General features: G+C 50.2%; 5 protein-coding genes and 2 long non-coding RNA genes across 11 annotated transcripts; 3 read left to right on the top strand and 4 right to left on the bottom strand.

Moving 5' to 3' along the window:
* Positions 1–6,846: 6,846 nt before the first annotated feature.
* On the bottom strand, positions 6,847–25,091 carry LOC122372903. Of its 2 annotated transcripts, XM_043350579.1 has the most exons (9): positions 24,421–25,090; positions 15,235–15,491; positions 14,942–15,056; positions 13,686–13,815; positions 10,358–10,530; positions 8,475–8,525; positions 8,032–8,055; positions 7,635–7,744; positions 6,847–7,218 (listed from the first exon to the last, which is right to left on the bottom strand). In XM_043350579.1, exons 1-8 carry the CDS (start codon positions 24,485–24,487, stop codon positions 7,656–7,658), a joined length of 906 nt encoding a protein of 301 aa, XP_043206514.1. In that variant the 5' UTR covers positions 24,488–25,090; the 3' UTR covers positions 6,847–7,218; positions 7,635–7,655. The 2 variants fall into 2 exon arrangements, with proteins under 2 accessions (XP_043206514.1, XP_043206515.1); XM_043350580.1 differs by lacking the exon at positions 8,475–8,525 and having other exon boundaries at positions 24,421–25,091.
* Positions 25,092–36,310: 11,219 nt separating this feature from the next.
* Positions 36,311–43,592, top strand: LOC122372905. Its single transcript, XM_043350582.1, has 4 exons — positions 36,311–36,842; positions 37,397–38,937; positions 39,767–39,925; positions 43,497–43,592. Exons 1-4 carry the CDS (start codon positions 36,311–36,313, stop codon positions 43,590–43,592), a joined length of 2,328 nt encoding a protein of 775 aa, XP_043206517.1.
* Positions 43,593–53,895: 10,303 nt separating this feature from the next.
* Positions 53,896–54,932, top strand: LOC122372906. 2 transcript variants are annotated; one of them, XR_006254946.1, is made up of 3 exons: positions 53,908–54,345; positions 54,534–54,633; positions 54,883–54,932. It is a non-coding gene; the product is annotated as an uncharacterized LOC122372906 (long non-coding RNA). The 2 variants fall into 2 exon arrangements; XR_006254947.1 differs by having other exon boundaries at positions 53,896–54,633.
* Positions 54,933–55,642: 710 nt separating this feature from the next.
* On the top strand, positions 55,643–62,632 carry LOC122372907. 3 transcript variants are annotated; one of them, XM_043350583.1, is made up of 3 exons: positions 58,520–62,045; positions 62,234–62,333; positions 62,583–62,632. In XM_043350583.1, exon 1 carries the CDS (start codon positions 58,537–58,539, stop codon positions 61,387–61,389), a length of 2,853 nt encoding a protein of 950 aa, XP_043206518.1. In that variant the 5' UTR covers positions 58,520–58,536; the 3' UTR covers positions 61,390–62,045; positions 62,234–62,333; positions 62,583–62,632. The 3 variants fall into 3 exon arrangements, with proteins under 3 accessions (XP_043206520.1, XP_043206518.1, XP_043206519.1); XM_043350585.1 differs by having other exon boundaries at positions 55,643–60,094; positions 61,441–62,632; XM_043350584.1 differs by having other exon boundaries at positions 58,520–62,333.
* An 84-nt stretch (positions 62,633–62,716) lies between these two features.
* Positions 62,717–73,662, bottom strand: LOC122372909. Its single transcript, XM_043350587.1, has 8 exons — positions 73,415–73,662; positions 69,174–69,545; positions 68,707–68,836; positions 67,555–67,727; positions 66,503–66,556; positions 63,567–63,590; positions 63,256–63,338; positions 62,717–63,035 (listed from the first exon to the last, which is right to left on the bottom strand). Exons 1-8 carry the CDS (start codon positions 73,458–73,460, stop codon positions 63,024–63,026), a joined length of 894 nt encoding a protein of 297 aa, XP_043206522.1. The 5' UTR covers positions 73,461–73,662; the 3' UTR covers positions 62,717–63,023.
* A 29,759-nt stretch (positions 73,663–103,421) lies between these two features.
* On the bottom strand, positions 103,422–109,731 carry LOC122372908. The gene is made up of 8 exons (XM_043350586.1): positions 109,052–109,731; positions 106,476–106,841; positions 105,874–106,003; positions 105,118–105,290; positions 104,817–104,870; positions 104,356–104,391; positions 103,976–104,060; positions 103,422–103,781 (listed from the first exon to the last, which is right to left on the bottom strand). Exons 1-8 carry the CDS (start codon positions 109,113–109,115, stop codon positions 103,778–103,780), a joined length of 912 nt encoding a protein of 303 aa, XP_043206521.1. The 5' UTR covers positions 109,116–109,731; the 3' UTR covers positions 103,422–103,777.
* An 18,841-nt stretch (positions 109,732–128,572) lies between these two features.
* On the bottom strand, positions 128,573–134,614 carry LOC122372904. Its single transcript, XR_006254945.1, has 2 exons — positions 134,486–134,614; positions 128,573–129,381 (listed from the first exon to the last, which is right to left on the bottom strand). It is a non-coding gene; the product is annotated as an uncharacterized LOC122372904 (long non-coding RNA).
* Between the last annotated feature and the right edge of the window lie 5,322 nt (positions 134,615–139,936).

A 139,936-nucleotide genomic window follows, 5' to 3' on the forward strand; every position in this document is an offset into this window, starting at 1 on the left:
TCATACACAGTAATCACTTGTCTGATTGCTTGGCTTCTATCTCCGCTGCGAAATAAGTATCCTCGTGCTCAGTTTTGCCTGAAAATCGTCCTTGCAAATCTAAGTCGTAGCTTAGTAATCCCCAAACATTCATCATGCCAGCTCTATGTGTTCCACGGAAATGTTATCATTTCCTGCCACCGTCCCGTTTCTCCTCAAGGACGGCCAAGTTCACGGACACCAAGAGCCATTGAGAGATTTAGTAATGCCTAGTTCATTTTAAATGGATTACCAACACCGTCTTAGGCCTGAACTGGTGAGATTTTATCTGCATGACAGCGTTGCATAATGCTGTTGACACTTGGACGTGTCTTCCGTCTTCCACTCATGGTTTTAGTAACTTTGCGGTGCTAAAGCTGCATCTGCAAGTCATAATCCTATCCCAGATTCTGAATGATGAAGTGTTGCTTATTTGGCTCCGCAGCCTCGCTTGTCACCAGCATGTCATGTGATATTTGTTCAGAAACAGACCACTGTAATGTTTACTGGGACGGGTGCATTGATAACGAATCTGTAGATGAATTGACTGATTTCATTTAAAAAACTATGGTTAATTAATTGGCAAACTGATTTATCTACTCCTAATTGTTAATTGTAGTTGATTTCATCTGGGTTATGGGTGTACCTTGCAGAAAACAGGTTTATGTCTTGATTGTTTTTCGCACGCCATTCTTCTCACCTTTCAGCTACGATCCATTTCCTTTTCCTTTCCATTCGTTTTGAGTCAATCACCGGACATTGCCCTGTTGCCACAGCTGGAGCTGGTAGGAAACGCCCAGTTCTCTGGCGACGTCACGGCTCGAACATCCGTGACGCTGATGAAGCGTTCAGTCGATGGGCCGTGACATGGTCCGTGTGTTCAGTCTCCGCAGATTTGGCAGAGGTTTGGAGACGGAAACACGAGTCTGACCATCTGGCTTGGGAAAGGAAGTGATACGTGCGATTTATAGTGAGGAAACAGATGTGTTCGGATACGTAATCGCCGTTTCAGAAATCGCAGAGTTTGCAGCTGTTAACCGACGGTTTCGTCGAAGCGATTGCCGATCAAGACGTAGTGAATTCATTTGCCCTATAGATATCCAATATGCTTTTGTGGAACGATTTCATTACTATTTTATGACCAACTAAACGAATCTAGGAACAGTGGTAGCAGTGGGAGTAAAACGTTCTCACGCATGTTTGGCAGCGTGAATGACCAAACCGATCGGTTCCCGTCAGCGCGAACAACAGCTCATGCAAACAGGTTCCGCATACCAGCACAGACTGCAAAATCGCCGTCCTGGGAACCGAATTAATTCCGTCACCGCCCGTCCACTGTCTGATCACATCCGCGGCGCGGTGCGCCTAAAGCTCACTGCACGGAGTTCGCACGGGGCTGGCGAGATACTGCACGTGCACAGGCGGCGGCACGCCTTTCACATTGGCTGCGGTTGGGTTCGCCCACGCCCCGCGCGATGACGTGTTTGGGCTGCTGTACAGGGTGTTTCTGAAAATGGTGACACATTTCTTTTGATATTTGGAGGTACTCGCTGCATTTAAATACACGTGTTCGATACACGAGACGAAAGAATAATTTCTGGAAATTTGATTGACAGCATCCACAGCATCAGTCGTATCATTCATCATGTCGTATTACAGTACGAATGAAAAAGCTAAGATAGTGCAATTCTACTTCGAAACCAAATCAGTTGTTTTGACACAAAGGCGCTTTAGGGCCCATTTTAAAGTTAAAACTGCGCCTTCCAGGAACACTATCCTTTCTCTTACTGAAAAATATATCCGAGTCGGAAGTGTAGGCAACCTCCAGAAGTCGTTTTCGGGAAGAAAAAAGTGGGTCAGAACGGCAGAAAAGATCAAAACAATCTGCACGCTCGTTAAGAATGACCCAAAAAAGTCCCATCGACGCCTCGCGCAAGAAGCAGGGTGCAGCAGCTCCACAGCGCAAAGGATCCTCAGAAAGGACCTTCAGCTGTACCCATACAGGCTTGCTGTGACAAACAAGCTGACAGAAGCCGACAAGATCGCCCGTTCTGCATTCTGTGAATGGTTTTTACAGAAGTGCAGAGAAACAGTGGGATTTCTGGAGAGCGGTTTACCGACGAGGCCCATTTTTACCTTGACGGCAGAGTCAACTCACAGAACAACAGGATCTGGAGCGAGAAGGCCCCAGACGAGGTCGCAGAACGTCAGCTGCACCCGCCACGATGCACTGCGTGGTGCGCTGTGAGCAACACGGGCATTATCGGCCCAATCTGGATCGAAGATGACGCGGGCGAGGTCCTCACAGTGACGGCGGAGCGCTATCTGCAGGTGCTCAAGAAGTTCTGGACTGCGCTTTAGCGGAAGTGTGTGGACACCATCAACGAGCAGTGGCTGCAGCAGGATGGTGCCCCCGCTCATGCAGCCAATGTGACCCTCAAGTGGCTGCAGGAACGCTTCGGAGGGCGGCTCATCTCCCGAGGCACCCCCACCAGATGGCCACCGAGGTCTCCGGACCTCACGCCGGCGGACTTCTACCTCTGGGGCCATGTCAAGGAAAGAGCCTACAAGAGTGAACCCCGAGACATCCCCGAGCTGAAGGCTGCGGTCCGCGTGTGCGTGAGGGCGGTGACGCCCCAGGAGTGCCGCCGAGTTCTGGAAGCAGTGCGCCGTCGGGCCGAACTCTGTTTGGCCAGAAGTGGTGGTCACTTCGAGCACCTGCTCTAGGTTCCGGGAAGGGGGTCAGATAGTGATTATTGGCGATGGATGTGAATTTCCGATGATGACTGATCAGTTGTGGCCTATGACGATGTCTGTACGTCAATAAACATGAGAGCTATAGGGGAAATAAATGTGTCAGCATTTTCAGAAACACCCTGTATACGGCGAACTAAAGCTCGAGAGAGATTTACGTAGAACTCGACACGCACCCCCAATGGCTACCTAATGCCAATGGTAGGCTGATTTTTATGGCCAAGACAGTTCCCAAAATCACACCTGAAGATCTTCTTGTGATTTGCGGCGGCAGCCGTCTGTCATTCCCATTTCAGCATCGTGAGATTTGTTCCTGGGTGTCGGAATGAAACAGAGCTGGAACATACCACTGCTGGACCGCCCGCTGCCGTTGCGTGGTCGTGGAGTTTGTCCAATGTCCGAGAGCTCTCCCCGATCCACCGACGGCCGGTACTATCTGTCTCGTGGCCGCGGTGGACGCTCTCTCCCTGCCAACTGTTCTGACCGTGTGTCACTGTGCTGCCGACCCAGAATGGATCGCCGCAGGCCACGAGAGAGCTACCGTCGCCCCGACCGTTTCACGGCCCCGGGATGGAGGCGGCGATTACGAGTTTTACCGAGATGATCAGATGGTGCTGATGTGATGATTTCACTCTTCTTGGTGTACTTTCTGGCGTGATCCATTTCTGCAGTAGATTGAGCCTTTGTCCACCCTTTGGTGTTGTTTAGCACAATTTTACCCTTATCATTTGTTTCGAGAAGGCGTTAGGCTCATAATTTTGTTGATGCTTACACTTATGCTGAGCATGTAGCAGTAGCGGCGGAGCACCTTCAGTTAAGGGGGGGGGGGGCACTGCCGACTTTTGCTCCCATTCTTTCTATGCAACGCCCATAGGGCTAATGTTAAAATGCCAAAATCAAAGGGGGGCACGGTGCCCCGGTGCCCTCCCCGTTCCGCCGCCTATGGCATGTCGGATTTTGATAAGTTTTCTTATTGTTCTGCCAAACATATTGTTCCGCCATGTCAATTTGTAAAGGTGAATTATAAATTAACTAAATATCTTTTTTAAAGGGACCCTCCCACCTTAACATTAGTTTTGAGTTGAGATAGCCAAATTGGTGGCCATGGCCTGAAAATACCGGTTTGGGCATTCACAACATCGAAAAATGCTTTAATTCGGAGATATGAAATTTCAAACTTGCAGTTTTCGGATTCTAAGGGGCTAATGCATTGGTATGCCCCCTTAGAATTTGTGACGTCAGCGGAGATCTAACGATTTTTAAATCTTTTACTAAAACGTTTGGCAGCACGCGGTGGTATATGCTGCTTTGCGCGCAACAAATGCCGCACTTTCAAATAAAGTCGCTAGGAACAGCGGAGATCCCAAAAAGTAAACAAAAGTAAAAGTCTAATATCTTGAAAACCGGTGAATATTTTTCGATGAAATTTGGTAGATATTCATTTTTGCTCTTTCTGAACCGAGCGACATCACTTTCATGCCAATTCATTAACTTTTTTGAAGGTGGGAGGGTCCCTTTAAGGAAGTCTCCTGAAAAAAAAAACTATTTGTTTCCTTAGCACATTTGAGATTTGCAAGGTCGAAGCCCATTGTCGGTAGCCGTGAGCACTGACGTGCTTTTTCATAAAGAACGGGATAATCAGTCTTGTTAAAAATTTTACTTAGATAATTATTTTCGACAACGCCATCAGACATTTACAGAGAAAGAATCAACGAACTGAAACTGAGAAGCCCAAAAGTTTTTGAAACTTTACTGGTGTCTGCTGAAGGAATTTGTGGATCTTGTGAAGTTTTCTCATTTGATCATCACGGTCACTTCACAAAGAGAGGATGTGGCGCATTGTGAAGCTCTTTTAGCCTAGAGTTCCCCGTGGTTCTGAAACTTGTTAGCTCTGTGAAAAAGGACTGCCTCATCTCATGAGCCCCCAGTCTCTACGTGACCCTGGAGACGACCTGCGCCATTTGTGTCACCAAGTTTTCGAAATATTAGTGCCGAACTCGGCGAGATAATCATCAACTGACCTTGTCCTGGCCGGTCGGCGTGGTCCACCTATGTATTCCTCTGCCGCAAAACTCAGCTCTGGGGCCACCCATGGTATCTCCCAGATCACTCGGATCGGTAGGTCGCCGCCAATCGCCAAGACGTGCCCATTGTAGGCGACAAACGGCGCATAATGCGGCAAATGCGCCGATCGACGGTCCGCGGCGCGCGTGGCACGCGGCGCTCGCAGCCGGGCGACCGTGAATGGTGGGCCGATCATGTCAGAGGACGCCTGTCCTCCAAGTTATCTTTTGGTAGGCGGCACACACCGGCCAGCGGCACGTGGGCCGAACGCAGAATATAAAGATTGTGGAAAATGCCGAGAATTTTACACATTTTACGGCCTTGCATTTTACCAAGGCGCATTTTACATATTTTGGGAATTGTGAGAGGTTTGATCGCAGGTAGGTAGGTATGTGAAAGGTGAGGCGTTTCTGGTTTCGGTTCACCAGCTGCAAATGCTTGAAATGATTTTCGTGTTTGAATTGTGAGTGTGCACGTGATGTGCATTGTGCATAGTTTTTGTCAGCTGTTTGGTTTGGGCGTAGTAATATCGATGTTTGCTTTGTCGGTAGGTAAGTGCCTACCTAAGCGACTTAGCAGACAATAACCGATACTGCAGTGTAAAAACAATAGTCGGAATGCATGCTTAAAAAAAGTTACATGTGTTTGGATGCATCCAACGACAACCGCATTTTCTGGGCATTGTTAGTCCATGCACCTATGCCTATAGGTACACCAGGATTAAAGGAAGGGTGCCACCTTCCGAAATTTTTGTTCTATGAATCTATTTTACTTATTTGAATTTTTAGACGTGGTTAGCGCGTCCACAATATACAAAAAACCGAAACATTGCATTTAATACATTGGCCAAAAAAAAAAGATCGTTGTTTTTATCACCACTACAACTCAAGGTCGTTTGATGTGGCAGCTAGGACGGCTGGCATATCCTGTTGTCATGGCAACATATCATTCTGCCATTTGCATTGATGGCGCAACTGAGACAAAAAGATGAACAAATAAAAAGGAAGAAGATAACATGATTTGAACTATGTAAGTTGTAGGTAACCAAGTAGGTAACTGTTGGCCATATTTCATCATCAAATAAGAACATCAAATAAGTCGAGTAAAGGTTTTTCCTTTACAATGCTTAAGAGATCTATGGAACCCTTCACCCTTCATGCAACTGACTAGAAAAACTTCCCAATTGAAATTTTAAAACTTAAGTGTACACCATAAAGAAAAAATATACCCTTTCAAAATGATAAAACATGCTTCAAAAGTATAACTTTTATACATACCTTTGCTGATTTCATGTTTTATAAAATACCCTTAACACGACGAGGAAATAGTGCTGAAGATTTTTGCCTGCCCGAATGCTGGCAGCAAAACTCGCAAATGATAACTTCACGTGCGGATTCAATGCTGACCGTCTCGAGCATAGGTAAGTGAAGCCGGTTTTTAGGTTCATGTGAGGCTAATCTTGTAAAAACTGCGTTGTGTCCAAAAGGTGGCACCCTTCCTTTAAGGGGTGAATATTTATACTACGCAGCCAGTGGTGCCAAGATTGTTCTATTCTAGGAATAAGGGAACCTGGCTGACTACGATTTGATGCTCCACTTGGTAACTACACCATTGCACTGTATCGCATAAATATACGTCGTTACATGATGAATCAAGATTCAGCATGCATTGTTTTCGACCATTTTTGTTCAGAATACGTCCCTATCGGACATATCACTAACACCTGAGCAAACACGTTCAAATGTACACATGTGCTTTGTGCAGACATACCAGGTAAGTACTTAGCTCTTGTAATTACATCGTCTCTGATGCACATTTGCACTTCCCTATTTCCTTATCACATTAGCCCATCGCCTGATATTCCACCGTCTTGGTCGACTACCTAAAGGGTAGTCGCTTTAGGGTAGTCGCGAGTATTAGATGTGCGCGTTCGGTGGCTTCACTTAGACGATGCAGGTGGTTATTCAGGTGTTTCCCAGAATAAGTAAGCTAGATAACTTTATATACAAATGTTCCTATATAATGCATGTATTACTATCATTAAATATTTTCACATTAGCATAAGAACGGTTGACAAAATACATATTTCGTTCCTTGTATAGAGCTAGCTAAATGATTGTTTAACTTAGCCATAGAGTAGCAGAATCAATGGTGCAAATGTCAATACAAAATGCTATATTGAACAAATCTAATTAACATTGTGCTTGACGTTCAGGTGAAGACGAAAATGAATTATATCTTTCAATACACGATAACACACATGTCCTGGAAGACCACCGTTTCCTGTAACTACCCTCTTGTTCTAACGACAGTCACATTCAGCGTTGACTAGAGCCGCGGTGGCCTCTTCACAAACTTCCCGTATGACACGTGACCCACGCCCTGGAACAGACCGAAGTTGTCAGTTTTAGCGCCAGCTGGTAAATGCGGGTAAACATCTTCATCGTGACAATGAATCCAGTGCTTTGGCGTGTTTTTTCACTCTTTGAAGGCTTACTATGGCATTGGTTTGGGAAAAAATCAACAAATTCATTTAAGGAAAGTACTATAAAGCGCTTTTATTGAAGCTAGGCTTATTGAAGGCTGGTTGTTATTGCGCATAAAAGACGTTCGGAACCACTAATTTCTAAAAATGTATATATGATTTGGCACACACTACATATGCACATAACTTCATAGTTTTTGAAAATAGGGATATTTTTGCTTGCCATTGAAACGACTAAAGTAAGGTGACAGCTAAGAAACCATTCTGTTCTGGCAAACATCAAAGCTTTTCAGTGTCCAGGCACAAAACTAACCTTAAAGGCTGGTGGGTGCGTCTAGGTGGGAAGTCGTAGACTGATTCCGAGACTCCAGAGCAAACAGAGGCCCGTCAGGAACCCGAGGGGAGATACTGCACTGGATGAACCTGCAGGGTGCGCAGCAAGCCGTCAACATGGGAGAGATGCAATGCAACTATGGCTTTGCTTGCGTGAATGAACCAACAAGTAAATCATTTCTGAATTTTAGAATTGTGGATTCAGTGGCATCAGTGGATCAGGACTCAGTGGTTGATGCACTTTAGCAAATGGTTCTTAAGAAAATCATGTTTTTATTAAAAAATATATGCGATGTATAAATCAAAGTAACAAAGGCCATATCTATGACAATCAGTAAGTACTTGACTATCCTGTGTCTCAAGCACATACAACTTACCACTTAGACTGTATCTGCCTGGTTCTGAAAAGAAAGAAAAAATGATTAAATATTGCCCGTCATTTATAATTGTCATCATTTGTTTCCGTCTTTGGGGAATCAAACCTCGTAAGATGATCTGGAGGAAACGTTTTTGAACATTACTGAGGTGGTTTTTAACGTACCTAAGCAGCGCCCTTCAACAATTGACACATTAAGAATGATAAAATGCATCGTGGCAGCGGCGAGGCTCTCTGCACGTGCACAACCAGTCCGTATCTTTTAAACAGGACCGAAATTAATTGGTCCTGTCCTATCATAGCTTATCTACCCATCAACACTGAAGGTCGAGGTTCCGCGCCACTGATGCACGTGCACGCGTCGAGAAACAGACATGCACGTGCAGAGTGTGCGCACGTGCGGAGAGGTGCGTCTTTGCGCGACGCTGACCACGCCCCACTTGCCTGGTGCCGATGGTGCTCCGCGAACTGAGGCCAGCGACTGTGGTGCAGTGCCTGTGTGCACAGAGAAACAACACCAACGCGACCGGTGAGCTTTTTGTGCACGTGCCAGGCTGTGATGGTGCGGCCGCCGGCGCGCGCGGCTAGCCGCGACCGCTCCAGTTCATTAGACCGGTGCACAAGAAAGCCTGTCGCGGTGGCTAAGAGCATTCCGCTGTGATTGGTGCAGAGTAATTAAGATGGGTGATGAGACACTCAGTGTGAGATGCAGTGATGAGACACTGGGAGAGGGGTATTGGACTGGAATGACCGTGACATGAAGTGCTAGCAAAAAGTGATCGATCTCATGCAAGTGTGCGTGCTTTCTCTGCGTTTTCTCGCCAGTGAATGGTGATGTTATATTCTTGTTGAAACAGGTCATACTCAAAGAAATTCTCCTACGAATATTAGGCTAATAAAAAGATAACCTAAGTATCTGGCAACAAGACCCAGAAACGGCAGCTGAAAACTAAGATTCCAGCTAATTTTACTAATGTTAAGGCCACTATGAACACGGCGCCACGGTGCCCTTCTGTTGTGGGCCCCGGTGCTCATATTCTGAGGCTAGCGAAATTGCAATGCCCTCTCCCCTGAGGTCAGTACCCGGTGCACCTGTCTCTACATTCCATCGTGTTGGTTAGTGACCGCAATTGGGACCACCAGCGCCCCTCGGAACCCGCTGCACCGGTGTGGGAACCCCGGTCAGTGCCCGAAATCGTGGCTCCCTGGGACAGGGAGAGTGCTGCAGCGGACTGACATGACTGCCGCCCGTCACCCGGCGAGGGGACCCGGAGCTCGGACTGGGAGGGGAGGGGAGGGGGCTACGGCTGGGAAAGGAGCTGTACCCGGAGCTGGGAGAGGAAAGGTGGCAGTCACCGTCGAATCTTATAGCTCGGGTTTGGGAGGTGGAAGCCGTGTTGAAGGTGAAGGATTGCGAGCAACCCTGATATCGGCCAACCGCCTCGGAAAAAAGGAACGAAATAATGCGCGAATACGTGATTGAATGTCCCTTACACCATACTGTCCTGTGATTTGATCTATTTCATCAGCTGATAAACAAATTCAGAATATCCCTCGTCACCTCTCTTCCCGAACCACGCACATCTCTGCGCTGACGGTCTCTCGTGACCCGTCTCGTTGTCCCCGCATTGATGGCGTTGATCTGTCCCGTATCTCGTGACGATCAGCGCGCCCCGCCCTCAGAGCGCACATCGGACGTGCGACAGGACATTTGACCTCAGTGGTCCGCGTGCGGCCGAGCCAGTGACCTTGGTCGGCGTGATTCAGGGCGGATCGCGGACTCTGCCCTCTCACAGCGGGATTTAATTGTGCACGTCAGCCGAACGGTGTAGCGGTGTCACTACGTTGCCCGGTGTGGGTTTGTGGTGCTATGCGCATTGCGCATCGCCTTTTGCGGTGGTATTCAGGCTCTGTAGGCAATTAGTCGAATGGGCGCAAACTTTTGTGATAATCGTGGTGTGGCGTGATGTTGTAATTGGCATCGCAGTGCTAGTTACACGTAGCGTTCTTATGCACGTGTAAATAAGTAATAACTACTTGATAATGTGCATATTGCTGTTTATTAGATAAGGGTCACATGTCAAACCTTTGTTTAGTGTAAAACAGCAAATTTATCAAAGGAAACCCATGCTTGCAATAATAGGAAGTGATAAACACAGTCTGTTTAGGCTTGTTTACACAACCTAATATTTGTCGCAGCCGACCATGACTAATCGGACACTTCCTTAAGCTTATGTGATTTCCCTTAATCTTTCCTTCTAAGCTCAGGTAAATGACGGCCCGCATCGTCTATACCGTCAACCGTGCTCTGTGTTGTGTCCACCCACCGTGGAAGTACATGATCCTCCTGCTGCGCCGGTAGTCTGTGTCGGGCAGCGTGAGCACGCACTCGATGACCGCCTCCGGGGGCAGGTGCCGGTCCTCCTCGAGTTTCTGCACGCGCACCGTGTACGCGCCGTCCTTCCACGACTTCTCCACGCGCAGACCGCGCATCCGCCGCCTGAGTAATGAATGGGGAGAGGTCAAACAGTGGGGCGTGTGGGAAGAGGTGTGAACGTCTTTTGTGGTTGAACCAGTGAATTGGCCTACACGAATCTCGACGTGACAAACTGTGAAGTAACCGAGGAAGAACATATTGATATTGACATCGTTTGTGGCTGGAGATAAAGTCTGTTTGTAGACAAGATAGAGACTTAAAGTGAAGCCGGTATGACCTGATGCTTCTGTGATGCAAAACGTCTGTTTTATTTTCACTCTTTTTTTGTTCCTTAAAGGAAGACTGCCACCTTCAAAAAGTTTTCTCAGATCGGCCTATGATTTATTCCCTGGACAAAACAAAATTTTAGAATTCACCTGACAAAGTATCATCACGTGAATCGCGAAAAAAATTGTCGATTATCATACAATTATCAATCGGTTAATGTCTAGCGACAATGTTTACACATCACTAGACTTCAAGGTCATAAGATTATTACATTTTATTTGGAAAAGTAAGGTATTTTATGATTTACTAATATATGATTTCATAAGAAATTGGCCATGTTTAATTTATTTTGCATTTAAGTTCGTAAAACATTTAAAAATCATGGCTCATTTGGAATGGGTCTGGCCCATGTTAAACCCCATTTCCCACACTTTTTTGGAAAAAATGAACTACTGAATATATTTTATTTTGACACTCCAAAATTCTTCTCTGATCTCGAAACAATCAAAGTTTTGACATATATTTACCAAAAGATAAGAAAATTCATGTTTCAAAGTTATCGATAAACAGTAGAGATGTCGGTTTTCTTGGACTAAAAAAATGGCATCAAACTGAACTTTGGTCTCCGATTTCTCGCAAACGGGTTCGAATTTCGGAAAACCGACTTCAGTCTGGGACATAGGTGGCTCAGCTCTAGTGAAAACCGTTTTGTGGAAAAAAGGTGGCAGTCTACCTTTCATTTTTTCCTGCGGCTATGCTTTCTCTCGCACCACTATCCTTCCTCTGCCTATCGTCGCCCACCTGTTTCTCCGTTTGCCATTCCGTGATAAATCTGGAGAAATGGGCGGCTTGTGCCAGCGCGTTCCACAAAACACAGCAATCATCTCGATAAGGCCGCCGTCGGCCAGCGGCTCATCACCGTGGTCACGCAGTGATATTAACGACTGATGCTCTAGCTTCTTCCACTTTCTCTGCGTGTTTCCTCGGGACATGACTAAGCGTCTCTGTAGATCGCGCCCTCATGATGAAAGTGTTTCAATTAACCTAACGCATTTCCGGAATGCGCACATCAATTCAAACAGCCAAAGGAGCATAACCACTCAAATCTAGACGACGAGCATTGCTCAATTTGTCCATGTCACAGCATTGGCGTAAAATTCTCAAGCTGTGCCCCAACCATGAGCGTTTCTCGTTGCGTCAGCAGCCCACGCGTCAAACGACGTTCAAAGCCGAGTGGACGCCCTGTCACATCTCTGACCTTACCAAGACCGCATAGGTCACCACACGGCCAAACACGGCGGCTTCGTCCTTGCGTCAGGAGCAGGTCACTGGCGTTACTCCACAGTAAGTGGGAGGCACGAGCTGCGGCGCTTTCGTGCGGCGTGAAATTATTCGGAATCGGCCACCCGAAGCCTCAAATCACCTGGCCAGCGATCAGACGGGTCATTAAAAAGCGCTGATGTCCCATCCTGAAGAGCTGCTTCCAGAGGCGTCCCGGTTTGCCCAAGGGTGTGTGACACCACCTGTCTTATTTGGCACACACAGGCGTCAAAGAGCTTAGGGCTTCTGTGCTGACGCTAATCCCCAGCGCTATACTGCTTTGCATGTTACAAGAGAGCGATTTTGTATTTGGACAATGTTGGATTGCTTTGGCGCGTTGTGATCTCAGCGGCTCGGCTCAGTTTCCGTCGCTCCCGGACCTCGCGGGGGATTACGGCGATGGCCGGGCATTACCAACTTGTAATTGTCTTATATTGCTCTAGCATCCGCTTACAGTTGAGTTCCATTGCATTCGCGTTTAATGTAATCAGCGTCGGCGGTGTGAAGCGCAAGCTGACACTGATTTGGATAAACATGCATTATTCAAGTTTCCTGCAGGATCTAAAACATCACTTACGCGATCATAAACCGGCACTTGACCCTCAAGGACGCCTTTGAATTCTTAAAACTTGTCCGGAGTAATATCTTCTCCGCGGAAAAACGGTTCCTAAGCTGTCAGAAGCCTTCCGCTCCGCCTGCGACCGGCCCCCGCTAATATTAGATCTCTGTCGCCTTCGGACACATCCCATCTCCGGAGAGGCGAAATTAATCCCATCGCCGACCTCTTCACCGAGACTCCCGCTGCCCGGAGATTCGTGAGCTTCCTCACCACCGCACGTGCGCCCGAGGACGTGTCAGACGGGCCGATCGGTATCAAATCGAGGCGACAAGCGCGGCCGGAGAGCTGACACGGCTCCCCTTTTTCGGCGCCTAGTATCAAGGCGAACATCGGGTAATTACGCGAGCGGCACCCTGGGCTGCCGGACCCCCGCCGGAGAGCGCCCGATGAAAGGCCGAGTGGCGCTGATGAACGCTGATGAGGCGCGCGCTGAATGCTCGAGGTGCTGACGGCGAGCTGACGAGACAGGCTCAACCGCGAACTGAGCACTCTTGTGGTTCTTGTCGGTGACACCGATATATAAAGGAGAGCCTGAATTTGCCAAGTGTCAGAACTGGCTGGGCTGACATTGACGCCCGATATTATCCAATGCAGCTAGCAACAAGAAGACCAAAGCAGCTCTGATTAGCTAGGTAGCTACGCACATCTTGGAGAACCTTTTTTCGAACAAGATGAAACGACCGATCAATTTGAAGCTTCCTTGTCCTAAGAAGGAGGCACGATAAAATCGTAACTCTTCGTCATTCGGTATGCTTCACAGCCTTGCTATCAGCAAAACGTGCCAGTGATTAGTCTCTGACCGATTTCACAAGTCTTATCATCAATATACACTCAGCGAATAAGGTCATACAACGTCATCGCCGCTGTTAGACATAGCTCCACACGCGCCGAGGGGTGTAAGCCTTTTTTAACCTCTCAGCAGGGCTTGCAATAAGCCGTTCACCACGCACGCCCGTTTTCTAATTACCAACCATTAATTGGCTCGCAGGGGCGGCGCTTAAGCCGGGCTTACCTGTTGCTTTGTGAGCTTCCTACGAAGATGTCGACCACGGGTTCGGGGTAGACTCCGTTCACCAGGCACGTGATGTTCACCTGGTGTCGCGCCGGCTTGGTGCTGGTGAGGTTCATCCACTGGGCCGGCGCTGGTGGGTGAGGGGCGAGAGGTCATGTGAGGTCACACGGGTCACCGGGTTAGGTACGCTGGGTCGTCATTTCGCGCGAAAGTTGCCGAGGTGTTTGTTGATTGGCGAGTATTTTGTAAGTTGTCTGCCTAGTTAACATATGTTGTATGCTGATGAGCTAAGGTGCAGACAAGGTGTGCGATGCGTGATGATTGGCATGATTCCCATGGCTTGGATGCAACAAAAAGGAAGACGTTGATTGGAGGTGGTCATGGTTAAATAGCTAGGCATAAAACATTCATGTTTGTGGCATTCGATTTCACACTCAGCTTTTTTTAAATCTTACGGGAAGTTTGAAACTTCTCAAAGTGAAGCTCAGCGTAAGGTATATCACAGCGTCCCATACATTTGAAAAGTTAGATACCCGGTCCCCGGAATTTCTCGCCTTCCCGTCGAGATTTTGTGTGATATTTCACAGACTTCAACATCAAAGCATGAGCGTGCTTATATCCATTTGTCATATCGCTGCGTAAAATGGATGAGAAACAAATATCATGATTTGATGTGAAATTGGTTTATATGTTATACGTGCTTGGACTTGCTATCCCAAGTCGGTAAGTTCAAGAGGAAAAATGTTCCGAGTTTATGTTCATTTTATGACTAATCAAACGGTGGAAGTATCATGTGAATATTCGGACATAAATCTCATTTTGATATCTTGAGTTACCTAATGATGAAAAATGTTTCATGAAGTTTCATTTTTACATTTACTACAGCCTTGTACATCAAAGGCTGACGACATAAAATATGCATGGTGGAGATGCGATAGTAGATGACTGAAAATTAAAGCACGTTTGTGTTACCCGTGACTAGCTCACGACAATATGCACACCATTCTCTCAAGGATCGATACTGGCCACTCACGCTGCTTTATCGTCAACCGTGTAGAATATTTACTAATTAATACTTAGCTGCAGGCTGCAAAGGACTCCGACAATTTATTTGCGGCATCTAAGTCACCTGTGAGAAACAATGCTGTAACTATTCAGCCCCAGTCTCTCTCGCTCGTCCCGTCTCCATGCACAATGCCAATCACACCACACAGTTCTCTGCTCGAACGGGGGTAGCCCTGCAGGTATATACTGACCGTAGATGACCATTTTCTTGGTGGCCGAGTCGACCCCCCTCCAGGTGGTGACCCGACAGGTGTAGTCACCGGACATTTGGGTCGTCGGACGCACTATCTGCACGGCGCGATGCACCTGGTGGCACACATAAAAAATGGGAAAATGTGGTTGGACAGCTCGCACCTTCTGTTCAGTGATACTGTCATTACATTTGAGGTTTTCAACTTCCGCTCGATGCTGATACTTACCACACAAGCATGGTAGGTAAGTAATTTTCGTACCCATTTCGTACCTTATGCCCCATTCCTCTCACCTTGAGCGGGTCGTCGCTAACGACATGGCCCAGGTTGACGTGCCCTCTGAGCGCGCCGAACGCCTGCGGCCGGTGACCGGGGATCCACTGGTAGACGGGCGCCGGGCTGCGGTCACGGTACCACTTGACCACCAGGCCGGCGGCGGTCCGGTCGGCCGTCTCCAGCTCGTAGTCACAGTCCAGTACCACGCTGGGCAGGGAGCCGTTCAACACCACGGCCGGCATCCGCACCCGCGAGATGTGCACGTCCGAGTAGCCTGCCGGCGGATGAAATTCGTTTAGGTTAAAATAATGCAGGTGATACTGTGATAGACTTTCTCAAAATAAAGCTCGTCGATAAAATTGAATGGATGCCATTTCCTTATAAGATAGGAATATCTCTGTTCATAAATATTTGCTGACTACCTTATACTAGCTTTTTATTTACATCAATCAAATATAAGAAAAGACGCATTGTTTACTGTGTAAGAAGCGTGACATAAATTTCGTATGCGTTTCAACTACCTGAGGGACCGGACAGTTCATATGCCTTTCGACTGCCCGGTGTAGCTTTGGGGAGGGTTGTGGTGACAGGTAGGTGGTGTCTGATGACTTTGTTTACCGCACGGTTTGACGACTGAAATCATTATCCCCATCACACTCGCGGAGAGGGGAAATGAAGGCCTTTGTTTTTGGCCAACACCACCGGTAATGGCTTCATGGTTGAAATTACATAATCGTCTTTGTCTGTCACACCATTCCCTGTGATAACGTTCCAAAGCCAATAAGAATAACAACAAGGAACATTGGAAAAATAATGCCACTGTCCCTTTGTGTGTCCCAACTTCCAATTTAACTATGCTCGTATTTGACCGGCATCGTAAGTGTTTTAGTACTTGAAAGGTCACGCATTCTAAATCCTTCGTAAAGAAGGCCCCTTTGCTCTCCAGTTGATCATGATTTAGACTTACTCCTTACTTAAGACTTAAAATGCAAAAGTTGCTCGGGCCTCTTTTATCGTTATCGCCGCGGAGCTTCTGCACCGACTGAACCCTATCTGCTCAGTGCTGACAGCTCGCGTCAAATATATCGGCACACTGTGTGTTATCTCGAAGTATATGGTCCGAAACGACCTCGTTAGCGGATGGTTACTGGAAATTCGGCTTGCTGATATCCCATTCAGCCATCGAGTTTTCTATTTAAGTCAATCTCTGCGCGATCGAGGAAGGTAGTTTTATTATCCAGATTGCTTTCGGGAAATCACTGTGCCATTCCCGAAGAGCAATGCGGCTGTTAATTAGCCTCAGTTTGAGGGCATGTTGTCAGTTTTCAGCAGATATTGGAACGATTTAGGGGTGATTTCAGGGCTGATGACCTGGACGGCGCATGTATCAAGTATGCTGAAAATCATTGCGAAGTCATTGCGAAGAAAATCATTGCGAAGAATGAGAGCATAATTCACCGCCTCATAGATAATCAGTTAAAACCTCGCTCGTTTGCCACTGGCTTATCTCGTATCTTATTCAATGAGTCTCATCAATTGAAGTTACCACTTTTTGCTCATTCATCTCCCTTGTTATTTATTTTATAGCTGACCATGCCTTGAGACTGTCTTAGACCCTGGACTCGATACCAACTATGTAGATAGCCCCGGGGCTGGCCACGGGTACAGACCCCCATTTAACTATTTTATGTCAATCCCTACCAAAGCTAACCCTGCGATCAGCTCTGGTCAGTGGGCTACTTCTATTACCGATACCAGCAGGGGCGGTCACAATGACTCACCAAGTCCACCGCCCACCCTCAGCCGGCGCGGCGGTCGGCACTTTGGCTAAACACTCCACGCGGCGCTGTTTCAGATCTACCCCTCCCCGTGTACCCCACTGCTCGCCGGGGCCATGCATCCTCCACCTAATCTGGCTAATTAGACACTCCAGAGCGATGGCCGCCGTCTGCGGTGACGACAATGGCGCTCGGCGCCGTTTGTGGCGCGTCTGCGGCAATTGTGGCACATGCGGCGCGGCCGGCGCGCCACCCTCAGCCCTCAGCTCGGCGCCCTGCGCGCGGTGTGCGGAGGATAATCAGAGGGTGGAATTATGCAGAGGAGACGCACCCCTAGGGGACGTTCAGAGGCGATTATCTCATAACTCGGAAGGCGGTATGGTACGCGCTGCTCCGCGGCGGTAGCTGTGATGAGGACTGAGGGGGCGGCGGGGTCGGAGGCCCGGGTCGCCAGTAGGGACGGGCTGGGGTCGCCAGCGGAGAGGGCAGGGGTCGCCGGCAAAGAGAGCTGGGGTCGTCAAAGGAGACGGGCTGGAAGGAGTAGAGGTGACAGATGAACATCAAATGTGGCATTGCGGGCGTCTAAGCTCCCGTCACTCCTGACAAAATATAAACACTGGTCTTTTCTCCCGAAGAGATCAGCCCACATCGTGACGTATTGTTGTTGATTTCGGTCGACAGATGATTATCCGGTCCACCGGTTTTTATTAGTGTGACTTTCCTCACGCCCCAGCTTACGCCCAGATTTTCTGCTTGGTCGCGTGACAAAACGCTAACGGCGTAATCTTTGCGACAGCAAGAGAGACATGTCTGAATGGCACAAACAGCGGGCTCCATTTGCCTTAAATGTAAACACTAAACACCCTTAACATAGAACATCGTGTAGCCTACTTACGATGCCATCGTTCCTAACTAATGCGAAATGCCGCTGGGTATGATATGTAGATAGAAGCAGTTGGTAAACGTGCAGTGCTGTAGCGCAGAAGAAGCATCGAGTTTGGCCGGCCCGGATGAAAGAAGCCGCCCACTTGGGCGGAGTCGACTGAATGCCAAATGATAAAAACTTGACTCTTAAAAAATGCTAGAGCTAGTTAATGCAAAAACAGTCACGCTATAATGCTAATGATGGTTATTATCTAACGTAATGATGATTCGTGGTGTTACACATTATGGTGTATGCGGGATTCTTGGGCGAAGTTATGTAAACGAAAATTGCACCCTTCGCAGTATCATGAAATATTTTTGATAGAAGTACATCGTCAACTTCACTCATGACCTGTGTCTTAAGACCGCCCCACACTGGACCTCGCATGCGGGTTGCGGGTTTTTGGGTTTTCGGGTTTCTTCAAAGTCAAATAATACAATCTAAGCTGAGCGACCCACACTATCATCTAACAAGCGAGTCTGCATGTTTTTAGCTTGCGAGCGACCTTCCATCGCATTCCAAAAGCTGATTTTGAGTCAACTTTTGATTTTCCTCGCTGCGAGGTCTGCGAGTTCTGCGAGGTTTGCGGGTTTTTCGTTGCAGTCGAATTTTGGTTCGTTGCGCTGGTATTGCGACTATATGTAAGTTTCTGAAGGTGTACCGGCTTCACTGCATTCATGAAGTTACCATAAGGAAACGGTCTAATCACTCTATCAATTAGTATTATGCCCGCAAACTCAAAACCCGCAAACTCGCAACCCGCATGCGAGTTCCAGTGTGGGGCGGCCTTTAGCTGCTATAGTCTCTTACACAAGGTGGATGATGTGGTGACATTGCTATCCAGCCAGTATAACAGTTGCATGGACAACTCAACTAATGCTAATGCAAAGGATGTATCGTACCGTATGATTGATGGCTTGATTTATCAAATGGCACACAAAGCGTGTCCCGATGTCATACTGTGTTGAAGCCACTTTGCGTGCCGTAACCCCAACTCTACGAAAACCTGCCCCTCCGAGTCTGCCGGAACCAGACCTGGCGTCGGCTCCCGTTACAGTATCTACGGAGGCGTCACATGGGAGGGGTAAAAACCGCCCGTCACGGGGTGTGCACTCCCGGGTAGCGGGTGCTAAATGTCGTGAGGGGGTAGGGGCTGGGTTTGTTTGCTGGTTTGGGGACACTGAATTCTTGGGTATACGGTTACCGCTTAGTTAGATAGAAAGCTGTGTGCTTGTTCTTGGTGTCAGATTCATAGCGTTATTGGATATTGCATGCAAGGGAAATTAGAAGAACTCTTGACAAAAATAGTGGGTAACAAAGCGATCGTTAAAGCAATGTTGTTTCGTAAGTTCAATTTGGTTCTTCTAAATCAAGTTCTTATCATAATTATACCTGCCTTTTAATCTGAGAGTATGGGGCTGTTACGAGATTCAGCTAATCGTCTCATAGTTCGCAGTTCGCACCTTCCCATGGCGAAACCTGTCGATTAGGAGCTCTGAAGAGGGTGATGTAAGCAAATTGACCTAATGACAGGCATTTCGTTGTTGGTTAGATTTTATCTCGCTACTTTTACGTGGATCTAAACGCTCTCCATCTCTTCATACAGCAGGTCCGCTCTTTCAACATCGGTCTTTGGCTGCTAATCTTGCATTTATAGACGGCGAAAAAATAGTGTTCACATTTGCATTGATTCCATTTTATCCTAATTTGTCTCTTCTCCACATTCTGTCAACGATGTAAAAGTTCGGTATACACGACGTATTGCACCATTAACTATATCGGCGCTGTCTACATATTTTTTACTGTGTGCAATTATCACTATCGCCAAGGAAAATAAACGACATCTGAAAGTTACAACCACATCGCTTTCATTCACAACAGAGTCAAATTCAGCCATCAACCATTGAACCCTCGCGTGCGTCCTTCCGGCCATTACGCTGCCGCTTCCCTCATTCGCCACCGTTCCTCCGCCACCGCCCACTGCCCACCACGCTCCTCCACGAGCAATAACTCATATCGGGGCCCGCGCGGACGGCCGGCGGCCGGCGGATGGGCGCTCGGACGCACCTGGATGGGCCGGGCGGCGGGCGGCGGGCAGTGCCAGCCAGCTGCGCCCCGGGGCGTGTCCCGCGTGCCGCCGGCGCCCCACCCCGCCAGCGCAGATCACAGAGGAAGGGCGGACGTCCGGCCCCACCCCGCTTCCGCTCGGCCGCGCGCGCCGCCACGGCACATCGGCGGCCGACTCAAAAGGACGCCACGCGAGCGAGACGCGATCGAATGCGAGGCTTTCTGCATGGGTGAAATCGAACGGGAGTAGAAAGCTGACATGGTTTGTGTGAAAGGATAAATGGGGTGCCAAACTAACTGTCAATCATTCGTCATAGATTGTCTAATGTCTGGTGAAACATTTAAAACCGACGCTGCTCCTACGGTATAATAATTTTTTTTTTTTTAAATTAATGTGTTCAGTAGGGTGTGTCGATAGTCGCAGATTCGCGTTAGACAAAGATATGAATTGGCGCGAGCATGCCAAAACACTAGCCCTGCAGTTGGTTTTGCGTAAAAATGCGATTTGACGGGGCTCGGGCAGGTCAAAGTTACAGCGAAAAAGTCGCAGTCGACGGTGCTGCCACCTACATTGCCAATAATGGGAACTATCATATCGTGATAATTGGGGTAGTTTCAAATGAGAAATGACTTCTATTTTTGTTCATACTGCTTAAGAAGAAATAAAACAATTCGGAAACATACATTTTTCCCAAATATCGCGTTCCATTTTTCCTGTTGAGTTGTTAGGAAAGTGGTAAATTTCAAGGTTGACGGCTAAAAAACGAAACAGGAGGAACAGAGCAGGAATCACCAAGACGTGTGCCGCGCCGATGCTGTAGATAAGGGGTGAGCAACAGAACCAGCATACCTAACGATTTTGATTAGTGATAGATATTTTTCTCTAAATGTAAGACTATTAGTAACTCAGGCAAGCCTTCTAATACCTATAGGTATCGACAGGGTTGCGGTAAAAGGTACAATCGATGGCACATTACAATTATTCTGAGTTGGGTAACAACATTCTTCAGATGCCTACCATCAACAACCTCACTGTCTCCTATATGGGAGCTATATCATCTGATTCCAGAGCCCTGAAAACAAACAGGTTATCACCAAAAATCTCTGTATTAGCGCCTACCGACATATGCTGAATGACGCTATCAATACCCCACATTTGTAAAAGGTGATTCGCCACACAGCCCGCCGGTGTCTGAGGCCGCATAGACCCGGGAACAGGGGGGGGGGGGCAGCGGGGGCGCTTGTCCCCCCCCCCCAACTTGGGAGCCGAGGGGGCGGCGCCCCCTCAACATTGAGGCAGCGAGAAAAGGTCTTTCCTCCCTTTTCCGGACTTCTTTCCTTCTTGTTTCCTTTATACATACATCTAAACATCAACACGCGGCATTTTCCTTGCCATCTGAATGGTTTCTGCTGATAAAGTATCGATTTGACAACATCTGCTATTGTCATCCCGCTTTGATTTGGGCCTGACCTTGGCCATAAGCTTGGCAGGCCAGTTTTATACTGGACCATTTTCAGTCAACTTTGAGAAATGCATAACGTACAACGGTGGTAAAATAGTTGCTATAGGTATAACACAGTTTACCCGCTCCGGGTGTGAGGGAGGGGTGTGGGGCAATGAGTGCACTGACGTGGCGCCCTCGGTATGGGATGGGATGCATGGGATACATTAGAGGGCCGGTATGGGATTAAAGCTCAGCGACACTAAGGGCTTATGTGGTGCCTTCGGTTATCGGCAGCACCCTCAGAATCACCGGCATAGGGCGCTCAGAGCCGCCGGTAAGGGGCCTTTAGAGGCACCGGTGTGGGGCCGTTATGCAGGTGCCGGTGTGGGCGCTCAGAGGTGCTAGTGTGATTCTCTCAGAGGCGCCGATGAGGGTCCTTACAGGCGTTGCTGTGGGCCCTCATAGACGCTGGTGTGGAGCCGTTACAGACGGGTGTGGGGGCTTTAGAGCTGCTGACGCGAACTCTCTACAAGCCGGCAAGCGGTCTCAGTGACCGGCAAGGGGTCCTTAGGCCGCCAGAAGAAGTTCTGTGGGGTCCTTAGAGACCGGCATGGTACTGTCAGACGCCGGTGGGGCCCTCAGACTCACCGATGTGGGACCCTCAAAAGTCACCAGTGGGTGGCCTTCAGATGCACAGGTGTTGGTTGGGTCCTCAACGCCGATACAGGGCTTAATTTTAATAGGCACTGGTGTACGCACTCAGAGTTGGGGGTGTGAAACCCTCAGACACCGGTGTGGGCCCTCATAGGCGCCAATGAGGGCCCCATAGTTGCCGTTATGGGGCCCTCAGAAAAATAAGTGTGGGACCATCACACCTGCGGGAAATGCCCCTAGAACTGGCCCCTCATAGGCCGGTAAGGACTCTCAGAGGCCAGTAACGGGCCTTTGGAGACCACCGAGGTGCCCTGAAAAGGCGCAAGAGGCGCTCAGAAGCCGGCGTGGGCCCTTATGGAGATCTTAGTGTGGCTATTTAGGGCCCATGAGGTGCTCTAACGAGCCCCATGGGGCGTCAGCGGTTTGACCTTCAGCGGTCAAATGGCGCCGCAGGGCCCCTCGAACCCGAAGGTCCCTTTGAACCCGATGGGGGGGGGGGGTACGTGTCCCCTTAGACCCCTAGCTACGCCACTGTTTCATATGCATCATGTCAGGTATTTTAGGCTTGCCCCCCAACTTGAAAATCGTTCCCGGGCCCCTGTCTGAGGGGTTGAATCAGTGAGCCAGATTGCCAGCGACTAACCGCTGAACTACCGGGCATAACAAAACGGACGATGCGACATGACTCAGAGATCATCACAGACGCAACGACAAATGTAACCGAAGGCCATCTGAGCTCGTGCGGAACCCTCGTTCAGATACGTGATATCGCTATCTGCCACCTCGCAGTTCCCTTGTCAAGCCGAACTCATAGGCGGCGGAACGGGGAGGGCACCGCGGCACCGTTCCCCCTTTGATTTTGGCATTTTAACATTAGCCCTATGGGCGTTGCATGGAAAGAATGGGACCAAAAGTCGGCAGTGCCCCCCTTAATTGAAGGTATTCCGCCGCTACTGGCCGAAATGATGACACGCAATGGCCAGTCAGTCACAGCTCAGCTTCGGAACAGGAAAACACATTCAGTGAGAGTCGGTGGTCATTGACTGTGTCAATATTATTGACACGGTGACTAAAGAGCGGTTATATTGCGCCAATAATGTTGCCAGTAGCAGCACCACCAATCTTTTGAACTAAAATCACTTGACATCGGTGAAAAGAAACCCTCTAGCTTTTTCTTCAAGCAATACGCGAAATAGAGGGGATTAGAAAAACCAAAAACCCAAATATTAGCACTAGATAACATCGATCTTAAATTTTGGCCAACATTCTTAAAGCATACATCAGAGGAGCTGTTGGCGGCTTACCGTCGCGTCTGTGATGATCTCTGAGTCATGTCGCATCGTCCGTTTTGTTACGCCCGGTAGTTCAGTGATGAGTCGCTGGCAATCTGGCTCACTGATTCAACCCCTCAGACGCCGGCGGGCTGTGTGGCGAATCACCTTTTACAAATGTGGGGTATTGATAGCGTCATTCAGCATATGTCGGTAGGCGCTAATACAGAGATTTTTGGTGATAACCTGTTTGTTTTCAGGGCGCTGGAATCAGATGATATAGCTCCCATATAGGAGATAGTGAGGTTGTTGATGGTAGGTATCTGAAGAGTGTTGTTTCCCAACTCAGAATAATTGTAATGTGCCATCGATTGTACCTTTTACCGCAACCCTGTCGATACCTATAGGTATTAGAAGGCTTGCCTGAGCTAATGGTCTTTCAAATAGAGAAAAAAAGTCCTTCACTTATTAAAATCGTTAGGCATGCTGGTTCTGTTGCTCACCCCTTATCTACAGGCTACAGCATCGACGCGGCACACGTCTTGGTGATTCCTGCTCTGTTCCTCCTGTTTCGTTTTTAGCCGTCAACCTTGAAATTTACCACTTTCCTAACAACTCAACAGGAAAAATGGAACGCGATATTTGGGAAAAATGTATGTTTCCGAATTGTTTTATTTCTTCTTAAGCAGTATGAACAAAAATAGAAGTAATTTCTCATTTGAAACTACCCCAATTATCACGATATGATAGTGCCCGTTATTGGCAATGTAGGTGGCAGCACCGTCGACTGCGACTTTTTCGCTGTAACTTTGACCTGCCCGAGCCCCGTCAAATCGCACTTTTACGCAAAACCAACTGCAGGGCTAGTGTTTTGGCATGCTCGCGCCAATTTATATCTTTGTCTAACGCAAATCTGTGAGAAAAACCCCTCTGTCGACACACCCTAGTTCAGTGATCTGTGTACTTATTCTAGGGATAATACTCCTGAACAATAATTTAAATTAATTCATCTTTTTTATGATATCATCATTATCGGACTATAAATCCTCCAATATTTACTCACCTGTTACCGCTCCGATCACCGTGCCAAATATCGCGATCAAGATGCACGATCTCACGACGACCTCCATGTCTCTCCACACACCGATCACCGCATCACATTCCTAGCCGCGTCACTACTTCCGGCCTCGTGACGTCACTGAACACCAGGACGGTCCTGTCACGACAATGTCACGCACTCGTCACGGACTCGTCACGAAAGCGACATGGATCCCTCACGACACCTTCACGGTCACCGTCACGAACGACGAAACAGTAATGCGTTCACGGCTGAGGTCGTGGTGAGATGTTCGTGATGGCACGTTACGATTGTATCAGGGTCGCATCTGCACTGAAGGCTGACTCACAGTCTTCTGCCGTTGCTCCTGTTGGTACTGTTACACCGGGAGATATATTGCCTCTGCCAGAAGTCGAGCTGGTTTTGTTCGTTGTTATTCTTCTGCCGTCCTGCGCCGTCAGAAAAACCGCCTCTGCCGTTTCCGTTTCTGCCTTGGTGATCACTGGCTGTGGTACAGCTGCTGATGTGTTTGCAGCGCTGTTTTCTGGGCACGTGCCGATGTGTTTCAGGTCCAGCGCGCCACTGCCCTGTCAGCACACCTCTCTCGACTGTCGACGGTGAACGGTCGACGGCGGTTGGTCGGTGGGCCCGTCGGCCGGCACGTTCCCGTGGTACTGGTCGGTAGCTCGTGCCGGCCGCCCCCGGCTGGGCTGCCCGGCCGCGCCGCTAGCGCCGACCGCGGCCGGCCAATGAAACTGGCCACAGCTCGACAATTTGGGGTGAATGTGGGGCCAGGGAAAGGGTACAGTTTACTATGGGGCGTCCGTAGGCTAAGAAGGCTGCCGTATTTTATTGTATCTCAAAACTCGGGCGAATATTATGAGTGACAAACGCTGTTTACCGGCTTTATGTTGTGCATTTAGCGGTTGTGATTTTTTTTCTGCTAGACATCCATCTGGGGCCAAGGCTTGTAGCTTCCCGATTGCGAACTCGCAGCCACCGTTTTACAAGACACACGCCGTCCACTAGGCGACCAGCTGAGGTATAATTAGACTTCCTTGGTTTTTCATGTGCTCTGATGCGACACAGATAGGTGGTCATCTTTTAAGAGAAGCCTTGAATGTGATGAACGCTCCAGTTTCAAGCAAGGTAACTGAAAAAACGAGCGTATTTTCAAGTTATCCAGCGACGCAATGCAACTTTAAGCATTGCTATTCTGCACCGACTAAATTCTATCGCCTCTGCGCTATTTGGCTCAATAGCTTTCAATATTTTTTTTGTGTTTGTTTAAACATGTTTTTTTTAACATGTTTTTTCAATGTTTTTGAACATAAATCCGCGTGCGATATATATTCTTCTGTGGTGAATATCGGATAGTGAGACTGACCGATCAGTACGTTTTTCTTCAACGTCCCATGTCCATGCCATTTTTGCTGCGGCGGGCTCAAAGCGAAAACGTAAGCATTTGCAGTGCAGTAAACGATTGCAACAGCCGAAAATAGTGATATTTCCTCCTGGAAAGTGATTATACCCACTATTTTCAATCTAAATTCACCTTGCCCTCCTTAGGTACTGCCGAGTGCCGACAGCATTTGCTGAGCTTATCTGCGCTGGCCTGAGAATGCGGTATCCAAACCGCTAACTGTCCGCTCTAAAAACACCACCGAGGCGGGCCGAACCCGATCTCGGCCCGGGCAAGGCCGGTCCGAAGACAAAAACGGCGCAGACCACCAGCGGCGCGGCGCTTAAAGCGACGCACCGCGGCGCGTGACCGCCTCTTTTGTCACGCGCTGGGGCTCGTCACGACACGGCTGTCCTCTAAGGTGTCCACAAGCACCTCGCAGGTCAACACACAGGTGTCGCCACCCGTAATAATTTCTTTTGGGGGTGCAAAGTGTCATGCAAGGGGCGGGATGTATTGTGAAGCTTTGGTCCAAGAAGCGTGACTGCGATGCATTATGTTTAATTCGTTTGTTTCTATAATTCGCTTGCATGCCTCATTTTTTATTTGCATGTGCATGTTATGCTTTTTTTGGCGTGCCATTCCTGCTGCCCCTTTCATTTCACAAAGTTTTTGTTTGTCTAAGTGGGATGGTGTTTAATCATGGTAATTACCACCTTGGTGATTGCTCACAGTGGTAATTATAGGGTGAATGCTTATCTATAGCGCTAATATACTTCACTAATAAGGTATTGCTTATGGTTGTTGGCATTTTTTAGAGACAACAAAATATGTGAAATTCGTGCTTAAAAAAATCCTTACTGATATGTCGCGCTTCGAGAAGTTTATCAAACATCTTTTACCTTCAACCAACTGCTGTTACACATCGATATACGTAATGGTAATTCGTATTTATTCACCCTAATCGTCATCTATTTAACAGTGCTTATACATATTCAAGGCACGTTTGCAGTAAGCTGTCCCCGCCCCTCCATCTGTATAGCTCCCAGCACTTCAACTGGCGCCTGATTGGCGCCTGATGCCACTCACCAACAGTGAAATGCCATCCATCCCATGGGACAGGTGGCCCATTCCGGCAGAGCATTCCACTCTGAACGTCCGATCCTACATACGAGTACTATCGGCTCTGCAGAGCGTCAATCTCGGCGCCCATCGTTCCATTCAGCACGTCATTGTCCCCCGCTCTGCACTGTGCTGTGCAGTGCACACAGACACACAGACAGACAGACAGACAAGGGGCGGTACCCAGCCTGGATTTGGGCCCTGACCGTAATGGGAGGAGGGATCGACTGACGGGAGGAGGGGCGCACTGGTTCAGCCGGAGGGGTGGGTGGGGAAAGGGTTTGACACGGGATAATATTGGGGAGGGGGTGCCGCTGCAAGCCTTTCGTCCTCGCTCTGGTCGTGAACATGAGTTCTTATGCATTTTGTTCTCATGTTGTTACGTTGTTTCGTGATTTTACTGTTTCAATGCGGCGTATTGCAGTGGATTCGCACACTCTTGGCATTGCAAATATAATCAACCCTTCTCACGGTTGTAAACTAGAGAGCTCGCGCGTCCAATGCCATGAGAAACAATGTCCGACTTGACCTAGGAACTTACCTGAGATTTTTCACTCATGAATCTACTTAAGATAAGCAAACTGAATACGAGGCACATTTGGGTCTGTGATATGAAAGCGTTTCGTCTCTCAATAAGCGACAGGTCGCCATTTATCTATCATGCTAAAAAACCATCACGGGCCGTTCGTTTAGCCGTTATGCCGGTCCTTGCCGTTCGGTTCCTCTTCCTGACACGGGTGGAGAATGTTTGAAAAAGTTACCCCGGCCGGCGACCGAAAGTCAGAAAGACGATGATGCTCAAATATTTGTCAACGGTTATCAAAAAAACCCTATTCTGTGGCATAGAATAATGGATGTCTGTCTGCCGTTTGTACCTACGTTTTTAGGGAAAATTGCTGCACGCAGGTGCGGAAGATTTCGTAATTGTAACAACAATTTTGCAACACGCCTTAAAATTTCGGACGCATGTCACCCAGTGCTAGGTCAGGTCATCAGGTCAAATTTGATGGATGATCGTGCTAAAAATGCCATCATGCCCTTTGCAAAGCTTATTCCGTGGAAGTTGCAACCTTCCCACACAAAACAAAATGTCAAATTTGACCGTTTTGACCCTCTTATTGATTTGAGCTCGCACCTGAAATATTATTCGCGACCGAGCCTTAAACGAGTAATCGAATGTTTTGTTTGCAGTGTTTAAGCTCCGTTATGCTCATGAACTGTGAGAAAAGTTGTCGGAGAACGCTAAAATCAGAGAAATTTGGCTTTTGATGATCTATGGTGATTTTATTATTGAGCTTGCCTAAAACATGACCAGGGCCTCGTTTCATAAAGCGAGTCCGTAACTTACGCCGGTTTTTGGGCTTGTATTGCAAGCGCACGTGAAGCGATAAATTTATTTTCCCTTCTCTCTTCTGTTCTTGCTTGCAAGATAAATAAATTCATCGATTCAAACTATCGTCATCGCTTCACATGCACTTGCAATACAAGACCAAAAACCCGCGTAAGTTACGGACTCGCTTTATGAAACGAGGCCCAGATTTCTCTGATCACGTTTGTCGCTCTTTCAAACGTCGTTCCGCTTCTCGCCTCGTAGCCCAGGAGCCGAGTTAGAAGGAGCGTGAAAAGACCACCTCTCGACTCAACGTGTTACGATAAGGCCACCACCCTGGCGCGGGTTAAGTTGGGGGAGCCTTGAGCCCCAGCAGCTCATCCTTCTATCTCACTGATATTAGGTACCCTCGTCCTGTCTTGTGATGTTATTACAGTGCCATCTTACGACAACGGCCCTTAAAAATGATTTACTTCTGTTTGATGAAACATGTCGGGCTCCGCGATGAAAAGACTTAAAAACATAGAAGCTCCAAAATGAAAATAAAGTAAATTTTCAAGAACTTTTCAAGGTAGATAACAATAATGAGAGACGCTTTTATAGATGGCATTTTTTCGTATGGAGACATTTTTAGGATTTACAGAAGTGGAAAAAGTTACCCCGGCCACGCCGGGGTCGGCTGAAAGTTACCCCGGCCACGGCCGGGGTGGCCGGGGCAGGTTCTCCACCCATGCTTCCTGAACCCTCAGTCGCGGCCGGCCGTGTCTCTCCGTCCGCCGGCCGTACCGGTTCGATCCATCTTGTGCAGTGAGGCATTCACTGCGGCGGCCGCCGACGCCCTTCCGCGACCAGTCATGCCATTAGTGGAGGTCGCGATGGCACGATACTGACGCGACGCAGCACCTCCGCTGGACGAACGCCCGTGATCCGCCACCGGCCGAAGAAAAATGAACTCGTCCGGAAAGAACATGGGAATATCGCTACCGAATATGTACATGAGCTGATTGGGCCTCGGAGGCTATCGAAAAGTGTCAGCTCGACGCCGATAACGCGTTTGTCTTTCGCTGGGCGGGAGGGCTCCGGCCCGGCGGCAGTTTGGGGCGCACTTTGCTCGTCATGGAGGGCGGGGTTGACCGTGACCAAGGCAGCGGAGAAGAAATGTGCAGTCGGACTGCCGGGGCAGATTCAGTAATGCGCCGGTATCCAATTAGTGGTTGACTGCAGGGCGGCCGTCAATGCATTCATAGCTAACAGCAGTGGCACTGATGCTTTGATGAGGCCACAGTCGCTGATGTGGGCCCTAAGGGGCACTATTCAGTGGAGATGGATAGGCATGTTATCACGAACCAAACCGCCCTGCGTAATGATACAAATTTTAAGTCATGAAGGCCAGGGATTAGTAGGTGCCCTCGCTGGAAAGCATGTGCTCATGGCGTTGCGGAAATGCAATTAGAGTTCACAGTTCCTCTGACCGATATAAAATACACGTGAATATAAGTTACTGGGTTTCCCCTTTTATCTTGGCGTGCTGCTGTAACCCATTTGACTGATTTGATCATCTCAGTCTTTCGATTAAAGGGACCCTCCCACCTTAACATTAGATTTGAGTTGAGATAGCCAAAATGGGGTCCCTGGCTCACAATTACCGGTTTCGGCACTCACAACATCGAGAAATGCCTTAAATCGGAAATATTGAATTTCAAAATTGCAGCATTTTGATTCAGAGGGGCTAATGCTTAGGAATACCCCTCTGAATGTGTGACGTCAGCGCAAATATCTAACGATTTCTAAATGTTTGACTAAAACGTTTTGTAGCACGCGGTGGTATATGCTATTTGCGCGCAACATCTGCCGCAAACGCCGCTTTTCTAAAATAAAGTCGCTAGAAACAACGGAGATCCCAAAAAAGTAAACAAAAGTAAAAGTCTAATATCTTGAAAACCGGTGAATATTTTTCGGTGAAATTTGGTAGATATTCGTTTTCGCTCTTTCTGAACCGAGCGACATCACTTTCATGCCAATTCATAAACTTTTTTGAAGGTGGGAGGGTCCCTTTAAAAGCGTTGATCTGAGACTGGCTGTGGTAACATTGAACGGCAAAGACCTAATGCATCAACTCAGATGGACCATTGGACCATTCCAAAACACTAGCATGGCCCATGATCATACTGCTAGCGATTCAGTTGAAACAGTTCACTTTTCATTTGGCTGTTTAGTGTTCATAGTCTGTCGCGATGCCTGCTGCATCTAACACGCACAATTCAACACACGAAAATCCAAACCACCGTACGGTAAATTTATTAAACCATGCCCCATCGCACTGGCATGTGCTGTCGCCAAACGGTAATCAAGACGAATCACCACAACATTTGAGAGCTTAGAGCCGCGGGCCTCATGCCGGGTGTTCGCCGATTTCCCGTCATCCGCGTTTGTCATCTCTTGCGGAACTGCGCACCAGATGGTCGGCGATAAAACGACACGGGGAGTCTCCTTTTCACGGAAATTCGCGACGATTTTTCCTGGCTGCTTCCCCGATGGGTGACCGGTCGCTTTGGGAAGAGCGCCGCTTACCGGTCGATATGTTGTGCGGAATACGGAGTAGCCACCAAAGACTCAACACGAGATTCCAATTACCTTTATGGTCGCTAAAATGCGTTTCACTAGGATGCCTTTGTCAATTGGACAAGAGAATTTCCGCTGGAACATCAAAGAGGATTGCTCGGTAGCGAATGGCATGCATGACAAACGTGAAAATAATATTAGGACAGATACACCGTGATCGATTCGCGTGAGGATGCCTTTGCGTTCAGATTAAAATAGTTCGATGACGTTGATATGGTCCTGGCTCGTGCTGCGCTTTGCTGCCCTGCACGTGCCGGCGCGTTCCTCAGTTTTTATCCGTGCTCCTTTGAATAGTGTCGGGTAGCCCGGAGAGTAGCGGAGCGGAGGAACCTCCGGGGTGCCCATCCGGGCGTGACCTGGCTGCTCCTGCGAGGCGTAATTACAATCGAGTTCGGACCAAGGCGTCCAACACCGTCCATAAATCAATTATAATTGGTAATGAGGGAGGAAGAACTTCTGCTTCTGACAACAGGGGGCGCCACTGTGGACGAAAAATGGAGCCGCCGGCCCGAGGGGACGCCCGCGAGCGGCGGTGTTTGGCTGATGAGTGGTCACTGGTCATTGTGTGTTTGGTGCGGAGATCAAGGTCGGTCCTCCCCCACTGTGCTGGCGAGGTCACGGTGCGGGGTTTGGCGACGGTAAAGAACTCTGTCGCTCACACTTGGAGACATGGCGGTCGGAACCCGGCGGCATTCGCTAATGTCACGTTATCGAACGGAGTGATCAATTGATCATACATGATCACTCCGTAGAGTGTAGAGATCACTCACGTAGAGATCAACATAAGATCGCTACAGGTGCGATAGGGAATATACGGGCCTTGCAGCTATCTATGCGCTGTACCGGTGCGTGCGCGTCGTGACGCGTCAAGAATCGAGACACGAAGAACGGCGATTTAAGCTGGCCTAATCCTGAGTGATGAGCAAAGTTAGAGAGACGCCCGGTCTCGACAATGACCTGCAGCCTGCGCTAGACATAAAGAGGTTTGCCTGTGTTGATCGAACCCGTCTTCCCGGCTCCGGACATGCCGTCTGACCCAGAGATCAGGGACAAAGCTCGGCCAGATCAGAGTCTTTTGTTGGCGATTTCCTTTCTGTTTCAGATTAGGCATGCTCCAGTAAGACCACTGAAGGGCATGGTGAATGGTATTGTTAGGCGGCTCTCCCGGATGTGCCAGCTGCAATGTCAAGGCTGCTTTCACTGAGCTGACACTGATAAATTACCCTTGATGCCTTAGCACAATGTTTGGGGCCACTGGGTTCAGTCATTGATTAAGCGCATCTCAAGGAGAAAATGGACACTCTGAAATCTTGTAATTCTGCTTTCTGAGAACAGCAGTATATGTGTGGTTGTTTCCTTCGAATACACCTAAATTCAGCGACGGAATGAAAGCAGGATGGAAACCGGAACCACCGAAAGACAGTAATGAGTCACAAATGTATGCGGCAACTGAACAAGTTATAAACAATTTATTGGCAGCCGTCATTTCCGTGGTCACTCTTTTATGTAGGAAATAGCTCTGCTGCCGTCTGAAAACCAATATGTCTCTAGCAACCAGAACTCATATTTGCTACATCTGATAACCTACATTTTATCCGCAAGCGATCTTTCATTAGCAAAAATGTTTGTTATGATCGGCGGATCGCCACAGGTTCCGTCGTCTGTGCCCATCACAACCAATCTACCGGGCACACCTATATCCGAGAGGACGCTGGTATCCCAAGGTCACGCAACAGAGGAGATATATCAGACCGCAAATCACCAGCCATTACTCGAACCTGAACCGTTACAGTACCACCGCAGGATGATCAAAGGACTGAAACAGGATTATCGAAGGGTACTTAAGACGATTTCGGGATTGTCGTTTGACTTTTCCAGGTAATTGTAGTATAGGACCACCCCAATTCAAGACTTCAGTGGGATTGCCCTGATATAACCGTCTGTATGACGACCGAAATAACGTCTCAAGACCATTTTAGGCCCACTTGGTCACCAGACCATCATCCAAAGATCTGACCATCATTTGCAGTTCCGTCTGAGTCAGACACCTACCGGGGCGCATCGCACCTCCCCTCGCGCCACCCATCCGCCGGCCCTGCTATGGTGATCAGATTGGCTATTGTTTCACTTTTTACCTATCGATCGACGCGCAACAATGGCCGTGGTGTGGCGCCTCGGCTCGTCTCAGTTCGTCTGCAGATTAAAAGCGGACTGATGTCTGCCAGCGGGAGGGCTTGTGCAACGAGAATCCCAGCGCGGGGGGTGGTGGCCGCGGAAATATAGCCATTGTCGGGAGAGATTCACGGGGAAAGTGCACGGAGAGGCGCGCTGGCAAGCGGAGGTCGGCGCAGAGCAAATACTCGTGAGTGAATTGTGGGTCGAAACTGCGGAGATGGCGTGTCGGTCGATAGGGTCGCACGTGAGGTGGCGGGTAAACTGCGCTGTTTTGAGGGCACAGTGTCCGGGTGGGTCTAAGATGTGCAATGCGAGTGTGGATTGTTCTGGGCTGTACTCAGTGGAACGTTTGCCAAAGATAAGAGAACTTCGAATACACGAACAGGTAAATGGCGTTAAACACACCTCTCTTGAAGCAGGTGGGCGTAAATTTTGCTTATGTTATTGTCTATTGATTGTTATCGAATCAAGTGCGAAACAAATGCAGATCCTTATCATGCGTTTTACCAGTGTGCAAATCGCACAGCGGCTTTATACCAATCAAATCCAACGTTCACGCCTATACCGCGCCCACTTTCACCGATCGCCCTCCCGCATTCCAACATGTTGCTATTGAAATACCCAGGTGCCGCACGTTCCATCACCTAAATCACCCGTCAATCCCCAATTTGAAATAATAAATAGGGGCATAATTTAATTGAACAATTTGTTTCAAAGTCGGCCTATGGAGGCGCTGACAATGTGGCAATGTACTGCGATGCTTAATCTCACCTCCATGATTTTATTCCGGTGTAACTTAGGTGTGAGATGGCCGCAAATAGTCCATCTGTAACTGTTTCCTTCATTGACAGCTGGTCGTTAGCATTGAACACGCCACCAGGCTGTGAACAATATGCCTACAGAGCTCATTAGCATAGCTGGAGGGTATTCGATGTGGAGAACAATCTTTTGCACGGCGCCATATGTAATGTTTCCAGCAGGGTGAGCCGAGCAATGCAATGCAAGATAGAGATCAGATATGTGATCAATTGATTTCAAAATGACATGACGTTCATAGATCCGCGCGAAAAACGAGTCTTGTAATGGATGCAGATCAAGTTAAATGCGATTCTATGACATATTCAATAAGACCAGAGCGGTAGATGATATAGCCGGTTCGAGTCGTTGGAAAAGACCCGTCTAGCGTAGTGCTGCAGTATGAATGTATGTACTGCTATGACATATTCAATAAGACCAGAGCGGTAGATGATATAGCCGGTTCGAGTCGTTGGAAAAGACCCGTCTAGCGTAGTGCTGCAGTATGAATGTAAGTACATACATACATACATAGATTTCTCAATGATCCTCCCGAAAATGCATCACACAAATTCAAGAGCTGATTCAATGCGGCAGGATTTAGTTCGACGATTCAACACTTTTGCATTTGTCGTTATTTTCCTTGAGATGATTGCTGTGATCTTTAAACGAAACGGATGCTAATTTATAGGGGCTAGGGGCTATCCGAGGTCATGTGTGTTGATATCTACGAGTATTGCCTACCAGGATCCTCATCCCAATCGAGGTTCCGGAAGTAATAGCATCTCTCCTAAACGCTGCCCCCCGGGAGATAATATATTTTCACAGGTCATCTCTAAATTGTGGTTCCTGAATCCTGGAAGCACCCTATTACATTAACCAGCAGCCATAATGTACGCCAACTGCCCCTCGCCGTTTTTACATGGCTCGTGCCCCTGGATGCGTGTAATGAATGTAAAAAGCCGAGATCAAGGACAGATGCAGATGGGATTTGACTCAACGCCCCATGAATATCATGCGTGAATTATGGCGAATAAAGCAGAAACAAGGACGATACGAAGTGTTTTCCTCTAAGCGGGCCTATCGCCCCATTAGCTATATGGCAAGGAGAGTAAACAAACTAGTTTATGTTTCACATAAATATTTATCTTTTAGATTCTATTGGTGATTTTATTAATGGATGTGTAAACCGTATTTTATCCTAGTCAAATAATAAACTCATTCAGGCCATTCCATTAAACGCTCCAATTATTTAGTACCATGTTTAAACTATCTGCTCCCTATCCTAATGTGCGGCCGGCGCCTGAGGCAGCCTGACGAGAATTCAGCCCGGTTTTAATGAGCAGTTTATGCAGCGAGGTCATTGCATCAGACATATGGATCAGATCGCATGCAAACTGATCGCCGGACGCCGATAAATAGGGGATCGATGTCCGTGGTGTCAATATTGCTCAGCTTCGGGCGGCGTCTCTGTCGCGTCTGGCCTTTACTGTTCACCGCATTCTGAGCTGGTCTCCATCGTGCCTCAGCCCGGAGGTCAAGTCGGAAATCTGACGGTTCGTCAGCTACCAGATTGAAAATCGTGTCCTCCTGTGACCCAAGTGGCCCCATTCACGCTGGGATATGCGCGGTGAGGTAACGTGAAATCATGCCGGGCAGCGGTTAGGAAACGCACGCTCCGGCACTCTAGCCTTCCCGTGAGCTCCGAGTGCAGGAGCCCTCCACACGCGGTCAAAAAGTGATCTATTGAAACAGCCTCAACTTTCACCAGGTGCCCCTCACGGGGAGATAACCTGATTATCTTGAGATGATCTATGTCCAGCCACAAAACGGTGGCTGGTAGTCGGCGCACGCGAGAAGACCCTAAAAATGAAAGGTGCCCCCTGTTGGTATACGCACACGCGCTGGGCCGGCCTCGTGGTTGCTTGTCACGACAGCACTGCTTACGTGATCCAGGGCAGCTATCCGGCGCAGGGAGGAGAGGAGCGTTGACCATTGACTAGTGGTGTCTAGTCAAGATAGAGCTGAAAGTTTGAAGTTGAATGGGTTCTTGTAGTGAAATGTAGTGGCGCAGCGGAGCGGGCGCTGGCTGGCCGGACCTGGCCGCTGGCCGCTGCCCTGGGTACGGGCGGCCGTCACGCGCCCGCCGACGGTGAACCTGACACCGCAGGGGAATGGGGTCGGTGAACTGACGCCGCAGGGGAGGGGGCGGAGGGCACGCCCGGCCATTGTTCGGGATTAAGAGGCTGGGTCAGTCGGGAGTCAGGGCTGAGACTGGAAGGTGTTGTTGAGCGTGCTGTGGTGTGGCCGAGATGGTGCAGAAGACCGTGCTTTGTCTGACTTTGTAAGCTTGGAATACTCACTTTTTTCTTGAGACCTTTGAATTTGCCGTGTGGACGAACTGTGGTGATCAGAGACAACTCTTACAAGCTATTTCGGCACCTAATATCATGGCCAGTTTTGATGTCAAATTAATTCCGGAATTCGACGGCTCCGGTGACGTGCTCGACTGGCTGGAGAAGGTCGAGCTAGTGTGCGGGCTGCAGGAGCCGCCAGTGAGGCAGACACTGGTGATACCGCTGCGGCTGACAGGAGGAGCATCTGCTGTGTATCGGCAGCTGGTGGAGGCTGACAGGAAGGACGTGGTGAAGCTCAAGGATGCGCTGAAGCGTGCGTTTGCGGTGGATAAATATGCTGCGTATGAGCAGTTCAGCACCCGCCGTCTCCGCCCCGGGGAAACAGTTGATGTTTTCTTGGCGGAGCTGCAGCAGCTTGCGACGCTGTTCGGAGGAATGTCGGACGAGGGCCTGGGGTGTGCCTTTGTGGCAGGTCTGCCGGACTCTACCAGGCAGATACTGCGAGCCGGAGCGCGCATGGAGTCGTTAAAGCTCTCGGAGGTGGTGGACAGGGCCCGCGCCATCTTGCGAGAGGAGAACGGCGCATCGGAGGTGGCAGCCGCGCTGGTCAAAGAGTCACCAGGCGGTCGGGATCGCGGCCGAACCGTTAGTAGCGGCAGGAGAGAGCGCGGACCTTGCTTTACGTGCGGCCGCCTGGGGCATCTCGCCCGTGAATGTTCGGCCCGCACTGGCCCCCGCGAAATCCGGTGTTTCCGGTGCGACAAGATTGGTCACATCGCAGCTCGGTGTCCGGAAAACGCAGAGAGAGAGGAGGATCGTGTGCCGGCCTCCTCTCGGGATTAAGATGGAGCGGCGCACTACCAACGAGACACCTGAATGTGAACGGGGTGTTGTGTGAGGTGTTGATCGACACGGGATGTACCAGAACGGTGGTTCATTCATCGCTCTGCGCCGAGTGGAAGAGGCGTTCTGTGTCCATGGTGACAGTTAGTGGTCAGAGACTAGACTGTGCGGGCACGGCTGAAACCGATGTTGGGGTACCTGGGGGTGATGCTGTGGTGCTTGATGCGTTGGTTGTAGCGGTGAAGCCGCTGGGTTTCGGTGCAATTTTAGGAATGGATGGTGTGAAAGCTCTTGGGGGTGTGACCGTGCGTTCTTCTACTGATGTGCGATTTGCAGGCGAGGGAGACGTGTGCGCCGGAGCAGGAGGCTCCGTGGATCTAGCGGTGGAAAAGGAGGACTTTCGAGTCGTGTTCGATGCGAGGGAAAGGCGCTGGACTGTCGAGTGGAAGTGGTCGGGAAAGAAACCGCCAGATCAACTGAAAAACGGAGTGAGCGAGTACCATGTGACGGATGAAGCGAGAGAGGACTATGAGAGAGAGCTGGAGACGTGGATCGAGAACGGGTGGCTGCTGGAGTACGACGAAGAAAAGCACGGCTCTCCCAAAGGGTTGATACCGTTAATGGCGGTGGTTCAAGAGAACAAGGCGAAAGTGCGGCCGGTCCTTGACTTCCGGGAAATGAACACTCACCTCGACACGTTCACGGCGGACGTTGACGTGTGCAGTGAAAAACTTCGTGAATGGCGCCGGACGGGTGAGAAAGTGGCACTCCTGGATCTGAAGAAGGCGTACCTTCAGATACATGTGGAGGAGTCACTGTGGCCCTATCAGACAATCGAGTTCAAAAACAAAAGGTACTGTCTGACGAGACTTGGGTATGGTCTTAATGTGGCACCCCGAGTCATGAAGACAGTTCTGGAGACAGTGGCGAAGCAGGACAAGAATGTGGAGAAGGCAGTATCGTCGTATGTCGATGACGTTCTGGTCAACGAGGAGGTAATGTCGGCCGAGAAGGTGGCCGAGCACCTTCAAGCCTTCGGTCTCGAGTGTAAGGACCCCGCTCGCGCACAGGAAGGCGCTCGGATTCTCGGCCTCCGAGTCTGGGGGGAGCAAGGCGCACTCATGTGGAAGAGAGACAACGATGTCCGAGAAGCTGCCGGACCGGTGACAAAGCGGAAAGTGTTCTCCCTCTGCGGGCAGCTGACGGGACACCTTCCAGTGTGCGGCTGGCTACGGCCGGCGACCTCGCTCCTCAAACGACGTGCGAACAGAGCAGCAAGTGGCTGGGACGACGAGATTGACGACCCGGACGTGGAGCGTCTAATGGACGAAATTGTGAAGCGGGTCAGAGCAGAGGATCCTGCCAGGGGACGGTGGGATGTGAAGGGCGACAGAATCACAGTGTGGACGGATGCCAGTGCTCTGGCCATGGGAGTAGTTGTTGAAGTGGGTGACGAAGTAGTGGAAGACGGGAGCTGGCTTCGCCCCGACAATGGAGTACAACACATCAACATGGCAGAGCTAGACGCGGCCCTGAAAGGCGTGAACATGGCCATCCTGTGGGGCGCGGAAAAAGTCCGGTTGATGACTGACTCACGGACGGTGTACCACTGGATGACCGACCTCCTCAGTGGCAGGGCCCGACTGAAGACGAAAGCTGCCTCTGAAATGTTGATAAGAAGAAGGCTAAGCACCCTCAGGATGCTCGTGGACGAGTACGAGCTGGACGTGAATGTTCAGTGTGTCTCGTCGGCTGAGAACAAAGCGGACGCACTGACGAGAGTGCCGGACGCCTGGCAACGGGTGCTTATGTGCAAAGAGGAGGCTGCAGCATGCGCTGTGGGAGACGGAGACGACCCCGACAGGCTGGTGAAAGAGGTGACCCAAATTCACCACGCTTCTGGTCATCCTGGTGTCCGGAGGACGCTATACTTCGCTAGGAGGGCGAACAAGCTCGCTACGAGACGACTTGCGCAGGCCGTGGTGTCGGCCTGCCAGACGTGCAGGTCTGTTGATCCCGCTCCTGAAAAGTGGCGCGAAGGCCGCCTGGAGGTCGACACCACGTGGGACAGAGTCGCCGTCGACGTGACTCACCATCATGGGTGTCTGTACCTAACGGTGGTGGATTGCGGCCCATCCAGGTTTGCGATCTGGCGTCTCCTGCGGTACGAGACCGCCGCATGCGTCATTGCGGAGCTGGCGGCGATATTCTGCGAGCGGGGACCGCCGGCAGAAATGCTGCTGGACAATGCCACCACCTTCCACAGCAGAGCGTTTAGAGCTTTCGCCAACGACTGGAACGTCGCAGTACGATACAGGGCGGCGCATGTGCCGTCAGGGAACGGAGTCGTCGAAAGGAACCATCGCTCCGTAAAGGTGATTGCGACGAGAGCGAAATGTGGGGTGGCAGAGGCAGTATACAGGTACAATACAACGCCGAAGGACGATGTCACTGAAGCTACGACACCTGCTGGTATGGTGTATCGGTACGACGTCCGAGTGAAAGACGTCGACCCCGTTCCGACAGTGAGGAACGATGGACAGCGGGACAGCCGCTACCACGTCGGAGATGCTGTCTGGGTGAAATCACCGAGAGCACGCTGTGACGAGCAGTATGGCAGGGGAGTGGTGACTGGTGTGGTGTCACCGCAAACTGTCGAAGTTGACGGTGTACCAAGGCATGTCCGTCATCTGCGTCCGCGTGCAGACGAGGCAGAGCAACCAGTTTCCGCAGAGGCAGAGCAACCAGTTTCTGGGGATGAGGAGCCCTGCTTTGTACGGTGTCCCATCGACCGGCATGACCGAGACGACCAGCAAGACCAACAGGAGGAAGCTGCGAGTGACACAGAGGCTGGGCCGAGGCGAGGTACGCGGGCTCGGCCTGTCACGCAGTTGTACGGAGACCCCGTGCCGAGCGATGTCTTAGATACCTACGTGTGAGCGTTGTTAGCGTGTGATGTGAGCACTAGCGTCTGTTGGTTGCGATCAGGATCGGGGGGGAGTGTAGTGAAATGTAGTGGCGCAGCGGAGCGGGCGCTGGCTGGCCGGACCTGGCCGCTGGCCGCTGCCCTGGGTACGGGCGGCCGTCACGCGCCCGCCGACGGTGAACCTGACACCGCAGGGGAATGGGGTCGGTGAACTGACGCCGCAGGGGAGGGGGCGGAGGGCACGCCCGGCCATTGTTCGGGATTAAGAGGCTGGGTCAGTCGGGAGTCAGGGCTGAGACTGGAAGGTGTTGTTGAGCGTGCTGTGGTGTGGCCGAGATGGTGCAGAAGACCGTGCTTTGTCTGACTTTGTAAGCTTGGAATACTCACTTTTTTCTTGAGACCTTTGAATTTGCCGTGTGGACGAACTGTGGTGATCAGAGACAACTCTTACAGTTCTGAAAAAGAAAAAAAAAACTATAAAAAAACTGGGCTCGAGAATACCTGCATGTTATATTTTTGTTTTTCAAAATAATTTGTATCAATTCCAATAAGAAACTTTCGCTTGCACCACGCTCGCTTGTACGTACGTTCTCTTACACTACTCCGTTTCCGCCATGTCCCGGTGGCGGTGCACCAGAAGCTCCACCGTCGCCTGGTGCGTGCACACAGTTTGGCCACGGCAGTGACGCTGCACATTCCGTGGTCTCAGCAGATCGCCGACATAGCGGCGCTTTCGGAGGCCTGTCAGTCAGTGTGTTGGTCGAGCGTCGAGTCTGTCCCACGAGAGAAAGCGATGGGACAGCTACCGGATCTCGATGTTTCCCTTTCGTGATCGGTCTTCCATCTCATGGGGAAATCGTGTGTGTGGTGTGAGAAGTGAATGGTGAGACCTTATTCGGAAGCGTTATATTTTAATTATGAAAGTTGAGAAGACCAGTCTCTTTACGGAAAGGTGGAAGTCTTTAATGTCCTCACCTTTGAAACACATCACGTATCACCATCTAACTTTTCCAATATCGTGGCTGGGCGTGTGTAGATACGTGCACCGTTTCTAGTTTCACCGCCGGATTCGGGACTGTCTCATCGCCCCCGTCAGCAGTGGGCGAACAAACTCACCGGCACGACACCGGGCCGAGAAACCCGACCCTGCGGCGTGGGTGGCTCTCCGTGCTGACCTGGCTGCCGTGATACCGCACAGAGTCAGCGACACTGCCGGTTTATTCGAGTCGTTATGTCTCCTCACAGCCACTAAAAAGGACATGAAAGTGTCATGCTCAGCCCCAGGCTCTGGCCAGGTCTTTGTGTGAGCGAGGTGGGCGGTAGGCCATCGGTTAGAGTGGGAGAGGGCATGTGACGCGTATCACAATGTTATGACATGTCTAAAGGGGGATTACTGCGGTGTGTTTACAAACTCCTTGTTGGCAAGATCGTCATAAACCCACGCATAAGGCACGCATTTTGGTTTTATGGTCGTCAGCAACACTACGCTCTTGACGTTTGTTGTAATCAACAAAGCAAACTAACCCCATTTCTGCCTTTACTACCAGTTTTAATCAAAAACAAATCAAGAACCTTCTTTCTGGAACAAGCGCGCAACCAATCCAAGAACACAGTAGGCTGGACACAGCGCAGTACAGACAGACACAGCGCAGGTGAGACAAAAGTGGCTCAGCCGGGTCGTGGCGTGCGGTAGCTCTCTCACGGTCCAGGTAAACGCCGGCCAGCATGAGATATTGGAAAGTGGTCTCTCACGCCGGCGCTATCTCTCTCACCGGGCAAGTGCCCTGCCGTGGCCGGCGCCCGGCGCGGCGGTCAGCGGCGGCGGTCAGCGCGTGCTGGGGGCAGGCTGGCGGGGCCAAGTGTCAGAGGTGGGCATAATAAGTGGACCCACGCACGCGTGTGTCCCTGCTTCAGCGCCACAGCACTGCGTTGGTGTTGACAATTACGCGTCGCGCCTGAGCCTGACGTGTCAGTAGGCATGCTCCGGTGAGTAATCGACCGCCTCCCATCGGCGTTCAGTGCCCCGGTGGTGTTAAAAATCTTAATTGTCCCCACGACATGATGACCGAAGGTCACGCCTGACCACAGAGATAAAATATGCGACGAGAAGACCGATTATCGTATTCAAATAGCACTGCGAACGTGACAATGCCATTACAGTGGCTGCGTTATAAAAATGGCATGTGATAACGCGGTTGTTTGAAGCTGGGCTTTGATTTGAACTTAACAAACCGCACCACTAAGTGCTCGCGCTCTGGTCGATCCGCAAAGATATCGAACTCAGCGTGGACACACGCTGGTTGCTGGACGGTTTCGCTTTGGGGATGTCGGACGAGATAAAAGACGTTCCCCGGCGCTGTCGCTGTAGGCCTTTTGTTGTCAAACCGCGAAGCGTTATCGAAATGGAACTCTTGGATCCGGCCGCGGTCTGTGAATGGTGAGAAGAATGGATATCTTCTCACGGTTCATCGCCGCACTTTGTTTACTATCCAGAATAGATCGCATAGTTTAGCCCGGGACACCTCATGCATATAGGCGAGGCCCGTCCAAAATGACATTTTGTGGTGCGTTCGTGTTTTAAGGAGGGATCGTTTAAAAAGGAAACACGTTCTGCCTATCTACTACGCCCATCGCATGCCAAAGAAACGGAACACCGCAATTAGGCGTGATGTGGGAATAGTGGTGGAGGAAACTATAGTAGCGTCGTTTCACGTTAATCAGAGGTTTAACGCTTGCACAGAGTAGCACGCACGACTGGGTTTAAGGGCATGCTTTGACTATAACGCCGTAAGTTCCTGATTATCGCCTGTACTCGCTGTTTTAGTGATATAAGAACACCTACGCCTATATCGCTCTCATTACCTTTTATGATAGAAAAGGGAACTTTGACCTTACTTTCTCTGAAGATATTTTCGTTTTGATTTACCTACGTCACAGCGTGTGCATTCAATAGCTATGTAAGTCGTGAAGTTTTGCACAATCCACGCCACTCTGGAGGCTGGGCCTGTTAATGGCTTGTTGTTAGCGCCTGTCGGCATTTATCGGCGACGAGGAAAGTTTCACTCGTTCGGCGTGCATGTCTGCCGCCTTTAGAGTGGGCGGGTCACACGTCACCGTGGGCTCTATACTCGGTGCTGTGTGCTGATAGGGTCACACCTTCCCCTGACAGCTCGGGGTGCGGGGCCGGGAGGGTGCGGGGTGCGGGTCCGAGCACCGAGTGCCAGCCTGTCGTGCCGCGCGCCGATTCTCCTCTGGGCGCGGTGATAACGACCTCGCCAGCGTCCCCTCGTGACCCGGTCGTGCCTTCATGTCCGTCGTCCCTTCACACGGCGGTTCGGCACGCCAGCGAAAGGCGATAGCGAGGCGCGGCCGGTCGCTCTCCGGCCGTGAGAGATCCCGAGCACGGCCGGCCCGGCACGGCGCGGCACGCCCGGTCCGACCCGTGCACGGCCGGGTCGTGACCCCGGTCTCGCCGCTCGTGATTAGTGTCGGCTCCCCGGCGTGTTGCAGCCGGAGCGCTGCGTTGGTGGCGCCCGGTGGGTGCTCCAAACGATCTCCAGCACCGCCTCTGGAGCGGCCCCACTGCCACCGAACCTCACCGACTAAGCCACCGGACAGACAGTGGATCGTTCACCACACCTTCCTACCGCCTCTTTTCGCGTCCAGTGACGCAGCGTTCACTCCCGGAGTGACGGCGAGTGTGACTATCGACACCGTGAAGTGATCGTGTCTCTTTTCATGACCGGACCGGAGACGATCGGGCACACACAGCGCGAAGAGCGGCGTCGTGTCGGACGCACCGTGGTTTCCGCGATGTCGTGACACTACAGTGGCATTATACCGCTGCTGCACCGTTCAGGCGTAGGAGGCAAGTCATCGTGTAAAAACGGTGGCCGATTACCAGAGCGATGTTCGTGATTTGGTCAGTTTGAACTGTGCTGGACATCGTTTCCCTGTTAGCAAACGCAGGTCTGATTAGAATTAAGCGTGTCATCTTTTCTGGCGATGTTTTGGTTGGCCAGTTTCCTCCGCTTTTGTGCGGAGCGAGCGCGGAAGTTTCCTGGTAACGACTGCAGCCGATTATAAAGAGGGAGGATACTGGACGATCTGATGCGCTTTTAGTGGTTTATCTGCTTTTTGGATCATGATCACTGAAACCGTGCCGATATATCATCACTGCAGCGTTTCTCCTTATTGTGAAGGACAAATGCTCACTTCCCGGTCACTCGGGAGGATTAGATTTTACGCTCAGCAATCAATCCTCACTGCAGTGCAGGGCAGGCTGACATCAAACAAGACGGCTTGTCCTGTACAGTGCACAGCTCATTAGGTTCTGCTTTGATTACCTGATTCTCTTTTTATTTACATGATAGTCCGCTTGCGACCAATGAGTCACAATAATAACGGCATCACTGCATGTTCAGTTTAGCTCTGGCGACAGCTTGGAAGACTGAAGCTTGCGTAGATGTCACGATGCATTTATTTTGGTTTTAAGTACAAACGAGTTTTGATTTAATTGAGAATGTAATGTATCTGGAATAACGAGGAGATTTTGGAGGAAACTAACTCCCCACAACTATCAATTTTCGGGTTGTCAGGATAGTCTCAGCGTAAGATTTATCGAAAGTCATTCCCTAAATGATATTAACATGATTTATGTGGCATAACCCTTCCATTTGTCAGGCAAAGTTGTATCTTTTTGGGCTTTCTGTCCATTTCCGAGAAGTCCGGCTGCTCGTTATTATTTATTTCCCATCTATTATCAAATTATCGCGTCGCTGTTCACAGTTCACGACCTTATTGGCGCCCCGTCCCCATCGCCCGACATCCTACCAAACAATTCATCAAAAGCCTCAGCACACATCATCACACATCAGAAATCGACATTCCTGTCCACACCCGAGCGGGCGATGGCACCGGACACGCACGCAACGGCGCGAGCGGCCCGGGTCGGCTGGGGTGGAGCCCGGGCCCGTCTCGTGTTCAGCTCGCGTCCTCATCAGATAAGGTGTCCGGCTCTGACCGGGCCGAATGCAAATACAGCGGACCCAGAGCCGTCGAAATACATCCCCGGGACGATTCTCATCCCAGGCGTGTGCCGAAGAGAGATCTGAGGGATCTTGGCAGAACGGGAAGAGAAGGAGAACGCCAAGGGCAGGGGGTATATGCGATGGACGAATAGCGAATGGGTGAACGGTGAGGGCAAATCTCATAGAACCTCGTCTTAATACTATTGCGCTGTACATGCCTAAAAAATCTAACTATGAAAATGAACGTAGCAGATGTTATGTAAGCTCTCACTTGTCCGCTACAATTTTCATAGGCGGGAAACGTCTTCATTTTAGTTCACATGCGTGACGTTCCCATCAAAGTCGTGAGTTCTCTGACCTCACTAACACACGGCACGACTAATCTCTCTCTGAAATATGACAGGAATCTTCCCATAGTTTGTCAATAGCCATCTCCTTGCTTTCTTCGATCATCAAAATATCCATAACTGGGACACCTTCGATCCCATTTTTTGTTCCCATCATCTTGCCGCCGCATAGCGGAACAGGCAGTACACCTGCCTGGCTACCTTGTGGGACTCCCGGGATGCCTCAGCCGCCACCGTCATGCCTCAGCCCGCGTGCCCGGTCCTCGGTGGGATTCGAACCTCGCTAATCACCTGCTCACCTGAGGCACGCACTGGACGGCGCCGTCCAGTCGATCGAGCCAGACCACAGCGTTACACGGGCCGGGACCAGGGACCGAGACCAGACCAGACCAGACCAGACCAAGGCCGGACTGAGACCGGATCGGGGTGTTATACGGAACGCCAGTGAGAGACCACAGCGCCACACGGACTGAGAAGGGATCCAGACCATCGAGCGTTGGCAACACGGAAACGTGGTGACATCAAGTTGAGCAGTGATCCAGGACGAGCCTGGGAGAATCTTGGACTGGTGTAGTTAGCAGTTATCGGTTGAGTTGATCCAGGACGCATAGTGTCTGGTCATCCGTGGTCCGTTACCGTTTCTTTTGAGAAAATTGCTAGGTAAACCTATATTTTAAATATTGGTCAATGGTCATCATTTTCGTTCCAGTCTTTGCACGATTTTATTGTTACATACCTTTGGAAATGGTATCGACTCGAGGTAAACACACGATTAATAAAACTCAACATGCCCTACCATCTCCAACGCCACGTTCTCTGCAGACTATGTAGGTAGTTGGCTCTAGCAGCGTAAAACGCGCCGCGCCTTACCCGAATCTATTGCTGTACTTTTCTAACAGAAGCGTCTGCGGATCAACTGAACCGGACCAGTTGGCCACCGGGTCTGCCGGCGATCTTCACTGCCTGGAAACCAGCCTCCTGTCAATTAGGAGCGATAGGGATCGGCGGCGGGTGACGGACGGCCGCAGCGGCGGACCGGGCTGCCGTCCGCGCGGTGTTCGACAGTGGAACTCAAGCGGCTAGTCGCGCCCCACGCGCGCCGTGGAGAGGGAAAGGGCAAGGTCCAGTTGTGGTGGTATTTGTGGGTTTTGGGTATTCTTGGTGCGTGGAATTTCTGACCTTTTAATCGGTTATTTGATACCTGAGCTTGCTTCTGATTTGAGAGCTTTTAATCACGGACTATACCTCAGCTATGTCGCCAAGCCCTTGTTTCGAGGCAGGCGCTTGAGAGTGAGCTGATGAGGCATTTGTGGGAAGTCTCTTCACAAAAGGGCATAGTTCACTTAGGTATTCGACTACTTTGCATTCTTGTGTCTGGACATTTTCATTCGAAGCATTTGGTGAGTCTTGAATATGCAATATGCATGTATGCATCCGTGTTGCTTCATTAACAGCTACCTTATAATGTCTTGTGGAATGCTTTTAGGGGTGCTGGTTGAAAACATCCCGTGGAAACAGGTTTGCTTCGTGATATCACAACTTCACCATTGCACTGACGCTTTGTCAGTTTAGAGGTGAACAGCCGGAACATAGTTCGAGAAATGTGTCGGTACACGGGACTTCGACCAGGAACGTTGTATCCCTCGTGATACTCAATCCTGAATCCTGACCTAAGTACTTAGTTTTCTGATTTCGTCGAAATACACCTGTGTGTTTTTGCTCGTTTCCATCCTACCTTCCGCTGCGCCTTCTTTATAGCGATGTAAACTGGAAACTTCCATAGCACCATAACTCGTCTCTAATTAATAACAGCAGCGGTGCCCGCCTCCCGATGTATAGTAGCCTGCTGCTACCAGCTCGGAGCAGAGTGAGGCAGGCCCGGTCCCTTCCACCCTCCGTGACCACCTTCCCTCGATTGGACGGGGCCCGCGATGCCCTATTACCCGCCCTCCTCCGCGATTAGCCGCCGCCGTCCGAGAGCGCCCGCTCGGCCTGCCGGCTTATTATCGCGTTTTTGCTGTGCGCGCCGCGGCTAATCTCCGTGTAGGTGTGCGCAGCTCGTCCCCAATCGTGTCCGTTCGACCGAGCCGGTCACGAGCCCTGCCCGGTTGGTCAGCGCGCGGCGCGTGGCACGCGGGCCGCGCGGCGCTCGCACACCGCCCGAGATGTCATTCCGATGGCGTCAGTCGGTGAAGTTTGTCCACGGCTGAATGGAGGCGCGGTGTGGCCCACCCGGGCGCTGTGGAGTCCTCAGAAGGAGTGCTCCGTCAGGATCAGAGTGGGCGGAACGCCGACTCTGAGCTGAGGCGGGTGTGCCCTAACTGGGCACACACACACAGGGTGTTGGGGTGACTACCGCGACTGACCCCGTCACAGAGCGGAGACGGGCATTCGAGCTCGCGGCACGCCGTCACTGTGTGGAGGGCGGCGGCAGGGTGACAGAAGCCTGACAGATGACACGGCCAGAGAGCCTATAATCGCCGGCCGTCTGCAGAAGTGACGGGGACAGAACGGGACACGCGACCGAGCTTCATCACACATTACCATCTGCCGCCGCCGCCTGCCACACATTCAGCGAGAGATGTGGGCTTTATGAGCTATCAAAGCATCCACTGATACAGAGACATTCAGTATGTGAGGGCTCTCTGAACGCTGCACGCCCTTACTGGGAGGGTTCCACTGAATTGGGAGGCCGGAGCGGTGGGGTGCCTGAATGAGGATATGTTGGACTCGGAGGGGCCGGCTGTTGTTTGCGGTTATAGCGGTTGCATTGTGCATATGCAGCATATTTTGCATAGTAAAACATAACTTTTTAGCGTTGAACAAGTTGAAACATAATGTAAAGACGTGAAAAGATTTATGTAAATCGTATAAGAGTATTGAGGCACACCGAGGTATTCAATTCTGCTCGAATGTCTTCTAAAAAAGTTTTCATCTGAGCTTAGTTCCTGAAGCTAATGCAACAACCAGTCTTATGCAATATGCAGCGCTGAAGCATTTCAATGACCCTATTTTTTGTGATTTTTTTCTGATAACTTTCTAACTGATTTGAAAGAGTCTGATTGTGTGGTCCAGCTACCCAACTTAATTTTTAAAACCAACCTCATCGTTGGGTGTTTTACATAATTGCATCTACCACCTCCAAGTAACTCACTCAACATTTCCATTCACCATCCCTGACAGACAATAAAGTCATTTTCTGCTGTCGACAAGCCGTAACCTTGGTATACCCATCTCAAACAGTGCTACCACCCGGAGATCCTCTCGTCTCACCACGCACAGAGAACTGAGGAGCGTACAGAAGCGGGTCTCTGATACCATCGGCTGACATTGAGCTGTTGGTAACTGCGTTACGCGTCCGGCGGCAGAACTGGTCCGCAGTACGCCGCAGACTGCTGATAACGCAGCGCAACTAGTGCGCCGGGCGCTCAGGGAGTCGCATCGCGGCCAGACCATCCGTGAGATACACAACCCTGTCTGCAACTGGTTCAGCTAATTATACAGACCAAAGAGCTTATCTGTGGTGTCTGGGGACCACTCAGCTCACAACTGGAGTTTACTGAAGTTGGAACAAGGCAGCAAAAAGTGGTTCCAGAAATACTGACGTTCATCCCTTGTTTACACAGTGCAAATAGTTTTTTTGTTTTCTCTCTAGTCAACCCATTGTCCGCGTAAATCTTCCACTTTTTTTTGCACAAGCTAATGAAAACATAGCCTCACCTCAGATTACGATGTCCTTGAACAGTCATTGCCCACTCGTGTTGGGTGAGGTACTGCGGCTGCCGGATGTCTCTCTATTTCATCGGCCGCCAATGAGGTCGGCCTTCGTCGTCTCCTCTACCCCAGGCCCATGATCCTCGCTCGGCTCTGCTGCAGCCGGCTCCGTCTGCGGTCCACGAGATGAGTCTCGCCGGCTCTCCGCCTGCCACCTGTCACCTCCCCGGGACCCGGGGCGCCGGCTGCGGCATCCCGGCGAGCCTGGGAAAACGGAACTCGGACCACTCCGAAGAACGGAGCGGGAAGAAACGAGCGACCAGCAGCGGGGCCACTCGACGAGATGGTGCAGCGGCAATAAAACGGGACGTGAATGTGCATCAACACTCGGAAAAGACAGAGCAATAGGTGTAGGGAAATTGGCAAGACGTGATTGATAATTGGGACAAACATGCTCGTTATTTGCAACCGTGAAGTTCGAACATGAATTCAAGTAACGACAGGGATGGGAATGCCATGGGAATCGGAGCAATAACATCCGATGGATTTGGCTGTTATGGATCTAGAGAAACAATAAAATAAAAGTAAGGCAACAAAAAACAGCACATGTTTCCTGTGCGACATCGATATCACCGATTCTAATGGGTATCGCTCGCCGGTGTCGTGCAAACACCTAGCTGTAGCCAGATGTTTGATATCCTAGAATCATTGATAAGAGTCGTGCTTATTTCGGGGCAGAGACAATGAATGAACGTCTCTACAAGTGGACCTTGTGCAGCCTTCTGTCTGACACGAGCAAGTGTGTGAACGGGAGCGCTCACCTCTTCAGTCGCATGGCTGAGCACTCTCAATGCTGCCCATCCGCTGACTTCTCCCGCTAATTTCAACGTCATCTTCCCCCTCGAATTCCTCTCAGGATGCCGGAGACGCGATCTCAATGTCGCCGCTCGGACACGATCCCAGTAGGTACGTCATCGCCGGTTATTGTTGATGTTCGGTGGGCCGAGGCAGAGACAATGGCAGTATAGTCATTAGCTGGATACAGGCAGCCACCCACTCGGAGGAACGGACGCGCCGTCATCGGTGATCACCCCGGGTTGAGGTAGGGGATGGGTCAGATTGCAGAGGCTTGACCTCATGCTGAAAGGGCTGAAGGCTGGTGTAACGCAATAGTTTTTTTTTAAGGTGGTCAGTGGTCACTGTTTAGCTCCAGATATCTGAACTAAGCTGGAAAGCAAGCACTCACTTGGCATTAAAGCGTATATAGCTGTACGATGCCGGACAATGTCATACAAAGAGTCGCCCAGGCCGATCGTGAGATCAGAGATGCATGTAACAGGGGCTAATGGTGGCTGATGCAGGTTTCCGCGGAGGGCAGCCGTTGACTAGTGTCTCCTGCTGGCTGCAGGTCGTATAGTGAAACCTAACGGAATGCGGCTTACACTAGCTCCGGCTGTCCTAACACTGCGGCTGACAGGTTTATAGTCACGTATTTTTAGGCATTGCTCAGAAATGTAGTATGACATATCTTGTATCACCGGCCCCTTTACATTTGCTCGTGTTTTTGAACGGCGTGCTTTCAACGATGCTATTGAAATTACGAGCTGCTGCCTGCTAGTGTTTGAAAAAAATGTTAACGATGGATCTGCAGGCATGTTTCAGGTGTCTGTATTCATTTTTTATACTTCTATCAATGATGTATTCACGTTTTTTATATGCATGTGTTTCTGCGCCTAAAATACCCTCTCCTATCACACAGAAAACTTGTTATATGCCTTCAAAGATTTTGTCACAGCACCCACAAGCACTTTTCTTCGCCTCCCGTTTATCCTGTAGCTGCATTATCACACTCACCCTGCATAAGGCTGTCATCCGAGGTCACTGTTAAGCACCGTGGAAATTGGCCCACTGCGCGCGGGGACAATCAACTGGCCACGTTCGCTACCGCCCCCGGCCTGGAAGGCGCCTTGACGTGATTCCCATACCACTATCCGTGAATAATTAGCCTCAGATCGGCCTGTTGGGCAAGTGGGTGGGCTTGACACAGACAGTGGACGCCGTAAGTGATTCCCTTTAGCCGTTTCTGCCCACGGTATGTCTTATTCCCAGCATTTTGTTTTTATTCATGCTGCATGCTGATTGTTGAGCAAGCATTAGTGGTTTGGTGGTAACATTGAATGAAAAACGCCAATGTATGCTTTGGCCTTATTCAGACCTAACAAGTATGTACTCAATGTAGCCTTTGTGAATCATGTGTAAGCAATTGCGAACTATAAATATTGCTGTAAAACATTATTTTAATGTTAACGACTAAAATGTATGCTTAATGGTGTTTTGCAGTTTTATTTTCTGAAGTGAAACCCAATTTGGCCCAAGCAAGGCCTTTACTTTGAAATAATGTTGAAATGGTCCATGCGTGTCTAAACTCAGTTAACCCTATAAATGTAATCGTATGAGCCTTTAGCCTTCTCTTTTGGGTGTTCTCAGCGCAATTGCCATGCGGTAATTTCCATCGATTATGTACCATCTCGCTCAGCGGGCCGGGGCGCGGTTGCATGGTCCAGGACCGTCTCACGGTAAATTGGGTGGTTCCGGCGGCTGGCCGTATACAATACAGCCATCAGCAAAACACTGCGCTATGGCGCTGTATAATGACGTCACACTGTCCCGCTGCCTGTGACGTCATTAGAGAGGGCGTAAGGTGACAGATGTACTAGTGTGACGGTTTTTTATACGATTGTTTGCAACATTAGGGGTGGGTTTGGGTCCCCGACCGAAGTTTAGCATGCTAGAAGTTATACAGTACATATAAGGTCGTGTAATGCGTGCGCGTGCGTAATTGACACTGGCTTAGCTCCTGCAATCTATTTTGCAATGGCCAGTGTTTGACCAAGGTCTTAAATCTCCACAGAAGATGAGTGACCTCACTGCGACAGACCTCACTGACCTCACTGACCTCACTCCACGGAAGATAAGTGACCTCACTGCGACAGACAATTTGAACATCCGGCGGCAACTAATGCCATCAACTAGAGCAACTAGAGCACCGACAGCGGTGATTGCAAAACGGCTGCAGCGATAATAGAGCAACGGTCATGATGAAACGCTCTGATGGAATGTCCCTGCTTAAACGGAGCCGCGGCCGATGCTAATTGTCCGTCTGATGGAAATGATTCGTATGTCCACTTACCGGCCAACATGCGATGCTTACGTCAGCTCAAGAGCATTGGTAACGACTGTTGACGACATAGCATGTGATCAATAGCCAATGTGGATAAAAGCCCGGTGGTTATGTCATGGAATGAATGCATGTAAGGTACGAATATTGGCTATCAAAGTCCCATCTCTGTTGTTGAGTAGGTACTCGCGTAAAATAGTTGCGTAAAAATATTCAAAACTTGAAGCACTTGAACGACGATGTCGGACGTCGGTATAAGTCCGTTCCATTGATAGATACTCAATGAAATAAGCTACTGGAATTTACCAACACCAGCTACTAATGAAAAGAAACATTGTGATTTGGCAGATGCCAGTTTGTGGCTTGTGACCAGGTACCTAGTGAACGAAAGTTAGCGGCTATATGTGGTATTTTTAATGGGAGATCTCTAACCGCACAAAATGTCGTAGGCCATTTTTGACACGAAATTAAAATGCATGCCTGATATTAATATTTTGTAAAATAAGTGACCATAACATCAACCTAAGAAAGTTAAAAGCGGGTTTTCCAGACCATTGGCATTCTGTGAAGCTGTGAAGGTCAACTGATCGATTTACAACACGGAACCCGACCGAGTTGACGCGTCACAGCTTCTTACGGTTGAGACCCTATTCTTGGAACGTCATAATCCTTCAAAGGCGTACATTGAGAACAGTTTGCGATGTAGCAGCGAGTGAAAATCCACCAATTTCGAGATACATTTACAATGGTTGTGGATTTTTATTTTTTATACATGCGGATGTGCGACCAGTGGCGCGTGAACCGGGGGGGGGGGGGCTAGCGGGGGCTGAGCCCCTCCAACTTTTCGGCTGGGGGGCTCATAATGTATTTGAGCCCCCCCCCCCCAGCTGGAGGAATCGAACTCGGAAATCTGCCAACATAATTTCATAGATTCATACATAGGGGCGGGAACCGGGGGAAGGGGCAGTGGGAGAAGCTTGCCCCCAAATTCTGCGGCCGCTGGGGCGGTGCCCCAGTACTTGTCATGAGGCTAAAAACCGTTGGGCAGCTTGTCCTCCCCAAATTAGGGGTTGTAGGTCACAAAGGAAGAAAGCATGTAAGTGAAAAATCCACCTCTTTCACTGGCTCGGCAACTCATTTGGCAGATTAAAACCTTTATTCCAGGTCGCCAAAATGGTACTTTCTTCACCCAGCTGAGACGGAATACCTCAATTTTTTTGCAAATATGTTCCTTTTTTCGTTGAAAATGCCAAGGTCTGAAAAATAAGTGGCCTAAAACCGGTGAGAAAACTAGATTTTGGGGTACCCTTAGGTTGATCTCTATTATGGTTCAGCCTCCCCCCCCCCAGTCTGGAAGAAGTTCCCGCGCCACTGTGTGCGACAATGAAGATCTTCCGCTTTCGGCGTGTGGGTCGACGGGCTTTATTGCTTTCTGTCTTTAAAGTCGCGCTGTGTATTTTTATGTACTATAGTATATATCATACAAAACAAAACTCAAAGGGAGAATAAGATAGTGTTCTTTGCTCATTGCTATTTTATTTGTGTTTATTATGTTCTCTAGTTAATTAGGTGCGCTCACTGTTCCCTGTGAATGAAATGTGCCACAATACGTAGTACGCAGCTCTCGTTGTAGGCGCGCCATTTCCATTTTGTCATTTTATGTTCCTTAGTCCACGTTTACCATTCTGCTGATTTCCTATTTTCTTCCTTGGTTTCACAGCCTTGGCACATTGCTCGCTCGGTCCCTCTGACCTGTCGAGGTCACCGGCCGACCGTAGCCTGGGGCAGGGCCCAGGAATGTAGCTGCGCCGTCGCGACCGCAGGGTCAGAAAAGTAGTAACTGGAAACTGTGATATTTGACTCGTTAATGTGTATGTTATGCCCAATAATGTGCTCAGGATTGTAAAATGTATTGTTTGATGCGAGTAGGGATCTCCTGGACATTTAAGTTGCGAATATGATAGCTGACGCGGATGAACATTTCTGAATATGGGCGGTGCCCGGCGCCCCGGCGCTGGTCGGGGGCGCGGCGCGGGTCAGTTGAGCCCCGTTGAGGCTGGTGGTATGTGGTGGTGTCTGCGCCAGAGCCGGTGAGTCGCACAGGAAAAATGACTGTTAACTCGTATTATTTATGGAATATGTAACCGTAATTAGGGCGAATATTTACTGTGTATGAAACCAATATTGAATGTTATATGAATTGCCTGCAGATATTTATTACCGGTCATTTATATGTGGATAAATAAGGTGAAGGCTGACACTCGTCTCGGATTTATAGCCATTTACCAAGACCGTGAGGCTGGTCGTCTAATGTGCCTCTGGAGACGTGTGCCTCTGGTTTCGTTAGCCGATAAGCGACTCAGGGAGCACATTTGTCGGTACGTAACTAAATGTCGCGGTCGCACAATCATGTAATCAAGTGCTTTCGATATAATTATACTGTTTCGTATATGCATATTCAAGTGCATGAATGGACGCGTAGCAATGTACCTGGTTGCCTTTATCAAGTTATTTATTTATGCGTGTGTTATGTTCCCCCTCGCCTGTCCCTTTTATTTCCGTCACGTTTGTTTGCGCTCGTTTATGTTTATTTGTGCAATGCTTAACTTAGGGCCGTTGTTTTACAGCAACGATTGCGTGCGGAGGGCCACACGGTCCAATACACCGATCCGTGACGACATCCGAGTTTCGAACTGAGTCTGGTCGGCGGCTACAGTTGCGACAACTGCGACAACGCTTCGCGAGACGACGGAGTGACGTCACCTCGTCGTGGAGGACGGCACGCTACAGGAGCAGGAGCACCACACTCGTCCGTACTGGTATGGTGAGCGCCTTCGCGCTATCACGCCTGTGGTGACTCCGCTCCAGGCCATTTGCCGCGTGATCTAAGTGACGTCATAACGTCGGACAGTTGCGTCATAGACTTGGTGACGTCATGCTGGGTGGTTGGTGACGTCATACTGGATGGTTGACGTCATAGTGAGGGGTGACGTAATGCCGTACTATTGTGACGTCATGACGGGGGTGACGTCATACTGAGCTTTTGACGTCATATAGCGATTGTGGCGTCATACTTAACGGAGTTCGCGTTTTGTTGGGTGTTCCGTCGGCTGTTAACGTGTTGCCGAAGGTTATTGATCGTGAATGAACTGCACTCGGTGTTATATTAAGCAAACTCTAAGTTTTCACGTGATCCTGGATAATTTTCCTATTGATTTACCTCACCTGTCTGGAGACTCACCTCGGTTTCACGCGTCATCGATAGGCGGTTTGTCCTCCGGGCAGCTCGCTGATTGTCGTAGCTGGCTCGGTCGCCTTGCGTGATTGGTTGATCAACTGCTAACTAAGTCTTGTACTTCAATTGGTCACACTTCTCACTTCTGTTAATCAGCTAGATGATAGTTGGGAGCCGCTTTGATTAGTTGTCATCAATCATGAATCCTCTAGAAGAGCTGAAAGTGTCGGAGTTGAAGGCGGAGTTGAAGGGAAGAGGTGCAGACACTAAGGGTTCGAAGCCGGCGCTGATGCTGCGATTAAATGAGGTTTTGGTTCAAGAAGGAATCGACGTTGCATCATTCGTTGCAGCTCGACGGGACGTTTCCGCCGAACCGAGAGCTGATGCCGCAGCCGCTGAGGTGGCTGTTCCTGATTTGGACAACACGGTCCCGGCTCCTGGACCCCTCGTCAGAGCCACATCACAGATGTCCTTGCGTAGTTCTGCCTCGCAAGTCTCCATCTCTTCGTTGCGAGCAGCGGAGTCGGCGACGAAGGCGGGACTGATGGCTCGAGCTGCCTTTCTGAAAAGGAAGCAGAAGATGGAGAAGGAAGAACTGGAGATGAAGATGCGCAAGCAGAAGATAGAGAATGAAGAACTGGAGATGAAGATGCGCATGGAGAATCTGCAGTTGGAGAGTGAGCTGGCAGAGGTGGAAGCCAGAGAACGTGCACTGATGGAAGCCGAAGAGCAAGGTTCTCAAACAAGACCAGGCGTGGCTTCGTTGCGAGCTGTCTGTCCAGCTGAGCCGAACGAGAGGACTGGACATGCAGAAGACGTTGTCGGCAGCGAGCAACCACTGGTCACTGTTCAGTCAGACGCTGGGGCTTCAGAGGCGCGTGCTGATCAGATGAACGTCAGGAAGAATCCACCTCAACCTGACCTTAACGCTTCACAGCCCGATGCTACACAGGTCATCCTGTCCCAGATCCAGCAAAGTCGTCTCCCGAGACCAGAGTTGCCAGTTTTCAAGGGTGATGTAACACAATACAGATCCTTCATCCGTGCCTTCGATAGCAGGATCGGGAGCAAGACCGACAGTGATTCGGAGCGGCTGTTCTACTTGGAGCAATACTGCGCTGGAAAACCACGGGACATCATCAGAGGATGTCTTCACATGACCGAAGATGTTGGATATCTGGAGGCTCGGCGACTGCTGGAACGAAGATATGGCGACCCAGAAACAGTCTCGTCGGCATTCGTTGACATGTTGATGGACTGGCCTCAGCTGAAGCCAGGAGATGTTGAAGGACTTGATCGTTTCTCACTGGCGCTCACCTCGTGTTTGAATGTAATGCAGAGCATTCCTCTTGGAGCCAGGGAGACTGACCATCCCCGGACGATGCGGAAAGTTGTAGAGAAGCTCCCCAGCCATCTGCAGGACTCCTGGCGGCGACGAGCTCACAAGATCCAAGAGTCTGAGAAGAGGAGGGTGAAGTTTCAAGACGTCGTCACCTTCGTCGACAGCGAGGTGCAAATCCAGACCAATCCTACGTTTGGCAGGCACCGAGAAGAACGAGTCAGAAGACAGACACACACAGTCTCAGCTACAGCAGTTGCAGGAGCGGTACAGTCCTCGAAGAGTTGTCTGTACTGTCATGGTAGTCACTTCACTGATCTGTGTGCTGAGTTGGTCAAGCTGCAATGGGAAAAACGGCGAGAGTTCGTTCGTGAGAACAGACTGTGCTTCGGATGCCTTCGAAAGGGCCACAGATTCAGTAACTGCTTCAGGAAGCTCGTCTGTGGAACTTGTAAGCGGCTGCATCCAACAGCGATGCACAAGAACGAAAGTGTTGAAGGAACTGGTCAGAACCCTTCTGATGGAAATGGTGAGCAAAACACTTCTGTGAAGAATGGACGATTGGATGCATCGCCGACTGAAGTCTCTGCTGGTACGGCAAGCTGCAGGTCGTCGGCGATGATGGCTATTCTGCCGGTGAAGATGTGGAACGCTGACTGCTCTCGTTCAGTCGTCACGCATGCGTTCTTGGATTTGGGCTCAAGCGCAACGTTTTGCACGCCGAATCTTCTGAAGGCGCTGGGCATGGAAGGAGAAACTACGGAGCTCACAATGACGACTGCAACAGCTGAGAACCAGCGGATTTCCAGCACATTGGTGAAAGGCCTGAAGATATCTGACATGGCGGGGAAGAAAGTAATGGATTTACCGCCGTCGTACACGTTGCAGAGAATTCCAGTCGATCGCCAGGATATCGCAACAGCTACGGATCTGGAGCGCTGGCCACAACTGCAAGAGGTTGTTCCCCCGGAAGTACATGCGGATATTGAACTTTTGATCGGAGCCAATTGTCCTCAGGCCCTGATACCTCTCGAAGTTCGCGCTGGTGGAGAGGGATGCCCATTTGCCATTCGTACGTCTCTTGGATGGGTGGTGTATGGACCAAGATCCCGCAGCCGGGTTTTCGATGGAAGCGCGAGAGTAAATCGTATCGAGGTACTAAGCCCAACAGATGATGAATTTGACCTTCACAGCAAATTTGTCGCGCTCTACAACCAGGACTTCGAGCATGATCTTAGTTCCACAGACGTTGGCTTCTCCATTGAAGATCGAGCGTGGATGAAGATCGTGGAGGGCGGAGTCCGTCACCTGGATGGTCGTTACCAGATACCCCTGCCACTGAAAAGCGAGATCATCCTGCCGGACAACAAACAGCAAGCAGAGAGACGAGCAGAGCAGCTGAAAAGGAAAATGCTCAAGAGCCAGAAGTATCTCCAAGACTACAAAACATTTGTCAATGAGTTAATCGAGAAAAACTACGCAGAACGTGTCAAGAACGAGCAGATCGACATGGCAGAGGGACGTACCTGGTATATACCGCATCATGGTGTATATCATCCGATGAAACCTGAAAAGATTCGTGTCGTCTACGATTGCTCTGCAACTTACCAGGGCATGTCGCTCAACAGTCGGCTGCTGCAAGGACCAAATCTGACGAGTTCTCTCTTGGGCGTGTTGCTGAGGTTTCGAGAGGGACCGGTAGCAGTCATGGCTGATATTGAAAAAATGTTCTATCAGGTGAGGGTTCCGGAGGATGACAGAAGTTTGCTCAGATTTTTATGGTGGCCGAATGGTGACACAGAACGGGAACTGGAAGTGTATCAGATGAATGTGCACCTCTTCGGTGCGATCAGTTCTCCGTCTTGTGCAAACTTCGCGCTACGGAGGACAGCGCAGGACTTCGGAGATAAGTTTGATGCTGACGTCATAGACAGTATTCAACGCTCGTTCTATGTTGATGATTTCATGAAGACAGGATCTACGGCTGATGAGGTGTTGAGGATTGCAAGAGGAGTCAGAGACTGCTGTGCGTTGGGAGGATTCCGACTGACCAGCTTCGTCAGTAACTGCCCTGACGTCATGTTCTGTTTCCCGGAATCTGAGCGCGTGACACACAAGAAGTTTGATCTGACCGGCCACGATCTTTCTGCGCAGACGCTAAGAGCTTTGGGTGTGCAGTGGGACGTATCTGAAGATACTCTTAGCTTCCGTGTTGATGTCAGGAGGGGTCCGACAACCAGGAGAGGCATTCTTTCTACAGCAAGTGCCGTTTATGATCCGCTAGGGTTCGGAGCTCCTTTCGTCATGTCAGCCAAAATCCTGTTGCAAGATCTCTGCAGGCTGAAGTTGGGATGGGACGACCCGGTTCCAGATGCTCACCTGAGAAGATGGGATCAGTGGTGCAAAGAACTGAGCCTTCTGCGGGAGTTCAGCGTGCCAAGAAGTGTGACTGCACCAGACGCGGTGGTGAATTGCCAACTTCACATGTTTGCTGATGCAAGCGAAGCTGGCTACGGTGCAGTAGGCTACACCAGGGTGACTGACAGCACAGGGACAGTTCGCACTTCGCTTCTGATGAGCAAGGCCAGAGTAGCGCCGCTGAAGACTTCTTCAATCCCTCGACTAGAGCTGGCCGCTGCGACGCTAGCTGTGCAGTTGAGCACACAGATACTTACCGAACTTGACCTGAAAGTTGACGAAGTGCATTTTTGGACGGACAGTGTGTCCACGCTTCGCTACATCCACAATACCACTTCTCGTTTCCAGACATTTGTGTCCAACAGGCTTTCCGTCATCCATGATGGTTCTGAGCCCGGTCAGTGGAAGTACGTGCCGTCTGCACTGAACCCGGCGGATGCTCTCTCCCGTGGACAGTCGGCACGCGAGTTTCTTCAATCGGTATGGGCTACTGGCCCAGCGTTCCTCGGCGCAGAAGCAGCTGAATGGCCTGACCAGAAGCATGTGATCCAACGCCATGAAGATGTTGAAGATCTTGAGGTAAAGAGAGGCTTGGGGACTCTCTCGGTAGCAGCTGAGTGTGACAGTACTTCGAAGTTGTTGAACAGCGTATCTGACTGGCACAAGCTCAAGAGGCACGTGGCGTGGTGGCTTCGGCTGAAGTGCATGCTGTGGAAGCGGTTGATGAACAGAGGTGATTGTGATGCCGAGGTAGCGGGTCAGCTCTCGCGGGTCAGCTCTCGCTTGACCGTTCAAGAACTTGATGATGCAGAAGTGGCGATTGTGCAGTACACTCAGAAGAAGGCCTTTCCAGAAGAACTCAGCTCCCGTTTTGTCAAGAAATCCAGCTCGATTTATCGTCTGAACCCCTGCATGATTGATGGCGTTCTCAGGGTTGGCGGACGTCTCAGCAACGCAGCTATCTCGGACGCAGCCAAACACCAGATGATCCTGCCGAAGAATGGTCATGTCACGGACATCATCATCAGAGACATGCATGAGAAGAAAGGTCACTCAGGACGTGAACATGTTCTCGCTGCACTGCGCGAAAGGTATTGGGTGGTTAACGGCAATGCAGCCGTTCGCAGAGTCCTGTCAAAATGTGTCAGATGCCGACGAGTTCAGGGCCCGATGGTGACTCAACAAATGTCTGACTTACCTGAAGACAGGACGACTCCTCAAGGCGGTGCCTTCAGTCGAGTGGGCATCGACTACTTTGGCCCGTTCCACGTGAAGGTTGGACGTCAGCGGCACAAGCGGTTTTGTGTACTCTTCACTTGCCTGGCGACGCATGCCATTCACACCGAAGTTTGTGAAAGTCTGGACACTAGCTCGTTTCTGAACGCGTTACGTAGATTTCAGGCTAGAAGGGGACAGGTGACGTTCATTCGGTCAGACAATGGCACCAATTTCGTCGGCGCCGAACGTGAGCTTCGTGAGGAGTTTGCCAAGCTGCGTGAGAGCCAGGTGCACAACTTCTTGCTGAAACGAGGAGTCGAGTGGCAGTTTACTCCTCCCGGTGCATCGGCACAGGGTGGTGTTTGGGAGAGGCAGATCCGGAGTGTCAGAAAAGTGCTGAACGCTGTTTTGAGGGAGCAGTCCCTGACTGATGAGTCTCTTCGTACCCTGCTCTGCGAGGTCGAGGCAGTCCTCAACAGCAAGCCGCTGACGACTGTCTCCAGCGATCCGTCCGATCTTCAGCCGCTCACGCCAAACGATTTGCTGTTGTTGCGGGGAGGACCGATTCCAGACGGCGTGTTCTGTGAACGAGATTGCTTTGCGGGAAAACGGTGGAAACAAGTCCAGTTCTTGGCTGATGTTTTTTGGAAGCGCTGGGTAAAAGAATATCTGCCGCTGCTTCAAATTCGTCAGAAGTGGAACAAGGTTCAGAGGAATTTGCAAGTTGATGATGTGGTACTGGTTGCTGATATGAACTCTCCACGCTGTCACTGGCCTTTGGGACGAGTCACCGAGGTTTTCCCAGATAGAAAGGGTTTTGTGCGCTCTGTGATAGTCCGTACCACTACATCTACCCTGAAGAGACCGATCTCCAAGCTGGTGCTGGTGCTGGAGAGCGAGACCACCGACATTGAGAGCGTGTGAGACCACGAGCATGGCAGACTATCGCACGTGGTGACGTGATTTTGATATCAATTCCAGAAGACTAGTTTGTGTTGATTGATAGCTGTATTTCCAGAAGACTGAACTGGGGATTGACTGCAAGCGGTTGGCGATGAAGGCTCCAATTGCGCTTAGCACGTTTGGTCTGTTGAACCTGGAAGGTTCAAGGGTGGGGGTGTAGGCGCGCCATTTCCATTTTGTCATTTTATGTTCCTTAGTCCACGTTTACCATTCTGCTGATTTCCTATTTTCTTCCTTGGTTTCACAGCCTTGGCACATTGCTCGCTCGGTCCCTCTGACCTGTCGAGGTCACCGGCCGACCGTAGCCTGGGGCAGGGCCCAGGAATGTAGCTGCGCCGTCGCGACCGCAGGGTCAGAAAAGTAGTAACTGGAAACTGTGATATTTGACTCGTTAATGTGTATGTTATGCCCAATAATGTGCTCAGGATTGTAAAATGTATTGTTTGATGCGAGTAGGGATCTCCTGGACATTTAAGTTGCGAATATGATAGCTGACGCGGATGAACATTTCTGAATATGGGCGGTGCCCGGCGCCCCGGCGCTGGTCGGGGGCGCGGCGCGGGTCAGTTGAGCCCCGTTGAGGCTGGTGGTATGTGGTGGTGTCTGCGCCAGAGCCGGTGAGTCGCACAGGAAAAATGACTGTTAACTCGTATTATTTATGGAATATGTAACCGTAATTAGGGCGAATATTTACTGTGTATGAAACCAATATTGAATGTTATATGAATTGCCTGCAGATATTTATTACCGGTCATTTATATGTGGATAAATAAGGTGAAGGCTGACACTCGTCTCGGATTTATAGCCATTTACCAAGACCGTGAGGCTGGTCGTCTAATGTGCCTCTGGAGACGTGTGCCTCTGGTTTCGTTAGCCGATAAGCGACTCAGGGAGCACATTTGTCGGTACGTAACTAAATGTCGCGGTCGCACAATCATGTAATCAAGTGCTTTCGATATAATTATACTGTTTCGTATATGCATATTCAAGTGCATGAATGGACGCGTAGCAATGTACCTGGTTGCCTTTATCAAGTTATTTATTTATGCGTGTGTTATGTTCCCCCTCGCCTGTCCCTTTTATTTCCGTCACGTTTGTTTGCGCTCGTTTATGTTTATTTGTGCAATGCTTAACTTAGGGCCGTTGTTTTACAGCAACGATTGCGTGCGGAGGGCCACACGGTCCAATACACCGATCCGTGACGACATCCGAGTTTCGAACTGAGTCTGGTCGGCGGCTACACTCGTATATCTCACCCAACTGTTCAAAATACTACCGACAAAAGCTGTTGACAAGACGGTACACGTAATATATTTGGCAACAAAAATATATCCATACACTCTAACCTACACGAAACTGATCTCACACATTCAACACACTGTAAACAATTCGTAATACACGTTTTGATCATTGATACCACTCTCCGATCAGTGCGCTGAGCCGCGGATGGGCTCTGAAATCACAGGCACTTGGGACCTCTCGAGTCTCTGACTAGTTGTGTACTATGACGTCACATTGATGACGTCACAGTGGGTCACTGAGCAGCGGAAGCAGTTCTGAATCGCCTCCAAGAAGTCGCGGATCTCTCCGTCGTTTTATCGCAGAGTCTGGAACAAAGAGCATATTTGTTAGCCGTCTAAAAGATATTAAACTCAGTATCGTTTAAACTTTATTTTGTATAATGCGCACAGTTTCGTGTATGTATTACAAGGATATTTTCATTAATTTTCAATTACGATGTTTTATTATAGTGTTTTGCGCTGTGAAAAATTGTCGAAATGATTTATTACTACCCCTTCCGCATACTCCATGGTGGTACGCTCTTACCAGCAAACAAAGTAGAACGACTACGAAGGAGGCGGATGACTGACTGCTGCTGCTTCTGGAGTGGCCCTCAGAGGATTGCGAGTCTGGAAAGAACGAAAACATATTTATAATTTGCTCCCTGTCTTACCAATTTCTGAATTAAAAAAAAAAACGCGGTACGTACCATCAACATTGCAATGCTTTCTGGACAGTTGTATACACAAATGCATCATGTTAAATTTCCCGTTCACCAAACATTCAGCCATGATAGATTTGCAAGTGGATAAAAAATGGAAAGTACCCCAAGTCTTAGGAAAATGACCAATAATTACCTGATAATCTCCGCAGTGACCGACCTGAAAGCAAAAAGGGACGTTGTCAATATAATCTCAAACATTTTAAACGCTGCAAAGTTCCCACAGTGTTTGAGGTCAGAACGACTGGGCCCTTTTTATAGGTACAGTGGGTCTATTTAAGATCTCCAGAGCCACCACGTGGCGCTACGGTCGGGGTAGGGCGAGTCCAAATCCCGAGGGGAGCGAGGTCACCGGTCATTGTGGGGGAAGGAGGGAGGGGGGGGGGGGGTGACGCGCTGCTATCGCGGCGTGGAGCGTGCGTAGCGCCGGGAGTGGGCCGCCCGCCACTGCGCCGCGGCTGAGGGGAGGGGAAGCTGGTTGCGGGTGCGCTCCCTCAGGTATGGTGGTATCCCGGGTGGTGTTTCACCGGTGATATCTGCTGACGTCACACTTGTGGTAGTGTTGGAGCAATGGGCTTGTTCACGTCTCCGTGGAAACCCAATTTGACACGTAGTAATAGCAGCGTCCTGCGATCGCCGGTGAAACACCACCCTGTTCATGTGAAGCCAGCAAGAATGCGACTGAAGGGAATAGCTATCTCAAACAAACGGGCAAGCGAAATGCAACGCCTCAAACTTGCAGCAAAAATGTTAACCAATCATAATTGAAATCGTGGACCTATACTTTCAGTCGATCCTTGCATGATGTGTAAGGCTTTTCTAAATTTATATTCAGTTACATAATTTCTTTCATTATTTGACACGCTCAGCCATGATGGGTTTTTATCGGATCGAAAAGAATCACGAGTTGAAATGGGTCCAGAGAAACGACCAAAAATAAAAAAATGAAAATTCATGAAACTCAGCAAAACATTAAAATAGATATATAGGTGCGACAATTTTGACTTTGTTAAGAGGATATCGGGAAAGATAAATCACCGTGCTTGTCAGTTGTCAGTATTGCAGTAAAAGGAAAGGTTTTGGCTAGTATCTAGATAAAACCAGAGCCGAGTGGGGCTCGAACCCACGATATCGCACTCGGCACACAGATCACCCAGCCCCAACGCTACGAACACCTGTCGCCCTGCGTCCCTGCGCAGCTTGCTGGATAGTGTTTCCGCCAAAATTGTTCTTTGAATGTCTGACGTCTGTGAATGTCACGAGGCCAAGCCCAAAGGTAAATGAGGGAGCCGAACCAGGTGCTGAAAATGAGGCCGCCGCTTTCTGGTCCCGGCGTTTTATTCTCCGGGTGGGTTAGCCCCGTTGAGCGCTTAGCCTTTCGGGACCCTCTCAGAGCCGCGGTTGTTTTCGCCGCTCAGCCCATTCGAGATGCAAAGTTGATAGTCACACGAACTTTATTTGAGGCCCCCGAATATACGTCTTCGAAACTGATCGATTCTACAGAACCTTTTTCTTTCATCTAATGCATACATTTAACAGTGACTCCAGACTAGGCTGGTTTGGCTGGCCCTAAATAAGCTTCGTGTGACTATTAACTTTGCATCTCGACTGGGGCGCGCGGCGAAAACAACCGCGACCCTGAGTGGGTCTCGAAAGGCTAAACGCTGGACGGGATTAGCCCGCCCGGAGAATAAAACGCCGGGACCAGAAAGCGGCCTCATTTCCAGCAACCGTTAGGCCGGGTTGAACCAGGCTGGACCGGGGTCTTACACCCAATCATGATCATTGATCATTCAAAACAGAAGTTAGTTTCGGGTCATATATTCTTATGATTTTTTATTGTTTAACTTATTTTGGCTTAGTTTTTTAACTCGAAACCTTATACACAAAAATGCGATACTCGTCCACTTTTTCTCATCCCCTTTTAGCGACTAAATTTGACCTTAGTCCGATGTGACCCGTCATACAAAAAAAAAATCGCCGGCCATGACAGTTATTTGTCAATAGGCGCTCTACGCAAGAAACACCAGCCAGTCCAAAACTGGTGAAGGATATTTCTTGTGCTGGAACTATCTTCAATGAAAATTTCAGGCTATATTTAGAATCTTAATCCCTTGAGCTACTCGGCGCTCGGAGCATTCGCTAGTATTCCACTGCCAGCTGCATTACCAACATCGCAATCATTACCAACAATAATACCTATAGCATCATGCATTACCAGCATCACATATGCAGTACTTTGAGTGCGTCATATAGGTGACAATAGATAAACCGACCACGGCAAACCCATGCCTTTATCCTTTTCTTCCAAGCAGCCAGGGCCCTGTTTCACCGCCCGACGCTGCGCGCGCTGCAGCGCGCTGGGAGCTGAGGCGTGCCCCTGACGTCACTTGAATGACGTTGCGTGCGATCCGTTAGCTTATAATGAATCGCGTTTGGAACAGAGGTCCTAAAGAATCAAGTACAGAGAGAACAGAGGTTTGAGTGCGAATGCTGCTAGCGTGCTGATGGTGCTGGCGCTTGGGCGCTAGCGTTTTGTGATGACGTCATAGCGTAGCGTCAGAGGGAAGTTTGTTGATATTGCCATGGAAACCCAACGCGCCGACGCGCGCAGCGCACTGCAGCGCTCCGCCGTGAAACAGGGCCCAGGCTACGGGCCGCCAGGCCCGCCACCGCGATATGGAACAGCGAGCCGGCTGGAATGCGTCATTTGCCTGCGGCAGCGCCCAGCTGCGCCGGGGCTGTTTGACAGGTCACCCGCACCGTGACCTCGCCCCTCCCCACCTCCCCGCCCGGCCCAGCTCGGTACTGACCTCCCCTTGAATTTGACATGGACTCGACTAAGGCTCAACGCCATCTAGTTACGTCTGGAGATCCTAACTAGATCCACTGTACAAGAGCGACGCATTATATTAGCAAAGACGCGATAGGATTAATAGCTTATCGGTAAACTTCCCTACTACTCGGGAATACCCCAGAGCCTGCAGTAGTGAACAGCAGGACTAACGCATAGGAAACTTCTGTATTTGAATTACTCATCAATCACAGGGATTGTGCGACGTTTGTAGTTACCTGTGAACTTTTCCTGTCGGCTGAAGATCGGGGTAGATGATCGCGAAGGTGCGCCTGGAACAACAAAAATCGTTCGTTCAGACGTAATTATTTATCACATGGATACAAAAGAAAAAAATGCAACACCAGACGATGCTAGGCACTACGTGAGAATGAGATGCATTAATTGCGGACTAAGTCACATATATTGCTGATTTATCCTAGGTGTATATTTGAAGGAAGAGACACAAATACTTCACATCAAATTTAATTAACTAGATCATTTCAAACCAGAATCATGTCACCTCTGGATCACGATCATTTTCGAACAACAAAAACCAGACATACAGCAACGATGAAACTGATTGAGTGCGGCCCAGTCAGTCATCCTATACCGCCTGTCCTCAATACAGTATATATCAATATCTTGATCACATTTGTGGCTTTTTCTGGCCGCGTTGTGGTGAGTTTTTATTCGTCCCATGGATTGTGTGTATCTCTAGCGCTCCCGCTCATCCGGACGGGTACTGCCGATAACATCAGAACTACTGATGTCGACGGTATAAAAACTGGAGCCTTTAAATTACGCCGGCCAATCACGTATACATCATGCGATGCTGGCTGCCATAGGTTTTCTTACACTGTGTTTTCACCTTGTGGTTAGAGTTTCGACTCAATCATGTATGACATTCACCCATTCTGGTCTGTACTACCGCTACCTTTAAACTATGTAAATGCGCTCCGTGCAAGTTTTCAATCGTTATTTTTCAGATGTCTTGGGTTGTCTCACACATATGGCTTCTGAATTTGAATTTGCATTTGTATGCATATAAAATTTTAATCTATTCTGTTTTATTCATCCACTGATAATTCCAGATTCATTGCTGTTTTTGCAAAGTTTGTTTCATTGTTTCTATGAAAAAACGTTTTGCTTTTCTGATTATCCGGGCCTCTAATGCCTGACGACTTGTACATAGATATCAATGCCCCACTTTTCATCATATAAGCTTACCACATGATGTATTGTTGCTACGTCACTGCTGGCTAATTTGAATGCTGATCGGGTATCTCACCTCTGATATGCGGTATCTTCTCTGCCACCTTGTACCCGGTGTTGGGCAGGATCAGCTCACAGTGGATCAGACAGTGCACGGGTACCTCGCGCTCGTCCAGGTCCTTGGTGACCTTGACACTGTAGGCGCCGTCTACCAGCGTTTTGGTGACCTGAAGACCCCGCAGTCGCTCCCTGTGGACAGGCCGGGATGTCGCTCAGACTCGGCCAGTGTGCAGTTCCAGGGAGATAAATCACAATCACACGAGTTCACGAGGAAAATCCGCGTCCGCTTGCCTTTTTTGACCGGTTCCCAGAAACGACATTGGATGCTTGTCTCTCACACGAACCGCCCACAGTCTATGATCCGAGTAAGCTGAGCTTATGAAGGCGGTGCCGGTGCTTTATCATGCCATAGCGGAGCTGATACTGCGTCAGCGGACCTGCAATTGCGCCTAACAAGCAATAGATCAGGGCTGCAAACTGTGGTCGTGAATTAACCGAACGGCGTGGATGGGTGGGCCCTCATCTCATCCGCTATTGGTAAACACTGGAGGTCATGCAACACGGGCTGCAAACGAGCAGTTGTGTTTAAATGAGTTGCAGTGCATTATATTTAGAAATGGGCCCATGCCCTGCCTCGGGGTACTGTTCATGGGATACTAATTCAACTAATATTCGTTATTATTTTTAAATAGTATGTTAGTTGGCGGCTCACGTAATTTCTCACATTTTAATTGCTAAACAAGGCACATAAATGTTACGTTTAAAGTTTAGCCGGCAAATGTATATCTTAACACCCGTGTTTTATTCGCCTTTTGGCTGTTTTATGATGCATCGTTAACAAATTATCCAGAGCTGCAATGTTCCTCTCTCTCTTGTTTTTAACAGTATTAGCAAGACATTTAATGCAGCATTTGATAGGCGGTATAAAGCCGATCCCAAACGCTGGTTCATGTGCCGTCTAGAACGCCTGGTACTAATCTGACCGGGAAACTGGTATTGTGACGTTTATAGCTGTCTTCGACCGCCACAACAATAATTGACTGTGTAATAAACCACCAACCTTCAACCGTTACTTGTGTCATTAAAATGTTTGTAATTTACCTCCTTTCCACATCACTGACTTATGTAAAAATACGGCCAATCATTTGAGTATCTGAGCGTGGCGTACCTTTCGGCGTGCGAGTGTTGCAGTACTATGCTGACCTCGGGCTCTGGGTACATGCCCTCAGCCTGACAGGTCAAGGTCATGTGATGCGCCTTCGATCTGGAGCTCGATATGCTCATCGACTTGACGGGAGCTGTTGGCAGAAAACAGAGTTGGGTTAGCGTCAAACGCCTGGCTTCAGATGACATCGTCCCTATTTCCACTGGACGTCCCGATGCTGGCTGAAAATATCGTGACCGACTCAAATTACCTATGCCGAACACATTCAGAAACATTTCCGTTGTGTGTTCTTAACACCAGCTAATAAGCCGGGTTTCTGAAACCCGCCACCAAAGAACAACGCTAGGCGCCGGCTAGTCTGCCTTAATTAAGATGGCACGATTGTCTAATGGCCCCCATCGTATTAGCGTGCGTGCTTCCAAACCAGTTTTACCCTTCCGTGCCGGGCCGGCGTGTCAGCGCGTCCTCACCGTAGATGGTCATCCTCTTGGTGGCCGTGTCGACGCCCGACCAGGTGGAGACCTTGCACGTGAACTCGCCGCTCAGCTCCGGACGAGGGTGCACCAGCTGGATGGCACGGTGACGCATCTGTGGGTCATTGCTGATCACGTGACCCAGGTTGACCCGACCCCGGAGAATGCCGAACGCCTGCGGCGGGTAGCCGGGGATCCACTGGTAGACGGGCGCCGGGCTGCGGTTGTGGTACCATTTGACCACCAGGCCGGAGGCTGTGTTGTTCGGAGACTCCAGCGCGTAGAGACAGTCGAGAACGATGCTGTTTACCGAGCCGTTCAGGACCGTGGAAGGCACCGATAGTTCGGTGATCTTCACCGCTTGCGCTCCTGGAAAGGATATACGAATGGTAAACTCATGATCTGTCGACTTCCACGTCATTACAGTTTGGAACTACTTATATGATAATCAGGTGATCAAAGATGGTTTGAAAATAGCATGGATATTGGACATGTTTCGAAGACACATTGATTTTCATCGGAAGTAAATCATGCTTCGCAACAAGTCAGATTAGATCGTACGATTCATAAGACTGTCAAGGTAAGGTGACAAGATTTCATCGTTCGAAAGTACAACTGGTTGGTTTCCGCTGTGCTCATCCATTGCGCGATTCTTTTGCCACCTGCATGTATTGTCAGCTGTGTTGTTGCACCTCCTAACGCCGATCGCATCGTCCACCACACGACTCGTCTTTTCACTTTGACTTTCTCTCTATTGTGTATGAGGTAACCGTACAGGTGTATTGTCATTACTTCAACATTTTCCTGCACGATGGGACAGACTAGGAAAAACGCTGGCCAGCCTGGCGATCTTATCATAGTTTGATCAAGATAGTAGTGTTCAGCAATCATTGAGGAATTGATTGTTGCCGGCAATTTATCCTTTTAATCCGATACCCATGTTGATGGCTTTATGCTGCTTACTATGAAACATAACAAGTGTTGATTCATAATTGTGCAAAGTGTGATTTGTTTTCCGATAGCTCTGTACTCAGGGGATAGAAAGGAGCCTGACGAAAGGGTAAATTGTTCAGATATACTGGTTGGATCCGGTTACAATAAATTGTGGATAACGATAGGAAGACTTGCCAGCTTGGCATGTGATGTTATTCAATTTGTTGCATGTTCTACGTAGCAAAACCCAAATAGTAATTAATCTATCTCATAAATCATACCTTGTACCGTAATTCAACTGATCATCGGACCTTATAATTTTGCAATATGATCTTCTTGATTTACGGAGCATTTACTGCTGAACCGCTTGCAGCTGCTCAATCAGTATTTCTCAGTAAAAACTAGGGCTACGCTCTTTTATGCAAGACATCATCCACCCATCTACGAGTGTGTTTCCGCTGAAAACACACTGGAAGCTTCGATACAGGCGGTTACAACCGGTAATTACCCGGCGCACTCGTCCCATCTTTTCTCCCGCCCATCAAACGCTGTCGATTGCAGACCAATATACGCACTGTCGAGTGGCCGGAGCCCGCTCCGAGAAACGGCACGCTCTCTCGGCGCGGCGCGGTGGGGCACGCCGCCGGCGGACCTCGGTCGGTCCCTGATACCATCTCTGGCGGCCGATCGCCGCGGCACGAGGGTCGTGCGATAAATCTCGCTCTGCACTGCAGGTCGGCAGCCCGGCGGCCCTGCGATGACGCCGCCCCTCCCCTCCTCCCCTGTCAGCCTCCCGCTGCCGCGGCGTCGGCCGCCGCCCAGTACAACATACGCTGCAGAGGAGCCACGCTCATGGCAGGGCACCACCTCCGTCGACGGCTGTGATCTCGAGGTCAGGCGCCGGCCCGGTCGGACGCCGCCAGAGGGTCTGTGGGTGGAGTGCGCGCCCCTCGGGCTCTAGTCATCAGCGGCCGGCGCAGGGAGCCGGCCGGACCGGCCCCTGATGACCACTCCGCATCTGAGGAGGCCCGATGAGATATGGACTCTAAACGTCCCGGTGATCGGCCGGCCAGAGATGTTTGGGCGGTATAAACCCGTGCGAACGACTCGGCAATGTGATGAAGGGGAGCGTGTGCGTATTCGTCATGGTAGAGCTGGGGAACGCTGCTGAAATGGGCGTAAATAGAGGAGAGTACAATTTTCTCGCGTAGTTACCTTCCACGATAATAATAGGATAACTTACATGCAGACGATTGTTTGCAGCATTTACATTTTAATTCCACTCTTTGTTATTTTGAAGAAAATTATTAACTTATTTAGGGCAATCTCCTTCCCGTGACCTTTCCACTTCAATTTATGTGCCAGCGTCTCGCTATTGCGATCGAAAGATATCAGCAGAAACCCGCCGGTAATGCACCCGAGAAGCTGCACAGGTAACTGCGTCTGAGTACCCCACAGCCATGAACCACGGACATGACTCGTCCTGGAGGGATGAAACCAAGCTCCCGCTGATATCGGGTGCACCGGTCCGGTGCGGTGACATTTAGTGATTGCCCTGTCGCGAATGATGGGCGACTGGCGTGCGTTCGCAGCGTGTGTCACCATGTCGCGCGCAGAACCGGTCTGCGGAGGCTGCGAGGTCACTAGGTCGAGGGGTCCCCTCCCCTGGGCGGGTGATGGGTTTCTCCAGTAGCGCCATGAGTACTCGGGTGGGATTATACGGTGGTGGGACGCGTGACATAGCGCGGTATAAGTGACGCACAGTGGAGGTCGTTCGTTAAATGGCGGCTTATTCAGTCGAGATGTCAGGGGTGAATCCATGTCCACCGGCGGTGGGTGCCGTTTTAGGGTGGTGCTGCCTGCACGGTGCTTTCATACCGCACAGCTACACCGCCATCTGCCAACTATAAATCCATACTGTCGCCTTCCGATTGCAATTTTAATTTCGTTATTTGCTCGAGTGGAGAGATATGTCCTTCGGCTGCGGGTGTACCCGAGCAGCTTCATTCGAGCATTGCAAGAAAAAGTTTATTGGAGTTTTGAGCCGCAACATCATATCTTTCTAAACAAAATAGTGGTATTTTATAAAGGGAAGCATCGCAATTTTGTGAAACCGTAATCCTGTTCATAGCAGTTGTATCCGTGTTTATGGTCAACGAGCCATAAAATAGAGCAGGCCCGATGTAAGCCCACGAATTAATTCGAAGACAATCATCGCCTCAAAACATTCCCCTTCAGCGACAGTGATTCATAACAGATGATCCGTCAGAACAATATATTAAATTTCCGTGCTTACGGCTCATATCATCACATAAAACCCCCATTCGTCGCCTGTAATTGATGTTTGTACGCGTGTAGTTAGTGGAGACTGCGATGCGTTGCATGTAAATATCACCGGAAATTTCAACTCGCCACAGGAAGCTATCACCACGCATGGAAGGTCGCAAATGAGCGCGAATGGTCGCTGGTTGGTGATACCTGTGATTATTTTACAAAATAGACATGGCAATGGATGATGTTTTATTATAACATATCGAAGGAAATTTGTACGAAGTGTCTGTATATGAGTGTATTGTTTTGCGTACACTTCATTATCGAAAATGGCAAGAATTTCTGGCTTACCTAGTCACTTCTTTCTTCTAAGGAGTGATATGGCAAGTCGTTGGACTCAGAGAAGGAATTACACTATCATATAACACATAATTGCTCAACACGGATGTCTCATTTTTATCGCGGAAAGCAGTAAGCCGGTTGTGACTTTCACTGGTTTGGTCTGGCGGTTTGATGAACCAACGACACTGGCTACATTGAACTGGCAGCGTCGCGCGGAAGCGAACCTGTTTAACCACATCCCCAGCCGCGTAGCTCCGCGGTCGATGTGAAATGGGCTTTTCACGACCACTGATGGCCCCTCGTAACCCGTACCTACCTACAGTGACAGTACCAGGCTCTCTGCAGGCGCGCAACCGCGCGGCGCCGGCGCTCCCCTTGACCAAAGAATTACGACAGTTTGCGCACCCTCTCCACGGCGGGGAGCACAATAAACATATCCTGTCGATTCCCGGGCGCGAATTACGACCTCCCCACGTCGTGAGCGGCCATCATTACGAGCTGTATCGTCGTCGCTCGCGGCGGGGGTCAACACGATGATCGCGATCCCGCCCACCCCAATTTCGGAGCGCATTGAGACGACAGACCGTGGCGACATTTATAGCAGCGGTCAAAGAGGACGATGGGACGGGGCGAGCACGACAGTTCACGGTCGATTTGTGGTGGCAGCGACTCGACAGGGTCGTTTGTCTTACCTTGCAAGCAGACGAGAGCCGCGAAGACCGCGACGATCACAGGCATGGTGCTCTGTACACGGCGCCTGGCTGGGTTGCACGATACACACGCAGCGACGCGCGCCGTTCCTCGGTGGGGGTCTGGACGCCACTGGGGAAAACTGAGGGCCCTTCACGGCTCGTGCGCACACCTGACGGGCCGGTGTTCGGTCACAACTGAGCGCGCGCGAGCACCCACACCTGCCTCTGCAGGTGGCCGGACGTAAACTGAAACTGGGACCGGACCGGCAGCGGCGGCCGGTGCGACTGCTGACCGGCCGGCCGCGCAGCTAGAGACATCTACCGGCCGAGTCGGGAACTGACGGCGCCCCCAGCGAGAGTGGACGGCCGCGATCGGAATCAGTCGGTCGGAATGGTGATTTTAATTAATGTCCGGGAGTGATTCCTTATTGATGCAGTCATTAAGAGAAGAATGGCAGATAGGATTAATGCCTCAGAAGAAGCGCATGAGGAATTATAGTTTCCTGACCAATGCGTTCCAAATGACACGGTCGATTTATAAAGGGCAGTCGTGCCTTGCATCAATATGCATCAAGCTCAAGATCAGTTGAGCGTTAATTACTGTTTGTGCTTCTAAAAAATATGTGTGAACATAGCATCAGACAAGTTGTTTTGCATTTTTTGAACGATATAAAACAAGTACGTGATATATGGCAAGCTCTCGAAACGAACTATCAATTAGCGTACCTCGAGTGCTCGATGTGCGTGTTTTCTGTTCATCTATCACCTACAAAGTATCGAAGGTGCGAACCTTGTTCGAAACAGCCATCGTTTGCCACGCATTACGCGTATGTCTCGACCCTCTGCGCCTGAGTACCGAATGGATAAGCCTGCTGGATGCCTGACCTTACGGCCCCGGAGGTCTAATTAAATTCGCCGTCTTTATGGGGTCTTTTTGTACCGGCGGTAGACATCAAAGTCGTTAATGAGCCACATATCATACTCGGTGTGCAATTAATGCGGCGAATGGTGCGAGCGCTGCATCGATCATTGGTATTGACCTGAGCTCCTCGGAGTATAGGCGGCCAGCGGTATCGAGTTATGAGACACAATGGTATGTGTGGCTCGCGGTAGCACATCCACATCGTGAACTTCTCAGATTTGGATATCCAATGATTAATTGACGGTTATTGAATACCTACTCTAAGATTAACTTGATATAGATTGATGAATAATAATTTTAATCATATAGGTATGAGTTTTGAGTTATTTATTTCCTTACTCTCATTAATGCATTTGAGTTCTATGAATGCAGATGCCTCGTTGGATATCAGTGCACTCAGATACCTTCTAAAACAAGCCTGGGCTCATCTTCCATTCCAACTCTCCGGTCGGCATCCTTCAGAAGACCGCCGCCGTCTCCCGCCCCGCCGGGTGATGTGTGCCGGGGGCGCCTCCTTTCCGCAGATGTGGCGGCTGTGGTATGCGGTAATCCGCTCACCCACGGGGTGCTGCTGCTCATTCCTCCGATGCACCCACTCGCATCAGAGGTCTGCTGCATTCCTCAAAGGTTCTGAACGATTGGCGATATTTGTTGGGAACACATTCGAGTGTGATTCTGCAAACTCCCTTTCTAATCGTGTCTGAAACGATAGTAGATATGATGGGATATATGTAAATGCGTTGAATGCGAACACAGTTTGCTTCCAACACTACCCACTTTGGTCAGCTAAGTGATTTTATTGTGCATTGTTCGTAACAAAGTGCCAGCATGCATGACAAAATTTCATACACGAGCTGCTTGGCCGTATCCTCACATCAAAGGCAAGGACGGTCACGAGGCCGGCCTTGTGGCTCGACATGGATACCATAGTGTCCATCTGCTTTGCATAATAACTTCATCAAACACTCATCATTCCATGCACATCCTCCGTCAGGTGCGAAAAACGTCCACGTGCCCGCAGAGCTGTGATTAATTGCCACACCTCTGACTTTGCTGTCACGTGATTAAAATGAATGATACCCTGACGCTGCAGCACACTTGAATGCTGTTTGTAAGATCATAACAGATGAACATGTCGCCTGTACTATGGTGACAGGGAATTTCATTGTCTTCGGATCTCTCCTAAACGTGTCACCTCAATGGTGATTGTAATAGCGCAGTTATTCCTCAAGTGCGAGCAAAACTTAACATATTCAACAAGCTGAGCTATGTGTATTTGAGCTTTGACGCAAGTTGCAACTTATTTCAGAGACATAATTTCTTTTCCGGTCCTGTAGCTCGATAAGAACTGCACAGTCTCCTCTAAAGACTCCGAGAAGTCTGTTATCTGTGTATGTTACGGCTTTTCCGTAGAAATTGATTGCAAGATTGGGATGGGCTACAGTAATTACAGATAAAATGTCCTTATTTGCACATTGGATTGAAAGTACAGTGAGATCATTCGACCACAGTCATCCTAATACGCGTTTAGTATGAATCGGTTATGTCTAATTGCCGGGCAAGTAAGTACGTGTGGTTTTTGTCAATGATGGTGTTGACGCCTTTTTAATACCAGAAGGATTTGTCTGATGTCAAGATAGCAATTCCTGGCACTATAACCGGCAACCAACCTCTTGAAATTCATCAATAAAAATTCAGCTACCTCCCGTGCTGGTAGATAGAGGATCTCAGGGCAATGACGACACCTGGTTTACAGAGGGATATTAGAGACAGTTGACATTTTGTATTCATTTTAGCACTTATATTAGGCTGTGCTGGACCGTCGCAGTAAGTTGAGCATGAACCAGAATGCTGATGAGACCGACATACATCATTGCTGATTTTGTTCGATTATTAAAACGTTTTGTGTGGCATTGCGTGACATACCGGCGCAGGATAGCTCACTCTCTACAAATCATGGGTGGCTCACCCACAATACCAATACTGCCCACCACTTATGCACTGCCCCGGGTGATCCCACGCACTGGGGATCCTGCTCGGAGACCTCAGGAGCGCGGCCGAGCCCGGCGGCGCCGGCCCGCACGCAGCGCACCCGGTCCTCTCGGGGCCGATTGCAGCCAGCTGGTCCGCCCCAGGTCAGAGGTCGGCGCGTAGCCGGCGATCAGGCCGCCGAGAGCGCCGGTCCGCCTGCCCAGGTGTCGGCGCACAGGTCATGACCACTGCAGGGCGCGGCTCGCCGCCGCGGTCACACGCTCCGCGCGCCGGAGTCCGCCGGGGAGGAAGGATGGCCGAGGTGCGTGGCGGCGTTCCTGGTATGGAGGACCTCTCCCGCACCGATATCGGCCTCTCGCACGCACCGAGGTGCCGAGAGGAGGTGATTGGCCAGGTATTTAGGAGTCGTTCGGGGAACTGCGGCGCTATCCGTCGGCTACTGAGGCTGCTCCGGCAGTGTCATTGTGCGAATGGCCCAAAATGGCCCGCCCTGTAATGAATGGGGTGATGGGGCGAAATACGGGCGATCAATTCGTGGCACGGCGCATTTCAAACTAGTTGTTTAGGTTGAAGGCAGCAATAGCCGTAATGCCCGGTTACAAAGCGCTGGACAATGGGCTTTCAGCATGCAACAATAATGCTCCTCATCACGCCAGAGAGTACCAGATTACCCTGAGGGCCTGCACTGAGCGTCTGAACTCCGTCACGGCTGGGGCCTCAGCACAGCGTGGACAGCCGCTGACCCGGCAGGTCACAGGTGGGAGTACTCGGTGCGGCGCACACATTCCATTCTGTCCGCGGTCAAAGGTGCAGCCGTTATGTGTCGTGGATGGGGTGAGTGGCCGGATAACGTCATGACATGGTGCTGTCAGGTGGAGGTGGACAAGGCTGCGGGATCGTGCAAGTCATTCTGTGGTCCAATGAACTAGAACTGTGCGATGATGCGCGTTTTTTGTAGTTTGTTAGATGATTTTAATTGCGCTCCTTTTAGTTTCTGCTACTTTTTGCTCACAGTCCCATGAATGCTATACATATTATTCCATAGCAAAATTTGAGACTATCAATCTAAGACCAGGTAAATAAAAACAAAATCCGAAGCCATCGTGCTCGCTGAGCTCACGCCCATTACCGCTGGTAGCGTCACTGAAATCGGCCGTCTCGGCAGGGCGCGGTGAGACGGAGCACCTGAGACGGCCTCGCCGGGGGCCCATTGCGGCCGTGTTTGGACAGCAAAACAGACCGGTAAATCGGAGCCGGGGCCGGCGCGCTGGCGGTCGTTGTGAGCCGTGCAGCTCGGCGGTGGCGCCTGCTCGGGCGCAAACAGGCCATTCTCCGACACGGCCCGGTCACGACTGCGCGCCGGCCGCTGAGCGGCAGGGCGGCCGGCCCGCCCCTCCCGCCTCCCGGCCGACCGTGTGCCATCGGCGCGCCGGCTGATTTAGGGCCGCCGTACCGCCGAGCCGGCTTTAATTGCCGGCCAGCAGCACCGCCCGGCTCACGACTCTGTCATTGTTTACCTGGGGCGGCGGCGAGAGGTGACCGGTGACTGTTTTCAGAGAGGTCGCCGACTCACAGCTTCTGGGTTTGTGTGGTTTAAATATTCATGAATAACTGTGCTCTATGCATATTGCAAATGATGAGCAATTTCCTTGAGAGCTTATGCTGTTGACCTCCCAGTGTTTTACTACGTACTCCCATATAACGAGGACTACCGCAACGGAGCCCACATCACGTCATGAAACTACTAGACAGCCAGTGACCTCACAGCTTACAGAGCGTCGCGGCGTCCCACCCTTCAACCGCGACCTTCCCAGGTCGGGCACGACCTCCGCGCGTGCAGAGACGTCGTCTTTGTCCACGCCTTATGTTTTTTATCCAGCGGCGCGGTCGGGCTCACAGCAATAGCATTGGCGATTGCCAGGCAGGGACAAAGGACTCAGCCGACCCTGATGGCCGCCCTGACGACGGTTGTTGTCCTGCCGCGTGCTGACCGGATAGGGAGTATCGGCGGCGTCGTGGTCGCTAATGACCACCATTGTGCGGCCGAGTAGTCCAATTTTTACACGCCGGCCGGCGGGCGGTCGCTGCGCCCGATTGCAGAGGACGCGCGGGAAAGGGGAGGGGGGCTGAGGGGGCGGTAGATGAAAGAGGGCTCGTTATCGTCCGTGGGAAAGTGGACGGTATGATGTGAGGGAACTTGATCTTGTTTGAGTGGAAACGGAAGCTGTGTCAATGTGTTGAGACACAAGACGGGTTCTCGGACAATGCCGGTGAATGTAAAAGGTGCTGTACTTGCATACCTGTTTTGCATTCTGCACTTTTTATCTGGTTGTTCTGCAATTAGGCTGCCTTGCTTAAGTTGGAGGTCTTTCGTATAAACAAGTTGCTCTAAGGGCAATCATAACCAGATATCTGTAAACGGGCAGGCGGCAGCCACTGTCTGAAGTGGACGAGTCCCATTGATAATCATGTATGCGTTACATCGTATCGTTTTATACGTGAAACGACTAGATATCACACAAAAAAAAACAGAACAAGCCAGCTTAATAGGCTTCACAAGTGCAACCCAATTTATGTTCAAACCTACACGCATTTTTCAGCCTGTCCCGTAGCTCAGTTGGTAGAGCATTGGACTCCCAGTAGTGAGAGCCCGGGTTCGAGACGCTCCGGCGCTCGATATTTGAGACTCCTGACGGGGATGGTCTGCGGTTGGTGGGAGCAGCCGCAGCCAGTTGAAGTCAGTTGAGTGGGACAGGCCGTGTCCGGCTTTGAAGGGCACGTTAAACTTTGGCATCTAAATTCTCCCGTTACCCGGAATTGCGCGATCGGACGGTAGGGGTCGGGGTCTACGCAACAAGCTCTGCTTAGCGTGGGCTCCGGCTCTGTCAATCCGTCCATTCAAACATTCGAGCTAAATTTATAAAAAAAATTGGGATATTGAATTTCTACCGCGTCGAACGTCCCCAATCTCGTGTTTTCTTATTCATGCAGCTTTGTGCAAGCCCCATTGCTCTCGGTTGTGATCACCGTCGCATCATCACCAAGTCTGATAGCCACGCTATCCTGATCACCAGCTTCTGTTACAAGCCACTGGCATCTACACCCTCCTGAGTGACACCCTCGGCCATCTCTCCCGGACTCCATGACATCAGAGTCTCCCCCAGTGACACGCCGTCTGTCCAGGTGTCGTCCACCGGGACCTATCCATCGCGCTGCCGCCGCCCTGTCAAAATATGTAAATGCTCGCCGGCTGATGGTATCTCTATTGTGTCGTGCGCAGTCGGAGCCGGTAGACTATCGGAGACGGACGGGACAGGTGGAGGGGAGTGTCCAGTCGAACTCGAGGCGGCAGAGATGGGAGGAGGCGGATTTAGAGGAGCGGAGGACGCATGGGAAGGACAGACGAATAGACAGGGGATGGGGCTTGGAAAAGACAGAATAGACGGGCAGATGGAGGATGGAATAGAGAGACAGATGGAAGATGGAAAAGACAAACGAATAGACGAATGGGACAGAATGGAGATGAATACAGCGGATGAGGATTGCCGAGGTACTAAGAAAGAAAAATGTTTCCAGGTGTCGACGAAAAAAATATTTCTGCATAAACAGCTGACCGGCTATTTCGGGACGCATTGTGTGCGGCGTCAAGGTACGAGAAACACGCAGCAGATCAGTGCGGTGGTGCGCATCATCCACACGCAGCCGCGCGGTGCGGTCAAAGGGCTGGGCGGCGGCGCATTCCAGTAGGTGGGGCGTCCTGAACCCTTCTCACCGCTCCCCTGCCTCCCCTCCCCACCCCCGTGTCACGCCGGCCAGGTAATAACAGCGTTATGGTCCTGCTCAGTGTCCCCACGAGGCGAGTTGGCCCCCATCTGGCGCCGCGTGGGGTGGACTTGTCCCAAACAAAGGGCGAGGTGGGAGGTGTAATGGCGATACCGGCGCGCGGACGCTGTCCACTTTCTCACACCCGGCCCGGCGTGCGTGGTCAAAATATGGCCCGCCCTCGGACAGGGGTGAAAAGGTGACACCCGCCGCCAGCCGGCGTTAACCCGTGGTATTGGACGGAGCCGCGCCGAATTTGTCACAGTCGCTAACCAGCCGCGACATTCTGGACTGATCGGTTTTGGCCGCGGTGGTCTACCGACTGGGCACCAATGACAGGGCGGTGGCCGGGCGCGTTTGATGTGACCGACGGCCTGATGGAGGAATGTGGCTTCAATGAGGAACGAGAGCTCGCGACAGGTGCAGGGCGGGCTGTAATGGGCCAATTTGTAGCACACCAAGTGGGAATGGCGTCGGCGTCGGCGCCGGCGCCGCGTGCGACAAGAAAGGGGAGAGGCGCCGGGGGCTGGACCGGCGGCGGAGGCGCTCTTTGATCTCTGACCTCCGCACGGTGACATTCCGAGTCCCTGCTAGCTGATTGCACGCACATTACTATAGCTCTAAGATGACTGCAGGATCCCAGTGAACCTCGCTGTCCTGGCCGGCCAAGATAAACAACTGAACACGACACCGAGCCACTTCAGGCACCCTCAGATGGCCACGGCGTGACACGGATAGCACGAATGTTCAGCGGCCTCCGATAATGACTCAGAGTAGTTGCAGAGATAACGGCATTGGACACTGCATGACTGTCTGACTTGATTCTGTTGCAAATTGCCCAACATCTGTGAAATGTTTTTAAATCACTGATCGTGGACACCATACCTAACCCTTTCCATTACCATTCTCACTATTCACTATAACACCCGTTATTCTCATACCTACAGAAACGCCTCATCAGTAGCACCTGTTTCTTCCATGCCACTGTTATCCAAATCACCCTCGTGTCTGTTTTCACAATCAGCTGTCTCGGGGCTCGAAAAACACCGGCTTGGCATACCGGATGTTCTTCGTTTCCCCTCTCCTCACCTCCCCTTTCCCTCCGCGTGGTCTGATCCCAGTCGACCATGACTCCTGTCGTCTCCAATATCATTCCACCGCCGCCGCCGCCACCGGATTCTCCGCAGGCTCAGGGCGAGCAAAGAGGCTTATAGGCAAGGACGGCCGAAGGGCGACATAACTGTGAAGCAAAGAGATGAATTACGGCAAAGAATGTCGAACCAGTCGTTGTGGAATTGCTTCTTCCGATGAATATACCAGGTCCTTACGAAAGACTAACATTTAAATTAAAATTCCTCTGGGGCTCCATCATCGATTAGGCATACAGTTCCTTTACGATTTATGAAAACCGTTCCCTTTATTTTAGCCGTCATAGATCACCGGATAACCTTCACCCAAGGCACTGCAATGCCGTCCGCCGTTATCCATTGTTTACTCTAGCTTCTGGTGACGTTAGTCATAACCGATGGCCGCCTGCTGCAATCCGTCTGTCTCAGCAAACAGCCTCCGTCAGTCCAATGACGTCACGGGTGTGCTGGTGACGTCACAGTGCATACAGGGAGACGGATGGCAAACGGTGCGGGGTGGGTCTAGGAGGTATGCGGACGCTGAGATGACAGGGTAAATAATGCAGACTGATCGTCATTGATTCCGGGCTGAGCTGGTCTCAGAGCAGGTCCCTGGCCTGAGGTCCGCGACAGGATTTGGTAAGTTATAATTTTATTCGCGAGAAGTTGCGTGTTTTTACAGTGACCTTTGTTGACGCTACTGCTCTCAGCAGACATAACAAGTTGTGAATACAACTTATCGACGTGAGGGCTCGCTATCAATTCATACCACGATCTCTTCCCGCGCACCAATCGCTGCCATCAGCCGAGTGCCGAGTAACCGGTAGCCAATTCCCGGCTGCCGCCCCGGTCCGCCAGATTTCCCCATTCTTCCACCGACACGTCTCCCCATTATCCACATTCCTGACCCCAAACGGCGGCACCCTCCGCTCTCCCGCACTTCCGCCCGCATCTCCTCGACGGCGTGAGAGCCTCGCGTCGGCGACGGCGCGGCCGATAGAGTCATCTCTTCCTCCTCCACCAGCCAGCGAGCTCTGCCCTCCGCCGCGGGGGCGCGACCGGCGATCGGCGGGCGGCGGCGGCGATACAGAACCGATAGCCAGCGCGGCCTTTGTGGCGCCCATTGACGCGTTGGTGAGACGAGCGGCTGATGCGCGCCGAGATATGCTCACCCAAAGGTGCGACAAGCGCGATTTATGGGGGTGGGAACCGGGCGATGCTCGGGCGAGAATGGTATGTCACGAGGACTGGAGCTCGCGCGAGGAGCGCAGCCCGCCGGCTGGAGATGCGGTATTTTCCGGGCTCCTGACGCCACATCTGATAAGAGTTAGGTATTGTGTGTTGATGTCAGAGATGGTCGGTGTATGTCGAGCTTGTCGGTGGCTCTAAATCTGCCGTACAGCTGCTGCTGTATATGTTTATAGCAGAGGTGCAATGGAGTTGTCGTGTACGCGGCTTCTCGGAATAATGTGGGCACGGACTGGTGGCGTTTTATGTCAGCAACAAGGGCGAAACATGGAATGCCACTGTCACTGAAACTTACAAAGACGAAGTTCTTCTTTTTTATGCGCACTGATACCTAAGCCTTGGCACTAGGCTGTTATGTGAAAATGATGCCCTTCATATAGTGTTGCAATGAAGGACATCGTCAAAAGTCAATCCTTCCTACTTACACCCCACCCGTTCGTGTTAACGTCTTCTTATTTTTCCCGCTGATTCCGGTTGAAATCATTTTCTCGTGTCATTGACTTACGTTGCAAAGAAGTAAGCCCAGTAACCACATTTTACGCGAACGTGACTCGAGCTTGTCATTCAAGCATAATTTTCCTATGTTTTGCATTGTGAATCACACAAACAAGGGTTTCTCTTTGTTTGAAGTTTATTGTCAAGAAATGTCTTTGATGAACCCTGTTCAATAGTCAGTCTGAACGACTTTCGCAATATGAAAATGTTCACGTCGGTCGGAGCTCAAAATGCAGACGGCGGCAGACGGCAGAAAATATTTATATCAAATCCTTGCCCGTGTTTTATGTACTCTATGTTCACAGTCTTGTTTGCGGTCATATGAGCCCCAGTTTGCCCAGGTTCTTTTTGCGCTCAATATTTTCCACTCATCGTTGTTTTGATCTCCCCTGCCCGACTTCGGAGGCTAACCATTCGTCTCCTGGCCAACCAGATGATATTTCATGTAGCGTCGGCGCGCCGTACCAGGTTTGTCTACGTCAGTCCGCTGGCCATCTGTCTCGACGGCTAATGCGGCGCGGTGTGCGTCGTTTTTGCCGCTGAACGGCACTCGTGAGACGTGACATGCGGCGCATTTGTCTCGCGGACGAGCGATGTAAACAAGTCAGTCGGTCCGGTCCGGCGCGACGAAAAAGGCATCTGGCGTCCGAGACGATGGTGGCTGGCGATGCGTGAAGTTTTCCCGGACACGGTCACCGAATGTGACAGCCGTCACGGACGAACGACGCTGACAGTCGTGACAGGCGACCGACGCGCGCCTGTCAGCTGGCCGTCTCGTTTAGATGTCAGGTCACGCCTCCAAGCTCAAGAGGTGCGCAGGAGTGACAGATTGATTCGGACAGGTGCTGGATCTGAGAATGCTTGTGGTTTATCGGACGGATTGCTAGGAGAGTCGTTAGAACCAAAGCCTCCACGAGCACCTGAAATGGTAGGTTGCAATGGATTTCACCACAGACTCAAAACCTCGCTCGCAATGGCCACTCTCGCTCGTGGCAACACACCGGTAAACGCTCCTGACCAAATGGTGGGCAACGTGCATGCACATGCCTGACGAAACTCTACCGTTCATTTCCCCAAACTGCACCTAAAACAGCGCTCAAACGCGCTCTGTGGCGCTCAGCAAACACATTCTAGTCTATCTCTATTCGAAACAATGACCCACACACCTCTCTCCCAGTGACACTCTGGCGCATTCACCTCTTCCCATCGACCCACCCTGGTCGCTTGCTCTCGAAATCTGGACCGGACAGCGGCCAGTTCCACCGGGATAAATCATCGAAACTGTCGACGGCCGGCTGCGGGCCGGTCTCGGCTGGCCATTACACCTCGGCCAGAGACCGCTAGCCACTCGGTAATGGCACGGTCGGGTAATGGGCGAGCCCGCAGAGTCCAACACTTTAACGATACCCGGCGGGTGTAGGTGCCGCGACTCGGCGCGGCGTGGCGCGGCTCCTCGGGTGCGGCGCGGCGGCGGTGGCGGAGGGATGGAAGGGGTGGCACCGGGAGGTAGTTAGGGAGAAATGGGAGCGAGCCCCTGTGGGGAGACTCGTGGCCCACCCCGGTGGCTAGTCTGACCGCCCACAGAGGTGGTGCTGTGTTCATCCCGTGCCGGGGTAACTGTCAAACTGAACTGTCTTTGGAAGTAAGGTTGGCACTGATTGGATTTATTGGAAGAGTTGGAATGGATTCTTTCCGCAAATGACATTTTGTGACTTTCAAACGAGATAGAAGACTGCTCGAAAATTTTAGGCATGTACATACAAGAATGAGTGTACATTGGGCAACCATCCAATAATTTACTGTGCTTTATGCTGCTTTCGTTATGGTGTTGGTTCGGTCCCGCTTTCCACAAGGCTGTCTGACAATTTCTCATCCCTATGCTGACAGCGTAAAAAATGACGCTGCAAACAGTGATGTATGCTACGAAATATTTTAATTCATATTTGTGTATGTTAAAAACATGTAAAACGCGACAAACGACCTAGTTCCACTGCTGATGAAGTCGATGTCTCGTTTCCCTGTCATCCAACACCTATAAGCTAATGCCGCCAATCTAATCTTCATCTTCGGACTGCAATGCTTGTTAAAGCTCCCACGCTCTCCATACCGGTTGGAACCAGTGCTCGCAGCTCTTACCTAACGCTTTCATGAGCACCGGATGTAATGGAAACGGGATAATGTTGAGTTTGTCGCTGATCTGGTTTCGCTGCGATGATGTTGAAAAAGTACCGCTTCACTTCGAAATCTTCGTATAGGGAAATCGAATTATATTCATTTTGGAGATATCGTCTTGGTCGTAAAACCTTTTTTATAAGTGACAACGAATGAATTTATTGTGCCACCTAACAGTAACACACTCAATACAAAACATACCATATATTTTTTACCTGTCAACAAAGACGTCTCGGCCTCGCCTGGGGGGACCGCCCAGAGGTCAGGGCCCGTCGGGCTGACGACTTGATTACCGAGAGCGCACCTCAGTCTGGGGCGGAGGGCACAGGGCGCCGTTCAGAGGAGAAAAACAAACAGAATTCCTCACCATTGCCCGCCCAGACGGCGTAGAGATAGGTGACGAACGGCGCGAGCAATCATAGTGATTGGTTTGTTTTCTTTGGCGTTTGGATGGCGCGCAGTTAAGGGTGATTAACATTTCTCGAAAGGGTTGTGTCACCTTTGTGCTGCTGGGTTTCAGATGGTGTCACCGGTCGGAAGTTTGGGAAACGATTATCACCTGTCAGCATCGGAGCCATTCATCAACGGTTCTACTGATTGCGGCATTAATTATTGCGGTTTTACGATTTGAGCAGAGTGATTAGCTAATTTGATTCGGAGATTAGCTAGAGACATAAACAATAATATGCAGTGCATGAGCGCTGTTTTATTGCATCCGGTAAAGACAATGGAATGCGACTTGGCTTAGAACACGTATATTTAAATTTAAATCAGAACCTTCAACAGTCATATGTAGAAGCTTCATTAATCGCGTGCATTTTTTTATTACAAGTCTGACGAAAAACCTGTAAGCTCGGTGCCATTGAAACTTACAATTGGTTAATTCTACCGTATGTTTACTTATATACGACTTCGTTTATTTCGCTTAGTAAGATAACGGTGGCCATCGGTGGCCTTCCAAGTTTTGCATGGAAAAATGGTCATGTTCCCTTGAAAGTTACCATATTCCATTGCGTAATTGAATAATCACCGTAATTTATCACGTAGCAACGCTGCATTTTTGGAATAGTTACGGATCATGGGAAAGCTTAGCAAATTCCTTTACCTGCTCTTGCTGCGCATCTCGCATACCTGACGCGGCTAATAATCAAGTTCGTAGCTGTAAGTTGTAAGTTAATGCCATCACCCAGCCAAACATCTCAATTTCAAAATCCATTATTTTCGTTAACCATGTTGTTTTAAAAGCTATAGCGTATATATTATGTATTTAGTCTTTTTTTTTGTTCTTTCTCCAGAGTGTAGAAGCTCCTCTCTGTGCAAGATGGTTATTTTTTTCGGAGACCACGAAATGTTGTTTTGGCGTGACAGGAAGTCGTAATGCGATTCCAGTAGCAATCAAAATCCACCTAAATCCGAACGACTCTAATTTCGGTCTCTTTACGGCCGCCCTGCTGCCTACCTGCTCCCCTTGGCCCCTGACCTATCGATCCCTGCCACCCCCTAATCCCGCTCCTCCTCTCCCTCTCCTCTGCTGACCGGGCCACGCGCCAGCGGGGGCGGCATCCGGCTACTGTCGGACCCCTCATCAGCCGCTCTCAGTGACCTGACCGCCGGGCGCCGCCGGAACCTCCTCTGACCATCATCTCCCGAGTATGTCGCCGCTGCCGTCGCCGCCGGCGCCGCCACCACAGACCGGTGCTAACTTTAACACACGTTACGACCGGTCTAAGTTAATGACCGTGTAGTTTTTCCTCATCAGCGGCAGTAATGCCGGCCACCCAGCGGTTTCGGCGAGCGTAATTACACGAGCGCGCCCCCAGAGCGGTCATCGCGCAGATTGGAATAGCCGCTGGAGACGAACCGGGCCGCGGCGGGCGGCGGTTCGATTCCCGCCGCGACCCGAGTCGTTAATAATCAATTACCGGCGCTGGATAGCAAATAGGACGCATTATGCGGACAGATTTCGTCTGCGACCCGCTGTGGTGACGCGGTCTCCGGTGGAGGCTGGTGATTACGGTCGCGTCCCCGGCGGCGGCGGAGAGGCGAGCCTGACCGACACAGAGACGCGCATTCCGTGTCGGTCGGGTGCCCCGAGCAGGCCTCCCTCCGGGTCAGGTCGTCCCTCGATCAGGGGTAAGGCGCAGCGCGGCCAGCGGACCACCGCGCCCCCACTGTGGTCACGATGCGCGCCTCTTTCTCATTAGGTGGTCACCGCCGGCGTTTGGTGTTTTCATATGCAAATTGATGATCAATTAGGCTGCAGCGCGCGGAGGTAACCGGGGTGACTTGCCGTGCGTGTTCACTGGACCGCCGCAGTCGCTTCAGAGAACATCCCCGCAGCCAGGAGCTCCCCTATAGATGGTGACTGTTCTGGGATGAAGCGAGCTGCGGCTGTAGTGTTGTGGTTTCATTGTGTTACGATTTTTGTGGACAAGAGATTGTCACGAAGACAGTGAGTGAAAGTTGTAGACGTAAAATACCACCATTATTCTCGGAATAGAAGTTGCTTAAAGAATTGTGTCGTTTGACAAGTTTGTTATTCGTGGCACTATTGCTGCATTCATTATATAACTTCTTTGTGGTAGGACGGCTCATCCCTTGTAAACCTTCAAAGGCTGACCCAACGGCCATGCTGACATTGCTAATCTTTACAGATGAGAGGGATGCTCGCTCTTGGGAAATCTACCGAGATTCAGTTCATAAGGCTTCTTATCCAATGCATTACTGACCGATAGAGGTGTCACGTTTTGTTATAAATGCCATTGCAGTCCATGTTCGCAATGTCTTTCAGTCCGCAGCATTGAATCCGCTTTCCTCATCCGTCAAAGCTGTAATATGGTGATATCATTTGGGCGTCGTGTTCCTTGTCAGTTTGTGAATAAGCTCTTTGGATGATATCCATTTAACCGCATGGTAGCCAACAATCGCACGCAAATTTCTCGCACGAATAAGCACGAACTTCGTGGAAGGTGATGTCATATTACAGCCATTGAGCTTTTACATGAACGGGCCAACTTTTTGTTGCTTCGATATCGCGTGAGTGATTCTTTAAGCACATTGCTACTATGCATTTCAGTTCTAACACATGCAAACAAGTTTAAAACATCGCCACCACTCAGGTGGCATACATGATATCACGGCATACTCATTGTTATCACCTCAGGGTGGCCTTATGAAACCGATCGTCGTCTTTATCCACGCCTAGAAAACGTTTGAAGGAACAATATGCGGACATGAGTCGTCCAACATGTTTTTCTAGCACCTCTTCCACACCCTTTCTTCAAGACGTCTTCGTACCACTTGTCATCTCTCACCAGCCACGTCAACAGTCTACCCACATATCTGATCACCAGCACGTCAGCGCGTCAGTGAACGCCGCGGCGCCGCTGGAGACGACTGTTGGCGCAGCGGCGGCGACAAGCGGCGCGGTGGGGACAAAAACGATCGGTCGCGCCTCGACGACAGCCGTCTGACGCCTAGAGACAACTGTGGAATGGGAACAGGAGATGGCAGCTGCCGCCGGCCGCGCTGGAAGAGCACCGGCACGTGCACTTTGGGAGACTTTTTGGCACGTGCTGCTTTGTGTCCTTTGGGAGGAGCTGAGTGGGTTTTTCAATGTTGCTGCATGCGTTTATTCAATGATGTAGCACATACAGATGCTCAAGTCGGGCTATAAGTAAGCTGTGATGTTTGCAGGGTATAATTTTAATATTTTTCTTATGTCTCGTGACCTAAACAATGAAGATCACTGTTTACATCGATTACCAGTGCTGGTAATTAGGAAGCATGCCTGGTAAATTAGGCATGCTTTTTGCTCAAGAAGCATGCCTAATTATTTTTAATGGATATCTTCCATTGCATGTGGCTGCAATTCGCCTATTCCTTTTCTCTATGTGAATGCTGGGTATCGCGCTGTTTCATTTGAAGCTAAGTATAACATTTTGCAGTTAGATAACCTCCTAAGACGCGATTAGCGCCCATTAATATCAATGGCGGACGGTGGGGTGCCTCTGCCGGAATGACCTGTTCATTTGACCCCTGCCGGGATAACCGCCGCCTTTGTTGGTGGCAACGGCCGCTCGCAGCGAGATCAGAGATACCGAGGCCGGCGCCATGTCACGACGTTTGCAGAGCTGAACTTCCTGTGTCTGAAATGGACACGGTCGTCAGGAGCCATTTGGTTGCAGCTGTGAAGTGTGTGAACACTGAACAATCAGTCGCCTTTGTTTTCAGTGCTGGTTTTGACCAGAACAACGTTGTTATAAATTTTAAATGAATTCGGACCGGCTCTTTTCCAAACGTAGTTTTTAGTTTGATTCTTTGCAAAAAAAAAAATACATAGTTCCGGCGAGGAAGATCTTCCTTAACGACTTCGAAACTATACTATCCGTTGCTTTGATGGCGGTCCATCTTTCTCTTTTAGTTTACTCTCTCCTCTCTCGGTTTGTCTTGTTCTTGGAGCTACAGGTCAACCCTCATTCAGTTTTGTAAACGGAGGTCAGCCTAAACAACTCGACCTACAAACAATCCCTATTAGCGGCACAATCAGCGTCTCACCTTAGAGGGCCTTGGTCTCACCACTAATCCCTATTACCCTCCCGACTGTGCCAGTTTTTGGCCGATCGCTCCGGGTCTCGTGCTGTTCTCGCGGTGTGCTCCCACATCCCGGGGCGCTTCGTCGACGGATCGGGAGCGCCGCCACACTCGGGTCGCCGCTCTCGACCCGACAGCCTGCTGATCGCTGCCGGCGACCTCGATTAATTGGTCCGAGTGTGCGCCAAATTAGCCGCGGTTATCCCGGCAGGCGGCCAGGGATCCCGAGGACTCCGGCGTGATTTCCCAGCCTCCTTCCGCGCCGGTGCTGGCTGTGACGGAGAGTACGCAGCCTCCCGGAGGTTCCTGCGTGCCTGTGAGGGCCACCACGCCCTGCCCGCCAGATATTGGCGTCTCAATTGCGCCGGTGTGATAATGATCGCGTCCCGCTGCGACCGTCGGGCCACCGCCCACACGTGAGGTCAACAATTTGACGTCTCAGCGACCTTCACTTGGCTCGTGGAAAACGACAGCGTCATGGTGCTGGGGCTTAGCCTGATGCTAACACGACTGCTATGATGCGATACAAGTTGTACGCAGAGTAATTGCAAGGGATGTTCACTGTTCAATGCCAGTGAAACTGTATGGAATGTCTGGACACTGGACAGTGACACTGTATGACAAATGGAACGGGTCAGTTAGGTAGGCTGACAAGGGGAGTGTGGGGTAGTGAGGGAGGGAGGGAGGGAGCCGGGGGGAGGGGAGATGCCGATCAGACGCCGGTCGTGACCGCCATGACGGTTAATCCCGGAACCAGTGCCGTGACAGCGGGGGTAGGAGTCCCCCCCCCTCCCCCCGTCACGACCGGTCAACCAACCGGCCTGACAGGCTGGCGCCAAATCTGCAGAAAAATGCGCCACCCGCTCTGATGGAAGGAGCTGGCTAGAACAGTGCAGGGCCGTGCTGAATGGATGGTGGCATGTCATGACAGAAGTTGGCATAGGATAAAGACATCTACTTGCCTTTGAAATATTGTTACTCTCCCCAACTAATGGGTTTGTCGACTGGTGCCATTATCTTTAGTGATTATTTGAATTGGACAAATTAATTCGTATATAATGTAAGATAAAAACACCAAAACCACCCAACGTTTCGTGTTATTCACTTTTTCAAGGGTGATATGACACATTTTACCTACAGAGTCAAGTACGTTTTTTTCGGTTTCGTTCGAATATCTAACGTGAGTGATGAGGATCTTCCGGTCTCAAAGGCAGACTTCATGGCATTAATTCGGCTCTGTGTCAACTTCAACCCCTTTACCTTCGATGACAAGGAATTCATACAAGTTAGCGGATTAGCAATGGGTTCCCCTCTAAGTGCCGTTTTAGCGTGCTTATATATGGAGAAAATGGAGGAAGACCAGTTCAAACGCATAGTGGGGAGCATAACTTGTGGGTTAGATACGTTGATGATGTACTGGCATGTAGGGGTACCCATTTTTGGGTCAATTTTCCAAATTTTAGATGGGGGTGGATTTTCCCATTATTTGGTCTATTCTGATTCCACCTGTGCCAAAAATACCGAAATCAAACGATTTCTAGGGGTCGCGAATTCAAAATGAAAATGCCAATTTTAGCGAAAAATAGACAAAATAATGCTATTTAATTTTGAAACAAGGTTACCATGCCAACAGGTTGGGATCGATTTCATCATTATTTGCTCTGTTCTGGATCTATAGCAGTGACAGAAATAATGATATTAGACCACTTTTATGGGTCGCGAGCTTGCATTGGAGTTTTAATTTTAGTGGAAAAAAATGATTTAATTTGAACGACTATAAATATGCAAAGCCAATGTGTTGCAGTGGTATTAATGACTGTTAGACACCGTGCAACATTGCTTTAGTTGTATATTCGACGTGCAGCGGTAAAAGAGAGCACCAAAAATATCATTTTGGTCAATGAACAGCATATGCTCATTTACACTCACTCTCGCTTAGACCGTCATTAGTAGCTAAAGACCGCAACTCTTAGAACGAATGGCTATGTGGTCAGGAGGGCAAAAATCAGCGATCGAAGCTTTCTCATTGGAACCACCTAATTTTCAATAAGTCGTCTCATTCAGCAAAGGCAATGACCGATCCCAAGGACATGAACATTGACCTATCGATACAATCTGGGTTTGAGTGGCATTAAAAACCGTTACGGTATGTGACGATATAACTCGCATGCGGTATTTTAACGGAAATATGGCATGAAGTAGATAAACAAGTTATCAATTGCTTCTGTATATCTATACCGACATAAAAGCAGCACTAAGCTATGCCGGTATGCACGACTGATGACCTTTGCCAATTCGCTAGCCGAACTCCCCGAGTCCCGGAGTTGCAGAGACGGCTGAGGGAGGGGCGCAAGCTTTACACCACCGTCGGGTGGCTGCTGTATGAGTGTAGCTTTGCCCCTGCCCCACAAACACCCAAACCCGCACACAGCATGTGCGTTTGTGCATATGGAAAGGAAGCTGGCCAAGCACACCACAGGACGGTAACACCGAAACTCCATCCTCACCCCATTATGAAAGAAATATGTTTGCAATTTTGCTGATGACGGACAGCACTGGCCTGGCCGAATGCGCGCAAGACTGCTCGTGACTCCAGTTCTGGGCATGTGCCGCTCCTATACCAGCTGATGCCTTGAGACGGGTGCAGATATACCTATCGATGTCATGGAACCAGTGGCTGGTGACGGCCGCTGCCAGCAGTATCCTTTCAAGATAACGGACCTTACACTGCACACTGCACTCTACAGGCTCAGTCCAAACCCGTAGCTGATGTTGAACTGAAGTCGACGAATGTCATTGCTTAAAGCTGAAAATTAGGAAGGTGCCAAAGTCTAGACGGCTCAGCCAACTCCGAGGCAGAGCCGTTTACTGACTCCTGGCATTGGCACGCACACTCTCTTATATGATGCGTCCTGGTATGTACCACCATACGGCCCATGCAGGATGAATATATCCTGCTACATTAGGTTATTAGGTTCTTCAGACTCAGACGCCAAATAGGTACCTGAGATCACAAGTGATCTGTGCAAGAAGCTGTGAAAGGTCTTCGTCACATATCAACCATGCACGTATCAGCGCATGGCTAGTCGCGTGTGGTCAAATATGAACTCGTAAATGATCTGCAGTTGTATCGGAAACTCTTCCACAAGAACGGTGTGTATCTGTCCCCACTGAAGAAATGGAATAGTACGTACATACATGGTTGGTGGGCGTGGAAAGAATCGACGCTTTGAAGTTTATGTTTTCGGATTAGAAGTTGATATTTTTGGGTAGAACACCCAGATTTATCCTACTCTATCTCAGAGGTCTATTACATCGTAGCCGTGAGCGATCAGGACTGCGTTTCTTGTGGAAGCATACGGTCAAAATGGTTTGATCGTTTTTTAATTACATGATTTGAAGTCCATTCGGAGCCATGATCTGTGAGATGTATCCTGAGCTTATTTGCACGGACACAAAGAGCCTGTCATGAACTGAGAGTGGCAACTGAAAGGTAGGTCACATTTTAATTTGACGTCACAGGTCATCAAAGGTCACCATTACAACTCATGACCTTCAAGAGGCAGAAGATATCAAAAATGATTACACGCTGACCAGAATGATACCAACAACAGGAGCAAAACATCCCGGGCCGGGATGTTTGCTCCTGTTGTTGGTCGCCGGGATTCCCGGTTTCACCAAATGTTACAATATCGACATCGTAATGATCGCTAGTAAAGCATTTAACCGGAACCACGTGATGGAGCACATCGATCTGGATGAAAACGGAGCGCTCAATGACCCCTCAACCCGACTTTCAAAACAAAAACTTTGCCTTTAGTGTGATTTATTATCAGCGTAAAATAGGCATATTTCTAGGTAAATACGCAAATTTCAATCTCAATTCGCGACCCCTAAACCACCTTTGATTTCAATATTTTTGGCATCATTGGAATCACAAGCCGCGAAATAATGGGAAAAACCACCCCCACCCACAAATTTCCGAAATCGGGAAAAATGGGTACCCCTACTGGCATGTATCCCATCAGAAACTAATATCACAAACCTCCTCCATGAACTAAACGCAGTAGATCCCGCTATACAATTCACAGTGGAGGAGGAAGAGAACGACAGGCTTCCCTTCTTAGATACGCTATTGATCAGAACGGGAGAGTCACTTAACCCGCGCACCGACGGGGGTCTGCGCCAACTTAGTACCGACGGGGGGGGGGGCGGATGACCGCCCCCCCCTGAGATCTCGAGAACGAAGCAAGATAGCGACAAGCGGTAAACGGCATCGGATACGCACGGTCAAGATCTACAATTTTTACTAAGGTCATTTTCAGGTCAGGTCAAAGATGACGTCACAGGGGTCGAAAAAGTCAAAATGGCGGCGCTAAATATGGAGAGAGTTTTTCTCGAATAACTCTCGAATTAGTCAAGATAGGAACAAACTAAGGGCATCATCGTGATCCTCTCGTCAATCCGCATCGAATGATATATATGTTGACCTCGAAAGGTCAAGGTCAAAGGTTGACCTCAGGTCACGTGACCTCGAGGTCATCATGTATATCATTCGATGCGTCTTGACGAGCTGAACACAATGAGACCATCCACGCGTCTGTACCTTGTTCCTGTACGGAGTTATTGGCCAAAAACCTTTGGTGACCTTTGATGACGTCACATGACCTCACAGCTGCCCAACAGCAAAACAGACCTCAAGGTAGTGAAGGTTGATCGTATATGAAGTCATGTATGGTATATGGGGCCATTCCGACCCGTTTTAGTGGTAAAAACAGGGAGTTGATTTTTCCCCCATTGACTTATAATGGGGAGGTCGCGAAATTGACCTGACCTTAGGTCACCGATATCAAAATTCCGAGATATACAAATTGTAGCTACTAATGACCTAATAACATCCTGCGACTTTCAAAGGCCTCCGACATCTACTGTAGCTCTGGCACGGTGACAAAGTTGCAAAAAAGTGACTTGAGGTTGGGTCATTCAAAGTGACCTGGTGACCTGACCTTGAAAGGTAGGAGGTTCAAACTTGCACACCATGTGTAAAATTGATAAGGGAATAGTCATACCAAATTTCGCGGCGCTACGCGCCGCGGTTTTCCCGCTATTCGCGAAAAACCTCAGGGGGGGGCGGATATCCGCCCCCCCCCCCGTCGGTGCGCGGGTTAAGTTCACTGTTTACCGAAAGCCAACAAACAAGGATGACCTTATACACTACTTTTCAGGGCACAGTCCGAGAGTTAAATCCGGGGTCGTTATTGGTTTCTTTTTGCGCGCCTTCAGAATATGTTCCGAAGACTTTTTACGTGACGAGATCGATTATGTGGTTCAAACGTTCATGAAACTTAAATTTCCTTTAATCATGCTTTTATCTCTGAGAGACAAGGCAAAGAAGATATGGTCCCGATCTGTCACCTCAGATAACCAGCCCTCAGCCGTAGCTGATCAGCCTGTGGCAGAAACCAAACCAATGGTAATAGCTCCGCATTCTCCCCTGAATGAAACGGTTCAGAAACTGATAGGTCCTGCGCTGGGCATAGTCTCTGTAGGGGGGCAGAGGATAGGTGGGATAATGCGTAAAAAAAGGAAACAGTCTCGCAACAGAGACAGCGTAGTTTACAAAATTCCATGTGGTGGGTGCCCGCGGGTGTACTATGGGGAAACTGGTAGGGGTCTCAAAACACGGGTCCGTGAACACAGGGGGGATTTACGCAATCACAGACTTTCTAATGCATTTGTTATTCACGCTGAGAAAGAAGGGCATTTACCTGATTGGACGCGGGCTACACATGTGGATCAAAACTTTTCTAAAACCCAACGGAGAATTATAGAAGTGGCGTTTATTGCGAAAGGTGATGTTTTGAACACCTCGAGTGGATTCTTTAGACTAGCTTCGGTGTCTGCTCTGTTGGCTAGGAAAGACGTTAATTTGTAGTATGTGTGTACGTATGTATCAATATGTCATGCAAGGCAGAGGAAATTTGTGAAAAAGTGCCCGCGCTATATTCGAACGAAACCGAAAAAACGTACTTGACTCTGTAGGTAAAATGTGTCATATCACCCTTGAAAAAGTGAATAACACGAAACGTTGGGTGGTTTTGGTGTTTTTATCTTACATTATATACGAATTAATTATCTTTAGTATTGAGCAAATGCCGGGCCATATACCTGTGTATCCTTGTATAGGTAAACAGAGGTCGATGGTCGAACAAATTTCATGATTGTCTTGCAGCACTGATCATTAGGTGACTCAAAGGCAACGATCCGTGGTTTAGTGTCGTGTCATGTGTCATTAGCGCCTTAAAATTTCGAAAACGTGCACAGGTGGCTATAGAATTGTGTAAAACTATTCGATGGTGATATCAGTACAGCTCATGCCAACTCCATGGGCTTTGTTGTTTTCTGGAGCTATTAACTTTGTCATACGGCAAAGTAATCTTTTTAATGGGCTGAGTTCAAGTTCTTTGTACTGCAGTGCATTGGTGTAATTGCTCTTTGTGATGCGTGTGTTGTCGTGAAGTAAGTGAAGGAAATAAGCTGTATTTTCGTTTCAGCTCGCAGTCATTGATGCCCATGAGTAGCTGTTGTGGTGACGCTAGTGTACGTACTAGGGTGACCAGATAAAAGGTGCAATAGTTTTTTATGCACTCATGCAGTCCTCTATTTCTCTGCCAGGCTGTAAGGTGCACAAACCTGACGGATGTTCCCTGATTTTGTCGTGAACTGAGTCATGGTTATCTTTGTGTTTGTCTCCTTGTCTACCGAATCTGGCACTGTCTGTCAGATTAGCATCGTTTGTCAGCGGAAGTAAGTAACTATGGGGAGGTCTTTAAAACGTTATCGCCTATTTTCATAAACCGTACAGTACCTTTGCCAGGTCAATGTGCTCAAGTGATAACAACTGAATGCAAAACGGTCGGTTTTTTAATAGCACGTGTTTTGATATCATCGTTGGGATAATCCGACAATGCATTCATGCGGAGACAAAATCTCCACGAGTTTCATAAGTTTTATTTCATAACTTGAAAAGGGATTTGAAAGGGTTTTCTTATTCCATTGACCCCAAAATGTATGAAAACTATTATAGGAGACGGATTATCATTTAGATGTCGTCTGATGTAGGCCATTACACACAATACCCACCATCATATCGGTGTTGCCAAATCGCCCGGTTCCCATTGTTCGCCCGTCCAGTTAGGACTGGGACGCACAGATGGGTGAGCGGTCATCTGGGTGTCCCGGGACACTAGACCGTGACGTCACGACAGAGGTATGGGGTCAGGTCAGTCCCGCATTCTATCGCACCATCACCGAGGCGCTTCGATTAATTACACTGGATCGCCCGACCAATCTGCGTCGGTAATTAAATCAAACTGCACTCAGCTCTGCCAGAGAACTCACCTGAAAGTAACACATAACGGCGCTAGCTAATAAGGGAGCTCGATACTTCGTTACAAACACACCAATTAATGCTCATTTGTAGCTTATCGGTCGAACTTGGACCGCAGCTCTTTTTTTTTGGGCACGCAAGACGACGCTCCTCGGCATGGCGATGTGGGGACTCCGCTCTTCTCTCCTACTTGGCACGCTGTCTCCGTTTCGAGCGGCGTCCTATCTTTCCATCGCCCGGTGTCCATCTCACCCGACCGAGGTGTGAGGTCGTGGAGGGTCCCTCACAGGTCGTGGAGAACCCCTCACACCTTCCCCTGAGTAATGGCGGGGTAGGAATGTCCCTGCGACGGCCACCCCCGTATCACCGCGTTGAGGGTGGTGGAACGGACGTTACGCCGCCCAGAGGGACGAAAAAACACCACCGGGCAGTGAAGACAGCGATCGGGCACAGATAGGTGTGGAAAAACACAGTAAAAATGACAGACTGAGACAGCTCAATGTGCGTCCTCGACCAGCGTTTGTTTTAACTGCCCGGGGTGGATAGGTATGTGTTTTCTCAGGAACAATGGATACTTCAGGTGGCAGATGTCCCATAGTACTCTTCGTTAACGCCTCGAAAGCAAAAACATTGTGCGATAAAGTGGACTGTTTCTCTTCATCAGAACTTTGCTGTCAAGTGGCTATGGAAGGCCTTGTAAATGTGGGTGGTCTATGTCTGGTGGTTAGCCGCCCGATCGATCGGATAAACATGAAATCGGCATTGCTTTATAAGGCATTTTCTGAATTCTTATCGGTCGTTTTAATTCATGGTTCGTTTTTGAAACATCACACCACATTTCCTGACGACATAAATGCTGTTAGTTTTTAGGAGCAGTTATATATCATAGTGAGTTTCCATGCGTTCAACCACACAAGCCAATATTTATACCGAACTGAAAACGTGAGCTGACTGTCATATTGTTTCCCCACCATTCCGGCCTCCTTCTTCACCCAGCGTCCACCTGGATTTGGGCGGCGCCGCTCTGAAGTTGGCTTATCTGGTCCTGTCGCAGCCCACACACGTACCGGTAATGTACGGCCGGGGTCGACTATTTACGAGTGGCCTTCCAGTCGCGTGGCCCGCTGATCCCTATCTCCACCCGTTTGGTGCGGATTCGATCGGCGCTTTTGTGTTTGTGCCCGTGTGCCCAAGCGAAACCCCAGTCAGAGTTTATCGCCGAGGAGATACAAATCGCCCGGTGTTGGAACGCTATTGGATTTTTATGGGCCTAAGGAAGGAGCGAGGACGGGAGGAATACAAGGAGTCGGAGAGAGGACGGAAAAGGAAAGGAGTGGGAGAGGCAGAGAAAGAAAAAGGCAAGGAGATGGGAGACAAGGACAAAGTATTCAAGGAAGAAAAACCTAAGCAGAATACCATTAAAAATGCTTGTCAAGTTCGCTTGCTGACCTAAATTCGGTAAACCTGTGAACTTTCTAGCTTTTAGCAGGTTCATGGGCAAGCATGTGTAATAGCTTCCAGGCCGAATACCTTTTTAAGTGTTTAATATGTTTGAATGATCATTAGTCACGCACTATTTATCATCACGCATTAATCTACAATTAACTTTTTATCAGGCCGTCGTCACGCTTCCGGCTCAGGAGGCCCTCCAGGAACGCTCATCAAACAGCAATAAAACGCTCCCGAAAACTAAACCACGTCAAAAATGCTGACCGGTCGCTGATCATCGTATAATTACCGCCCAGCTCGCGGCACGAGCCAAGATCAAAGAAAGCTCCATCCCGTCTCGACGGCAAAAACTTCCAACAGGACACGGTGACCGCGTTTGGTGGCCCGGCCGGGCCGGTAGCACAACTACAACGTAAATCTCGTCAGGCGTGCCCGTGTAGACCCGAATGTCCAAACATCCGCCATTCGGCGTGTCCAAGTACCCACACACGCATAAAACTGGCCGTGTGTGCGTGTGTTACGACGCCGAGCGGCTCCGCCCGAGGCAGCGGCCGGCACACCCGCAGCGGCCGCCGCGCGGACGGTGATCATTTCCCCGAGCTGTCACACTCGGACCGAGCGAGGAGCCGAGATTGACATAAATGGCGCGCCGCCCGCACCGCTGCGCCACGATTGTAAACAGGGCGCCCTGACCCGGATCAGTAGTGGGAATACAGTGGCGAAGGAGGCGGGCGAGACTTCTGCGGGTGCCGAGGTCACCTGACGACTGATGAGTGTCCTGTTCTCAGCATGAACTATATAGTATCCAAACTAAAAACTGTTTGGTACAGCTTCGTAACATTTATCTTTCTAGTTACTAGAAGTAAAATAATAGGAACTAACCATGCTCCCAGTAAGAACGCTAATCTCCTGACCTGTGCTTTATCATCGGTTATTATCCTCTCGCAATCCCGAGAAAAAAAATGTGGTGATGAAAAGTGCACGAAGTGACGACTCTGTAAACTTCCGTAGTGTCGCTAAGTGGTGCCCCTGATTTTATGATGCTGGTGGTCTGTTATGTGACTGGTCATTTCAGGTTGGAGCCATTTACTGGATGACCAAATTCGACCAAGCATGAATGGTGCTCAGCAGTATAAGTGTTATTCGCATCAGGCGGCATATCATCTACATGGGTGGAAAATCGATATAAGATTTCTGTCTGATACCTTTCAGTATGAGAGTAGTATTTAACCCCGTGAAAGTCAGAAAACGCGGCGGGGTACGGATCTCATTTCATCTGTTATCGACCCCATTTGAGGGTATAGTGTGCCATAAATGAAATAGCACCAGAATGACCAGTCATTATGGAGATCGTTAAGAGTCGTTTCATGTAACTAACTAAATGAAATAACAGCCACGCCATCAGTGATGGTATCAACGGCTGTCCCCGTTTCTGAAATTTACGCCCTGGGTATCGGGGTTATTCTTCAGTTTTATTCCCAATCGGCGTTAAACCTATTTGTGAATGCGCTCTCTCCTTATGTTTGACATTACCTGGACCTTACAAATAATCACGAGTGTGCACACACATTCACACACATTCCCCTTCATGGTTTGTGTGCAAACACCAAACCCCTTGTTAGGTTTGACAATGTCAGCCTCCCTCCCCTCCTCTCCCTTCCCGTGCTGCACGGGGTAGTGTCCCGCCGTGCCGTGCCCAGGTGCGCCAGTGTGCCCTGTTTACCGCCCTCCTGGATCGGTCGATACCTCTCACCTCCCCTCCCTCCTCTCTCTCCCTACCCACCCCGCGCCACCGGAAGCGGCGGCCGGCGACCTCAGGTGTGCCGCGACCCTCTCCCCTCTGCGGCGGCCCGTCATGGGCCTCAAATGACCTGCGTGGCGCGTTCGTTACCGGTTCGATCGATGGCAAACCACCGCTCTGCGTTGGAGCCTCGGTCTGCAGTGATACCACCGACAGAGCGGCAAACATTGGTTGTGTTGGGTGGGGCGTTTTCGTGATGGCTGCGTGTTGTTTCGTGACGGGAGTGTTGGTTTAGTGGCTGGCACGTGCCACACGTAGGGGAAGGGTGAAAGAACGTGAGCGCTGAAACTGATTTCAGCGACATCGGGCAAAAAACAGCCTATTACCAAGTTACGAAGGGTAAATAGTGAGCTGAAAAGGGGGAGACAGGAGTAGGCTTTGTCGGGCAGATATAATTTCGGCTCAAGTAAGACGCTTCATTGGCTGGGGCCTATAGGGAGCATCTCGTAAGTATCTACCAGGAAATTCACAGATCCTCTGAATTTTTACTCTATTGAGAATGGATGTAGAAAGAGTATCCGAAGTGCGCTGAGAAGTATGATACCGAAGTCATTTCAGACGTGAGCTTGTTTATGATCTAAGCCGATGATGGAGGCTGAGTAGTGACACGATCAGCGACGGCTTTCGTTAAAACACACACTAATTACCGATCTACATGGTGACCTTCAAGAGCCAATGACCCTATTCCTGACAGGAGCCTACCCTTGTCAAGTCTATTGCCTTATTCCGGGCCCCGTCTGTCGATGACCACTCCCGTACGTCACCGCCCTGGCGCGGATCACCGAAGCGTGAGTGGACGCCGGCGAGGACGGAGCGTCGCCGGCCCGGGACTGACCGGAACAGGGGGCTTCCTGCGTCCGGACAGGATGTGACGCGGAAACACCAGCTGCCCCGCGGTTTAAAGAGACGGAGAAAAACGCCGCGACGGCACCCGGGTAGGTGGGAGGAGTGGCTGCAAGGGTGTGGGTTTAAAGGGCGGTTTGGAGGGTGTTGGTAGTGAAGTGGAGGAAGTGCGAAGGTGGTTACTGAGTCAATTCCTATACTGATTGTGTCATGAAAGTGGCCTACAGTGGTGTTATTATAACATGGACAATGATTTCTAGTATAACATTGACAATTATGAAGCGAAAAAAGAGTTAAATCACTTAATTGGCGGTGTTAAAATGCAAAGTCAAATTCAAAATGCAAATGCCAATTCAGAGTGTTTTGGTTCTGCTCTTGAGTGTTTTGGTTCTGCTTTCGCTCCTTCCTGAGAAAATCTGCAACACCTTTACCACAATTACCCCTGTCATATTTGCACTTTGCACACAATATTTCCCCAGAAGCCGCAATAAATCACAGCCACGCTAAGTATGCCAGCTCACGAGGTTGAGGGTGCCTCGATGTGGTCCATTCTCAGAGACAGACGAGGCCACGATAAATGTGACTAAGACCGTAACTGCCGTGCTGCCGAGTCTGCCCAGTGCCAAGTCACGGAGTTGAGGGGGAATTAGGGTAGGTGCGGGGAGCGACAGCGAACGGTGCACCAACGGTCGCGTAATTAGACCCAGCAGCTGCCTCGGAACGGCCCATAATGAGACGCAGGGTAGTGGGGTGGCTGGTGGTTGGGGAAATGGGGATTCGCAGTGGTGTTCACCCTGCTCAATTGTAGAAATGTACTAGCTGGGACTAACCAATGTGCTCGTATTGACTAACGACTTAAGTTGTTTCGAGTTACACATCAACTTCCCTTGGAAACTATACAGCTCAACCTTTCTGTAGATGCATAGTGGAAGCGCAATTGTACTCTTTCTTTTGTGATTTCATATCCTGAAATGATCGTTGATGGGATTGCTTGTTTATCACTAAGCAGTCGTTGACGATGATCTCTCTGCAGGTCAAATGAGGAGAATTGAAAGTCACCTTCATTTCCTCACGGCCTCAGCATCAGGCCATTTATTCCCGCATCCTTTGTAACTAATTGGACGTGGACCACATCTCTGGTGTCGCATCCGTATCACTCGTAGAAAACCCTTTGAGCGGTCGTATATGAGTTACCACAATCAAAGGATTCCCATCATATATCTAGTGGAGCCACCACCCCAAATCACCGCGCAGAATGGGGATGATTTAGGGCGCTCACCACGGCCGTTGTGATATATTGCTGGCAAGAAATGCAAGGAATCAGCGCTGGTCAACTGTTGCTATGTAGACGAACGCCTAAACTTCTGAGCTTCTTTTCAAAACTTTTGATAGTTGTGTCAAATGAAACGGATAAATCTATTGGGAATCGATTGGGCCATGCGTCAACGGCTCTGACACGAAGCGATTTCATCATATGTGTTAAATGCAAATAGCGATCCATAAATTATGACTGTGGGATGTGATGGTGTGAACTGTGACGTCTATTGCACTTAAATTGACTCTTAAGGGAGTTCCTAGAACGATCTAGAATTAAATTAATATTAGTTTTCCTGAGCGGAGCAATAGACGAACCATGATTCATTGCGCATGCGAGTTATTTGACAGCGCCGTAATTGCTTTATTGTGCTTCGTGCCTTAATTGCCGCTAGAATGAGTGGATGCTTGGAGCAAACCTGATTCGATTTTCGTCCCTTGTATTCGCTGACAGTGGGTGGCAATTACACTCGTTCAGAACTGCTTTTATTACGGCAATAAATAACATCGTTCGATTGCGCTGCACCAAATGTTCCCACACGTGCAACTGCTGGTTAACAAGAGTGATATCGTGTGACGAACCGGTATGGGAGCACTAAACGCCTTATCGACATTCTGCATTTCCTTGAATACAACCTCAATTATGTGACGATAAACAGGCCTGTTCTGCCAGCGTATTTATCTGTTTAATTTCGTGTTTGTATAAACTCAGTGATGTGTTTGCTGCTGTTCATTATTTTTTTTTTTTTAATTTTGCTCCCGACAGGCCGAGGCCCTGGTTATGTGGTGCTTTGGGACTTAATCACTTTGCTCTGACCGTTCAGTCCACATAGGTAGAGTAAAAACAAAATGTCTTATATTATGACACGCTATACAGAATCAATGATATGATATACATTCTCAAACCACATAAGGACCAAACCTCATCCCTACCGGATCAGGCTTCATCAGCTAAAATAACAATAACATACATTGTCTCACGCATGTCCATCTCATATCTCACACATCGAGGAACAGTAAACGTAGCAAGCAGCATAGATAGCAGCTTACAACCAGGGGCGATTAGCTGACATCTATCCCTGGTACGCGAGAATCACAGTGGAACTGTTGAACAACAGAATGACTAGTGTGCGAAGGCGCGGGCACTGTAGCCGAGCCAGGTCTCTTGGTCCTCGTACGGAGATTTGTGGACGTATCACCTGGAAATAAAGACTTTGTTATGATGCTTTTACGGTTCGTTTAAACAATAAACAGTCCCTCCGTAAACGTTTCCGGTGTACAGAAAACACCTGATTTGGCTATAGTAATATCTGATTTTCGATATGGAGAATATATGATATTCCGATTGTCGAATGTGCGCAATACACGTTCTAATTGGGGACACTTTTCTCACCTTAGCTCCAAGAAGAGACGCATCAGAAGACTGGCTGCTGAAGTCCATGCCAGAACTGCACGGTTTGCGGCCACGGATGGAACACCTAAACACAGGAAAACTGCAGTTACACACCCATTTTGGTCAATGAATGTCTATCATCTCACGTTAGAGTTCGCGGGCAACTGTGGTTTAATCTTGCTAAGTCATTTGATCTAAGTGGTATATAAAAGGCTGTTTAAATACGAGCTGAGCTACTCATTCGTGTCTTATCCCTATGCATTACATGTGATGAACCTGGCTGTATGTACATTTGAATAATAGGCTTTTGCCATAACATGATACTTGTCTTTGTTATGATTGTAGTTATTTCGATTTTACCATGAGTGCGTGCAACTTACCTGATGCCAAGCTGTTCATCTCTCTCCATGAGTAACCTGCAACAGGGGTGTGCCGCTGTTATTACGCTGGCCGTAATTGTGTGCAAGATCGCCGGTTATATTGATCACAGGGGTGAATAAGTGCCCTAATATTGGCCTCCCTGAAGAGGAGCATACCGCCTGGGCAGTTATTGGGTGGAGCTGCACAGTGGGTGTGTTAGGAGTGGGGAAAGTCCACGGCGGTCGCTAAATGTGCAGTGTCAGAACTGATAAATGCCGGCAGGCGGTAATCATAGTAGTTATCTTCTGCATATTCCTTTGGATGCAATTGTTCGAATATGTTAAAAAGGGCAGAAGGACAATTTTATTCAGCAACTGCATAAATTAGTACTTCACCTACAAATGGAGAAGGAGTTGGTGATGCAAGAAAATTATGCATTATATGCGATCAAAAGCAGCATGCATTTCTATGTGGAACTTACTCGTGTATTTCTCTTTACGTCCCAACATTGGAGAGCTTGAGTGAGATGCTGAACCTGAAAACACAGAAAGGCGACTTTCACACCATGGTAATGCCGGATAACACGATGAGTTTCGGCTATCGAAAATATCAATAAAACTGCAGACATTGGCGTTCGAAAAAAGAAAAGTCCGATGAACTGAGAGTTACATCTGAGCCCGATTCTGGTTGCAGTGATGACTTATACCTATTTACAGATACTCCGCCCCTGTCGTGTAGTCTCCGCACTCTATATGCAGCCTTGAGTCTCTGCGCTCACTTACCTCTGATGTGCGGTATCTTCTCCGTGACCGAGTAGCCGGTGTGCGGCAGCGAGATCTCGCAGTGGATCAGACACTGTTCGGGCACTTCCCTGTCGTCCAGTTTTTTGGTCACGCGCACACTGTAGGCGCCGTCCACCAGCGTCTTGGTCACCTGCAGGCCTCGGATCCGCTCCCTGGGGGTGGGGTAATCCACAGTAACGAACGGTGGACAGGCTGACAGTCGGACAGGGCGCGGCAGGCGGGTGTGTCGTGGGGAGGTTACACGCGCGGACGACCTCTGACGTCACAGTCGGTGGATCTAAGTGGAGTATAAGCTATGGTGATGATGCTGGTAGAGACTAAGATAAGATCAGTGATTGAAGATAATCGGCTGCATATGTAATGTGCCGGTAAATTAATAGGGATAGGCGCATCACGCTACGCAGACCTCTGTGAGATCGCTGGATTTATGCCCATGATCATCGGTAGCTGATGGACTAAGACGTCAAGTCCGTCTATGGGCAATGGATTCATTCAGCCCCGACTATACGGCATTGGATTTGGCCCCAGGGGGGAGTCAGGCACGACAACTTTGCACCTAAATATGCCGACCAATTCCCATCATCAACATAAGTCTCTCTCGACCATAGATTGTCATGTTTATAACAAGGCGATGCAGTTTTCTGTGTGCAATTAATGTGTCTGGTAGGTGGACAGTGGAGACCTTTCTGCGAGCCCCGTTACACCGCGCGCCTCCCGTCACTGCAGAGCGCTCACCGTTTGAAGCGCGACCTCTGGACGAGCAGGCTGACCTCCGGCTCCGGATACATGCCCTCGGCCTTGCACGTCACACTCATGTGGTGGTGGTGCGGCTCGCTGCTCGACAGAGACATCGACTTGACGGGAGCTGAAAGGACAAGCGAGAGAACATGTTTGGTATGAGGGGCTTTGTAAGAGTGTCAGATTCCTGGAACAGCTTACAGCACAGTGTCAAATGTTGGTACACTGTCTTGAAATAAGTACAAGAGCTGTGGTATTTGATCAGGTTGTTTTTATCTGTACTTAATTCATTTCAAGGCCGACATATTTCTGCAGATTACAGATGCATCGGAAAGACATCAATTCAAAAGCATCCACCGAACATCGGTTTAACAATAAAAGGTGCTTGCTTGCTTTGACTGAGTGTTACACCACCCGTCAAAAGACAAGTTCCATCGATTACCTAAAAAAAAAAGATCAGAATGTATTAACCCCTTATGGATTCAAATCGGTAACTATAAATAAACTAAAATAAAAATTACGTGTTTTGAAAACTTTAAAATATGTGGAAATACTTTAAAGTCTAGCTGAACACAACTCTGCAACTTAAATTCACTTACAATAGATGACCATCCTCTTGGTGGCCGTGTCGACGCCCGACCAGGTGGACACCTTGCACGTGAACTCGCCGCTCAGCTCCGGACGAGGGTGCACCAGTTGGATGGCACGGTGACGCATCTGCGGGTCATTGCTGATCACGTGACCCAGGTTGACCCGACCCCGGAGGATGCCGAACGCCTGCGGCGGGTAGCCGGGGATCCACTGGTAGACGGGCGCCGGGCTGCGGTTGTGGTACCATTTGACCACCAGGCCGGCGGCAGAGCTGTTGTCCAGAGAGTACAGGCAGTCGAGGACGATACTGTCCATGGAGCCGTTGAGTAACGCGGTTGGCACCGCGAGGTCGATGATGCGCAGTGCCTGACCACCTGCAAAGTATTGTAGGTCAGTGCCCAGCAGACCTGTTCAATACGTCTTGCCCTGCAGCAGCATAGTAACGGGAACTGCGTTCATCGACGCTCAAGGTTAGATATGATTAATTTTAGCACGTGCGATATATTCAACAGAGAGCGGTGATCATTGTTGCAAGGAGCCGTTTCGGTCTGTTTGAAAGATAGCATCTTTTCTCGGCTTTAATTGACAGTGATCGGAGGGAATTGGGATTGACCGCCATCGTCGCTCCTTCCAGTGCCAAAAATAATTCGAGCTTTGTGGAAGTGCGCACTAAAATTAATCCTGCAATAAGTTTGCCAGCGTGCCATGGCGTCGTGACCAAGTACTTTTCTTGAAACAGAATCCACTTGTACTAAGGACATACTCGATGAAATGGCTTTAGTTCATCAATATGACATTCTACTAACAAGTGCGTATATCAACACAAAGGAAAAATCCGACTTTTTATTCACTATTTAAAATATATATGCTGCAAGCCTACTTGAATATTTATGTTCATATAAGCTGGCTGTTTGGGCGGAAAATAGAGCAAGGTCTCTTGCGTTTCTTTATAAAAGACACCCTCGAACGTAAAAGAATACCGTAACAACTACCAGGCCACCTTTTTGTAACTTTTTTGTTGCACACTTAAGAGCCTGCCTCTTAAAAGCCGCGGAAGATGAACCGACTCGTTACCATTTTTGCTCGTCATTGTCCTGCGTCTGTGATCGTTACGAGGCTCGTTGGGCGCCGGGAGCTCCCTCCGCACAGTCGGCTCGGCACAGCGCGCGCGGTCGTGACACTCACGAGGACCCCTTTGTGCCGGCGCCGCTGCGCCGATGACACATGACGGGAAATTGCCTGCCGTCATCACCGCGATAGGGGCTGATTACCCAGCCAGCGTCCCTTGAGTGCGGCTCATCTGGCCGCGCAGAAAACCCTTCATTCCACGACGGGCCCTTGTGGTCACGACCAGGATATATCTCTCTAAACGCCTCCCGACTCTGAACTCTATCCTCGTGGTCAATACCGTGCGCTTCTCCGGTCAACACCGGCGTTAAATCGTCGTCACGCGCGTGTCTGATTGAGTCGTGACTGCAGCGCCGGGCTCCTCCTCCCCGGAGACTGCAGCTCATCACAACACACCAACACCGCGGCGGTTTTTCTCCGACCGCCGCTCACCGGACGACCTTTAGCTCTCAGCGTCACCGCGGAGTCGCTCGGACGCGCTCGTGAGCGGCAGTCAGCCGTATTGGACACCTTTGAGGGCTAATGATGGCAGGGTCACCGCTCACAGAGATCAGGGGAAAACAATTAGTGCCCGAGCTGCGAGGAGCGCCGGGGGATCCACCGCCAGCTGCGCAGCGCCGGCTGAGCCGGGCTGATTGCTATCTGGACGGGTCGGATCGGGCTGTCGGTTCGGGCGGAGACGTGGGGTTGTCGGTTCGGAGCGGAGACGTGGGGTGAGGCCAACATGCCGCCGAATCACCCCTGGGGCGCCGGTGGTAGAGCAGCATGCAGCGCTATTCTTGGCGAGCTAGAAAACTAACTTAGCGTTTGCATGTGATTCTACCGTTGTGTAAATGCCAAAGTGTCGAGACTGAGGTTCCTTAGTGCGAGAACAATTTGTTCCACCCATATTTTGCCACCATTACATGCAGTAAAGCAGAGCATTATTTACCCTGGGCAAACACAAACTGCAGAACAAACCCATATTGATTCGGTCATGAGCACGCGATCAATTAGAAACAGACCTACGGCGCGGTCGTTGATTTGAATTATTACACCAATGTCCAATTACTGCTAGCATTAGCCTGGTTTATGTGGGCTACTTGGAATAAATATCAGACTTTGAATCTAAGACGATAAGCTGATATTGAATAGCCGATTGATGGTGCCATGGGCGGATAAGAAGAGAGAAGATGGTGCAATATCATGCAAAATCAACAAGGTAAACACATTACATTGACATTCATATTCTTTTCAACATTAAAAGGAGACGAATCTCAGGGGCGTGGGGGGGGGTGGATGGTAGCAACTCAAAATTTCCGTTTATGGAATGGTTTCCTACATGAGGAAACCATCGTGTCATGTTGAATACTGTCAACGATGCACTGACTTTGCAATCCATCTATGAGTGAAAAGCGGACCACTGTTTGGCCAACACAGAACACTGACAAATCACTGAAACAGTACTGAACCTCACCTGATAAAAACACAGTGCAGGCAGCCACCAGGCACAGATGCCACCAGTCCGCCGTCCGACCCATCTTCTGGTGCCGATTTCCTCTAATCTTCTCTTCTCACTCGCATCCCAAGCGGTCCACAAATGTCCCAGCTCCTCTCCGATAGGTGCTTGTCACCGGCGCGAGCGTCACAGACCTCCCTCGTCAGCCACGCGGCGCTACTGAACACGGCACATGGGGAACACGCGAGGGCCGACAGTGACGCGCCGAGAGTGACATCTATCGGCCGCTCGGGTAACCAGCTCACCGCGCGGTGACCGAGAGGGCCGTAAAATTATTCGGGTATGCCGCCTCCGCCGCACCGTCCACGGAGGAAGCTATAAAGTTAATTTGGCGCCGTTAATTTAGAGCAATGAGTTTCGCTGTCTTTGAACCCCCGCGCATCGGTTAGAGTAGGCAGAAGCACTCGACACTGCCTAGCTTTATGGCTGGCTGTTTGAAAACGTATTTCAGAGTAATGCCGCAAAAAGCTTCCGAGCATGACATCGGCTCTTTTATTGTGACAAAAACTGACGAGGGGATCGTTTTTGTACGGGTTTATTAGAGGCACGTCAGTATTGGTAGGGAATGATGAACGGTTTCGATATAAACTGCTTTGGATGATGCTCACTTCTGAGGGGTGGTCTGGCTGTTCAAGATCAGATGACCTCGTAAAATTAATTGAAATTGCGCTACTTACTCACATTCCATGGAGATATGCACATTTGATGCCGCCACTTAAATATTCATAGCCTTGCCTGGAACCAACAGGCTACTCCGTAAACAGACAAAATCCAAGGTCGTCGGAATTCAAGTCGGAATTGCATGCCAACATAAACTGTATTGTCACTTGATTTCAAAATTTGAATACGCCCGTTAGTTGTAAGCATTCCTTAAGCCATGGATGAGATAATACTCCTAATCCATGCTTGCTTCGTGCTGCTAGTGTTCAGCATATCGTCATTAAAAAGTTAGGCTCGCCGTCTTTTGACGGTTCCCCTCCGTAAAATTATTTGAATAAAAGTATCTGACTGTGATCCGGGCTAATCACAGCGTAACCTGTGGCCGTCACCCCGGCTTAATCGATGTTACAGTTCTGCTCACTGTGTGAGCTGTCGCCTCCCCATAGCCTGGCCGGCATTCTGTTGGTGGGTCTCGTACCGCCTTGACTGTGCTGTAAAAGGCTTCCAACGCCCAAATGTAGGCCGCCTGCAATGTGGACGCATATGTAGTACACCAAGCTATAGTGAACAGCTAAGGAAAGTCTGAGTCATTGTGCGCTGATGCAAACGTCAGCTGGTGTTGTTCTAGAAAATATTTAATCGGTGATATGCTTATTGAACTTTGCTTGGATGAATCTAGGTTGCACTGTGCGCTTTTCCTTGGAGTTTACCTCGTTGTTTGCTAATTTTACGCTAGATGCTGGATATCCATGAGAGTAAAATTTATCGTTAGCATGTCGATAGCCGTGAGCATTTCCAGGATTTTCTTTATTCCATTTCTCGTTTCACTTTCCTCTATGTAGTTACAAAACATGATACATGGCAGAAAATACGTTACACAATACACATGTATGGAAGCGATGCGCCTCGGCGCTTGTAACCTTTTTGTTTTCACTCGATACATATTCACAGACAGCGTGGGTCGGTGTGAGTCTGCAGCCATGCCAGCTTTACCATTCGTGGCACAATCGCATGCTTGACACGGTTTCTAACTAGGCACAATATGGTTATCATTTCATTGTTACTATCGGTTACCATCGGACATTTAAACAACAGATGTGACACTCATCTGGCGCTATTTATGCAGCGTATCTTACGATCATGCTCCTATGGTGGGAAAATGATGATTTTTATTGGAATTTATTTCCGCTACGTGATGCTCTGCTTGGCACAATTGTGCTGAAAAGTTAGCGGGATATTCCCGGTTTCGAGTGCAGATTACATGTTCTGAGGCTCGGAGTGTCATATCTCAACCGGTCCGGCTCTCCTGACTGACTGCGGCCCAGCCGTCATAAGATTTGCATGAGTTACTTAGCAACATTGGTGTCGATATCGCTTACAACTCCGACGCCCTGCCATTATCAGTTTACAGCTCTGATTGTCTCGTAACTCAGTCTGGTCGCCCCCCTCCCCGCCCCCCTCCAGCGGCAGACGGCCCCAACGCGGGATTGAGAATGACGCCCCGCACTGCGGTTATCACGGGGCATCTCTTTGCGGCACGGAGCTGCAGCTCTAGCGGAGCTGTGGCGGCGCTATTGAAGCGTCTACGAGCGACAACAAATGAGTCCCTCCCCGGCAGTAGAGAGCTTTACGCCCCACCAATACCACATGGTGATCGGTTTGTCAGGCCGTTCGACAGTTCATGCAAAGTTCATGGCTCTGTGGCCGCTTGGCATGGAGATGATACGGGAGAAGTTATGGCAGGAGCTGGTTCGTAGTTTGTCAGCAGTCTCGGCTCACCGGCACGTGATGTGTTGCTTTTGGCGCCCGCTTCACAGCCGCAATCCGCATACATCAGCTGAGAGCCTCCGCCTGTAAAACGTGGCCCAGTTGGCGCTTACATGTGTTAGTAGCATGTTCTGGTCGTGTCGTGTTACAGTCACAGGGCTGATGTCAGCCATGTGAAAATCCCATGAAAAAGGCGTGAGCTGTGCGTTATGCAAGCCCGTGATTTCACAGTTGCCAGGCTCGAATGACAAGTAGAAAAGCACATAGATATGTATGTAGTTAATTTCTCCTGCCAAAAGTAATAAAAAGTTAAATACGATAGATATGTTAGCTTTTTCCTGTCGTTGAAGTGACACATTTACTAGATGAATCAGCTGAGTTTCTGTCGCTGGCCCCGTGGTGTCAGGGTTCCTCCGTGACTATATCGGGGAGGAGGGGACCTGTCAGGGCAGAGGCGGAGGGCGCCTGGTCGGGGCGGGTCAGGCCTGACCGGCACGGCCGCTCAATAGCCGCTAACGAGTTGATGCGGTAGACACGTCACTCAGGACTGGATACCAGTGGGTGGAGAGAATAGACAGGGGGACGGATATGGGCACGGAGAGGAAATGGATGATATAGGAGATAAATGAGCTTGTATCTGCTCTCATGGTATTTCTCTTCTAATCTTTTAGTTTGATTCATAATTGAGGATCCCGACATAAAGAGCTTAAAACACATTTTACTCGCAACTGAAGCGCAGCCGTTGCTCTGAACTGTTGGACAGCTGGAACAGAAGGGACCAGGCGGAAGAGGAAGTGGAGTGACCCGCCTGATGTGATCACCCCACCGCACACCTCCACATGGCCTGGTCAGAATGGGTACATCTGCGACGGTCATCCCCGATACTGAGTCCTGCATGTCACCACCCCGAAACAAAGGCCCGGCCACTGCCCGGGGTCAGCACTTTATCGCTCTCCGGGACAAAACAAAGACATAACCGGCCGGTTGGCGCCGCACGGGGTCCCAGTGGCCACTGCCCGGCCACCCCCTGTGCCGGCACACGTGATAAATAAACACCCGTGCGCGATGCACTCTGTGACAGCGGCATGGTGTCGAGCCCCCGGCGGGGTGGCGAGGTAAGGCGAGTGTGGAATGGGGAAGGAATGTTGGAGTGGTGCAGTCTTGTGGCAGTCTTATCCAAGTGTTGTTGGTAAAGGAAAGCCCAAGGGTTTCATGATAATTGTGTGCATTTGTCATCGCTAATGTAAATGTTGTGTTGCGTTGCGTTTGGAACTTTTTAGATTTTAAAACAGTTAAATTTCAAGCTTTTTAATCTTGGAATTTACGCATTTATTGCATGTCTTCCGATGCCGCCACCGAAAAATCACCGCCGACTGCCGAGAGGTGAGGGTCAGCCATTGTAGATGGCGGTGGTTTACGCACGTGTTGACCGCAGCCCCGTACCTCGGTGTCAGATAACTCTCCTCTGACCGGGGACCGCGGGACGGCACACCTGGTCCAAGAGCAGACCAAACACCACACAGAGAGCAAACAGCGAGCGCTCGGAGACAGGCCGGGGGACGGCGCGCACTTTTGTCAGACGAGTGGTGCTCGCAGCGCCGTTCTCGTGTTTGCGCACGCCGAAATGTTGACACGGGGACACTGGAGGCCACTTGAGAGGCCTGAGAGCATTGTCAGCGGCTCACGATACCAGTATTCAGTAGCGGATATGGATAGAATAGGACTTATCCTATTGTTGGATGAATTTACATTGGGGAGATGTCCGCAGCCGGCAGGCTTAGTTGTGATCTAAAGCTCCTTCTCATAGGTATGTCCTCTCGCATGCTGAAAGGAGATGCAACCATCAACAAGCAACCCAATAGACATACAACCTTATAAATAACAGTGCCCAGGGCTGCGGAGTCGATGAATTTACGGCGACTCCGACTCCGACTCCGACTCCGGCTTTCAAAAACCAACTCCGACTCCGACTCCGACACCGGGCAGAAATGTCGACTCCGATCGACTCCAACTCCCGACTCCGACTCCGCACACCTGGCACGGCTGCGGAGTCGACAGATTTTCGGTGACTCCGACTCCGACTCCGGCTGGGGTTTCCAATATCGACTCCGACTCCGACTCCGACTCCGGTCACAACTGTCGACTCCGACCGACTCCGACTCCGACTCCGACTCCGCAGCCCTGACAGTGCCTAACGCTGCACGTGACGAATTGATAAGATGCCTGCACGTATACATGTCTCCACTCCCGGTTGAGCTCATGTCTCACACCTCGGCGCCGCTGCTGACGGGGGTCGTCGTCAACTGGAAACATACACCCCGTTGATCCCGCCTTATTCGGTCACTGCCTCTGCCACCCCGGCCGCGCCTCCCTCCGGTCAGCAGACGCCGCACCGTGAGGGAGCTGCACGACCGAGGCGCTCCGTCAGACGGCTCTGTTCGAGCCCTCCCGGGGCGTGGCCGGTCAGATTTGGCACGGCACGGCCTCTCGTAAGTCGTAATCAGTCCCGCCCGTGATAAACCTCCTCCGCCCGGCCGCCGGACGGTGCTGCCACCTGTGCCCCGGCGGCCGAACTGCACCTGGCAGAGGGCCGCGCTCGAGTCACGCTCGGGAAGAAAATGACTCCGGCCGTGAGTCAGGGGCGCTCCCGAGCGGTAGACGCTTCTGTCACGGTTCTGGCAGTGTTGGCGCCGCCCTGGCAGGTTTTCTGATGACTCGAGGGAGGCGAGTCTGATCCACCGTCGTGCAGCCAACCAGGCGTGGCGGCTTACGAGGAGCCTTCTCAGGCTCCGGTTAACGATTTTACTGGACCATGGCTCTCGGCATTCCGCCGATCGACCTTCTCTCACACTCCGTTTCCCATTTCCGCGTGGTATGACCAAAATAATCCCCGTGTAATCGGCCCGTGCATACCACAGTGACCTCTTTAATCCCCGCCGCCATCAGCAGCCTGTCCACGGCGAGTCAAAATATTTAAATTGCCTGCGACCGCGTCGCTCTCATCGTATTGTGACCGGCCGCCGCCAGACCAGCCTCAGAGAAGTCATTCGAGCGGTGCCCGGCGCGGAAAATTTCCGAGGAATGTCGCCTCGCTCGGCCGGGGCGCTCTCAGGTCCCCCATTGACGTTTGGTCGGGTCCCGGCCGGCCTCACAAAGGGGCCTAATGACTGCACCGGCGGTGTCTGGCGGTCCTACCGCCGCCCCGTCAAAATATTGCCCCCTCGGCGGCCGGCGCAGAAAGGGCGTAGCGGATCTGCGGCGTACATCAGGGCCTGTTATTGAAAACGGGGCCTGAATTTGTCACAGCCGGATGGGAAGTGGGCGCTGGGACGGTTGTGGCGTCAGCGGTAACGCCGGCGGCTGAGGCAGTAATGGGAGCCAATGCGGAGAGGCAGATGCCCGGTGTATACGTAGCGCAGTGTGCCGCCGCCCGCCCGCCTGTCCCGGAAGGGAGTTGTTTTGATGTGGCCGACAGTGACCGTGATTCAGCCCCGCTCGAGCCGCTCGGTGTCGGGCCGAGGCCGGACAAGTGCGGCTATTTTGGCGCCCATCTGACTCGATCGCGGCGCGGCAGACGGAGCGGCAGACGACGGGTGTGTACGGGCGGCGAAGGGGAACGGACAGGCGGACAATACTCCGCATCTACTGCCGTCACTGGTTTGACAGGCGGCTTTATAGGAGGCGGACGATGGGGGTCAAAGGTTGAAACACACGGCGATGGACTTAGGCTGGGGGGATCCGTGCTATCGTAAGTTATATCGGACGTGGCTGCGAAACTTCTCTCGGTACGAAACTTCTCTTGATCGGAAGAAAATCGGAGGGATGAAAAAGAAAGAGGGGCAAATCGGAGCTACGTTGTACGTAAGTTGTTTCGCAGCGTTTAAATGCCAGTTTTACTACGATTTAAATGCCAAGCAGATCAGCTGACCTCGTAGTACCATGTCGATAAGGTCGAATTCCCCATACGTCTATAGTGTAAAAGTGACCCCTATTGCAAAGGGGCTGTCAGGGACATCTCCTCCTCTGTAAATTTGGAGGGATCATGTGTCGGCATTCCCGCGTTCGTTTCGGAGTCCATCTGTTCCATTTGGAGCCCGTCAGTTGTCGTCGAGAGTTGGCGCAGCGAGCGCCCCGAAGACTGCGTCTGCGCACGAGGCTTCGCGATAGAGGAGTACACCTTTTTGCACTCAAAATAGGCATCTTTTCATTCAATTTCGGCGAATTGCATTCAATTTTAGCGATCTCTCTATTCGAAGCAAATGAGAGATCGCTAAAATTGAATGCAATTCGCCGAAATTGAATGAAAAGATGCCTATTTTGAGTGCAAAAAGGTGTATTTTGACGAAATCGCCCTCGCTGCAGAAGAAATAGAGGGACTTGTTGAGAAAGAGGAGGCCGCAGTGTGCCGACGACTTTAAACTGTACGCCAACGCCAAGACCAAGGCAATCAGGGGGCGCTCAGATGATCGGGAGGTTTCAATTGATCAGGGACCCACCAGGTGACCAGGGAACCCTCTGATAACCAGGGGTCCTTCCAATAACCAGGGACTCCTTCAATAACCAGGGGCCCCTCAGTAAACGTGGGCCACTCAGGTTACTGCAAGAGACAGGAGTCCCTTATAACCAGGGACCGGCAAGGTCTCTCAGGTCCGTTTTTGACAAAGCTGTTATTGATGTCATATGCGAGCCCTTTGCCACCAGCAGAGGGCCCTTTCAAGCCTTTTTAGGGCCGTTTAACGTCTCTTGAGTTTCCTTTGAGGCTAAGGGCCTCTTCAGCAGCCGAGGGGTCTTTGAGGCCTTTTTGAGGGCCTCTTAACGTCAGCTGAGGACCGTTGGACGCCATCTGAGGACCGTTTGGGGCCTTCTGATGGCCAGTAGATGCCAACTGAGGGCTCTCTGACACCAGCTGAGAGCACGCTGACACCAACTGGGGGCCTCCTGACACCAACTAAGGGCGCTTTTATATTTGACACGAGCTCAGGGCCCTTTGACGCCCTTTGAGACCTTCTGAGGTCCGTTTGACGCCAGCAGAGGACCCTTGGGGGGCATATGAGGGCCCTTTGCTGCCTTCTAAGCGGCCTTTGAAGCTTTTTGAGGGCCGCTTGACGGCACCTGAGGACCGTTGCGGTTGGACTCCAGTTACGGACCGTTTGAGGCCTTCTGATGGCCATTTTGCGCCAACTGAGGGCCGGGGGGCCCTCTGACACTAGCTGGGGGCCCTCTGACACCAGATAAGGGCCCTTTAAGGCCTTCTGAAGTCCGGTTAACGCTAGGTGAGGGCCTTTTGAGGCCAAATGAGGGCCCTTTGAGACCTTATAAGGGCTCCTTGAGGCTTTTGAGGGCCGCGTGACGGCATCTGAGGACCGTTGTACTCCAGCTGACGACCGTTTGAGGCCTTCAGATGGACTTTTGGCGCCAGCTGAGGAGGGCTCACTGACACCAGCTGGGGGCCCTCTGACACAAGCTAAGGACTCTTTAAGGCCTTCGGAGGGTCGTTTGACGCGAGCTCAGGGCCCTCTGACGCAGGTTTAGGGCCCTTTGACGCCCTTTAAGGTCTTCTGAGGTAGGTTTAACGTTGGCTGAGAGCCCTTTGAACCCATCTGAGGGCCCTTTGAGGCCATCTTGTGGCCCTTCATTTGGCCATCTGAGGGCCCTTTGACACCAGATGAGGGCCATTTGACTCTAACCGAGGGCCCTTCGAGACCATCTGAGGACCCGGTGACCCCATCTGTGGGCCCTTTGAGGTCTTTTGAGCCATTAAAATTTCACCACAATACCCCTGGCTGCGCTACTGGGCATTTATGGACTCGTATGGGCCTGCTGGGGAACGAGATGGGCCCTCCCGGTCTTTTTAATCATTATTTCAGTTCATTTTACATGGTCTTCGGCGGTCTAAAGATTAGGGGCCCCAACTCGAATGGGGGGGGAGGCCCGTGTGCCCTCTCCTGTGTGCGGCCTTGCCGACACTACACCGCTTCCCCTCCCTCCGCCATAAACTCACCGCTGCACTGCTAGGCGCCGACAAATACGGACCGGCGCCGCAACCGGCTCCCCCGCGGCCTGCCTCGCGTTGACATAGCCCTCCCCGAACACCAGTGTAACCCCCACGCGGCCTAGGTATCGCCGCGCCCACCTGTCCGCGGCGCGGCCTCTGATGGCGTATCGGATCATTGATGGTGCGATACATGTTTTGGTCAGATTTTCGCAATTAACGCGAAAAATTGCCCAAAACACTTTTTAAACTTCAAAATTGAAAAAAAATAATTACAAAAATGACGTGAAAGTGACCGTTTTCAACGTGTAAATTTAAAACGCTCTAGCGCAGCCATTTTTGAAGAAATCGACTTCAAATTTTGCACACGTGTTCATCAACCATATTTGTTTAACATATATTTCGGTTTTGTGAAAATTTCGAAAATTTCTTATATTTTTCTCTTGAGAAAGAGGTAAAGCTTCGCTACGATCGGCCTTCCGATCGACCGAGAAGATTCGTAAAGTTAGTTCGTATCTTCACCATTTGCGATACAACTTGCGTATCTACTTAGCCTACGATGTGATGGATCCCTCCAATATCTGTTCCGATTCAACTTACGTTTGATCGCAACTGCGAGGTGCCTTGCGATCACATGGATCCCCCCAGCCTTAATGACCTCATGCGGCAGCCCTGCAGTGTGATCCTTATCGAGCCTCGCAACACTGATGATGTTACTATTTTGAAGCCGGATTGGTTATACAACGGTTAGTACATCGATAATTTAGCCATCGACATTCGATGCTGTTTGGTTATTTATTACCCCTGGCATCCACTAATTACTTTCGACATTAATGAGCAATTACGAAATCGGCAACTTTGATCGCCGGGGACGGAGACGCGGTCGCCCGGGCCATCAATGTTGCAATGGGATGTCAGCAGGCGGCTCGGACAGGCAAGCCCTTCGATCGAGTGAGCTAACTTCGGCTCGCGTCACTCGATCAATTCGTTTAATTTTCAGCGGAGCGGGAAGCTGCACAGACGCTGCAGTTGGGAAATCCGCCCCTGATATTGGCATCCTGTCCGAAGAGAATGTTCAGGCATTCAGGCAGAGAAAGATCACACAGGATTCACCCGGAAGATGGCAGATATAACAATGTAGTTACCAACGTAGGTGTAGAGTTAGACGGAGTAGGAATATTGCATAACATACCTGCAACAGGTAGGACGGAAAATAGCCACGCAAAAGCGTCCGTTTGATTTGCACCATCACAACTTGGGTGAGAGGCACGTGACTCGGACATTTCCCGTCGTTTTCCGGTCGGCAGTGCAGCGCGGCCTTCCCGACAGTCAGTGTCAGTAGTGATCACCGTCGGCGCGTCGAGAGTGACCTCCGGGGTCGTGTCTGACCTTTGCCGAGACGGCTGACCCCAGAGGCGCACCTGGCCAGTTACGTCACCGCTGCCGGCGCTTCCCTTCCCGTCGGGGTCAGACTCGCACCTCTCACGGCTATCTCCACACCATCACCAGGCGTGATTTCCCACGCCTGCCCATCTCTGCTGATTTCATCTCATCTCAGAAACGGAACTTCAAACATCATAACAGCGGATTAATGATTCCACCATGTAAGACCGGCTATGGTGCTCGTCTCTCGAATGCTCCCTTCCTGTGTTCGATCTCCCACAATGCCTCCCTCTCCCTCTCCCCCAGTCGCTGTGCTCCCCTCCCGTTCCGTTTGGGGGCCGCGTCATGGCGCTCTCCCCACAAACAAAGCTAATGCGCGGTCCGGCCGCTGCTCTGGTCAGGGTCGATTGATCAACGCCTCGTCTCTGACAGCCGGCCGACGCCGACGACGTGGCCGCGATCACGGCGTCGGCTCCGACGCGGAATCGACGCGAGGTCGGCGAGGGATCGGCGAGGGATCGACGCGAGGTCGGCGAGGGATCGACGCGAGGTGGGCGAGGGATCGACGCGAGGTCGGCGAGGGAGCGACGCGAGGTCGGCGAGGGATCGACGCGAGGTCGGCGAGGGATCGACAGGAGGTCGGCGAGGGATCGACGCGAGGTGGGCGAGGGATCGACGCGAGGTGGGCGAGGGATCGACGCGAGGTCGGCGAGGGATCGACGCGAGGTCGGCGAGGGAGCGACGCGAGGTCGGCGAGGGAGCGACGCGAGGTCGGCGAGGGAGCGACGCGAGGTCGGCGAGGGATCGACAGGAGGTCGGAGAGGGATCGACGGGAGGCCTGCGTGGGAGAGTCGCGGGCTCCACGCGAGATCGACGGAAATCGGCGACTGGTCGAAGAGGAATCGTCAGGGACGAGCTAGGGTTAGAGAGAAGTGCAGGCAAGGGATGGATGAAGAATGGTGTATGGAAAGGCGCGAAGGATGGACCAAGTCTGTGAATGAAGGGTAATGGACTGTAACTGAATGACGCGAATCGCCTAGCAGTCAAAGAGATTAGCGCGATCGATGGTGAACCGGGTTGAGATCAACGGACGCGGCCGCACCAAAGGAAAAGCATGGTCGACCAGAGCGAGGGTTCGGCAATGGATCGACAACGGATTTGCGTCGGATCGACGATACATCGATATGCGTTGACACCGCTGAGAGTGGCGAGTAACCGATAGAGAATGATCCTCGATCGATGCGGGAAGGACTTTCGGTCGGCGTGAGAATGACGATAGCGCCGACACTCAACGTGCATGAGAACGATAAAGTGATCTGCTTTCCTGTGCAGGGTGTGCATATAGTAATGGTGAAGCGAAACAAATTTTCCAGGCAAATATCAACCATGTAGAAATAAGCTGGAACGGGACCGAGGTCACATTGTGTCTCAGGAGATGGTAAGCTCAGCTGCTCAGACGGGGGGCGGGGCATACCTCTGATGTCGTGAAGGACAGGGCGGGGCGGAGGGAAGGCCTGTGAAGTCGTGAAGGACAGGGCGGGGCGAAGGGAAGGCCTGTGAAGTCGTGAAGGACAGGGCGGGGCGGAGGTAGGGCCACGGAGGCTGGGTGGCAGGCGCCCTGTTTGTCCCGCTCTGTGGACGTTGGCACGGGGCGCCGAGCCCACCGGCCGTTTGGGAGGTCAGCTGGCCGACTGCTGTAAACAGACTGCGAGCACGGCGGCCTGACCCCGCGGCGACCTTCGCCCGGTGGCGTCCGCCACACGAGCGGCCAAAACGGCGCTCCTCAGACAGCTGCGACTGCTCACGGAGACGAGATAGAGCTGTTTACAAACGGAGCAATATTGGCCAACGTCGGGTGATGGGGTGCTCTCGTTTTCTGAAGAATAAGCTAGTTGCTTTCAAGCTGTGCTTTCAGGTGGCAGAGATAGCGAAGAGAGAAGGGAGCTTATACCTTTTTTACAAGGGTGCGCAATGCACACGGCCCTCCGACTTGTAAAATAGCACGACCTTTTATCGGCTTTAGTAAAACGACCATTATCTGGTCACCCTGAAACCGCGCCGGGTTCGAGCTCAATCGGTCCCGGAAACGACATTTCTAGCGGAATCGTCGCGCCATTTGACCCGACATTGTTCCCGATCTCACGTGCCCGGCGTCGCCGCTGGTCTCGAGGTGCGACCTCAGGAAGACAAACACCCGCCATTTGGCGGTGAATGGGCGGCCAGCGGGTCGGTCTGCCGGCCGCTCTGGGTCACGTAGACGACCTTCCGAGATTCGGCGGCCGCCGACCGGCCCGTGGAGGCTCCGTCTCGAATCGATCGCCGCGGTGGTTGCGTGAGCGAACACTACTTGCGGCGGGCGCTGGAGCGGTCCCGGGCCGACCGCGCCGTGCTTTCCGTGGGCCCTGTTAATGCAGACATCTCGCCATCCCCCCGCGGCCCGACTCCCGTCGACAGTTAATTAACTTGTGTCGGGAGAAACAGACGAATATATTAGGCGGCCGAGACACGGCAGAGCACCGGCACCTGACGTGCAATAAAGCGGAGACTGGGCGCCAGTTTGTTTGACTTTGTTCGTGCTTAGATTGTGAACCGGGCCGGAAATATGACGTCTGCAGCCGAAAATATTCGTTATGCAGTTATTTGATTGTGTTTGTCAGTCGTTCTGGTCGGTCGCTGCTGATTTCACGGCCGCTGGCTCACCTGACGTGGCGTTGAAAGCGGCGTCTCCCCGCGGTCCAAATACGTCATCCGTGACTCACCAAAGCTGTCTCCTCTGAAGGCGCTCCTCCCCACGTCGGCGCCCGTTTGCAGTGTGCCCGAGCGTGGCCGATGCTTTCAAACTGTGGCACGCTTCACCGGCCGGCTGCCTCCTTACGGCACGCCGCATACGCAATTAGAGCATTGTCCGGTACGGACCGGTCGGCCGCCCGGGGCGGGCCCTCGGACGACGCCCATCTGTTCTGCGCCGTGAAATCGAACAACAGGACTACCGGCCAACTGTCTGGTGTGTGTTCTCCGCGCACAATGGGGCCGTTTTCAGATGCAAATCGTCGGACATGCCGCGGCCAGACGGCAGTGCGGATCGTGGAGTTTGTGCCCTCCTCAGCGCCGGCTTGGTGGAGCGTAGGATCGTATCCCCATGGAGAGGGCACTTCATCGTCAGCCTTAGGGCACGGTGTGGAGGACTAAGTTCAGTGATCGCTGCCCGCTGGAGTGGTCTATGACAGTGAGCAGTGTCTGAGGGTCCGAATCAGAGTGCAGTCGGATCGGTGTTTTGTTTTGAGTTTGTTGCATCAACGGATACCAGTGGCTCCATTATACATACGGTGACGATGATGGACAACTGATGGTTGGTGTCTCAGACAGATCCAGATCCATCTCAGACAGATCCATTTGGTATTTGTTTAATCCTTATGCTGGTAATATAACAGAATGTTGAGTCTTGTTGCAGGTAATTTGGATGCCGACAAGCAATCACGAAGCGGTTATTTCATCTTATTTACGGATCAGAGTACAGATTGCTTGGCCAGCATCAGGTTGTCCTGGCAGCATATCAATGGTCTCTTCAGGAAGTTGTTCCTCTTGATCAAATCTCTAACTCACTTCATATTAACATATATTTTCGTGGCCATACGTATCATTCGTGAGAATGCAATCCCTTCCACTTACATGAATTAACATTTGAACTTTATTATTCAGCAATCCAAGCACCTTCAGAGTTTAATGGGTGCAGCCCACTGGCTTCCTTGCATTTACCCTGCACCTCGGAGACTATTCACTGTGCCGGGACCTTTCCTGAAACAGTGCTGTGTTCTCAGCTCTGAACATTTACTGCTCTCACCCACTGTGTGGAGTGGCACACGGGCGCTAATGATGTTTCTCATTGAGGCTTCCCGGCCTCACCTGCCTTTGTCGGGCGCCGAGCGGGTGTCACGAACGTTAGAACGGGCAACAATGGCTAAAACACACTCCGTTCTGCGGGGCTTCGATCGCCGGGGGAGCGAGGCTGGCTCTGAGGTGCAGCTCTGCTGGTTTTGCGGCCACTGAAGTAAGCACTAAATGACAATGACGACCTCTGACAGCAAACAGGAGTTTACTCTCTGTGGGACCTGTCCCTGAAAACTCGTGGGGAGGTTGACTTTTAGCCGGTTGGTCTACTGAATTGATGACCTCTGGGAGTGGGGGTGTCACGGGTCATCTCTCAGCGCTCTGTTGGTCTTGTGAGCGCTATGAGGCGCTCATCTGCTGTTTCCCTCGCTCGCTCGGCCTCTCTCAAACCCTCCCTGAGGGACTGCCGTGACAGACTCACCCGCTCACTGCGGCCGGCTACAAAAGGAGGCGTCGTTTATACCTGCCGACCGTCGTCAGGCTGGCTGTAAGGTGTTTGGACCGCGCCCGGTGTATGCTCGCTCAGGTGCCGTACCGTTGGACTCCCGTGGAGACTACACGGGTGTAGATAAACATGTGTTCTTACCTGGAGGCGAGGGTTTTGGCAAAGACGTAGCGCTGTTAAAACATTAGTGGAGGCAGGCGCTGAAGGCAGGTAATGGTCTATGCAGTTGGCTTCTGGCTGACAGAATGATGAGTCATCTGCGGCTGTTAAAATGAACTCGCCATGACAGGGGGCGGTTGCTTACACTGTTCTGTTTGGCTGCGTGGTGTTTGTTGTTTGTTGCATGGTGTGGCTCATGATGAATGCCTGTCGACAGTTTGAGAGAGTTGAGAGAGTTCTGAATTTCGATTGCTTGGGTGTTGAACAACACAAAACGAAATGATTAAGAGATAGGCAGAGGCAACAGTTATGTGTTTTTATACGCATTTTTGCGTAGCCTTATAAAGCTGCAAGCAACGCACCGCCGCCTGCGTTAGTTAGCCTATTCAGCTGCCTTCTCATCGCCTCTCTCTCCGTCTCCTCATGTTCAAGCACCCCTAATTCTACGCCACGTTCCGCGGCTCCGTCGCTGGAGTGTCCTTCCGATAGTTAGGAACGCGGTCTCAGCACTCTTCTGCCACAGGCGGGCCTCGGTAGCCTCCGCTCCCCTCTCCCTCCCCTCTCCCTGCTCTCCCCGCGGCAGCTGCTCGCGTCAGCCTCCTCAGCAGCCAGTCCTGAACGCGTATATTCGAATCCAGTATGAGTAGGGCATGGGTCCCGAAAAATTCTTCAGAAACTAGAGAAATTCTCGCGGGGCAAGACGTCTGTCAAACTATGTAGAAGCGAACAGCGAGCAGCGAGTCCAGCAGCGAGAAACGTGCCATCCCGATTTAGCTGAAAATTTGCTCACAGAGCCTTCTCAGCACGCTGATTCCGAAAATCATGGTCTCTAGGGTGGGAATCTTTACCGTTCTCGAGATAGAACCCTCTAAAGTTTTCGACACCCATGACCGGGCCATCCCGATTTGGCTGAAAATTGGCTCACAGAGCCTTCTCAGCACGCTGATTCCGAAAATCATGGTCTCTAGATTGGGAATCTTTACCGTTCTCGAGATAGAACCCTCTAAAGTTCTTACCACCCATGACGGGGCCATCCCGATTTGGCTGAAAATTTGCTCACAGAGCCTTCTCAGCACGCTGATTCCGAAAATCATGGTCTCTAGGGTGGGAATCTTTACCGTTCTCGAGATAGAACCCACTAAAGTTCTTACCACCCATGACCGGGCCATCCCGATTTGGCTGAAAATTTGCTCACAGAGCCCTCTCAGCACGCTGATTCCGAAAATCATGGTCTCTAGGGTGGGAATCTTTACCGTTCTCGAGATAGAACCCTCTAAAGTTCTTACCACCCATGACCGGGCCATCCCGAGTTGGCTGAAAATTTGCTCACAGAGCCTTCTCAGCACGCTGATTCCGAAAATCATGGTCTCTAGCACGCGCAGTGGAAGGGGGGGCGGATTTCGCCCACCCCTCCTGTTTTTCGCCAATAACTCGCGCCGCAAGCATAATATCAATGTGAAATTTCGGCTACCTGTCCAGAATTGAATTGCGGATCTTCTCATGCAAAAAGTAAGAAAATCGGTTCACAACTTTTCTAGTAATAGCGGTGTAAAGTCAAACATCCTGCCGCCGCGGCGGCGCGGCGGCAGGCGCTAGCCGTTACGCGCCGCCTGAATTGTAGACTGTGCCGGGGCGGGACGGTTCCGTCTTTACATCGCGCTCCTTACCGCTGATTATATTAGATTCGCGTCAAATTCGGTGAGAAGACTGAGAAATGTACAGGCAATCATATGGTCAAAGAATTTTGAAAATCGGCCGGTAACAACTTGAGTTATGAGTGTGTAAACACAAAATTGTGATTGCCGCGTTTCCCGCGTCGGCCGATGCCGCTTCAGCCGGCGACATCTTACCCTTAGCAGGCTTCTAACTGCCATATTTATTGTTGGATTATCTAGACATTCACCATACATACTCACAAATGTTTGCTCTTTCGTATAGTGAAAGATTTAAAAAAATCGGCCGGTAACTTTTTGAGTTATCGGCGTGTAAACGCAAAAAAGTCGCTAATATGGCAGATTTGACCACATTTGACCTCATTTGACCTTGAAGATATTGACTTAGGGTCATGAAATTCACACACAACAGAGTTCCCCATAGCCCCCACCTACCCTCCAAATTTCGTCTTTCTAGCTCCAGTGGGAGCTGAGATCTTAGGGGGGGGGCGACATCCGCCCCCCCTTCCACTGGGCGTAGTACTCGCAACCCTTCCACTGCGCGTGCTAGGGTGGGAATCTTTACCGTTCTCGAGATAGAACCCTCTAAAGTTCTTACCACCCATGACCGGGCCATCCCGAGTTGGCTGAAAATTTGCTCACAGAGCCTTCTCAGCACGCTGATTCCGAAAATCACGGTCTTGAGGGACCGTTTTCGAGATAGAACCCTCTAAAGTTCTTACCACCCATGACCGGGCCATCCCGATTTGGCTAAAAATTGGCTCACAGAGCCTTCTCAGCACGCTGATTCCGAAAATCATGCTCTCTAGGGTGGGAATATTGACCGTTCTCGAGATAGAACCCTCTAAAGTTCTTACCACCCATGACCGGACCATCCCGATTTGGCTGAAAATTTGCTCACAGAGCCTTCTCAGCACGCTGATTCCGAAAATCATGGTCTCTAGGGTGGGAATCTTTACCGTTCTCGAGATAGAACCCTCTAAAGTTCTTACCACCCATGACGGGGCCATCCCGATTTGGCTGAAAATTTGCTCACAGAGCCTTCTCAGCACGCTGATTCCGAATATCATGGTCCCTAGGGTGGGAATTTTTACTGTTCTCGAGATAGAACCCTCTAAAGCTCTACCACCCATGACCGCGGCGCGGGCCATCCCGATTTGACTGGGATGGCCCGGTCGATTTGACAATTGACAGACCATGATTTTCGGAATCAGCGTGCTGAGAAGGCTCTGTGAGAAAATTTTTAACCAAATCAGGATGGCCCGGTCATGGGTGTCGAAAACTTTAGAGGGTTCTATCGCGAGAAGGGTTGAGATTCCCACCCTAGAGACTATGATTTTCGGAATCAGCGTGCTTAGAAGGCTCTGTGAGCAAATTTTCAGCCAAATCGGGGTGGCCCGGTCTTTGGTGTCGAAAACTTAAGAGGGTTGTATCTCTAGAACGGTAAAGATTTCCACCCTAGAGACCATGATTTTCGGAATCAGCGTGCTGAGAAGGCTCTGTGAGCAAATTTTTAGCCAAATCGGGATGGCCCGGTCATGGGTGGTAAGAACTTTAGAGGGTTCTATCTCGAGAACGGTCCCTAAAGACCGTGATTTTCGGAATCAGCGTGCTGAGAAAGCTCTGTGAGCAAATTTTCAGCCAACTCGAGATGGCCCGGTCATGGGTGGTAAGAACTTTAGAGGGTTCTATCTCGAGAACAGTAAAGATTCCCACCCTAGAGACCATGATTTTCGGAATCAGCGTGCTGAGAAGGCTCTGTGAGCAAATTTTCAGCCAAATCGGGATGGCCCGGTCATGGGTGGTAAGAACTTTAGAGGTTTCTATCTCGAGGACGGTAAAGATTCCCACCCTAGAGACCGATGATTTTCGGAATCAGCGTGCTGAAAATGGCTCTGTGAGCAAATTTTCAGCCAAATCGGGATGGCCCGGTCATGGGTGAACTTCAGAGGGTTCTATCTCGAGAACGGTAAAGATTCCCACCCTAGAGACCATGATTTTCGGAATCAGCGTGCTGAGAAGGCTCTGTGAGCAAATTTTCAGCTAACTCGGGATGGCCCGTTTCTCGCTGCTGGACTCGCTGCTCGCTGCTCGCTGCTAGTTTGACAGACGTCTTGCCCCGCGAGAATTTCTCTAGTTTCTGAAGATTTTTTTCGGGACCCATGCTCTACTCATACTGGATTCGAATATACGCGTCCTGAACAGTGAGCTGTCGGCTGTTTCCTGTAGCGGCGATACAGGACCGATAGCCGGCTCGGTCTTTGTGGCGTCAATTGACGCGCTGGTGAGACGAGCGACTGATGCGCGCCGAGATATGGACACTCGGGGCGCGATTTATGGCAGAGCCACGGGAGGTATCCGTCGCACGGACGCGCCTGCGGGGGTCATGTCACGCGTGCTGCTGGAAATAGGGGCTTGGGATGGAGGGAGCGGGAGACACAAACAATAACGATGGCGGCATACGGTTCACGTGACTGGTGATTTATATGATACCATTGGATCGTTGATCCCTTATCAGTAATATCAAAGCGAAGAGGTGCCGAAAGAGCTTCTTCCATGGGATCTGAGAGCACGATACTTTTCAGGCTTCAGTTATTGATTTTCCTCTTAATCATCATCAGTCATCGCACTCCCTATTTTTAGCGTCACAGTTTTAGCCGTACCGATATATTGCGCTGCTGGTACAGAAACCTTTACCTTCGTTTGAAGTCGTTTGATAAATGCGTCCAGTGTGGCAGGCAATAACTCAATGGTGGCAATTTACGGCCGTGCCAGCCCCCGGACGGAGTGACATTCGATAACAGCATTGCTTCGATTGATACTCTGAGTTATTGCCATCGACAGTCCGAAGCTTTGGGTCAAATACGCCTAAGCTGACTGCAAAACTGGAAAACATTACCAGAGGCCAGAGGCAATAACGAACTCCTTCGGAAACATTGCAGGTAGTAATATTCTCAAAATAGAATCGTGAGCTGGGTACATGACACCCGTGCCGTTCTAAATTGGACATTAATATTCCATTTGAGGCCAGCATTCAGCCCAAAGCATCGTCACACGGCAGCCGATGCCGGAATTCAAATAACCTCGTTCCTACACACGCCCATCGCTGTGACATGTCAGCGATTTTCAGCTGCCGCGGGGACACGCGTTCTCGGCGGGCCGGAGCGGGGGCTCAAAGACAGAGCCGTGACCAGAGCTGGCAGGTGCGCGCTTTTTTACCGCCCGTGGGTCGAGGCTGTTTGGCACGCCTAGAGACGAGAAGGGCAGTTACTGGGCTACCTGGGGACCGTTTGGCCCCGTTTCAGCGACCGGAGTGGGACCTATTCCAATGACCGCACTTAACAGAGAAACGCTAGCTAACAAAACTGAGGCGTGTCGTGTACTGTTTGTTGGAGAAATAAACACAGCTTTGCTGGACCTTATTTGTCACCGTTAGTAAAATGTCGTTGACACACGATTTGGGTAGTGAATAGTTGCAAAACGATGAACACTTGTAAAATATTGCTGTTTTATGGTTTTGATACATTTTTATTCAAAACACACACGTTCAGCAGCGCAGCGAGAAATAAAACCATTAGCGAGCGAAACAACATGACTCTCATTCGTATACTTCTACGATCATCCCAACATATTCGAACACCGAAGACTAGCCGGATCACGAACAATGCCTCTCGCCAATAGCGTACACGAATATCATGATGATCACAGAAAACCGTTCAGGTTTCACGGGCTCAACGAGGCTGATGCGCCACATTCGTCTAAACTCACACTCCATTCACGCACGCCCACTGTATATCGCCACACACAGGAAAACAAATCTACGATGAAATTTGGGCTCGATTTCGTTAACGGATAAGTGAATGACAAAGACAAAATACTAGCTTTAATGTGGCAAAAAAAAAGGAGAACCGATGTCGATTACTTTAAGACAGCATGAATCGGCTTGCCTAATACAAACTACTGCATTCTGCTTTTTCAATTAGTTGGCTACTGTATCCAACAAAACAGGATGTATCAACTCACATACGCATTGGTATGTTTACCATCATTATCCTACTGCCTCCTACTGAATTCTTGCGATCCAACAACTCAAGAGCACAAACAACGGCACGAGCGGGCGGGGCGACGCCGCCAGCGCGCCTGGGACTAGACGGGAAGGCGGGGACACTTTGGCGACGCGCTTATCATTGCACTTCACAAAATATAGCCATTCGTTTGGCCTCGTCCCGAACACTGGATTCGCAGCCGGCAGCTGGCGTCAGGTGGCTTCGATTGCATTGTCAGCCGGGTGTCGAGAGCACTCTCACATATGGGCAGTCGCCTGCGAGAAAATAGAACCGTCAGTCGTCGGAAAATATCCGAGAGGTCGGGATGTTTTGCAAGATCGTGACAGTCTCGGTTAACCCGCGCCCGGCTGGGGGTCCTGGATTTCCACGCCCTGCTGGGGGGTGTTTGAACACCCCCCCCCCTTCTAACTCGGCTCCTGGGCCACGTAGCGATACGCGGAAGCCGGCGTTCGAAAGAGCGTCAAAAATAATAAGGAAATCACTTCTGTTCAATTTTTTGGTCCGGTCAAAGGTCAGGTCACTAGAGGTCATTGAAGGCAAAATTTCGCCGATTTTCAGGTCGAATGTCGACAATTTTCAAGAAGCCAACGCATAACTCGGGAACCAATAGAGCTACAGCGCCGCGGAAAAGCGCATTTGATAGCCCAATTAACGCCCTTTCTGAGTAATTCTCTCAGATTTGACCTAACGTCAACGGTTTTGCCTGCAGGCAGGGTTGTATACCAATCAAGTCGATTGAATTGATTGATTTGTTTCAACGCGTATTTTGAGTTGATTGGATTGAGTCGATTGACTTTTCGAGATGACTGGTTGACTGACTCGTCTGACTTTAGCGACTGGTTGACTGATTTGATTCCTGAAAATTAGAGTGACTCGTATGATTGAGTCGATTGAAAGGAGAGTTCAAATAACTTTTAGTTGACGAAAAATAATGACACCAATTGATGACATCAAAGATCACAAAACTACACTGAAAACTGCTTGTCATCACAACTGCAATATGGGGTAGATGGCCAAATAAAGAACAGGGCCTAAACATGAACAGCCAACTTTGACTTTCAACTGCAATAACTGCACCAATCCTGGTGATAGAACCTGGCGATGCACCTACCTACCTTTCTGCACTCAGCAGGAAACGTTTTTTTTTTCTAATCCAGATGATAAAGTGCAAGGCCCTATATACTAATAAAGTGTGATTAATTAATAATTCACATCTCCACATCTCCTCAGAAACAACCCACTGAACTCCATAAATATCTGAAACCCCTACAAAAATAACTGAAACAAAAGCGCCGTTTTCGTCTCGCTATTTACGTTTACGTGCCTAATTAATAGCTAATTTGCTGCATTGTTTAATTTGCAGCAGAACGTTTGTTGATCCTTTTCCTCTGAGAGCCTAAGCATAACATATTTAATATATTTCATTTTCCTTGAAATATTTTACCGAATATTATTAAGTGGTTTTATTTCAAATAAAATAATAACTAAAACGAAATTGGTGTTGTATAACCGATTTATTTTATAATGATCTACCATACTACATGATAATCAATGACGTCATCTTACCAAAAAATCAAAAGACGTAGAATAAGGATTTATAAAAGCTTAGCATACTTATTGGCAAAACGTTTTCATGCAGTCGCACCGTACCGTTTTCTCGCGTTTTAATTTTCCTCGTTCCCACTTCCTTTGTCCTTAACTTATACTGTGGTTCCAGAGTTCCTGTCCTCTCCATTTCCTTTTAAATATATTTTTTAACCCTCATCCCTATCCCCCAGTCCTAACAGTTTCAAATTGTATTGCAATAAAATTCAAACACAAATGTTTTGAATTCTTCACATAGGTACCTAACATTGACATGCCACGTCCAGAGTCGTGGACCGCTAAATACTTCAAATCTCTTCCTTCCCAATCTGACAACATCCCACGTCTCAAATGCACATTGTGTGGAAAGATTTTTCAGGCTGCCCGTCAGTCTCTGTCTAACCAAAACCGTCACATACAGGTAAGATATTTATTTCTATTTCCCTATGGTTAATATGTTATTGATGCATATAATCCATTGAAATAGACATGGTGTAGGGTAAATGGCCAAATCACGAACACTGCCAAAATCCGAGCAGTCAACTTTCAACTGCAATATCTGATATTTAGTGTAAATGGAGTTGGAATATGGCCAAAATTAAATTGACAACTTTTAGGTGAAAGGTGGTGATTTGGGTTAAGGGGCAAGTCAACTACTGGGTTATTTTGCACCCATTAAATGAAACTTCTGCTCCAATTCTACCCATTGAACCTCAATATCATGATCCACCTGTCCATCACTAGGTATCCTTCCTTATTACATAGAAACTTTGAATGGCATGGCAATTTATAATTTTAAATGACAATATTTTTATGTTTCTTCTGTAGGTAGGTAGGTAGGTAGGTAGGTACACCAGACTGCTATGGACACTTTTCCAAGTTGGTGGGCAAAAACCTAATGTATGTCTTGGTTTGAGTCGTTTGATTGAGTTGATTGATTCCTTTCATTGTCGCGTTTGAGTCGATTGAATCAATTCCCGAAAACTGCTCTGACTTGATTGATTTGATTGGTTTCCCAAATTTGTCGTGATTGAATTGATTGCTATTGACTGAGTCGTATACAACCCTGCCTGCAGGGGGCAAAAACTGCAAAAATAGCCGATTTTTTCGGAAACAGTTTTTCTGCAATAACTTTTGACCCAAGCCTCGTACGAGCTTACTTTTACCGGCATCGTGTTCCTGTTGCCAAGACGCATCGAATGATCTATAACTTGACCTTGAAAGGTCAACTTGAAAATTTGACCTCAGGTCAAGGTCATGACCTGACCGGAAAGGGTCATGTTGCATATCAGTCGATCCGTATCGGCGAGCTGAACACATCTAAGGCGTTTTCATCGCTCTAGCATGCCTCTATCAAAAGTTATTTGCGAAAAACTGTTAGATACCATTCGTGACCTAAGATGACCTCAGGGCATAAACAGGGGTCACGGACACCATTTTCATGTTCAGTGTGTCTAAACCACTTGTAATTCAGTGTTTGGGAGTGTTTATAATGTCTTTCGTCCAAAAGAGGCGCATTTCAACTTTCTCCCATTGACTTATAATGGGGAGGTCGCAAAATTGACCTGACCTTAGGTCATCGATATCAAAATTCTGAGATATACATTTTGTACATGCAATTGCTCTTAGCAATCGCTGAAAGTTTCAAAGCGATCGGTCACTCGGTGTAGCTATGACAGACATTGAAACTTTTTATGAGGTGAGGTCACTTCAAGTGACCTGGTGACCTGACCTTGAATGACCTTGGTCTGAAATTTTCACAACATGTGTAGAATTGATGTATGATAAGGTGTACCAAAAACGGCGGCGCTCCGCGCCGCCGTTTTTGAGATATTCGCGAAAAAACACAAGGGGGGTGTTCAAACCCCCCCCCCCAGCAGGGCGCGGGTTAAATTCGAAGAGGTCAGACAGGATATTTTTTGTCTTGTTTTTTTTTTTTACACAAACAATGAAAACAAAACGCACAGCAAGCTGCGTAATGGTATATATAAAACTGCATAAAGGTGTTGAATAAGTAACAACATTTCCGTTTGTCTTTAAGTTGCATTTCGTTAAACCGTTCCTTTCAAACCAGTCCGCGACAAGTGATTGGCGCCCAACATTTAATTACGATTGAACGATTATCAGTTTTACCAGCCGGTTAGCCCAAGAACGTATACCGTTTAGCCTCGCACATTGCCCTAACCCTGAACATCTCCACTACGACCGACCACCCGCGCCGTCCCGGTGGCAACGGCCATCCATCTTCGCGACAAACGCCGAGATCGCGACGCGTCGTTTTTGTCGCTGCCGACGAATCCGGCGCGTGTGACCGGACGCGTCTAACGTCCGCCTTCCCCTGTGGCGTAGCGTCCCCTGTGCCAGCCGTCAGAGCCAATCCGAGACAAAAACCGGCGCACCGCCGCGCTACAGACGCCGCCGCCGCGGACGACGGGGCAGAGGAGGGGAGGATAAGGGGATAACGATATCGATACGCATCCCCTCCCCTCTCCCCGCTGCCGTGATGAGGCGAAACGATGCGCGGGCCGCCCGCCGCGATGTCCTTTTTTTCGGCGAGAGAGGGATCCAAGAGGGGAGAGATACCAGCGAAAATGACGATTCATCACGGCATCGTTTGATATTCCCAAATCCCAATCCAATGTTTCACGTCCTCACACGGCCCAGTCGTTATAGAGGTGTAAAACGTAATGTCTTCAGCCAGTGACATTACCACGGGGACTTCAATTTGTGGTAAACGGTCTTGGTGACCGCGAACCTGAGGACCGACCCCGAAACTGCTGCAATTCTGCGACCACAAGGCTTTTCCGATTACCCGAGGGCTAATTCCTGGAAAAGATGTGGTCCTCGCTCAAACTGCTCAGTTCAAAACGACTTGTGGAATGTCGGGCAAAGGGGGTTAGCTCCACACTCGAGCGATGTAAGCTCGAGAGGCAGTCGTGTAAGCTCTGGGGACGAGTGTGAGCTGCGGAGCCGAGCTATACGCCCAGCTCCGAGACAGCTGCCGCTGCGGGCCGCTGCCGACACGGGCCAATTTCGCCCTCTGCCTGACCGTCGATCGACCGGCCAGCCGATCGGCGGTCCGAACTCCGAGGAACTCTGTCGGCGCCAAGTGTGGCGTGACCTCCTCAATTCGGGCGCCCGATTATTGAGTTATGAAATGAGTTCTAACAGCCGTTTGACGCTGTTAAACACACCCGACAGCGTCTGTGATATGAAGCTTTAAACGTCTCTCTATATATCCGGGCAAACGGTCAATGAATTTAAAGCGTCTGCTTATTGGCATCGATCTTCGTTCGGCATTGGATGCGAGTCACTCGCCGAAACGAGGTCATTTCATCACTAGTATTTCATCCTTTCCATCGCCAATTGACCACACAGTGGACGTCAGTATGCAATCACGACCGTAATGACCCACGATCGTGACCGTTACGAGACGCGTCACGACCCGTCACACGCACGGTCACGTATGTAATTGGTGCGGTCACACGCACGTCGTTTGTCATTGGGTAACGCTTCAGCGCTTCACGGTAGCTGGGCCCTTAGCGTGATGATGGGTGCGCATCTTCGGGCAACCATGCGTGGCAGCAAGTCATGCTTGTTGATGGTACAGTTTTCAGTTGGTGTGCGCCAGCTTATAACCACGTGCTTGCTCTGCCAAGCGATCTATCCTAAATAATGCTCATTGTTTTTCGCTTGACATTGCGCCAGGGCGATGTCTTAGTCCCCTAGGACTAGGACAGTCAAGATCAATGTCAGCAGTGTCAAGTTCATTACCAGTCTCTCAGGCGCAGAGCGGTGCTGGTCGCCCTCTACTATCGGTACAGTGAGATCGCGGAGAGCAGGCAAACGCCCAGAAGACCTGATGACAGCACCCCCGGCCCGCTGGCGCCGTTCATCTCTGTGGACAAGAGCAGAAGGGGGTCACTGACATCCGCCGGAAGCTGCAGAGTCGATCTGGGGAAGTTAGCTAAGCATGCAGTCAGTCGGGACAGAAAGTAATCCAGGACTTCGTGAAAATGATCGACGAGATAGTCACGGTGGAGTGGGATTCTCTGAACATATAATGACAGTTAAATCCACTAATTAGGTGACAGTCTAATATGGGATGGCTCAGAACGGATTATTCTTTATTCCGTCGGTGCTAGGAACTTAGTAATATTTTTAATTGGTTCTTGTTTTGGTTTGTGGTTGTATATCATAATTACGTTGAATTATCTAACCTACAAAAAGTATCCTGCCTTTATTTGCTTTATCGAGGCGCTAATGTATAAATCATTAAGTGTTTTGGTTACATCATTTTTGGGTAAATCTCTACACAACCATGTCTTTCAAATAGCGACGACCGATATAAGATAGGTTTCCGCCCTCATTTCTCCCTCATCCTTCGCGAAGCCTCTCATCGCCAGCCGCCTCTGAGCCCAATATCACTTACTCTACCTAGGCTTCCTATTCACCCGCCTAAACCAATCTCACCTCCTTCTCTCCCATTCCCGTCAGCCCATCGCCCATCTCTACCTCTCTGCTGTACAACCACACCGATACACCGGCCCATCAATCCGCTCTGAGGCTGCGGGAGCGCGGCTCGACCCACCCATTCACCGTCGGCGCCGACCAGGCCGCCGCGCGCCCGTGCGTCGTTCCCGACGGAACGGGCGTGTGGAGCCGTCGTTGCCGACGCCGGAGCGCTCGCTCGGCCCCGTCGGGACGGACCGGGTGCCAATTGGGATGGTCAGCGGCGCGCTCGGCCGGCCACGGGGCGGGCTTACCGGAACGAGCGGCTCTTCCTACTCTCATGGGCCGGTCGGCGCTCGGACGAGGCACTCCGGCTGGAGCCGTTCGGATCGTTCAGGGCCCGTTGTAGCCAGTGGCCGTGCCGCTCAGGGTGTTTGAGCCCGAGGAGATTTGTTCGGATTTCGTGTGAATTGTCAGGCGGCGTTGAATGTTGATGCTAACAGCGACGAACTGAATGGAGCGGAACAATACAGGTAGACACGTTATGTAACGTGCTATTGCGAGCGTTTTGCAACTTTCTGTAGGGCAGCATTTTATACAATGCGAGCCAGGATAGTATTTTATTCGTCAGACCCGAGACTCCATATGGGCTTTATCGCCTTCCCCCTGATGACTCCGGGTCATTGCAGGAGCTCCCCGAGATCATTAGCCTCGGTCCCTGAGGCACAAGTGGCTCAGCCCCCAAACATTAGCACTGCGGCGCGCGCGCGCGACGGTGATCAGGTACGGCTCGTTTGTGCGTCCATCAGTGAGCATACGCATAGCTAGACACACACGACCCTCCCAGTACTTCACATCGCAGGGCCGGGGGGCCTCCGGTCTGTCATTGGCGAAGTCTGTCCCCCATGTGCCGTCCGTAAGTACGACGTTCGGGCGATGTCTCACGTCCGTACGACATCCTATAGTACGGTCATATGACGTCCGTGCGACTACAGACTAAGGGTAGATGGCCCTGTCTGAGGCCTCGCTTGGCCTGTGTCTGCACTGAAAACTTTTTTACCATTTCCTGAAGGGTAAACCCGCCATAGCATGGTAGCTTGACACACAGACGTTTTTTACCACCTTCCAGATGGTAAATTTTACTCTTTCATGAAGAGTAAACTCGCCAGGGAGGGGTAACATGACACACAGACGTTTTTTACCATCTTCTGAATGGTAAACTCTTTTGATTACTCTTGTCTAGAGTGTAACATTTTTGGGTTACACTCTTTGAAAGGGTAAATCTTTAACGGAACCCTTTTTTAGGGAGTAACGCATCATCTACTCTGTGCTTTACCCTCCTACAGAGAGTATATTCTTATGTCCTACCCTTTATCACATGGTAATGTTTACTCTTTCCTTTAGTGTAAACCCCCCAGAGGATGGTAACAGACCCACAGACGCTTCCTTCAGAAGCTTCACGAAGCTTCTGTTAACCGGAGCTCACCAACTAAAAAAATGTTTCAAGAGCAACAATGTAGGTGTATTTGGCTTCCGTACAAACAATACGAGGGGCACACCAACCATGAACATTGTGAGACTCTTCACTTATTCATACAAATTTATACAAAGCGTTCAGCAATGCACAAGCGGTAAATAAACACCACGATACAACTTGAATGCAATTTGAATATGAATACAAGACATTCAGCGCCCTCATATTGGATTAGGCAGAGCGCACAATATTTGAAGTGAGCGACGGCGTTCCTGGGTGGTCGCCCGTCTGCGTGAGATAATGAGACTGGATCACTACAGTGCAAGGCTTTTTCAACGTCACCAACAAAATGCATAAACTTGTAGCATCACAACAAAATTAATGTACGTACTCACAACACTAGGCCACGTGGCCGTGCACGGGGTCCTGTTAACCAGGTCAAATTAGCACCACTCAACGGCACGCAATGCTCTAGCACATCGGTACTTACAATAAAATGTCCACAGAGGCTCTATAGGCGATGCACACACACAAGCACAATCACCAACGGCCACGCCGCGCGGCACCGACACTGCTCACATCCGCTCTCGGAGACCAACGGCCGAAAACTGACAGATGCGCGCGATGCGCGCGGTCTTCAAACCGCAAACGGCCGATCTCGTTTCTGATTGGCTGATTGTTTCCATTTCAAATATCATCTTCACGAGGGTAAACAAGATCCACGCATGAAACGACTATCTGTACCCGAGTCATGATACCCAGGAGGAAAGAGTTTTCGTGATGTTCTGGATCGCGAGAGTAATATTGATTTACATGGTAATGATACTCTTCGCTGGCGAATAAGCTCATATTAACCACGTACCGTTACTATGCACATAATGGTAGCAGCGAGTTACCCTTTCAATATATATTATCTTGCGGGTTTGATGAAAATGAACTCTCCAGGAGGTAGTAAAAAAGTTTTGAGTGTGGTCACGTGTTCCGCCCGTTTGAGGGCGAGGACCGCAGGGTCGTCTGCTGTGTATACCGCAATGCGGAACGGAGCCCGACTGCGTCGGATGAGGGGATGGATTAGTCGAGGGTAGTTGCCGGGGTGTGCAAGGCAGCGTGAGACGATGAGCTATTTTTGCTGTTCTTGGCTACTTTCTATGATGTTTTTGCTCAGACTTGTTTCACAGTCGAAAAAAATCAGTTATCACAGTTAGAATTTAGGATATCACATATCCCCTTATGCTCAAACATATCTATTCCTGATGGCACGTTAATTTAAACAATAACATTTAAACTGGAGTTGGTTTGTTACCCATCACGCGCGCCATGACACATAAAGCACCTTTGTGTCTGCCTCCAAAGGCGGAGTTGGACCTCCCGGCGGCCGTTCAGTGCGGTGACCGGCCGGTATCGGTCCCTGCGGGGTGACCTCGGTCGCCGCCGGCCGCCGTGCGGTCTCCCTGCCCCCGGGCCATCAATCGCCGTCACCAGGTCACACCCGCCGACCGATCGGCCCGGCTGAGATCAGGCGGCTGGCACGGGCCAGGACGATATTGGCCCAGACGTGGCATCGGTGGACGGTCAATATTCACAACGTGGTCTTAGGGTGAACAATGTATGTCAGTTGACCATTTTGTGGTCTAACCAGTGTAGTGCACTGCAGCGGAAGATCAACGTCCACGGTCTGTTCTAATCAGCTGACTTCCGTGACGACGACAATTCTAGCCTCTGAATATCTATTGCCACCATTCCCCATCCACTGTCCTATACGTAGGTCCCCCACCAGCCACCTTCCGTTTTCAGTCTACGGCTAGTCCACCTACCGTTCACCATATGTCCACCCCATTCCTGCCCCCATCCCTATCCCCACCTGTGTCAATGGCGGTCGTTCGATCGGCCCAGAGCTCAGCCTACTCTGTGTCAGGCCTGCGAGCCAATGTGAGTCGCCACCCGCGCCGGTGACGACGATCTATTCCGCTGCGGGACCCTCCCAGACCTCCGGACGCCTGGAGACGATTCGAGACGACTTGAAGCACTTGAGGTCGATTCGAGTGGGCGGCAGTTTTGTGCGGAGCTCCCGGAGGAGCTGGATCCGGTGCCCGCAGGACTTTGGGACGGCTTTAGATCGGCGACACGGCTGAACGGGTTGTGGGGAAGATGTGGTGAACTAATCTGCGAGTGGAGGCGGAGCGGGTCGCGAATGTGATGGATAAGCTGGGCAGAGATGTGAGGCAGCAGGATGTGGTGGGGTAGAAGGAAAAGTGCAGGGAGGCACCGGTTCTGACGTCACACGAAAATATCAGTCGGCTGGTTGTGGCACTGCCCCCTGCCGGCGCGACTGTGCTGCCACCTAGCTAAGCCTAGTCAGCCTAGGACGGGACGGTTTTACTTTTTCTCGTCGAGTGGGGCAGCTTGCGACGCACTCGGTCGACATAGTTAGCTGTGCTGCAACATACCCCAGATTCGGAGTCTCTCGGACGGCCAATCCTGTTCCATAACCACAGCTAAGTCCCCGCTGACCTTAACCAGGATTGGCCGGACGACGTTGAATCTTCGTAGTTCCGAGACACCGAACCCGGGGATAGTCTGTCGAAGCCTTGGCGGCTGAAGAAAGGCTAGACATATCTCATTTGATTTTGGCGTGGCCAGCCTCACTTCTGTAGTTTTGTTTCACAGCATTCCACGTCCTATTGAGTTTCCGGTTGCGTAGTACACGACCACGTACAGGAACTTGATGTCTTTTAGATACATCACGCAATGACAAACATTTGGCAGCATTTACATTTGTTGCCTGCATATTTTGGTGAGGAAAAATCACTATCGCAGTAGTACAATCAAGACATCCCACAAAGGATCAGAGCTAAAGCAGCATTATTAACCAAAAGTGTATTGCATTGATCACCAGCATGTTCGTAAAATAAAATATACCACGAATAAAGATGACAATCAAGCCGGACCAGGACACTTATAACAAACATGAACGCTAAAGTGGCAACAAAAATGAAAGAGAGATGAATCTGCCCTTCGCAATCGTGAACCTAAAATAAAACTTCAAATATACAACAGACCACTGTGCATTAAAAGAACATGAATATACTCGCTTTGTCGTCGACACATAATGGGAACATCCTGCCGGCCCAGCCAAACAGCGCGCCCGCCTTCGAGTAGGAAATAGCAGCGGCCGCAGAAGTGGCCAACAGATAACTACCACATTGTTCGTCACGCCGCCTGCACTGAAACGTAACAGCATTAATGTTTGCCAGTGCTCTGGCGAGGAACATGATTGATACAGTTATATGAAAGAAAAA

This window comes from Amphibalanus amphitrite, unplaced genomic scaffold (genome assembly GCF_019059575.1).
Source record: "Amphibalanus amphitrite isolate SeventyFive unplaced genomic scaffold, NRLGWU_Aamphi_draft 001417F_arrow, whole genome shotgun sequence".
Taxonomy (NCBI): domain Eukaryota; kingdom Metazoa; phylum Arthropoda; class Thecostraca; order Balanomorpha; family Balanidae; genus Amphibalanus; species Amphibalanus amphitrite.

Coding starts and splice junctions, on each gene's coding strand:
- LOC122372907 (XM_043350585.1), top strand. CDS start 55,690: ATGAATCCTCTAGAAGAGCTGAAAGTGTCGGAGTTGAAGGCGGAGTTG.
- LOC122372903 (XM_043350579.1), bottom strand. CDS start 24,487: ATGGAGGTCGTCGTGAGATCGTGCATCTTGATCGCGATATTTGGCACG. Junction 10,531..13,685: donor GGAAGCTCACAAAGCAACAG/GTAAGCCCGGCT, acceptor TTCATTACTCAG/GCGGCGGATGCGCGGTCTGC. Junction 8,526..10,357: donor GAGGATCATGTACTTCCACG/GTGGGTGGACAC, acceptor CTGTGCACACAG/GCACTGCACCACAGTCGCTG.
- LOC122372908 (XM_043350586.1), bottom strand. CDS start 109,115: ATGGGTCGGACGGCGGACTGGTGGCATCTGTGCCTGGTGGCTGCCTGC. Junction 105,291..105,873: donor CAGAGGTCGCGCTTCAAACG/GTGAGCGCTCTG, acceptor CCCCACCCCCAG/GGAGCGGATCCGAGGCCTGC. Junction 104,061..104,355: donor GATGAACAGCTTGGCATCAG/GTAAGTTGCACG, acceptor TCCTGTGTTTAG/GTGTTCCATCCGTGGCCGCA.
- LOC122372905 (XM_043350582.1), top strand. CDS start 36,311: ATGGCCAGTTTTGATGTCAAATTAATTCCGGAATTCGACGGCTCCGGT. Junction 36,843..37,396: donor GGTCAAAGAGTCACCAGGCG/GTCGGGATCGCG, acceptor TGCGATTTGCAG/GCGAGGGAGACGTGTGCGCC. Junction 38,938..39,766: donor CCGACAGGCTGGTGAAAGAG/GTGACCCAAATT, acceptor GTCCGCGTGCAG/ACGAGGCAGAGCAACCAGTT.
- LOC122372909 (XM_043350587.1), bottom strand. CDS start 73,460: ATGCCTGTGATCGTCGCGGTCTTCGCGGCTCTCGTCTGCTTGCAAG. Junction 67,728..68,706: donor CAACACTCGCACGCCGAAAG/GTACGCCACGCT, acceptor GCCTGTCCACAG/GGAGCGACTGCGGGGTCTTC. Junction 66,557..67,554: donor GAAGATACCGCATATCAGAG/GTGAGATACCCG, acceptor TTGTTGTTCCAG/GCGCACCTTCGCGATCATCT.